General features: G+C 40.1%; 1 protein-coding gene across 4 annotated transcripts; it reads left to right on the forward strand.

The window, feature by feature from the left end:
* The first annotated feature begins 581 nt into the window (after positions 1-581).
* Atp6v1h (ATPase H+ transporting V1 subunit H) lies at positions 582-66,818 on the forward strand. 4 transcript variants are annotated; one of them, XM_075967075.1, is made up of 14 exons: positions 612-1,097; positions 1,941-2,084; positions 5,314-5,416; positions 6,243-6,332; positions 9,108-9,221; positions 11,443-11,547; positions 14,851-14,904; positions 23,946-24,043; positions 26,498-26,690; positions 31,965-32,143; positions 34,727-34,852; positions 42,881-42,982; positions 46,186-46,299; positions 66,474-66,818. In XM_075967075.1, the coding sequence occupies exons 2-14, from the start codon at positions 1,972-1,974 to the stop codon at positions 66,532-66,534; spliced, it is 1,452 nt and encodes a 483-aa protein (XP_075823190.1). In that variant the 5' UTR covers positions 612-1,097; positions 1,941-1,971; the 3' UTR covers positions 66,535-66,818. The 4 variants fall into 4 exon arrangements, with proteins under 4 accessions (XP_075823191.1, XP_075823190.1, XP_075823189.1 ...); XM_075967074.1 differs by having other exon boundaries at positions 627-813; XM_075967076.1 differs by lacking the exon at positions 14,851-14,904 and having other exon boundaries at positions 582-813.
* The last annotated feature ends 40,821 nt before the right edge of the window (positions 66,819-107,639 follow it).

The following is a 107,639-nucleotide window of genomic DNA, read 5'->3' on the forward strand; positions in this document are numbered from 1 at the left end:
TTCTATACAATGTATCTTTATAGCAATGTATGAATTTGGGTTTTGAAAACTTTTTAAAAAACTTGACCTGATTTTTTTTTTCTTAGTAGAAATATACTGGTTATTTCTATACATTCTCTTATATGCTTTTACGCCCCTCCAAACGCTATTATATAGACTTCAGTAAAAGGCATTCTTAGGAGAAAATCTGGACTTAGGACAGGTTGTGAGATGAAACAACACAAGCCGAGAGAAACTGAAGTTAGATGAAAAATGAATAATGTTTTTCTGAAACATACATTATCGGTTAAGTCTGGAACCCTGGGTCTATGAATCATTTCTCAGCCTCAGTTTTTCACCTAAATTCTGAGAATGAGTGCCGGGTTCACTGAGATGGTCAACTCAACAAACCCACAACGCTCAAAGCTCGTATAGCAAACCTCTCCGAAGACTGCTCTTAGGAGTTTTGGTTTCTTTGGCACTGATGGCTTGTGGGGTTGTGAGCTCCGGACAACTGGAGTACCCAGGGAGGTGGTTTGTGCAAGGCAGCCTCAGGCGCGCGCTCCCAACAGTTTTGGGCAGTCTCGGCTTCCGCCGTCCGCAGCGGTCACGTGCCCGCTGCTCACGTGCCAGACGCCGCTGTCACTGTGCAGTTGTTCCGGCTTCCTGGGTCTGAGCTCCTAACGTCTGCCTCCGAGTCTCCTCCGCTCCGCTCCGCTCCGCTCCGCTCCGCTCCGCTCCGCTCCGCTCCGGCTCTGCAGTGGCCGCCGAGCCTCGGAGCTCGACCGCAGCACGCCCGCCCGCCCACTCCTTCGCGTCCCCGAGGCTGTCCAGGTGAGGCTGCCCGGGCCGTTGCTTCCCCCGGGGCCCCGGAGGTTTGCGGGACCGCAAAGCCTTCCCCGCAGGACGGACTGGAGAGCTCGCGGGGGGCGGGCAGGCGGGGGCGTCGGGAAGGCTGCTCTGTGCACCCGGGTTCCAGCCACGCCCGGAGCGAGCCGGTTCTGCCTGGGTCCGGCCGTCCGTCTGCGCCGACCTCGCTTGTTTAGGAGCCAGTTCCCACCTAGAGAAGTGCAGTTCCGCACTGACTAAGCACAGTGCGAACGCGGAATAGAATCGGGGTATGCTTTTTTTGCTTCCTTCTGATCGTGGGCAAGAACATACGTTTTGGGAAATGGGAAGCCAGTTTTTTTTTTTGTGTGTGTGTGTTGTGGTAAAATGAGGTGTAAGCTTTTATCTGTAAGTCGACGACGGAGGATTGTTTTAGAAGCTCATTATTGTATATTTTTCTTGTTAGACTAAACTCCCGTTGTTGGTTGTACCCAATTTGATCGAGAAATTATTCTCAGTATTGATTTTGAAAATATTGTCAATTTTTTTTGTTTTTCGATATTGTCAATTTTTATTGGAAAGGAAGGCACTGGTTTCTGAAAATCTACCATGCCGCTTGGTATATTTTGAACCAGTAATTTTAAAGAAAGGAATTAACATGGCTTCTTCAAAATGAAGCATAATATATGCCAATAAAATACATAATTGGCCTTTTCCTGTATTTAATAGTATTTTCTGTACAAGACATTGGAACGTGATTTAGTAGATTTAAAGTAGTGGATATTTGGATTGTTATTAGCATTTCAAAGTACTGGGTATGATTGCACCAGAGGTGGTCCTATTTAATATTCTATTTAATTCCAGTTTTGCTATCAGTCTCTTAAATGGTCACTTAAAAGTCTCACTGTATAGTAAGGCTAATAGTTAAAAGCTCTTTCCTGAAAAAGAAGCCTAGAAAGTTCTTTTATAAGGGGCTGTAAGGGGCCATGGACAAGATTTGAAATATGTCAATGCTGTTTATTCTTAGGATGTTTAATATTTAAGTTAAATGAAATTAATTTGGCTACATTATGCTAGTAGTTTAGAAAATGTAATGCCTGCTATTCTGTTTTTGTCTTGACCCTACATTGAAGATCTGTGTAGAAGCATACACTATCATATTAGATGACCAAAATGGACATCCGAGGTGCTGTGGATGCAGCAGTCCCAACTAACATCATCGCAGCTAAGGCTGCCGAGGTCCGCGCCAACAAAGTGAACTGGCAGTCTTATCTTCAGTAAGTCCGCTTTGCTGTGAATCATGGCTGTCATGTGCTTTCGCATCAGGCTTTTTCATGGTCATGCTTCTGTGAGAGAAATCCTGGAAAACTACTAAGAGCTGTGGAAGAAACCTCTGGCTGTCTTAGGGAGCCTCCTCTGTGGTAGGAACAGCTTGGGGAAGTAGAGCCGTACGTGGTAGCTATTTTATTTTATTTTGTGTGCGTGACTGTTTGCCTGCATGTACGTGTGTGTACCCCATACATGCGGGTGCCTTCAGATCTCAGAAGAAGGTCTCAGATACCCTGGAACAGATGGTTGTAAAACACCATGTGTGTGCTGACCTTTGCCGGTCACAGGAGAGATGTGGGAGAGCTGGTCCTCGCCTGCCCTTTCGTGCTAGGGATCGAACTCAGGTTGCCAGACTTGAGTGGCAGGTGCCCTCTCACTGGCCCCCATGCTTTCTTGATTATTCTTCATCATTGCCTTTTATTTTGTGTAGGTTTATTTTGACATATTTATAACTGAATTTCTGAGGACCAGATTTGGATATGCACATTGAAAAACCAATTGAGTAATCTTGCCAATTTTTTTTCCTTGCCTACACAAAGGTTATATAGTGTAGTGTCTCAAGAAGGAACTCATAGTATCAGAACAGACCTTTACTTCATTGTTTGCTGTGATAATAGGAAGCTAACTAACTGTTCGGGGGCTTGTCAATTATACAGAAAAGGGTAGCTAATTCTACCATCAGAAGTCTGCTGAAGCAATGACCCTTCAGTTTAGTCTTCCAGGATGAATGCAGGCAGAAAAGAGGACCTGTCCAGATATAACCAGCGATAGTGCTGGACGTCATTTATTGTTTGAAGGCAAGCAGAGGTGAGAGCTGAAGGTCACGGCAAAGCCCTGTTGCTTACGTGCCCTTAGGAGGAGTTGGGCCTGTCCCTGCCGCTTGGTGCTCTTCAAGATGATTCTTAAGTCATAAAACCCACAATATATTTGAAGTCTAAGAAGGTCAATATGTACAACTCATGAAAGTGATAGTTGATTGTAGCTGGCAGTTGTGTCCCAGAGTTGCCTTTTTCACAGTCACTATCGTGGGGATACAAGGAACACAGAGTTTACCATTTACTCTTGGAGCTGGAGGAGCTCAGCTGTTGAGGGCTTGTACATTGAGTGTGAATGTGGGCTGCACTGTTCCGTGACAAGAACCCATGTGCCCCTTCTCCTGAAAGTCACTGCTGAGGCTGCTGAGGTACTTGGTGGGGAAGTAGCTTAGACATGTAGTGGTAGTGGGAAGGTTGTTGTTAGAGTGCGGAATCGCACAGTTAGTGCTCGGTTTAATGTGCATGGGCAAAAGTTGTCTAAGATGACTTCTAGATTCCTATTTTAAGGGCCTGGGTTATCGTGGAGCCAGTTGCCCAAGGATCCGTGGAGGAAAGACTTGATCAATTGTAATTGTTTAAATCCTCTGAGCTCCTGACTTCTTCAGTTCAGAAAGCCTTCAGATTAGAGGACAAGGAGTTGCATGTTTGCAGAGCCTGACTCTGTTTAATGCAAACAGAAGACTGTTGATCAGAAAGCACTAGCAGAGCAGCAGAATTTTCTCTGACTTGGTTTTGCAGGTTTTTAGTTACATGGAGGTTTTTCAGTTGTGTCCTTTTCCAGTCCTGAGGCCTTAGCGCTACATACATCTTATTTTCCTTTTTCCTAGTTTGGATCTTTATTTTGTTGTCGGTGTTATAGATTCCTTTTTTAAGTCCCCTCTGCTCTCCATGTTTATGTGCAAATGTTCATCTTACATAACCAAATGTCTGTTATTGAGCCTTCTGATGTGGAACTCTAGTGGGAATAAAATGTCTTCCCTGAAAGCATAGTTACAGGCTGTACATGACATACATAATCAGTGGATCTGACCAATGGGTGAGACTTGTAGTGATGACATAGAAACCTATGGGAGCATTTCCTTGTACCAAAAGTTCAATCAATATGTATTTGTCCTCATGCATTAAATGCTCGCTCCCTCCCTCCTCCCTCCTTCCCTCCTTCCCTCCTCCCTCCTTCCCTCCTTCCCTCCTCCCTCCTTCCTTCCCTCCCTCCCTCTTTTCCTTTTTTTTTTTTTTGTCTTTTGGTTATTTTTCAAGGTAGGGTCTCACTGTGGAGTTCTGGCTGCTCTGGAACTGATTATATTGACTGCGCTACCTCTGCCTCCCAGTGCTGGGGTTAAAGGCATATGCCACTATGCCTGGCTCCTTAGCTTTTTTTGCTCTCCATCCCCGCCTTAGGACAGTAGCCCACAATGAGGACTGACCTTTCTGACCTCCGTTTCTGCTTTCCTTGCCTTTCTATTAAACTAGCCTCCTCTGGTCAGCCTAACAGAGGTTGCTTTCTAAAGAGAGGGAGGATGACGGTATTCTTAATTGAAAGACAAAAAGTGTCAGGAAATGACTGTAGAATGTCACTGTACAGTGGCTTTGGGTATAATGGATTTGAAGGCCAAGTAAATATGTTGGGCTTGTGGTACGGAGGAATTAAGGAGACTTTGAATAAAAGTAAGAGGTGACACTTTATTGAATCCTTACACTGGGTAAGGTGCTGTATTAACTGTCTTAGATTATATAGTTTGTCCTCTCTACAAGCTCTTTGAAAGTCATGTGGTTCTTGTTCCTATTTTGCTCTGGTAAGATAGTGGTAGAGCTAAACTTTTGAATGATGACAAGGCCTTTAGCACTACTGTTTATAATTATCAAAAGATAATTTTCAACAAATTAAAAGATGTTAATTAGTTCCCTTTTTGTTTCTACAGTCAGGCAATACTATCCCACAAAATGGAGAGTTTTCTGTTAGGCTGACCAGAGGAGGCTAGTTTAATAGAAAGGCAAGGAAAGCAGAAACGGAGGTTAGAAAGGTCAGTCCTCATTGTGGGCTACTGTCCTAAGGCGGGGATGGAGAGCAAAATAGCTATGGTTAGGCTGGTCAGGTGTGACTTTTGGTTAGGATTTCAGCATAGGATGCTCCTTATTATGCCCATTGAAACTATGCTGTTGGGGAAATTAGTCTGCTGTCCTTTCTGGTTATGTTAGACTCCGTAGTTAGTTCTTCAGGGCCCACGTACAGGAACCTAATACAAAACAGTGGCCTGTAATTTTCTTGAACTTACTAAGGAAAAAGGAAAAGCATTAAGAATTTGTGTCACTCACAGTGCTGCTCAGTACTTGCTGAACAGAATAACTTATGCTTGCTTTCTAGGGGGCAGATGATTTCTGCTGAAGACTGTGAATTTATTCAAAGGTTTGAGATGAAAAGAAGTTCTGAGGAGAAGCAAGAGATGCTTCAGACTGAAGGCAGCCAGGTGATCCTTCCATTCATTTTATAATGAGCACTTATTCCCTATCATTACAAGTCTGGGATGGACTGGGTGTAGCTCATTGGGAGAGTACCTAGTTAGCGTGCGTGCGTAAGGAAGACCATGGATTCGACCTCTAGCCTCAAATTACAACATAAAAATTAAAATGCTAGAAAACCTTTAATGACTATGTCGTATACTGTACATATGTTATTCACATTAATATTAGTAATAACAATGCTTTTTGCCATGGTAGGGGTAAGGCCCATGGGTTTTTTGCTTGCTAGGCAAGTGCTCCACCAGTGAGCTCTATCCAAGTTAGTCTAATCAATAATGAATAAAATAATATTTAAAAGTCATTTTTAGTTTTTAGTTGTTTACAAGGTGTTACACTGTCTTTAGTAATCAAGAGTAACAATTGCTAGGTATGTGTATTTTTAAAAACAGTAACTATTTAAAATTTATCACTAGATATAGTCGAAATGTGGTAGAAGTCATGGTAAAGTTCTTAGGTCTCATGATATGATGTTTGTGAAAGTATACCTTTTCTATACTGTGTTATCTACTAGCATTTGTATCTTGTTCTATGAGAGAGAAATAATATCTTATAGAAGTTCCATTAAAATTATGTACAAATGAAAATAATGTGCTGGTGTGGTGGTGTATGCCTCTAATCCCAGTACTTGGGAGGCAGAGGCAGGGGATTCTCCATGAGCTCGTGGCAGTCTGTCCTGCACAGTGAGTACCAGGACAGCGAGGGCTACATGGTGAAACCCTGTTTTAAAATTTAAAAAAAAGAAGAGAGCAATAACATTAATTTTGTGTTTTGCAGTGTGCTAAGACATTTATAAATCTGATGACACACATCTCCAAAGAACAGACAGTGCAGTACATACTAACCATGGTTGACGATATGCTGCAGGTAGGTAGAGTCCTCGTACCTTGGGGGACTTTGCTGTTTTATACTTTACAGTAAGAGCAGTTCTGGAAGGTTTCACTTAGTGATTCTCTTCTAGAGCTTGATACATTTTCTTACTTTACTAGAAGTACTAACAGTACTTACATGAAGCTGATTTCCATTTTCACAATACCAAGTAATTATGCTTGATTTTCCTGAAATTGGCTCAAAGTTGTTTTCTCTTTTTGCTTGGACTGGGGATTGAACCTAGGGCCTCATGCTTGCGAGGCAAGTCCTTAGTCCTCCCCTTATTTACATATAGCCCAGGCCTTCCTCCTAATTTAATATCAACGCAGTCTACGAAACCCCTAGGCTCCTTCTGTTTCATAACCGGCTTTTGATGCTGTTTGTTCTAGGCCAGGAACAGGTAAAGTACTTTAGCTCTTTTGATTCAGTTTGACATATAATCTGAACTTTCAGTTGCCTAAAATTCTGCTTTTTTAATTGCCTGTGAATTCAGAGACACTTGCTAATAATTTTGTATTTTAAACTACAGTATAATCTTGGCTTAATTTGTAGAGCAGGATTTATGAGATGGGTCCTTCAGCTGTTTAAACTTCAGCCTGTCTGTTTCTCAAGAGACATGAAGAGGCTGGAGGATTCAGCCCACTTGTAAAGTCTTCTTTAGCCTGTGAAAGGATCTAGGTTCAGCTCTCTGCTCCCAGTACTGGGGGAGAAGAGACACTGAGAGAAAAGTGCTAGTTTGGGTCCTTAAAGAGTACTCTTGTGTAAGTTTATAAGGAAAAAACCCTACATATTCATGGCCTAGTTTCTGACATGTTTAGTGGCCATTATTAGGGATATATAAATAAGGAAGAATGACTCAGTTGCTGGGGGCCCTCAGGTTTTGAGGGAGATAATTATTTATAGTAACAATCCTGGGTTGATGCAGGCTTGTCTGATAATGGTCTCATCTTTCCGCACACTTAGTCTTTAAAAACAGGAAGATTAAGGAGAGCAGGAATGCTGTGATCTCCCTCGGGAGTTTGAGTTTCTAAGATACAGATGTTCTATATGCTAATTTTATGTGTTCTGTTCCTTCAACATGTGCTAGAATGACATTTAAAATCTCCTTTCATGAATGTTTTTCTGACTTTTCTGTTGTTGCTTCTTCTGACATAGATTATAAATGTGAATGCAACATTATTTGACTTACATATTCATTTCTGTTACATTTTTACTGTTTTGGGGCATTATTAATAGTAGAATGTTCTTGGCATAAAATGAATTAAAGCCAAACGCATTAATATTGGGATATCAAATTGTGGTAATGGTGTGGAGCCACGGCCCCTTCTCCTTTTTTCTATCTCTTCTCTTTTGTGCACACTCCCTTTTCTTTCTCCCTCTTTCAACTCAAGATTTGCCTCTGTAGTCAGGCTGACCTCAAACTGAAAATCTTCTTGCCTGAGGCTCCCTGGTGCAGGGATAATATCATTGTGTCACCATTCCCAAACCTGTGGTTTCTTTATGTGTGTGTGAGTTTTGTTTTTCTTTTTTCCTGCTTGTACCACTTTCTGTGTACCACTTTTCATGCCTATTGCCCACAGAGCTTGGGAGCTGGGGGAACATTGTATATCCTAGAACTGGAGATATGGTTGTGAGTTACCATGTGGGTCCTCTGTGAACTGTCTCTAGTCACCCCTTTCTGCCCTGCACTGCTGTGGTTTATTGTTTGTTTCTACTTACCTGTCACTGTTTCAGGCGAATGATTTTATTTTAGGTTCATCTCTTATGTCCATTATGGACTTGGGTCTTGCTTTGTAAATTGAACATGTTTTTCTTTTTCCTTCTTCAGGTCTCATACATGTTAAGTAACTACTCTACCCCTGAACTATTGAGCTATGTATACTCAGTTTATATCTATTTCTTTTAGTAGGTGTATTAAGCATTCTTCATTTATAACTGTTACTAAGTTTCATCTGGACTCCGATAAACACCCTATAACTTGTTTTTATTTTTTATGTGGCTGGAGATTGAACCCAGCACTTCATGCATGCTAAGCAAGGTCTCTACAGTGGATCTGTGCTCTCAGGCCTTTTTTTCCTTTTCTTTACCTTCCCTTTCTCCCTTTTTCTTTTCCTTCCTCATTTTCTTTTTTCTTTCCTCCTCTCCCTCCCTACCTCTCTTTTTTTCTTCTTTCTTTCTTCCCTTCCATTGGGACCTTGCTATTGGAGGCCAAACTGGCCTCAAACCCAATCTCCCCAGGGGGATTATAGGTATCTACCATCAGGTGTAGCTTCTGTTTTTAGATAGCATCTTGGACTGTTGCCCAAGCTGGTCTTGAATTTCTGAGTCTATACTTAAATTTGGATGTTTTATTCTCTTTCCAGTTTCTGTTTGTTTTAACAGCCGTACTGTTCATACTTTGATGGAGGTAGAAATGTCAATACAGTGTTGAGAGCTGAGAAAAAAAAATTATAGTCTTTGTGATCCTGTTAATCCTATTGAATGAGAATAAGACCATTGCCCAAATTCTTTGATCAAATTATGCAAGCTTTATTTTCTGTTAGATAGTGCTATCTCCCAAAAGTGGGGTTTGAGAAGATAGCATGAGACATAAAAGACTGTGGTGTTTATATAGCCTCCCCCAAATAATTGCAAGACTGGTTTTCAAAGGTGGGGGGATTTCCAGAGGAATTTTGGTTATGTAGGAATTTGGGTGACCATGCATCCTAATGGGATATGCAATAAGCAGGTGAGAAGCAGTATATGATTATTTTGCTCTTGTTTTTCCTTTAGGAAAATCACCAGCGTGTCAGCATTTTCTTTGACTATGCAAAACGAAGCAAGAGCACTGCCTGGCCATACTTTCTGCCAATGTTGAATCGTCAGGATCCCTTTACTGTTCATATGGTAAGTTTTGAGTTAATCATATTGCTTTAAGTATATTTTATTCTTTTCTTGTTACTGTGATACAACTGACAAGAAGCAGTGTCAACTCGGAGTTCTGAGGAATTGTAATCCATCAGAGTGGTCAAGGCATGTGACTCTTTCCTTGAAAGTAGGAAGAGGAAGCAGGGTAAGGTTATAAAACTTGAAGCCCACCGTCAGTGACTTACTCCCCCTCCCAGTGGGATGCCTAAAGGATTTAGAATTTCCCCGAATGCTACAACCAGCTGGGACTAGGTGCTCAACACATGAGCCTGTCAGGCGCATTTCATATTCAACCCACAATACACATGCACCATCTAAGAAGGGAGTTTATATTTTACACTGGCGTACAGAGGGAGCAAACCTGGGTTGGTTGTGACATGTTAACTTGCCTAATGGTGCTGAATATAGAAGGCTGTTGGAGTGAAGAAGCTATGTTGACCTGATGTAGTTATAAATTTATAGATGAATGTGTTCATTAGCTTCAGTGTACATGGTGAGTGTACATGTGCAACAGCTCAAGATTGCCTATAGCAGGAAAATCACGTTGTACTATGTAGAAATTAAATTTGGTTTTGAAATAACTGTTTTATTTTAATTGTTTATTTTTAATATCTTGAAACTCTTGCTTGAAACTTCTCCCTAAGAGCTATATAGTTGGAACCCCAACACTGAAGAACCTTCCATGGTGTCAGTGAAAAGATGAGAAAGAGACTGAGAGGATGAGATTTTGCACGAGTAATCCCCTTGTTTCCAGCGAGTGGGCTGCTGGAGCCTTATTAATGTCTTCCATTCTAAAGTCAAAGACCACTGTCAGTCAAATGTTTCTGTGCAAGTGTGCTCTTTCCCCACCTGCCTCTTCCACATGCAGCTAGATTTGAGTGTTTCTCTACTCATACTTTATAAGTCATAGACATCTGTAAAATTCCAAAAAGTAGAGTCACAAGAAAGCTATAATTTTTAGGAATAATGTTTAAATTACTAATTTAATATAGTTTCCTCTTTCCAGTTGTAGAGGCTTGTTTCCTTTGCCTTGTTACCGAGTTTAAATATCCTCATAGTGTTGTAAGTTGATGTAGATCTAGTTAGAACATCATTATTAGTAATAAAGACACAACCTGATCAACATTTTTGATGTTGGATTTCTGGGGCCTGGCACATCTTAGGCAAGTGTTTACAGCTGAGTTATGTTCCCAGATTCCAGACCCCAGATAATAATGGTTTTTGTTTTTTGTCTTTTTTAAAGACTTGCATCTCCTGTAGCCCAGGCTGGTCTCTAAGTATCTAAATAGCTGCAAATGATCTTGAACAGCAAATCCTCTTGCCCCCATCTCCCAGAGTAGGATTCTTCTCCCACACCCAATTCATGGTGCGAGACACAGGGCTTCCTGAATGCTCAGCAAGTTCTCAACTGAACTGAACTGTATTCCTGGAGTCCCTAAATTATGTTCTTAATTTAAATGGCTTTTGATTAAGTTTTCAAACAGAGGGTCAGACTGTTGTTTGATTATTCACTGTTTGTGATTACCCCAGCTTATGCTGGGGTTTAAATGTCAGGTGTCATTCCTGGTCATTTCTTTTTTGCCCACACTTGTGCTGCTAATATATTTTCAGCCCCTGGGTTCCAAATAGGAATACTCTATAAGTCAGTTGACTTTGATTTTATTTATTTATTGTATGACTCATATGCCACAGTACAAAGGAAAGTCTGAGGATAACTTCTGGCAGTTGGTTCTCTTTTGGCACATGAATTCTAGGTATTGCATTCAGATTGTAAGGATTGTTAGTAAGCACCATTACAGTCTAAGGTATCTTGCCAGCCTTCAGCTGTGTTTTATGAAAGTTGTGCTGGTATCTAAATGAACCCCCAATCTTATTATTTTTTCTTTTAAATGAAAGGTTCTTAACTATGTAACCCATGCTGGTCTCAGACTTTGCAGTACTAAAGTGCTGGATTATAGTATAGATGCATGTTACCTCCTTGGCTCCAACTCTTATTTTGAAATGCAAAATAATTTAGGGAATGCTATGTAGCATCTTAAAGCACAGTTTGAATGTTTTTGTTTTAAAATAAGTTTTAAGAAATGAATCTTCCCCATCCCCCGGAATTGAATGTTAGGAAAACAACTCAGCAAAGTGATGGGGGTGGGGAGGTTCTTAAGGTAAAGGATGCAAATGTCATTCAGATATATTTCTTTTTCAGGCAGCAAGAATTATTGCCAAGTTAGCAGCTTGGGGGAAAGAATTGATGGAAGGCAGTGACTTAAATTACTATTTCAATTGGATAAAAACTCAACTGAGTTCACAGGTAACACATTTCTTTTAGTATCCAAAAGAAGTGTAATATTAGTATCCATGTTCTCCTATGTTATTTATGGTAAATGTTTTGTGATAGGAACTCCGCTTTGTACTTGTTAAGTAAGCCTAACTGCTGCTGGTGTGATGGCATGCTTCTCTGTCTGTTCTTTAACTGGCTGTCCTCTCTGCCACTTGTGGTTCCCTGCCCTTGCTTCTGCCCGGTCAGGGACTTTCCTTCCTTCCAGGCAGCTACCAGGATTACACAGTTCGGAGAACTGGAAGACCTGCAGGAAGCAGTTCAGTGAGCGATGACAGAAAGCTTCCATATAGAAAACAAATACTACACTGGAGACACCATCTGAACAGGCTCTGGGGACAGAGACTTGCAGGCGTAGCTTCTGCCTTGGCCTGTGTATTTGAATCACCAACATTTGTATGAGAAATACTGGTTTGGGGGAGAGATCTCTGGAGATTTTCTAGTAAGGTTTCTTATGCCTTACATAAGGTTACATAACTAGGCTAGCTTGTTTAACTGGTTATTTAATAAACAAATGGTCTTGGGTGCTACCCGGGAAATTTCAAATTACAAGCAATGTATTGTAGACCATTAGTCAATCTGATTGTCCTTATCTCAGTCAAGAGTTTGAACCAAGCTTCCAGTTGTCCTTGGACAAGTCGGGGGCTGCCCAGTCCAACTGTCTTACAGTCTTGTCTTATACAGTGGCTCATTCCCACATCATATGAAACCATGGGATTAAGCATTTGGGTTTAAATTGAGACATCCTGCTTACTGGTCATCTGAATTACTTTCAGGTTTCTTTAGCTCTGTGTCTCCATGGAGAAGAGAGCTTGCTGATGCAATATCTTGGAAAATGACCATTATTTTCATGCATCTTTAGTTGAGGGCAAAATTAGAATATTTAGGATGGCTCTTTGAAATGTTTCCTTCAGACTTCCAGTGACTGTTAGATGGTCAGTTGGAAGTTTGGTATGACTGATGCTCAAAAGAAAGAAAGAGAGGTTGGCTGGGGAAGAGTGCTCTGAAGAAGAAAAGGCAGAGTTTAGTTTAAGTTGGGCGACACAGAGGGACTAAACCAGGCAAATAATATTGACAGTCACTGTATTGTCAACTCTCAGTTACAAATAAATGTTAATTTAACAGATTTTAGCTTAAGGTATGAGAGATGCCTGAAATTTTGCTTAGATTTACGTTTTGTCTTACTTTGCCTGCCTTTGGGGACTGATTGCCCTTTCTAGTTCTACAGAGAATGTTTTAAATGAAATTATTCTTTATGTCAGCATTATCTGTATGGTTTGCTGAGTTTGTAAGATACTTAAAAAGTATTTAAAACATGAGAATGGGTGTATGGGATGAAATTTTAGGGTCCTAAATGTAGATCTTCTGAAATCAGAACATTTCATTTTTTAGATAGGAAACACTTCCTCTCCCATTTTTTTAACACTTTAAAACCATGCATCCTTTTAAATGAACCTCATTCTGCTTTAATTCCACCTTCCCCCCTACTTACTCTTCTCTTATATATTATTATTACATTCTGTCCGCAGTTCCCCCTGCTTCCACTCCCTTCAGTCCCTCTCCTCTACCTCCTCGTCCCTCCCCCTTCTCTCCTCCAGATCCACTCCTCCTGTTTTTCTTCAGAAGAGAACAGGCCTTTCATAAATATCAACCAAACATGACATAACGAGTTACACTAAGACTAGGTACATCCCCTCATATCAAGGCTGGAAGAGGCAACCCAGTAGGTAGAAAAGGGCTCCAAAAGCAGGCAGAGTTAAGAGAAAGTCCCTCCTTCTACTGTTAGGAGCCCCACAAGAACACCAAGCTACACAACCATAATGTATATGTAGAGAACTTAGGTCAGGCCCATACAGGCTCCCTGATCGTCGGTTCAGTCTCTGTGAGCCCCTATGAGCTCTGGTTACATGGTTCTGTGGGCTGTGTTCTTGTGGTGTCCTTGGCCCCTCTGGATCCTACAGTCCTTTCTCCTCCTCTTCCACAGGATTCCCAAGATCCATCTGATGTTTTGCTGTGGGTTTCTTTCTTGTAAAGCCCAGCTTTCTTCTTAGGTGTAGTTGTAGCTGAAAAAGTAGAAGCTGATATGAGAGAACTGCACACTGCTGTAGTTTGTTAACCCTTGGGCAGTTCACCCCTGACGTTTGTTCACAGCAGTGCCGTCTATGTTGCGCCTCAGGGATGAATTGCTGCTCCTGAAATGAGTAACATCCACTTAATGCTAACATGGTTGTAACCATGTCCTACAGCCGGGGGAAGATAGTCTGAAGTACTTCAGAGACTAGAACAGTTTTCATTGGAGTTGTACTGTTGAGTGGATGTTCTTCAAGATCTTTCTGTCTCTTTCCAGTGTGCTGTCGCTGCCATGATCTTTGGCTTTCTGATGTGGCTTGATACCTCTCCTCTGCTAGTCCTTCTTCTATAGGGCACCCACTGGAGGTCGCAAGCACAGCCTGGCTTTGCTTCTGAGTCTGGACATTGCCTCTGCCTGGTTCTCATCACTCTTGGCTTTCTTGCTACAGGCAGAAAATTCTTCCATAGCCTTTTATCAGAATTAAATTGTAAATTTCTTGTTTAAAGAAAGGTAGGATTATTTTTATTTGATATTTTATTTGCTATCTTGCTCATATGTCTTTAATAGTACTATATGTGCAAAGTCTTTTCCCTACTGAAAGTATTTTCTCCTTCATAAAAGATTCGTAGTTTCATGCTTCTAGTGAAAATAAACTTTCAAGTGCCCAAGTCAGTTGCTAGGTTGCATATTTGTTTTTTTTTACTTTACAATGGCAATTTTTGCCTCATACTTAATAGGTATGAATAAAAAATTAGACGCTCATCTCGAAATTTGTTACCAGTTTTCTCTTGACTTGTTACATTATATTTTCTTCATTTCCATGTAACATTTGTGATATTGAATATTGAGATCATTTGATGGCATTGCTATCTTCCTATTATTAGGAAGTGTTGCCAAAAATATTGGGAGTGCAGGTTGTCATCTGATTGGAAACACAATTCTGTTAGTAAATACTGAAGTAGAAACTTTTGCTAGCCTTACCAGTGAAGCTTATCTTGTCCTTACAGGACTTCTCTTCAGCTCTTGTTGGTAGTCAGTCTGTCTAGCTGGAGGAGAATAATAACTTCTCTATCGTCTTCATGTTCTTTGTAAGGCAGGATTAGGGAAAATGGTGATAAAATTCATCCAATTCCTTTTGTGAGATGATTAAATTAGGATGAAATTAGAAAACAAAACTAAGTAATAAGTCATTTATTTTGTGATAGAAACTTCGTGGTAGCGGTGTTGCTGTTGAAACAGGAACAATCTCTTCAAGTGATGTAAGTATGTTCCTTCTTAATTGATTGGCTTCTTAACACCCTGAAAATCAATTGTTTTGACTCATAGGCATTTAAAAATGTGAAGGCGTTTACTAGTTCCCCAAATGTAAAAATCCTTGGATCTGATGTGGCACCACCCAAAGTGAGGCTAATTCTATTGCCTTTTTTATGGGAGACACAAATTGTGCCCTTTGTTGCTGTCTTGCAGGACATGCTTCTTGAGATCTCCAAATCCATGTAAGAGTTGGCATCACAGTGCACAGCACAAGAGACTAAACATGTTTGTGTCCAAGTTCAGTCGTTTGTGAGCTGTTTGATATCTGTCTAAACTAGGTGTAACAATGTATCAGTTGACTCATGGCACAAAAATACTGTTGCACTGCTCAAGCCTCCGTGGACTGTGTGGTGGCTCAGCATGGACCTCCTCACCACTTCTTCAACCAGTCTTTTCCCACTTATAAGTGGTTAAAAGTCAGTACTAATTATGGGCTTTAGTTCTTAGGTAACATCATCTTCCCCTTTTGGGAATGGTTTAACTTTGCTGGATTTGAGTAGCGCAAGGACTGGCCGTACATTTGGGGAAGAAAGGATGGATGTGGTTGGAGCCATGGAACAGAAACATCAGGACAAAGGAGAGAAGTGGGAGGTGTATGCAACCTAATGTGATGGAAATGCCTATGGGATGCTAGAAGGCTGATAAAGCTTTGTCTAAACCATGTAACAGCTGTAGTGATCATTGTAATGTCCATAATTTGAATGGAACGTACCCATATGCTTGTCTAAGAATGGTCCCAGCCTCAGAATCTACTTGAAAGTTAGCAGGCAAGCTTCCCTTTGGGGCATGGATTGAAAAAATGTGATGGATATTGTGTGAAGCCACAAAAGGAACTCAGAAGTTAGATGAGCACTCTTTGGGACAGAGTGAAGAGAGAAAGCAATGGACAGGTAGAAGGTTTAGTTGTTAAGTTAAAACAAATACATAAATTGGCATCTTTATTTTTCCTTAAAATTGAATTTTATTTCATTATGTGTATGGCGGTTTGCCAGCATTTGTGACTCTGTACCCTGTCTGTGCAGGTGAGGCCAGAAGAGGGCATCAAATTCTAGGATTGGGGTTACAAACTCTTGTTAGCCACTGTGTGGATACTGGGAATTGAACCCCAGTATCTGGAAGAGTAGCCAGTGCTCTTAACTACCGAGCCATTTACCACCAGCACCCTCAAATGACACCTTTCTTTCTTGTGGGGTTTCTACAGTATGAAGTCTGGAAGAGTTCATTGTGTTATAGTTTACATATTTTTAGAATAATTTGTTTTCTAAACTTATTTTTAGCGATTGTAATTCTTTAAACCCTGTATAAGGAGAGGTAAGTTGAGCTGTGTGAGATTCAAGTTTCCTCTTTTTTGTCCATTGTTAGAAAGACAGAATTGGTTGAGCTGGTATTGGTTAGTGTAATTGTTTATCTGGTACATCTATACACACATACCCTAAATAGTAATTGTAAGATTTCACACCATGTTTTTAGTGTTCCCCAGCCCTGGGCATACTCTCATGACTTTTCTTGAGGACTTTTCTTTTCTGATAGATACTGATTTGAAAGCAGACCTCAAATGGAGAATATTGCCATCCTTTGATTCTATTTTTAATGGGCAAATCTCAGCTAGTATTTATTGAACACTTACTGTGTAACTACCACTGTTACTAGTTTTACGTTACATTGCCATGTTGTGTGTGTGTGTATATATATTTGATGTAAGTTATAAATTAGTCACTTCTTATGCAAAAGTAATGAGGCTGAACAGGAAAGCACACAATCTTGCTAAGGTCATATAGCTGATGAGTGTCAGAAACACTAATGCAATAAATTGTTTATTGAGGAATTTTTTCTAGGGCACTTTTTCCTGAGCTGGAATTGAATATTTATATTTTGCTTCAACCTATTCTATACAGTGACTTTTGTTATGTCTGTATTATGCCTTTGAATAAATAGCTTTTAAATTAGTGGGAAAAAGCAGTTTGGTAAGCTGCAGTATGTAATGTTGCCACTTGAGGGCAGTGTAAAGCAGCAGCTGAGCTCCAGGAAGCTAGTCTTTTAGAGGCTTCACAGAACCATCACCACACATGAGGAGTTTATTGTTATGTATATTTTAACTTTGCAACGCATAAGAGAAGTTCACTTAAAATGTGTGGCATTGTTTTCACACAGTCATGGAAATAACTCGAAGCATCTGATTGTAAATTCTTTGCTGGTTTTAATATAACAATAGATCCTCTTTCCTGAGGATCAGCATTGCTTTGGAAATGGACTTCTGGGCTGAAGTCTTGACCAAGGAGTGTTGTGATCTTTCCAAGCTTTGAAGACTCTTTTTCCTTGCCCTTTCACTGATACACTGAGAAGACGATTCCTTACCTCTGTGTTGTTTTTGGACCCAATCTACCATTAGTTCCAAGATGGGTGTTGTTTCTTGGGTAGAGTTGCTAGATTTTCTTTCCTGCTTGTTCTGAGGTGATTCTCCATGTTCTGGAGCAGTTCTGTCTAACAGGACTTCTTGAAATGTGAGCCTTTTGTGTATCTGCCTGCCCATGGAGGTGACCACTAACCACGCGACTAGTGGGACTAAGGAAACCTTCCCGAGATATACTCCTTGTACTGTAAAAACCGTGCATTTGCAGTTCAGTGGTTTACATTGATGGATTGTGCAGCCATTACTACAGTCTGAGTTTCTAGCATTTCAGCACTCCGGAAACCAAGAACTAAACTGAATGTTTTCTCCTTACCTACTCTCTTCTTTGAACCTCTGGCAGCCACCAATCTACTTTCTGGTTCTGCAGTCCCCTCTTGTGGATTGTGATGGGAATAAAACTCTGACTTGTTTTTTTTTGTGTGCCAGATCCCCGTCATCTAGCATAATATGTTTGAGGTTCATTCATGTTTGAGGCTGCAGCATTTTAGAATGAGAAACAGGAAACTCATAAAGTTGTGTTTCCTTGTTACTCAGTGATTTCTATGGCAGTTCTGATATCCTTGCTCCTGGCCAATTTTGCTGCTTTGGCTTTGTTTTTGATTGAATGCTGTGGTCCCTGCAGGCTTGCAGAGAGGTGGAATGCTTTGATTGTAGTTCTTTGTCGGAAGTTGTGCTCAGGCGGCAGATGAGTGGGCTGCCTCAGTTGTTCACACAGCACAGGCTTGCTCTTAATTGTAGGCTGCCCTTGCTGGTGGCCCGCTGGAACCCAGAGAACTTACAGCCAGCAGTCATTGGAGGTGACTGGAGTCTAAACATTCTAAATGGAAAATTCAGAAAATAACCCGCAAGTCTTAAATAACTTGTGTTTATTCTGTTGTCATAATTGTTCTATTGCATTGTGTTAACTGCTTTCTATGCCTGAATTACAAATGAAATTATCATAGGTATCTATATAGGAAGAAATAAAACTGTGCTCTTAGGATCTCTCAGGGGTCTGGGAACGTGGGAGAATAGGGACCACTATACTTGCCTGACAATGTAGGCAGAAAGAACATTGTTCTTACCCAGGGCAATTACGAATGACTTTTCATTCCTTTAAGTTCTTATCACCAAGTTAACACTTTGAAGCATTGGGATTATTAAAATTGTGTGTGTTTGTGTGTTTGCGTGTATGTGTTTGGTGTGTGTGTATGTGTATTGAATACAGACTTAGTGTTTCAGTTTTATTTTTCTGATCAGGTTTTTTGAAGGGTTGCCTTTCAAAACAATGTGGCAGTATACAAGAAAATGAAATAATGTATTTGAGTAGTACAGACTTCCTCTCATATGCCTTTGAAAGTGTAGCACCAGTAATAATAGTAAGGTAACCTATTACTATATGTTAAATGTGCTTTTGGAATTGTATGTAAAACATTAATTTATAAAGCAAATCTTGCTTTCTTAGTTTCAGCACCAGTACTTTTTTCTTGTACTAGAGATCCCCAATATTTATATAAGTACATTGTATGATTAAGCAAATTATATTGTAAGCACTTTATGAAGACCTTAAATAGTGAATAATAGTGAAATTACTCTTTGGAAGTCTGTATCTCTGTTTTTTTTTTTTTCCAAGACAGGGTTTCTCTGTGTACCAGTCCGGAGCTCTGTATCTTAACTGATATTTTTTGAATATTATCTAAGAATTTCTTTTCATAACTCTTATTTCAAGAAATTGTTCGTTATTGCACAAATAATTAAAAACCAGAAACAGATATTGGGGTACAAGCTGAAGATGAAAAAAGCAAAGCAGCCAACCCCTAGAGAGACCTCTTATCTCTACCAAATCTTCAGACGGAAAGGGTGAGATCCTGTGTCCATCCTTAGACTCCACACTCCACCGAGTTCCTGTCTCTTCCCCTTATATTCCTCTCTCCGCCCAACCATATTGCTACTGTCTCCACCTCCCTAGTGCTGGGATTAGAAGTGTGTGACTCCCAAACACTGGGATTAAAGATGTGAACCACCAGGATCTGTTTCTGCATTGATCTCAAGTAGCCCAGGATAGCCTTGAACTCACAGAGATCCATCTGCCTCTGTCTCCAGAATCCTGGGATTAAGGGTGTGTACCACCACTCCTGGGCCTATATGACTGACTAGTGTGGCTGCTTTGCTTTCTGATCTTCAGGCAAGCTTCATTTATTAAAACACAAATGGGGGACTGGAGAGATGGCTCAGAGGTTCAGAGCATTGTCTGTTCTTCCAAAGGTCCTGAGTTCAATTCCCAGCAACCACATGGTGGCTCACAACCATCTGCAATGGGGTCTGGTGCCCTCTTCTGGCCTGCAGGCAGACACACAAACAGAATATTGTATACATAATAAATAAATAAATAAAATAAAAACTTTAAAAAAAACCACAAATGATATATACCACTCTACTTATCTGCACACATTCTAGTTTTTGAATATCTTGTGACAATAATAGTGTACCTGAAAATCATGTGGTACTTTACAGAAACTGGCTGCAGTTGAGAGATCTTTAATTTTTAATTTTGGTACAGCTGGCACTATTTTCCTATATTGATAATAAAGCAATTTTGAGGAAATGGATTTCCTCAAGATACTGAGATAAAGCTTGTCATTCTGTTCCAGTGTTTGTCTCCCTCCCCTCTTTGGATGTTGGGAGAGAAACCATAATCTTCTGTATGCTAAGTAGTTTGTAACTACATTGCCACCTTTCCTCCCTTGGGATGAGTTTATACATCTTGGTTTTTCCTGCTAAAACCTTTTCACCATGCTTCCTTCAAAGGTTAATGTTACCATGAGATGTTAGTGTAGGTTTGGTTTGGTCTGGTTTGATCTCGAGCTGCATGTAAAGGGATCTGAATTCATTTGTTCAGCATCTTATCATGACATTTGTTTATGTTGTATATATCAATATTCCTTAACTTTGCTGTGTAGTAATTAATCACATAAGTAATATTATAAATGATTAATATTTGGTTACTTCAGGTTTTTGATCATCGTGTATAATTTAGCTGTGAACATTCTGTACATGTCTTTTGTTCTATGTAGTATATATATTATATCCATAGTACTTACTCCAGAGTGGAATTATGAGTAATGAGGTTGTGTAAATTTAGCACTAGCAGTTGTTACCAGTCAGTTTTCTGAGCCAGTTTATGAACCTTCAACAAGGCAGAAGTTTAAGTTTCCTCCTGGGATTTTGTTTATTGCTGTTTGGCTTATTTTGTTTTGAGACAAGCCTTGCTGACCTAAAATTTGAGGACTTCTTGCTTGTCTTCTCAAATGCTGGGATTGCAGACAAGCTTCTGTGTTATATTTAAGTGAATGTCTGTCAGAAGCTAAGAAAATAAAATAAAAGCAACTACACTTTATATACACATATTCATACTAGGCTTTTGGTTCTAATAGAAAATAGTTCTTTTATGACTATAAGATGTTAAATACTTCTGGAGCTGTTAGTCAGCATTCTATTTTCTATTTCTTACAAAACACTAGTTTCTGGGGCTTACTTTTGTTAGTTTTGTTTCTGAAGTCCACCTTTGCGCTTCACTCATAACAGTGCACAGAATATTTTTATTTATTTATTTATTTATTTTCATTTTTTTTTCTGAGACAATTTTCACTGTAGTTTTAGAGCCTGTCCTGGAACTAGCTCTTATAGAGCAGGCTGGCCTCGAACTCATAGAGATCTGCTTGCCTCTGCCTTCTTAGTGCTGGATTAAAGATGTGCGCCACTACTTCCCAGTGTACAGAGCATTTTTTTTTAATTTTTTTTTTTATTATTTTTTTATTGATAAAAGAATAAAGAAAAAAACAAATTTCCACCTCCTCCCAGCCTCCCCTTTCCCTCCCCCTCCTCCCACTCTTCTCCCCCTCCTCCCACCCCTCTCCCCTTCCCCCCACTCCTCTCCCCCTCCCTCTCCAGTCCAAAGAGCAGTCAGGGTTCCCTGCTCTGTACAGAGCATTTTTATGATGAATTTGTGGAGTACAGATTTGTTTTCTGTAGAGGTTACAACTCCAAAATATAGATGAATGCCATCAGCGTTGACTCCTTTAGAAATGTAGCGTGCATATAAGTCATAGTGTTATCAAAGTGAAAATTCAACATTAGTGTTCATCCCATTAATAAATTTATCTTTATACTTGTATATTTGTTCCTTAATTTTTGAATTACTTTGATACTCTTCAGAAAGTGAAAGTATAAGGAAGAAGAGGGTAAGACTGTAGCAAAGGATTCTGAATGGTGGATCATAATGGGGCAAAAAGGTGTGTGCATGTGTGCGTGCTCGCATGCGTGTGTGTGTGTGTGTGACATCTTGCTGAAGGTGTGAGCTGTACTCCTAGGTAAAGGACAGGAAGAAGGGCTATAACTATGGATCAGCTTAGGGATTGAGGTATTTATAGTAGAACCAGTCCTTAGGCGTAGTCTTTATTTTTCTTTGATCTGTTGAGAGGAAGAGGAGGACAGGAGGAGAGCTCCTGTGGAGAACGGCAGAGAGAAGAGACTTGATTGCTTATGGTTTTCATGGTTGTGTGATTTTCTCTAGTAGTATTTGTTGAATTGCTTTTCTGTAGGATTAAAGGTAAAAGTGAATGAGTTGATTTAGCTAAGGCTAATTATTTTCTTTTAAGCAATCATTACATTATTTATACCAGACACTACTAATCAGCAGTTAAGGGAAAGTAAACAAACAGATGCTCTCCATCTCAGTTGAAGGCAGTGTGTAAATGGATGTAGTAGTGTACACCCAGCATTTAGGAAGCAGAGGCGGGTGGATTGCGACCAGACTAGTCTACATAGCTAGCCCTAGTCATTTGCTATACTGTCTGCCATCACTGGCATGGGCTGGACCCTGTGTATAGCAATCTGTAGGAAAGAGTCCTGTGAGCTGTAGGACCAGTTGTAACGGACAGCGTGGAGCCCATTCTTGTTTTGTGCTGTGTGTGCTAACTATTTGGCATCTCATGATTTAGCAAAGGTGCCTTTGTTGCTCTTTTACTATTTGTATCTAGAAATCTCTCCCAGGTTTTCTGTAAACAAGAAAGGTGGGGTTTATATTCTCTGGTAGAAACTTCTAAGTTCTGAAATAATTGAAAAAAAAAACAAACGTATTTTTTTCCATTGCAGAAAAGTTTGAGATGAAATGATTTTGTCATTGTAAGTTCTGCTAATATAATTTTGCTTGTGTTTGGCTTTTGTGATAAGGACTCATTCTGTAACCCAGGTTGACCTGGAATGAAATATCTAGTTCAGACTAGTTTAGACTTGTAGAAATCCTCTTGCTTCAGCCTTCCAAGTGCTGGGCTTTTGGGCTTGAGCCCTCACGTTCAGCTTCTGCTAAGGTGGGATGTTAAACTTTATCTGTGCATATTATATGTCACCACTATCTAGGTAGAGATAAAGTCCCTTTTCTTTATAATATTTGACTGTTTATCAAACTACTCACTTCATTGTATCTTTGTATTTGAATGCTGTAAATTTCTTTGTAGTGTTCCAGCTCATGTATTATTGAAATTAAAACACTAAGCTTAATAATATCAAATTTTAGGTTTTATGGATTTTTATATCATCTATTGACATCTATGATTCTTTTTACCTTTTTAAATTTGTTCATTATGAAGGCTAGAGCTTAAATTTTCGTTCCTCAACTTTTTAAAGACATATCTCTCATGGAAATATTTAGACAAGAGCTTAGAGCAGAGGTTTTTACTAGCTGTGGAAAAATGGAGGGTTTATGTTTTCTAAGAGTTGATTTTCATTTATTTCAAGTTACAGATTTAAACACAGTTTCTATGACATGCAGCTATTGAACTAAGTTTTAAAAATCTGTGTTACCTTTAACAAATGTTGACTAGGTTTTTTTTCAAGACAGGATTTTTCTGTGTAGCCCTGGCTGTCCTGCATCTTGCTCTGTAGACAAGGCTAGCTTCTACATTCTGAGTGCTGGGATTAAAGACAGGCACCACCTTGCCCAGTTCTCACTAGATATTTTATAAAACATCCAAAGACTGAGTTCCTGCATGGTTATTGTTGTGTGCTGAGTGGATCACTCCTTCCACCATGGCAGTGCACTTGCCGGTGTTCTCTTGGTGGTGGTGTTCTCACCAGGAGTGAGGAAACCAAGTATTAAAGTAAAGGTTTACATTGTGCTGAAATTGCTCCAGTATAAGCCTATCTTCCTTTGTTTTTTATTTTTTCATATTGTATAATTATGTAGAGCTTCATTTTCTGTTTGTAGAGCCTCTGTCCAAGATACAGAAATGGAAGGTGAACTATTTATTTATCAAACTGTATCAAAGGTACAGCTACTTTGTCAATTAATTTCTCTAAATGTGTTATGTCATCCTGAATTGTGTAGATTTAATTTGGTATACAACAATCACCTTAATTTCTAAAAGGCAAAGTTAACAACAGACACGAGGATAGGCTTTTGAAAGGATGTCAGGAGACTGGGTGCTCTAAAGCTAACAAACTGTAGTAAAAAAGTAGACTTTTCCTATAGGAATGCATGTGCTTGGTCTCATGACTGAGAATGCCTTTCAGTCTAACACTGTGCACTTTTCCTGTTAGAGTTCTCAGTATGTGCAGTGTGTTGCTGGCTGTCTGCAGCTGATGCTCCGGGTCAATGAGTACCGTTTTGCTTGGGTGGAAGCAGATGGGGTGAACTGGTGAGTGAGTGTCCTTTACTTTTATTGTAGAATGACATTTAAAAACATTTCTCCTTGACATTTTAAAATAAATTAATATTTATTAAATATTAAACTAAATTTATATGACTGCAGCTTTTTGTATAATGGCAAATTAATTATAATGAACAAAATATTAATATAATTAGTGAAATAATATTTAATAAGGTGAAATAGCACAGGATACTCTAATCCCATAGTATGTTATAGGTGTATAACAGGTGTAGTTAACCCATTTGGTTATTGAAAGATACAAAAATTTTGTTTTACTAAGCCAAAAGCAGATACCTTTTACCCCCAATCAGGGAACCTATAAGTGTGAATTAATGTTACAAAATAGCAATCTGTCTACAGATGATATATATGTATATGTATTTAATTCCAAAAAATAAAATACTCATTGTTTTAGATCCTCTTGGCATATATAGGTAGATCAAATTTGATATTGTCATTACTACTATTAAACAACTTTGAAGGACAATTGACAGTGTTAAGTATCTCAGAAAGGAAATAAACTTTTTAATTTTTCTATTGCAATCAAAATTTCTCTTTCTTTTTGTTGCTTTTCAAATCATAACTAGGAAGGATGTGAGGAGAAAGAATTTCAAGTGTTCCCTATTTGAAGAACTGGTCACTGATTGCTAAAAACTCTACATTTTAATTAGCTTATTGAGCTGTTTGGTTAAAAACCCATTATATATATGATACAGTATTTTCTAAATATTTATATGGGAGAACTATCTTTTTCATTGTGTTGTATATTTATTGACTATACTCGCTGTCTACTAACTTTAAGCTCTTGCCAGTTTCTCTGAAGGAGCCATCATTGTTGATGCCTGCCTCTTTGGAGACTTTTGTACTTTGGTTTCAGCAGCTGTGTTCTTTCCCTATGCTCCCCACATCTCCTGTGGTGTCAGAAAATTTTTAGAGGCTAATTGGTTAAAGAATTAACTAGATACATATTTGCTAACTTCCCCCCCCCCCCGAAACTAAAGCAAAGGATGATACCGTCTCTAGATCTGGGGTTAGGATCATAGAAATTCACATGCTTGGAGGACTGAGTAAAGCTGAAATTTAGACCTCTGAGGAGGAGGTTGTCCTGATGTTGGTGTCTGGTTTCTGAGAAAGAACTTTATGTCAGGCCTCTTGGGTGGGGGCACACACTGATGGCTGGTGATGGTGTCTCTGAGGCGTTTTCTTTTAGACCCGAACAACTGTGATTGAGTTGGCTGTTGCCATGGGGAAGATGTATTACCCTGTGAGGAAGGGTTTGACTGGGTGATGCTCACAGCAAGTACTTTTTGTCTGCCCTTGTAGTCAGCCTCTAGCTTCCCATACTGGGACCTAATCTAATGCACTGTCTAGGGCATCAGCAAAGCAAAGTATAGAAAGCTTGCTTTAGTTACTGGGAGAGAGCAAAGGAATCAAGCATTAGGATGTTGATACTATAAAAACACCTAATTTCGTAGCAGTTGGGGTACTGAAAGCATTGAATAAAAGCAGTTTTTTTTCTAACAGCCTAATCTGAAAAGAAACATGCACAGAACATTAGGCATAGTCCAGTGAACACAAAGAATGTGGAGCTGAGACAAGTGTATACCTGAACAACTTTTAGATTCACAGAAAGTTACAGTACCGATGTCTTCCTCTTCTTACCATTTTTCCATATTAATATTTTGGGTTAGTATGATATACTTTTTCAAATTGATGAACAGTGTTGATGTTTGCTAAAAGCTGTAGCTTATACTCTAGGACAGTTTCGTGGACATTCTGTGGATTTTGTGCTTCTTTAGTTCCGCTGTCTTTCTTAGTTGTCTTATTTGTAGCTTGTGACCGTTGTTGGATGTAGATATTCCTCAGGGATATATACTTAGATTCTTTTTTTCTCTTACACATTCTCTCCTTCAGTACAATGAGAATACTGCTTTCACTTCAAGGGAATATTCTCAGTTTCCCAGTTTTCTAGAAGCTTCTGACATTTTTATGATTCCCAAATTCTGTGATGTATTTATTTCACAGGCTGTATTTCTTTCCCCAAAGTCACCACGTCATTTTTCTGGGGTTCTTACCTATTTAAAAAGTCTTCCCTTGGTTGTATAAACTGAAAGTCTTCCTATAAAATTGACCTGAAAGGTAGAGACGTTCACTTTGTCAGCACACCCTGTTGATTTTGCCTGCAGCCCTCTCTCTTCAGACCCTGGCTCCCTTTCTCACTGCTTCCTTGCAGAGGTGCTCCTGCTTCCCAAGGTCCCATGCCTTCCAGAGAGGATGATGGTCCTAGTGAGTTGTGGTCTGGCTGTGAGTTAGCTGAGTGCTGTGGCTGCTAGAGAGGAAGCTGAAGACAGTTCAGAGACTTGCTCCTTCAGTGTAAGCATATTTCATTTTTTTGATGTGCTGGAATGAAATATTTTTCCCTCCCCCTCTGTTCTTTTTCAGCATAATGGGCGTTTTGAGTAACAAGTGTGGCTTTCAACTCCAATATCAAATGATTTTTTCAATATGGCTCCTGGCATTCAGTCCTCAGATGTGTGAACACCTTCGCCGGTACAATATCATTCCTGTTCTATCAGACATCCTTCAAGAATCTGTCAAAGAGAAAGTAACAAGAATCATTCTTGCAGCATTCCGTGTAAGTCCTCAGAGGGAGATTGTTATTGTTGTTGGCATGTGTATGTGTGCAGCATTTTTTACTGTGATCGTCTTTGAAAGGTGATAAGTAAGGCATGTAACTGAACAGAATGTATTACTTGGAGAAGAAGTGTACTTTGGTTATATTCAGATGGAGGAAGTCCCTTTCTGTTGCAGTGCCTGCTGCAGGACTATGAAAGGAGTTTTTTCTCAGGTCCTGTATTTTAGTCTGGAGGTATGTTTCAGATCCTGGGTCTCCTGATTAGGAGCATACTTCTGAGTCAACTGTAAAGACTTCCAATATATAAACATTACAGTTATGTTGTCAGGATATTATAATTTTGTCAGCTATAAAAATGAGCTTAAAGATGAGGAAGCTTGAGGAAAGAGAGTCACTTTGTTATATAACAAAGTAATGTTAAGTGTTTCCTCAAAGCCATTGTCAACATTCTGTGAATCCATTTTCTGGTCATTTTGTTGGTTGCCTTAGGATTCAGATGAGTTTCTGGGAGATGCCTACCCAAGTGATAGTACTGAACATGTTTCATGTGCTGCTTATTACTCTGTGACAGGTATCCTTCTCGGGGATTCCATTTGTTAACTGGTGGTCTCCAGAGCCCTATTATAAGTGGCTATTGTTACTGGTAATATATGAGGATCTTGCTATTTGAATTGGTCTTCACTTTGCAAATGAAATGTTGAAGACAGACATTCCCAGGAAGCATCTGATTTGCAAATCCAGTTTGCTTCAGAATCTGCTTTGAACCATTTGCTTTTGTGTTTACTTAAAATAAACAGCAAGAAGTCATAAACAAAACGAAGTATACAGTTGTGTTTTGAAATTTTAAGTAGTGTTATTAGATTTGTCAAAGAATAGTCACTAATATCTTTTAGACATTTCTAGACATGTAGATATAATATGTAAATAGGTATATGATTTTGGTTTAAACTTACAGATATAGATGACATATTATAGGGTTCTGCAACTTTATTCTTTTAAAAATAAAAAGATTAAGTATAATTATGCACATATGTGAGAAGGGTTGAACGTGTCTGGGTGCTCTGAGAGGCCAGAAGTGGGCATTGGGTTCCCTGGGGCTAGAGTTACAGGCTGTCAGCTGTCTAGTGTTATTTATCGGAACTGAACTTCGGACTTCTAGAAGAGCAGCAAGTGTTCTTAACCTCTGAGCCGTCTCTGCAGCTCCTACAACTTTAATCCTAACAGTATGGATTATGTGTGCTTTAATTTCTTTCTATGTAGATCTTCAGTATTCCTTTAGTCATGTTACGGTACAGTGGGTTACTATGAGTATTAATTCATAGTGGGGGCATGAGGTATTTGAAGTTTATTTTATATGTCCTTGAATATTAATTGCTGAACAAAAGGCATACCCTTTCTTTTAAAAACATTCTTATAGTTAATGCCAAATAATCTTTCAAAAATGTGCCAGCTGACATTTTCATCTGCTGTGTACTGAGTCTGTTATTCTTTTGTCTTCTCACACTTACCATCTCCAGTCTTTCTCACACTTACCATCTCCACTCTTTCTCACACTTACCATCTCCAGTCTTTCTCACACTTACCATCTCCAGTCTTTCTCACACTTAACCATCTCCACTCTCACACTTACCATCTCCAGTCTTTCTCACACTTACCATCTCCACTCTCACACTTACCATCTCCAGTCTTTCTCACACTTACCATCTCCACTCTTTCTCACACTTACCATCTCCAGTCTTTCTCACACTTACCATCTCCACTCTTTCTCACACTTACCATCTCCACTCTTTCTCACACTTACCATCTCCACTCTTTCTCACACTTACCATCTCCAGTCTTTCTCACACTTACCATCTCCAGTCTTTCTCACACTTACCATCTCCACTCTTTCTCACACTTACCATCTCCACTCTTTCTCACACTTACCATCTCCACTCTTTCTCACACTTACCATCTCCACTCTTTCTCACACTTACCATCTCCACTCTTTCTCACACTTACCATCTCCACTCTTTCTCACACTTACCATCTCCACTCTTTCTCACACTTACCATCTCCACTCTTTCTCACACTTACCATCTCCACTCTTTCTCACACTTACCATCTCCAGTCTTTCTCACACTTACCATCTCCACTCTTTCTCACACTTACCATCTCCACTCTTTCTCACACTTACCATCTCCACTCTTTCTCACACTTACCATCTCCACTCTTTCTCACACTTACCATCTCCACTCTTTCTCACACTTACCATCTCCACTCTTTCTCACACTTACCATCTCCAGTCTTTCTCACACTTACCATCTCTACTCTTTCTCACACTTACCATCTCCACTCTTGTTTTCTTTGGAGTCTGCTGTGAAGAGTAGTCCATTGCTTTAATAATAAAGTGAGGCATCTTTTTTGTTTATTTTCTTTTGTTCTTTGAGAATTACGTACAAGTGTTTTGATCATATTTACCTCCTTCAACTCTTCCCTTCCCAATAATTTTGTGTCCTTTTTGGGGGTTTCTTTCTAATTTGTGTTAACCAAATGTTATGGCTTTCCACTGGAGCACGGTCACCTTATCAGGAGCTACACTGTTGAGGAAACTGGTCCCTTCTCTCCCCAGCCTTGTACTAACATTAGTAAGAATAGAGTGGTGTTGTGATTTTTAAGAAGTGGCACAACTATTTTACTAATAACTTATAAAATGTAAGCATGCTATTTAAGCCGGGTGATTTTGGCTTACATGTATAATCACAGAATGTCAGAAGCAGAGGCAGGAGCAGCAGAAGTTTAAGGTCAATTTGACTCTAGTGAATTTGTGGCTAGCCTAGTGTGATAGCTATTCCTAGTTGTCAATTTGACTATATCTGGAATTAATTAAAATCCTTGGCTCGGTATGCCTGCGGAAATTTTATGATTAAATCCTTTTAAGTAGGAAGATCCACCTTTAATAATCTGGGCTACACCTTCTTGTGCAGCCTATCTATAGGACAAGAAAGAAGAGCTGAGACTTCCAGACCCATGGACTGAACAAGTACTGGACTCTTGGCCTCCCTGTTGGTAGACAGCTACTGGTCTCCTTTGTATATTCATTCTGTTCCTCTAGTGAGCTCTGATTAATATGCCATGTCTGTGATCCCAGCACTTAGTAGGCAGAGATAGGAGAATTCTGAGATACATTCCAAGTCCCTGTTTCAAACAAAACAAAATTGCTATATTTATTTTTTTTACTATATTTACTTTTACCCTTAATGAATGTAATTTATTATAATTTTGGGTGTTTATTTTTGCATATCAGATTATTTAAAATAAACCTATACCATTGAAATAAATACTATTTTTTGGCTTTCTCTGCTAAATATGGGTTAATGCAATAATTTCTGTGAATAAACTGAGGGCCAAACCTCAAAGCAATGTTTTTAGACATCCATATTCTCAGGTCTGATTCTGGTGGATCCATACATGAGGATATGGTAAAGCCATCTGATTTATATCATCAAATAGTTGGAAAATGTAAACTCATCCTCAAATTACCTTCAGAACTTTTACCCAAAGAGGTAGTCTGATCATGATATAGTCATGTTTACTCCCATGTCTTTAAACTCAGAAGGAATCGTTTGTGCTGATTGCCCAGGGAAGCTTGTCAAACGTAATGGACTAAACAAGGGTACCCATTGCCAGTCGTTTCTTTTTTCTGTTTAATTGAATGAATTTTAGTTTTGAAAATGGCAATACCAGTTATTTATAGCAGATGCTGAGCTTATAATTGCATTTTTTTTTTTTTTGATTTTCGAGACAGGGTTTCCCCGTAGGTTCCTGTCCTGGAACTAGCTCTTGTAGACCAGGCTGGCCTCGAACCCACAGAGATCAGCCTGCCTCTGCCTCCCAAGTGCTGGGATTAAAGGCATGCGCCACCACCGCCCGGCTTTATAATTGCATTTTTAATTTTCAGTTCCTAAAGTTAATTAGCATGTTTGAAGACAGTGACTAAAGCATATGCTGTCAGCTTTGCTGTCTAGAGTTTTTCTGTCTCTTGTTTTATCCCACCTTGGATTTACTTAGACAAGAGCCTGCATTTTATCTTAGATTATAAAGCAAATTATATTTTTTTATGATTTTCATCAGGAAAGCATAACAAAAATTACCAAATTTTTACATAAAAATTCTCAGGTCTATCCCCCCCCCCCCCCCCCCGAAACTCTCCCAGTGTCTCTCTCATGAAAGTTTTGGCTTGCTTATTAGGGCACCGGTGTGAAAGAGGTCAAGGAAAGACTTAAGGCATTTTCATTTTGGGATGAGTCCTTTGATTAGTGCTTCTGAAAGTGGTCTGCCTCCGCGCCAGCAGTGGATGTTTATAGAAAGCAAAATGAGCGTGGAGAGATCAGGAACTTGACAGATATTCTGTCTATTGAATTTTATAATACATATTGTTGATAGTTTTAGAGTTGACTGTGCATGTGGACCTCTTTCGTTAGTTCTGAGTCTCTTATGTACAAAGCAGATTGGGACAGAAGAGAGATTCTGGTGGATCGTGTCTGGAGGTTAGAAATGAATTGGGTGGGATGAAGTTAGGTGACATGAGGGTACGGGGCTGGTATAGGCATGTGCTTCCTGTTCCAAGCTTGGAATGTGGAGAGGTAGATCTTGTGGAATACACATATTGGCTATGGTATGGTATCCCGTGGCTTGCCGGATAGGCAGGGAGGATCCTGGCTGAAGCCTAGAGCTCCTTTGCTATGCAGGCAAGGGAGGAGGAATGAGGAATCTGACTACTGAGTGTGATGGTTGGAGGCAATGCAGAAGGGATCTGTGGTGGGTACAAGTAGGGTGCAGCCTGGTGGAAGCCTATTGGTTGCTGTGGTACAGGCTGGGGACATGAGACTAGCCTGGTACACAGGTTGTTAGACTCGGGTAGATCTAGCTGGTTGAAGGAGGTCAAGGGGGACTGACTAGAGTCGACCTGGAGGAGTACATGGGAACTCAGGGGTAGTGGATACAGTGACTAATCTGACTTCTTGCATTTCTTAAAAGTTCTACTATGTCACGAAAACACTGTAGGCTAGCAGCTAAACTTTTATAATACTGACCTTTGGAAGACGTTTCAAATTTAAACTAGAGGTATTTCATACTCAGAAATTGGCTTCTGATAAGAATTCAGGAAAGAAGGATTCTAGATAGAGTGACCTCTAAAAAGTATTGGTTAAATGAGAAACAGAAGGAAGATGTAAAGAGGTGTGGATGTCTGCAAACATCATATACTTTATCAATGTCTCTGTCCCAACCCAGAATTTCTTAGAAAAATCAACTGAAAGAGAAACTCGCCAAGAATATGCTTTGGCTATGATTCAGTGCAAAGTCCTGAAACAGTTGGAGAATTTGGAACAGCAGAAGTATGATGATGAAGATATCAGTGAAGACATCAAATTTCTTTTGGAAAAACTTGGTGAGAGTGTCCAGGACCTTAGGTGTGTTATCATCATAATTATCATCATTATTTGAGATAGGGTCTCATGTATCCCTGGCTGTCCTGGAACTCACTGTGTATTTCAGACTGGCCTCAAACTCACAGATCTTCCCAACTCTGCTGAGATTAAAGGTGTGTACCATCATGCCTGTCCTCACTATTCTTTTAAAAATTGCTACATATTGAATCTTTGAGATTCGTTTGACCTTGGAAAGAAGGGATCCTGCCTTAGTCTTCTGAGTAGCTAGATCTAGAGATGTGCACAGTGGGTTATATAACTTTTAAAGTAAATTTAAATTGATTGTAAAGTATTAAAATCATATTTTTCTACAATATGCTGTGTTTTCTACTGAAAGATTCTACATCGTTAACCATAGGTTCGAACATTTGGTTGTCCTTATTTGGAGAGATTGCCACCATTTTCTTTACATAACACTAGCTGGGTGGTGAATATAGCTGGCTTATATCCATTTTTATTATTATGTTTAGGATGAATATGAAAAATGCTACTTTACTTATACTCACTTGTCTATATTAAGTAAGTAAGTATATAACAGGCGTTCTGGTCAACTTACCTGCTATATAGTCTGATAATGTCAACATTAATGGTTGTATCTGTTAAAGCTGTATTTGAAAGTAAGTTCAAGCATGTATTGATACTGTCTGTTTAGTTGTTCTGTTAGTTATTTTTCACATTCTGTTAATCACTGAATTAAAGTGTTAATCCGACCAAATGAGATTAAAGACCAAATTCTTTGGTCAAATGAAGCAAGCTTTGTTTTCTGTCAGACACAGTTATTTCCCTAAAGCAGGATTTGAAAAAATAGCTCTGGACATAGGAAAAAGTGCGGCTTATATAACACAGCAACAAACAGAACAAACAAACAAACCAACCAACCAAGAAGGCTAGGGGGTTTTCAAGAGCTGGGGGATTTTGGTTACATAGGAACTTGTCTGGACATTTCAGAATTATTTGGCAGAAAATCTTATCAAGGTGCGTTCAAGGTGTGACTCAAACTCCATAGGGTGGGGAACATGTCAACTTCTAGAAAGAGTAAAGTATGGTCAGCCTGAATCTTGGAGCAAACAGAAAGGAACTTCTTCTGACCTTTCTGTTAAGATGTAGTCAGGCTGGTCCATCAGCGCCTGTGATAAAGTGATAAAGTTCCCTGAGGGGAGAAAGGTTTATGTTTGTTTTCCAGAGTGTATGCGTTCTATTCTGGGGTGGGAGGGCATGGTGGCAGGAGTTGTGACAGCTGTCATATTGCACCTGCAGTCAGGAAATAGGGAAGATGAGTGCTTGTGCTCAGGTTCTTTCTTACACAATCCAGGATCCCAGCCGAGAGATTAGAGACGTTGAAAACGGGCAAGTCCTTGTGCCTTGTCGTCATTGCTTCTTGTTACTGTGATAAATAATAAAATACCCTGACTGTACCAACTTAAGGGAGAAAGTATTTATGTTAGCGTCCAGCTCTCAAGGAATGTAGTCTATAATGAGAAATAATGGTAACAGATAGAGGAGGTGTGGTGGCAGCAGCAGGAATCTGGCTGCTTACATTGCATCTGCCCTCAGAAAGCAGAGAGGGAACAAGAAACTGAATGTGAAAAGCCGCAGGACCCACTTCCAACAAGACACACCACCTCCTAAACATTCCACAGTCATCTCAAACAGCACCATCATCTAGGAACCAAGTTTTAAAAGATGAGCCTCCCTGGGCCCTTTCACGTTCAAACCACAAACTTCAATTAACCCAATCAAGATAAGCCCCACAGTTGTGCCCAGAGGTATGTCTCAGTTTATTCTCTATCTCAAGTTGACAGATCAATTCACAGTAACTAAAACCACATTTAAAACAACCAGGTTACTGTATATATCCTATTGATTTTTGAATTCTAATATATTGAGTTTGTTACTGTATACAGATTTTTTTGCTCTTAATTTTGAAAGATTATTTCAACAGATCATGTCTATATTATTAGTAGTCATACTTAAAATTTATATGGATACACATGATTTTTGTTTTTGTGATATAGTAGGTTATATTATTTTATTTTAATAGTCTCTACTTTTTACTTATGTTCACAATAATATATCTACTGACCTGGCAAATTACACTCCTTTGATTATCATAGTAGAGATTATAATTTTTTCCCATGAATACATAGTCATATATTTATTTGGAGTAAAGATTTTGGGAACAAATAATGGTTTTAATATTTCATACTTCAATTTTGGCATGGTAGGATTTTAGTTCTTATGATTTGTTAGAGATTAAACTGTTTAAACTTACAGTAGTGGTTAATCATAGAGGGCAGTCACTCTTTATAGTTGTTATTTTAGTCCTTTTTTTTTTTTTTGAGACAGTCTCACTATTGTAGTTTTTGTTGTCCTAGAACTGGATATGTAGATCAGGTTGGCCTTGAACTAAAAGAAATCTGTCTCCTGCTTTCCAAGTATTGGGATTAGAGGTGTGTGTCATCAAGACTGGCTTCAGTCTTTGAAATTAAGTCATATTTTAATTTGCTTAATTTTGGGATACCTCTCAGATTCTTAAAACTGGAATTTATCCCTGTGATTTTATAGCTCATTTGATGAATACAGTTCAGAGCTTAAATCTGGAAGGTTGGAATGGAGTCCTGTACACAAGTCTGAGAAGTTCTGGAGAGAGAATGCTGTGAGGTTGAATGAGAAGAACTATGAACTCTTGAAGTAAGTTGGGATCACATGCTGTGCTCTTTAATTATTCAGATCCTCATCAACATTTGACTTTGTTATTCCCTAAGAATTAGGACTTCTGTGGTTTTAGTTTATGTTTTCTTGCTGAATTATATGTTGAATGCCTTTAGGCTTTTGATCAGCTAGGTATCATCTTCTCTTGGAGAAATACATGCCCAATTTGATGAGTTTTTTTTTTAAATTTTAGAGGAATTTGATATTTTGAACATGATTGTTTGCCATGTATACATTTAGAATATTCTCATTTTGTTTCATTCCATTTTACTCTTTATCTGTGTCCTTGGTAAACACAAGCTTTTAACTTTAAGAGACTCTATCTACTAATATTTCTATATATGGCTAGTGCTTGTCTATGTGTTGGTTAAGATTTTGCCTATCAAGGGCACAGAATATCCTTGTATTTTTTATTTTGACCTTTTTCTGTGGTACTGAGATTGAACCTAGGCCTAGACTTACCGGGCAAGTGCCGTACTCACTGTATTCCATCTTTTCCATTAAGATTTTCTCTTTCTTTTCTTCATTTTTCTTTCATCTCCTTCTCTTCCTGCTTTTCTTTTTGATGTGGAGACTCACTTTGTAGCCCAGGCTTGACCTGGAACTCCTGGCACTCCTCCAGACTCAGCCCGCCCCCAACATGCTGGTATTACAGGTGTGTATTATTGATCTTTGCCTGCCTGTCCTTCCTTTCTGTTTTGGAAGAGCCTTACTAAATAGTGTTTCCAAGTCAGTTGTGGCAATTAATAAATCTCAAGTATGTAACAGTTTCAACATTGAAATAATCTGTTAAATGCTATCTACACAATGAAGCTATCTTTTTATTTTGTTTGTAGAGGCTTTGTTGTTTAACCTTATATTTAGATCTCTAGTCTTATCAGGAGTTGAATTGTGGTTGTGAAGCTGGAGTCAAAATTCACTCTTTCCTTCTTTATATGACATCTAATTGAAAATAGTACTTCCTAGGTTGGAGATGTGGCTCAGTAGATAAGAGTGATGCTTGCTGCACAATCATCAGGATCCCTAGCTGTTGTAGGAGGTTGCTTTTTTTCGTTCCTGGCTGCTCAGCCCCTAAATAATCACTCAGAAACTATATTGTTTAAATCACTGTTTGACCAATAATTTAAGCATATTGCTAGCTAGCTCTTACATCTAGAATTAACCCATTTTCATTATTTTATATTTTACCACAAGACTTATGGCCTACCTACAAGCTTCTGGCTGGTGCTCGCGTCTTTTTCCTTTGGTGACTTCATGGTGTCTCTTTGACTTGGCCTTCTTTGTCCCAGTATTCAGTTTAGTTTTCCCTGCTAGCTCTTCCCTGCCCTATCACAGGCCAAGGTAGATTCTTTATTCATTAACCAATAAAAGCAACGCATATACAAAAGGACCTCCCATACCACCTAGCACTTACGTAAAAAGCTGGGTGTGGTCTCATGGACATGTAACTTCAGTGTGGTATGATTAGGGTGGGAAGGTGGACAGAGACAGGAGGCTCCCCAGGACTTCCCCCAGCTAACCTAACCAGAGAAACTGGCAACTTTCTCCTTCACTGAGAGACTGAGTGATAAAGACACCCATGTTCTTCTCTAGCCTCTGTGCATGTATGCACACAAAATTAAAAAAACAAAAATAGTATTTGCCTTTGGGTTCTGCAGCTCTGTCCTTGTCATGATAAGATGACTAAATGTGTACACCTTGCTTTTATAGTGAGATATTTATGTACCACATACTTAATCTATTTTAAACATATACTTCAGTGATTTTTGGTGTATTTACAGTTGTGTACAACTGTACAGTACTGTTAATTTTGGAACATTTCATCACTTCAAAAATGAAATTCTGCCAGGCAGTGGTGCACTTACCTTTAATCCCAGCACTTGGGAGGCAGAGGCAGGCAGATCTCTGTGAGACAGGCTCCAAAGCTACAGAGAAACCTTGCCTTGAAAAACCCAAAAGTAAATAAATAAATAAATAAATAAATCCCAATGCTCCTTAGCTGTTACCTCTTTATACAACTCATTTGTTTGACCTTCAGCAACCTTTATGTTTCTATGAATTTGCCCATTATAAAATTTTATAAATAAATGTAATTATCTATTTGTCTTAAAAATGTTTTATTAGTAGGGTGGCAGTGACGCACACCTTTAATCCCAGCACTTGGGAGTTAGAGGCAGGTGAGTTCGAGACCAGCCTAGTCTGTGAAAGAAGTTCCAGGACACCTAGGGCTACACAGAGAACCCTCTATTGAAAACAAAGCAATTTTTTAAATTAATTTATAACAAACTTTGTACGTATATAGTGCATTGTGATTGTTGTCACCCTCGCCCTTTCTTTTCTTCCTCCACCTCCTTTGTACATTCTCTGTCCCTCATTCACGTTCTTTTGTCCTTTGACACTGGGATCTCTCCCTTACCAGGTATCCAGAGCTCATCCATATTGCAGTGTTTACGAGTATTTTATTCATTTCTCCATATGGATCAACAGTACTCCAGTGTACACATAAACCCATGTGTTGTTATAACTCACTAGTTCATGGACAGTTGAATTCTTTCTCCCTTTGACTATGAGCAGTGATCCCACCAGTAATGCTCTCTGTACAAGTGGATGTTCCAGCCTGTTCTCTTCCTGCCTGTCCTTCCTTTTGCCTGAGGCAGCTAGCTAGTCATACTGCCGGGGCAGTCAGGGAGTGGGGGAAGGGGAGGGACTGGGAGCTTGGAGATGGCTCAGTGGTTAAGAGCATGTGCTGCTCTTCCCGAGGACCCAGATTTGATTCCCAGCACCTATATAGCAGCATCATCGGTAACTCCAGGAGGATTATTTGCCCTCTTCTGGCTTTTGCAGGCACCTGGAGTGCGTATAGACAAAACAGGCAAAGAAGCAGAGAGGCACGAGTTCTGGGTTCACGCCACTTTCTCCTTTTTATGCAATCTGTATTCCAGCCTAGTATTAGGATGCTGAGTAATATGGTAAATAGGCTTAACTCTTTGTGGGAACTGCCAGACTGCTTTTCAAAGTGGCTGTGCAGATTGTATAATTCTCATTTCTGTGCCTTTTAACCAAGATTGAGGATTGAACCAGGGCTTTATCCATACTAGGCAAGCTCTGTACTACTCTACACTAGCCTAAGACTTATAATTGTTTGGATTTCTGCCTTTTGACTTTGTCTTAAGGTAATGAATGATATTCCACTGACACCCCCCCCCCCAACCGCACTGGGTTTTGTTGTTGTTGTATTACCTGATGGTTAATTATCTCAAGTAGCTTTCTTCTCCCCTCCCTCCCTCCCTCCCTCCCTCCCTCCCTCCCTCCCTCCCTCCCTCCCTCCCTCCCCCCTTTCTCCCTCCCTCCCTTTGATTTCTTCTACTTTTGGTATCTTAACAAAACAATTTATGAAGATTATGAAGATGTACCCAAGAATTTCCCTTTCATTCCACTTCTCCCTTCCTCTTCTCTCTTCTCTCTCTGTAGGATACACACACACACACACACACACACACACACATACACACACACGCACGCACGCGCCCGCGTTCTATGTGTATAGTTCTGAGTACCTTGAACTTGAGAGCCTCTTTTAGCCTCACAAATGCTAGGATACAGGTATATGCCACTTTATTCAGCTTATTTCCTATTTTACATTAATGTGGTATGTTCATTATGGTCAGTGAACCTTTGTCTCAGGGAAGGGTGAGTAGTTACAATGCTTATTTCCTCTGCTTTCACAGTACACATATGACTCCTCCCAACCTCACCTTTAGTTTTTATTACACTCTGTGTTGAGTGCAGAGTTGTTGTGCTGACTTTTCCTGGTGAGACACAAACAAACATCTATTCACCTCAAATAGGGCTCCAGTTACAGGGCACAGTACAGTCTACCGAAGTCTAGCTTAGTGAACTGATGAGTTTTTTCAGGTGACTTACAGGACATGGGTTAGAGGTGGCTTCCAGGAGTGTGGGTGACTCTGAAACAGCTACATTACTGCGAATTCCCACCCCATCGTTGATGAGGACTTCATGGAAACAGTATCATGGAGTCTTCCTTTTAGTTAGCAGCTAGCAACTGTCTAGTTCCAGGGGTTCTGAGGTCCTCTTTTAGCCTCCACAGGCACTGTATGAACAAGGTGCTGAATATATGGAGGCAAAACACATAAAATGAAAATAAAATAATTTAAAAAAGAACATGGACAATTTGGAGTATTTAAAATATAAATATTTGGAAAACTGAGTGTATATTTTGTCATTTTCTAGATTTTCATGTGTTTACATTGAAGGAGTTTTTGTCAAGGTCTGTTTTATGTAATATATGGAGGCAGACAGCAGATAATAATTTGTAATTTTAAACATGTGTTATGAAGCAATTACTTCTGAGTCTCATTTAATCATAAATGGGTTGTGAAGAATGTATTTATATCAGTAAGAAAATGAGCATTTGTAATAGATCCTCATTCTTTTTTTTTCTTGGTGATTTTGGAATCTCAATTTCAGTTAATCCAGAAGATAGAAGGTGTGAATTACTACTTAATGATCCTCTGGTTGACAGTGTCCTCATTTTTGCTTCCTGTCATTTAGAGATTTCAGGGAGTTGACAGGTTGAGATGGTAGCAGAAGAAGAGCTGTGGGGAGACTTGCAGTTTCAATATTAGGAAATGTCAGACAAATGCCATCTAGAAATGAAACAGTGTTTATAGGTTTGGACATGTTTGGGCTATTTGTTTTTAAAAAGGCTGGCGTACAGTTCTTGGATTCCTAATCTTGGCTTCTCCGTCCAAGTGCTAGGATTATAGGGTTGGCACCACACCTAGTGTAGAGTCATACAAAATTTTAGCAAACTTAAGAGTTTTATTACAAGTAAGCATTTATTTTAGTGTATATAACATAAACAAAGATAGCGTAATAACAATTTCCTAGTAAACATTTTTAGAAGGCTTATATTTTATGAACAAGTGGTTTATATGTGATCAAAAAACTAAATGGTTTTGTTTACTATTAAATATTTTATTTTTTAAAATATTTATTCATTGATGGGGATTGCATTGAATCTATAAATTGCTTTGGGTAGAATTGCCATTTTTACTATGTTGATCCTCCCAATCCAAGAGCAAGGGAGGTCCTTCCATTTTCTGGTATCCTCCTCAATTTCTTTCTTCAATGCCTTAAAGTTCTTGTCAAATAGATCTTTCACTTCCTTGGTTAGAGTTACCCCAAGATATTTTATGCTGTTTGTGGCTATCGTGAAAGGTGAAGTTTCTCTGATTTCCCTCTCTGCTTCCATATCCTTTGTGTATAGGAGGGCGACTGATTTTTTGCATTTGATCTTGTATCCTGCCACATTACTAAAGGTGTTTATCAGCTATAGGAGTTCTTTGGTGGAGTTTTTGGGGTCGCTTATGTACACCATCATATCATCTGCAAATAATGAAAGTTTAACCTCTTCCTTTCCAATTCGAATCCCCTTGATCCCCTTATGTTGTCTTATTGCTATTGCTAAAACTTCAAGCACTATATTGAAGAGGTATGGAGAGAGTGGACAGCCTTGTCGTGTTCCTGATTTTAGTGGGATGGCTTTGAGTTTCTCTCCGTTTAGTTTGATGTTAGCTGTTGGTTTGCTGTAAATAGCTTTTATTATATTTAGGTATGACCCTTGTATCCCTAATCTCTCCAAGACTTTTATCATAAAGGGATGTTGAATTTTGTCAAAAGCTTTTTCAGCATCTAATGAAATGATCATATGGTTTTTTTCTTTCAGTTTATTTATATGATGGATTACATTGATAGATTTTCGTATGATGAACTAGCCCTACATCTCTGGGATGAAGCCTACTTGATCATAATGGATAATTTTTCTAATGTGTTCTTGGATACGGTTTGCCAGTTTTTGTTGAGGATTTTTGTGTCGATGTTCATGAGTGAGATTGGCCTGTCTTTGTGTGGTTTTGGTATCAGAGTGACTGTAGCTTCATAAAAGGAATTTGGCAATGACTCTTCTGTTTCTATATTGTGAAATACATTAAGGAGTATAGGTATTATGTCTTCTTGGAAGTTTTGGTAAAATTCCGCATTGAAACCATCTAGTCCTGGGCTTTTTTTGGTAGGGAGGTTTTTGATAACAGCTTCTAATTCTTCGTGACTAACAGGTCTATTTAGATTGTTCACCTGTTCCTGGTGAGGAGCAGAAGGAGGGAGAACATGAGCAAAGAAGTCAGGACCACAAGGGGTGCACCCACCCATGGAGACAGTGGGGCTGATCTATTGGGAGCTCACCAAGGCCAGCTGGACTGTGACTGAAAAAGCATGGGATAAAACCGGACTCTCTGAACATGACGGATAATGAGGGCTGCTGAGAAGCCAAGGACAATGGCACTGGGTTTTGATCCTACTTCATGTTCTGGCTTTGTGGGAGCCTAGCCAATTTGGATGTTCACCTTCCTAGACCAGGATGGAGTGGGGAGGACTTTGGACTTTCCACAGGGCAGGGAACCCTGACTGCTCTTCAGACTGGAGAGGGAGGGGGAGAGGAGTGGGGGGAGGGGGAGGAGGGGGAGGGAAATGGGAGGCTGGGAGGAGGCAGAATTTCTTTTTTCAATAAAAAACAAAACAAAACAAAAAAAATATTTATTCATTTTATTTGTATGTTTATGTGCCTGATTGTATGCTTGTGTAACCATGTGCATGCAGGAACCTGTGGAGGTTAGGTGTCAGATGAAACTAGAGTTATTTGTGAGCCATTGTGTGGGTGGGTGCTGGGAACCAAACCCCAGCCCTCTGCAAAAACAGTAAATCCTCTTAACCACTGATTCGTCTCTTTTTAAAAAAAAGTTATTTTATTTTTTGGGATTGTGATATGAGTACATATCTCTACTCCCTCCTCCAAATCCTCCCATATACTCCTTCAAATTCATGGCCTCCTTTAAACTAATTGTTATGCATGCATATAAGTATATAGATATATATTCCCAAGTATAACCTGTTCAGTCTTTATCATGTTACTTGCATGTTTGTTTTTAGAGCTGACTGTTTGGCATTGAACAACCAATTGGTGTGCTCTTCCCTGGGGAGGGAGGATCATCTGTCCCTTCTAGTCATTTCTTGAGCCCTCCTTTAAATGACACCTGAGCATCTTTAAAAAAATGAGAAGACTTTAAAAATTTCTCTGTCTGTCTCTCTCTCTCTCTCTCTCTCTCTCTCTCTCTCTCTCTCTCTCTCTCTCTCTGTGTGTGTGTGTGTGTGTGTGTGTGTCTTAGGTTCTATTACTGTGATAAAGATCTTGACCTAGAACATGTTGGGGGGAAAAACTGATTTTCCCTTTGCCAGGAGGTAACAGTTACAGATAGCTTCTTGGCTAGGGGTGGAACTCCTTGTCTGCACTCACCTCTCATTGCTGGTACCTTATCTGGCTCGTACCTGTGCAGGTCTTAAGTTACTGTAGTCTTTCAGTCCTGCTGTGTCTGGAGGACACAGTTTTCCTTGTAGTTATATGACCTGTTTCTTCCCATCTTTCCGTCTCTTCTTCCTCATAGATTCCTGAGTCTTGAGGGGAGGGGTTTGTTAAAGAGATCCCACTTAGGACTGAATTCTCCAAAATCTCTCAATCTCTGCACACTGTCCAGTTGTGGGTCTCTGTATTAATTTCTGTCTACCGCTACAAGAAACTTCTCTGATGTGAGTTGAGCAAGGCATTGATTTATGAGTATAGCAGCATGTTATTAGGAATGATTTTATTGCCATGCTCCCTTAGCAGAGTTAAAACTAGTAGTAGGTTTTCTTCCCCTAGGCCTGTGACCTGTCTAGTCTCATGTTATGTTTGGTGACTTGTGTGTAAATGGTTTTGCTTATAAGCTGTGGGTAGCCTGCGTATACATACAAAGGTTTGAAAAGCGCTGATACAGACATTATGGTGAAATCCTAGAATCTGCCTTGAGTGAGATATCAGTATTATACCTGTGTTATATTGTACTCTGTAGAAAAATACACAGCCTGATATTTCTGGATTACATTTTATTTCAGAATCTTGACAAAACTTTTGGAGGTATCAGATGATCCACAAGTCTTAGCTGTTGCTGCTCATGATGTTGGAGAATATGTTCGGCATTATCCTCGGGGCAAACGGTAAAAAAGAAAGACAAACCTATGTTTTCTTTTGATTTGTTGAAGCAATTCAAAGTTCTTTTCTAAGTTAGAGTAGATTGGTAGAGAAACTAATGAAGTAAACAAACTCAGTTAAAACTGAGCTCTATAAAAATATAAATACACTTGCAGTAATACTTCTATGTGATTGTCAGTAGAGAGTATTAGAAATTTCTCATTAAAAGTTTCCTTTGTTTGCAAATGTTAATTCTATAGCCATTTTATGAACATTGTTTTTCCCTACTACTCATAATCATAGAAATGAATTAGAGGTTGTTACTGACTAGTTATAAAACTTAAAAGTAAAATACAGGGTCTGTAAGGAAAAGTTATAGATGTATAATAATATAATTTGAATTTCAAAATGTTGAGATGTGGTTATACAATTAAATGTACTTAGACACATTGACAACAATGGATATGTTTATTTGACAGAGTAGTCTGAAAGCTTTCAGTACCTTGTTAGGCACACAGTAGACTAGTATGTTTCCAGAACAGAAGCAGAAGCATGGAATGCCCCCGGTATAGAATGTCAGCAGAAAGTTCTCTAGCTTTCTATTTGCATTCAGCAACACAGAGCAATCAGTTCCTTATGTCAGATGGAGCTTCTGTATCTTTTCTCTCTTGTCTTCATTGTTTTCCTAGCAAATAATCTTTTAAAATGTTGAATAATGTTTCATATTCTATCCATTTCACTGCAATCTTAGAAAATTGCTTTGCTATCTCACATTTGATTATGACATTTGGATGATAGCCTTAATTTATTAAGGTAATCACAACTGCTAAGATAAGGCATCTCATAAAATGACAGGAGTCGTTACCAAAGATAATGCTTTCTCATGGATTTGATACTCATAAAAGACAAGCAGTGGGCATTTTCTGCTGGCTCAGTGAAAAGAATCCCAGAAAAGACATTGAAATTTTGAGAGTCCCAATTCAGAAATAAAAGGAAGGAGAGAGGGAGGGAATCAGTCTAATGTCCCAACCCTTCAAACAGCCTTCACTGTTTCAGGCACCAACATGGAGTGTGCTATTTACTCTTGTTTTATAGTTGATATTTTCCTTAAGCTTTTTCCATTTTATTGAAAATTGATTATTTTTTCACAAAATATACCTGATAACAGTTTCCTGTGCCTGCATTTCTTCCAGTTCTTCCTCACTTTTTCTCCCATCTGGATCCACTCCTTTTCTCTCATTAGGAATCTTTCTAAAGGATAATAATAAAATAAAATAAGATAAAGCAGAAACTAACGTGTTGGAATTGGACAGCACAAGCAAACAGAAGGAAGAAAGCCCAAGAGAAGGCACAGGAACAAGACTCACTCATTGACACATTAAGAAATCTCATAAAAATACTAAACAGAAGCCATCATATGTACACAAATGACCTCGTGCAGACGCATGCAGGCCCTGTGCATGCTTCCTTGGTCTTGTGAGTTCATATAAGCTTTGATCATGTTGATTTAGAGGTCCCTTTTTCTTGGCATCCTCGATATGTTGTATGTTTGTTATTTTCAGAGCTGCTTTTGTGGTTAAAGATACACTTTTAAATCAGTAGCCTGTTATGTGAATTTATATAGAAAGCATAGCAGGCAGTTGTTGCTCCTAAATCGCTAATTTAATGATCATCATTGGGCTGTGGGGTTTAGTGGCAGAGCATGTACCCCTAGCAGAGCCCAGGTTTCTGTCTCTAGCTCAAAGCCTACAAAATTACATCAAGAAATTAAAATAGTAGATTGGTTATATTTACGCTTCAGTACTAGGAGCCCTTCATTCACACAGCAGTGACTGCTGCATGCAACTAGTCCTCCACTCAGTGACCCAGGAGTATTGTCGTCCGTTCAGTAGTTGGAGCATCCTTTCAGGCTCCTTTCAAGAGTAGTGTAAGCCAGGCAGAGGTGGCACATACCTTTAATTCCAGCACTTGGAACACAGAGGTAGGCAGAGCTCTGTGAGTTCGAGGCCAGCCTGGTCTATAAAGTGAGTTCCAGGACAGCCTGAAACCCTATCTCAGGAAACAAACAAACACAACAAAAATAAGTGGTTAGTGTAACTTCAAAACCTAAATGCCAGCAAGGGGCTTTTAATTTTATTTTTCTTAAAGCAATCCATTATCAAAAATCACCTTAAAGTTGAAGCATATGTTTTGTCTCCACACTGTAGTTGTTCAAAATGGCAGCAACTCCCTTTCCAGAATTTTTTTCTAACATAATATTTTTATTGATTGAGAATTTCAAACACAATGCACCTCAAACACACTCTCTTCCCCTTCCTATGAGGTTCACACTTTCACTCTTGTACGCCCCCCCCCCAACAAAAAAGAAAATTAAGAAAAAAATACCAAGTACAATTTGTTTTTTTTCATATACTCATCGGAGCATGGCCAGACTCCCCGTGGCAAGCTCCTTATAAATAACTGAGTCTTTTCTCGTCCCTTGCCAGGAGCCATCAGCTGTGCAGAGCTTCACTTCAGCTTCCGTATCACAAATTGTCAGGGCTGTCTTCTAGACTGTTTTGGGGATAGAGGAGGATGTTGTTGCAGAAGCCTTCAGTACCACTGCAGCAGACGCTTTCTTGTCCATGACAGCAGGTGGCAGCACAGACCATAGTACCATGGCCTCCAGTGTGCACATGGACCATGTCTGTCTCCATGGCCACACCATGGAAGATGGACCCCAGCATAGGTTCCTGGTGGCATCACGGACAACAGACCTCATTAAGGCCTCCAGTTGCAGCATAGACAGCTTGTCTGTTGTGATAAAACACCATGACCTTATACAGGAAAGCATTTAATTGGACTCACTGTTTCAGAAAATCAGAGGCCATGATGGTATAGGGAAGGCATGACCGCAGGAACAGGGGAGACCTCACATCCCCAAACCACAAATTGGATGCAGGGAGAGCACGCTGGGAATGGCACAAATCTTTTGAAACTTCAGTATTGCCCCTAGTGACATACTTCTTAATCTTTCCCAAATAGTTTTATCAGCTGTACAGACTGTCCTCATTCAACCAGCACAGTCTGTAACTCATTGAGAGTGATGTGAGATCTAATGCTAGCTTACTGCAGTTAGCTATTACTTTGGTTTTGGATATCCTTTGAGCCTTTGATATTTGGACTTTCCACTTGTGACCAGCATAAGTTTGAAAGAAATGATATCGTCACGGTCTTTTCTGTTTTGCAGGGTTATTGAGCAGCTTGGTGGAAAGCAGCTGGTGATGAACCACATGCACCACGAAGACCAGCAGGTCCGCTACAATGCCCTGCTGGCTGTGCAGAAGCTCATGGTGCACAACTGGTATGTCTTGGCATCTGTCTCATGTGGGCATTGCTCTGCTAGCTCTCACATTTATCCTATGAGCTCTTATGCAATTATGCCAGTGAATTATTGGTGATTTTAGATAAAACTTTTTGCACATGTTGCTAATATAGAGCAAAGACTCAATAATTTTAAAGAGATGAACTGCATTAAGGAAGATTCAAACTACTGATGCCAAAAATTGATTCAGGTGTAACTGAAATGGTCTTTGTGACAAAAACAAGTGTAGGATCCATGGTGTTGAGTGGACACAACTAGACTGCAGATTCCTGTTCAGCTCTGCAAGGTATCCACCGTGTAAGGTTAGCTAGACTTCCTTGTACCAGTTCACAGGAAGACACTGGAAGCTTATTGACTGACTCAAGTTCCATAGTCACAGTTCATTCATTACAGTGTTTTGTTTTTGAAGTAGCCAGAGTCATATTTTTTTCCTGTCTTTTTATTTTTAAAACTGAGATTATTGATCTATTTGTAGTTCCTCTAAAGACTGAACATAATGGTGAGCCCATGGTGTACTAGCTAGAACAAGTGATGGTTCCCTTTTGGAACAGCTAGTTTAGCTGTTTGTTGGCTGTTTGACCTTTGTAATAGATCATGTAGTTATATCATACTGAAGAGTATTCTAGGTCGAGACTATTTTTGTTAAAAGAATAGGTAATAAATATAAATCTCATATAACTGACAGAAATGTGATCAGTATTTCCAACAGAAAGAATGGTACATTAGGACAGGTCAGTCACATACTGTACAATAGAATATCTAGTTGTGCTGCTATGACCTCGTATATTAAATTTGACAGTCCTGCCAGTAAGCAACTTTCCCATAAACACTGACATCTGTGCATGTCTACAGCAGTGTTTGAGTGTTTGTGTTGTCCCTGTTAAGTGCTGGGCTGAAGATAGACTAGAATTGGGTGCAGTTTTACATAGAGCAGTTGGGTACGCTTCTTTGAATAGGCCAGATTCATAGCTCAGATAGTTATGCTGAGTTAATAGTGGGTAAGGAGCCAGGTATGCAACCTGATTATTGCAGTTAATTAGTGTTTCAGGTATAAGGAACGAGACAGGAAGTACAGGAAGCAGTACTGGGCATTGCTTGTTTAAAGTAATGCATGGGGAAAGGTTTCAGGACCTGGATGGTACTGAGGTATTGCAGGGAGAGACTTGGTGTTGGAAGAACTCTTTAGGGCACAGGCAGCTCCCACAATAGAAAAGAGGTGGTTAGAAGTTTTTACTAAGGCTAAAGATTTAACTTGAAAGTACAGAGTGAGCACCAGTGAGAGGACACCTTTGGGTACAGTTGCCGGGCATCTTGTATTGTATGCTCATGTTTGAGGCATACAAGAATGAAAACCATGGAAAAGATTTTTCTTTAAAGATTTATTCATTTTTATTTAACGTATATGAGTTTTTCCTGCATATATGTGCGTGCAATGCCCACAGAGGGTGTCAGATCCCTTGACCTGGAGCTACCATGGGTTGTGAGCTGCCATGTGGGTCCTACGAACCCATCTTTGGTCATCTGGAAGAGGAGCCAGTACTCTTCCCCTGGGGAGCCTTCTCTCCAGCCTGTTTGGTTTTTGCAGCAGGTCTCGTTAAGTATCCCTGGCTGACCTGATACTCATTTTGTAAATCAGGCTGGCTTTGACTTTAGAGAGATCTCCCTGCCTCTGCTGCACAAGTGCTTGGGTTAATGGCATGTTTTACCACACCTGGCCTCATTTAAAGTTTTTTTGTGTTTTGTTTTAATTGTGGAATGGCAAGGTTGGGTTTGTATTTCAAAAAAGAAAAAAATCTTATAGGCTCCTTTTTGCACAATGGATCTCATTGTTGGAGTAAGTCTGAAAACAAGAAGGTTGTTTGGGTTAGTTTAGTTATTAGACTGCTGATAGCAGTATGTGGTGGACTGAAGTGTTTCTCTTTTTCCTTTCTGTTGTGCAAGAACGTGAGCAAAGTATAGAGCTTTCCGGATCAACTCAGTGGGTAGAGTGTCTGTGACTGCGTTTCACGGGTTCCTATCTTTGTGTTACTGTTTTGTGAGTTAGGTTTTTCAATATAAATCAGTAATTTGGGAATTTAATATTTTGTGGCTAGTTTATATGTCAGTTATTTTGATGAATGTTCACATTTAATATAGTTGGAGGCTATTGTAACTTATATTTATTTCATAGATGTTTTTCTAAAGTTTATGTAAAAATAAGTTTTAATTTCTCCCCTTAAAAAAAACCAAAAAAGCAAAAACAAAACCAAACTATAGATGCCATAGTATAATTCTTGTTTTAGTAATTAAAAAATTACTTTAATTGTCCTCCTATTAAATGTCCTCAGGCATAATGTTTTTCTTTTCTTGTTCTTTGAGGGAGGGGGGCTGTTTGTTTAAATGTTTATTCTTGACATGAGAAAAAAGTATATACAACAGAAAGCTGACTTTATCCTTTGCCAGTAGAGAAAAATTTTTCATGAGGAGTCAGTTAAATCACCATACATTGAAAATTCCCTCCCCCCAATATAGGATGTCCTTTTGTATATGTGTTGCTTTTAATAGTTAATGAATAAAGCTGTTTGGGCCAGTGACTTAGCAGAGTAAAGCCAAGTGGGAAATACAAATATACATATACATTCATACACACACACACACTCGCGTGCGCACACGCGCGCGAGAGAGAGATAGAGAGAGAAGGTAGAGTCAACGAGACACCATGTATCTGCTGTAGGAGAAAGAGGCCAGAACATTACTGGTAAGCCATAGCCTCATGGCATTACATAGTTTAATAGAAATGGGTTAATTTGAGATGTAGGAGCTAGCTAGGAAGATGCATGAGCTATCAGCCAAACAGTGTTGCAATTAATATAGTTTCTGTGTGATTATTTGGGTCTGGGAGATGAACGAGCAGTCTCCGTTTTCATTCCTCCTTGCGCATGGTATGTTGTTCATGCCTGATTTATGTTTGTGACTCTATGTATAGACAGACACTGGTTTGTGTCTTATTCACTAACTGGTTAGAATATCCTGTGTATTTTCATACTGGTGACTTGTACTTTCAGTACTTTCTTTATAAAAAGATTTTTTTTTATAGGAAGATTAGAATTCAATTGTGACCTTTACATTTTTATGCAGCTTTTGTTTCCGAGACAGGGTTTTTCTGTGTAACAGTCCTGACTGTCCTGGTACTCACTCTGTAGACCAGGCTGGCCTTGAACTCGCAGAGATCCACCTGCCTCTGCCTCCCAAGTGCAGAAATCAAAGGCGTGCGCCACCACTGCTCAGCTGAGCTTTTACATTTTCATGGATGTCTGTACTGAAGAATAAAAATTACTTTAAGTAATGGCAGTTTATTTCTTTGTCAAATTAATGTAGACTAGAAGGGCCTATGTAAAGTAAGCGTCTGCAAAGACTTTCTCCAGTGGAAGAGCAGTCTGGATGCATGTCTTGGTTTAGTGTCCATAGGCAGCGTGGTTATAATTACTGGTACAGACTGCCTTTCTATGTACCTAAGATGGGGGTGCGGTTGGGGGAGGTTTCTTTGTTTTGCTTTTGGAGACAGGATTTCACTCTGTTACCTCAGACAGGGTCCTGACTGGCCATGAACTTAGTGCTATCTGGTTCCACTCCCAAGTGCTGGGGTTGTAGGTTTGAGCTGTCTTGCCTGGTAGGTTCTTTCTTTTCTTTTCTTTTCTTTTCTTTTCTTTTCTTTTCTTTTCTTTTCTTTTCTTTTCTTTTCTTTTCTTTTCTTTTCTTTCTTTCTTTCATTCATTCATTCATTCATTTATTTATTTTTGTGGGAGTGTTTTGTTTGTGTCTGCCTGCCTGTCTTTCTTCCTTTTTTGTTTTCTTTTTTAAACTAAAATAGGCTCTGGTGTTTTACATATGTTTATTAATGGCATATTGTGAAGTTCTCTGGAAATTTGTTTCCATTTACACCAAGTAAAAAATTTGCTTCTGTAATAAATTAAAATTTTTAAAGTATCATTTCAAACGTGCTTTTAAAGTGTAAATTAGATATTTATAAAATCATGGGATAAAACAGCTATGAATCTTGATTTAGAGTCCATTTTAAGAAGTTAAATATTTTAAGTTTCTTATTAATGTAGTTTCAGATTTGATTGTATATAACATGGAATATAGAATTAAGCATCATGTGAAAAACTCATTTTTTTTAATGTTTTGATTGATTTTGAAATGACCTCTTTGAAAGTCTTAGAAAAGTTAATTTTTCCCTTCCATTTGGCATCTCTGTGGGATGGAATGATCAAGTGTACATGGGGAGTAGGGAGGAAAATGCCCTTGGCTAAGGGAAGAAGATACACATGGGAGCCCCTCAGCACAGGAGGTTTGGTGCAGGCGGTCCTTTCCTGACACCAGCCCCTCAGAACCTTCTCCACAGTCACATTCTTGATGCACACTTGGTTTTTGTCAGTAGTGGTGAGTCTCGTAGATCAGAAAAATAGGTAAAGAATCTACATTGATTCTAGAGAACGTTAGTATGTACTGTTGTTCATACTTCCAGTTTAACATCATAAAATGTCATCATTTTTCTCCTACAGAACGATTTTAAATGTAATCCTCTAATTCAGAAGCAACAGTGTGTGCATATGGACAGCTCAGGACTTCAGAAAAGAAACACTGAATTTTGTAGGTAGAGGATTTCCTGTAGAATTTTGTTTGTATTTCTAGATTATCTTCTAGCATTTTCTCAAGCAGAATAAATTCTGAGTGTTTCCCTCTGTAGATCTCTTATATATATTTATGAAAATTAATACAGCAAATTTACCAAGCCAAGTGCTTTGTTCTCCTATGGTTATGTTGGCCTAGCATATTTTAGTTATTATGTGAGTGGATAGCTATAAAGATGATGGTTAAAATGCATATGAACTGAAAGGGGAAAAGCCCTTGGATGTATAAACATTAATAATCACATTGCCAAAGGATTCCATAGCATATTTTTAGAAATAAATTTTTATTCTTTGACAATTTGATATATGTATATAATATATTTTGATCATATTCATCTTTGCATTCTCCCTTCTTACCTCCTTCCCACTTCTGGAAACTTCTTTTTTCCAACACATCCATATGGTTTACTGAAACACTTATATTTTGGAATTAATTTAAAAACTATGGTCTCAGCCAGGCGGTAATGGTACTTGCCTTTAATCCCAGCACTCGTAAGGCAGAGGCAGGCGAATTTCTAAGTTCGAGGCCAGCCTGGTCTACAAGGGCTAGTTCCTGGACAGGCTCCAAAACTACAGAGAATCCCTGTCTTGAAAAACCAAAAAATAAAAAAAAAAAACAAAAACAAACAAACAAAAAACCCTATTATGGTCTCTTTTGGGGTCCCTAGAATTTTTTATGTGATCTTTATGAGATTTTCAGTGGTGGAACCTTTGAAATGTCTTGAGTATCATGTATTTTGTGGTTTTAAAAATGCATAACTAGCCAGGCAGTGGCAGTACAGACCTTTACTCCCAGCACTCAGGAGGCAGAGGCAGGTGGATCTCTGTGAGTTCAAGGCTAGCCTGGTCTGCAAGAGCTAGTTCCAGGACAGGCTCCAAAGCTACAGAGAAACCTGATCTTGAAAAACAAAAAACAAAATAAACAAAATGCATGCCTATATTTAAAGTAAATATAGGACTAGAGAGGTGGTTTAATTGGTAGTGCTTGTCACATACACATAAGGACCTAAGTTTATAATTAAACACAAATTTGAATATGCATTTTACTTATTGGTCCTTGCAACTAAGGAATGTAAGGTCTGGCTCATGTTTTGATTAAGATCAACTTCTTAGTAGATTTTGGATCTGTGTTTGGAAGAAGCAGTAAAATTTAGGCAAAAGAAAAGGCTCATCTAGTATGAAGACGGCGAGAGAAACAACTTGTTTTGCTTTTCAGTACTGTTTGTTCCTTTATGGGTATAGTAGTATATCTGTGTGATCACTTGGCATAGTTCATTCATGAATGTTGTATGTGTATATGCATGCAATGTCCAGTTGAAGAATATGCTAAAATTAGCTAAATAGCAAACCTACATTTAGAATTGTTTTCTTATTATATGTTACACAGATATTATTACATCTTGAGGGGTTAAAAGATAACATAAAACAACAGAATTTTTTTTGCAACCATTTAAATCTGGGTTGGCCAAAATATAGATACAAATGAGCCATCATAAGGAAGGTACTTTTTGTTATAAATATTTAATATAATTTTTTTTAAATTATATTTTAAAGAAATTATGCAGTGATATGGTATCTGTTTTCATATCTAAAAATCTCCACATTTACTTATTTGAAATAGTTTAATATCTGCCCTTAATATTTGAAAAGACGAATTTAGTAAAATGATGCAAGTGCTACCATGAGGGCCAGAGATTTTCATGAAAGAAGATCCAGCTTACCCAGATTGTACAGACTGTACCAGAGCTTGGGATGTGGTCAGGAGCAGAGCACTTGTGGAGCATAAGCGGAGTCCTGGGTTCCATACTTGGGCGGGAATGATAGCTGCCGGCATTTCCTGCTTGGGCCATTGGAAATCCCATGTGTCTTACTCACTTTCTGTATAGGCGTAAACAAAGAGAAGACACATGTCATAAATGCCAGCTATTCAATGACAGCCCTCCCTTTGCTAAATATCCTGTAAATGTCTTATGAAACAACATTTTAGTGTTTAGTTTGCATACCATTCTATCCATTTGTATTCAGTTTTCCTTTCTCAGTTAAAGAACTGAGGGAGAATTTACTTTGACCTCTGATTGGTTCTTTATTTTAGATATGGGCAGAGATGTTTGTTAGGTGATGCAGCAAATGCAGAGAAATATGCAGTAGAACATAAAAGAAACACAAGGCAGTGCCATGATGCTGTGACAGATGTCCAGGTATCATAGCAGCATTAGAATCAAGCTGAAGGAGGCAGTGCTTGGGTCAAGTCCTGTGGGTTAGGGCATGAATGGGAGGGGTGAGGCAGAGTATAAGTAAACTGTCAGGCGGAGGCCCTCTCTGAGTCTGTGGTACGTAAGTCACAGGAGTGTCACCACAGCAAAACTCGGAGAATGGGAGCAGCTGACTCCCAACTAAGGGCCACATATGACATCAGAAAGATTAAATGTAATTATAGTCATCTGAATGTCACTGTATTTTTAATAAGTGAGGGATTTCCCTTTTCCATGTGATGAGCTTGGGGTGTCAGATCTTGAGCTCCTGCAGTTGGTTCAGTGAGCTCTTGGAAGACCCAGGGTCGGTCCTGCGGCATGCCTGCTCTCAGCAGCATGGGGGAGCTCCATGCTCTTAATTACAATGGCAAGGAAAGTATAACGGAGAAAAGCTTCTTAACTGGAAATAATTTCAGTGGGAATAGTCCTTTCATCTGGAGCCCCCAGCAGTAGCTATTTGAATATATTTGTGTCCTTTTTCTTCCAGAAGCATTTGAGAGTAGCACACCTCAAATGTGATCACACCTCAGGATGATCTGCCAGCCCTAAACACTTAAGGTTGGAATACTCAGTCTCTTTCATGCTGTGACGTGGTGATGTAACATGTAGATTACATTAAAATTCCCTGGTATGCTATGTGCTGGAAAGTATTTTTTTTATGTAGTCCAGAATCATACATTGCATTTTGTTGGCATGTTTTTTACTTGGTTTCCTTTGCTCTTTTTTCCTTGTGTTTTAAGACAGATTCTTATGTATTCCAGGCTGGCCTTGAGCTTAGTATATAGCAAGGATGGCTTTGAACTCCTGATCCTCCTGTCTCCAACAGCAGATGTTGGGATTACCGGTGTGCACCTTTAGCCTAAATCATAGAGCCCTGGGTATTGAAACCAGGACTTCGTGTGTGCCACCTAAACTGTTCCCATAGCCTAAGGTCTTAGGTGTGCTCTACATCGAAGCAAGACTAGAGAGCAGCCGCTGTGTTGAAGGCTCCCAATGTGAATTCTTTGCTATTTCCTCTACTAGAGTCTGGTTATGACATTTGACATGAACCCCATTGGAGGGGTTTGCAGGGAGAAGTCCTGCCTCACTTTGCCTGCTTGCTGGAGATGTTTACTTTAGTCATGTGCTGATGGTGGTATCTGTTAGATTTGTCCCCTTGCAACGAGGAAGTGACCTTTTAGAAGCTGCTTTAAGATTGACAGCAATAGGTGCTTCCTCATTTGTTTTGGCATACATTGATTTTTTTTTTTTACCTGAGGGAATTTTTTCTTTAAAGGTTGGAAATACACATTGGGATTTTAGCTTTTATTAATCTTTTGAGTCAGCAGTTTGTATTCAGTATACAGGAAACTGAATTCTAGCAGAGACTGATGGCTCAGTAAGAATCTCGTCTGGGCAGGCAGCAGGAATGGCTAGGCAGTTGACATTCATAGCCAGGAGAATTTTATCTTACTTCCCTTTCTACTGCCTAGTAAATGGAGTATCCATGGTAGAAGGAAGGGGGGAATAAAAATAAGGTAATTTTTTTGTTCATTTCCCATACTTATATTGAGAAAAATGTCATTTAATATCCTCTTCCTACCACAGTTATGATTTCTCTGAAAATTCTGTTGATCTTTACAGGCTGATCATGTGTTAGGCATTATAAAGGTATTAGAAAAGTTTTCTTTATTAACCTTTTCAACAGAAGTTAGAGATTATTTTCCCCATGAGAATACAGTTTAATGAAAGCAAACTGTAAGATATTTAGATTACTGTGTCCTTTTTTGTGTGTTCTCTTCATTGGAGTGAATGGCTTAGTTTTAGTTTGGTTTGGTAGTTTTGAAGTCGAAATCCAGTGCTTTAGGTATCTAGGCGAGTGCTCTGTCATTCAGTTCTACCCACACACAGGTCTTTGCTTTCTTTAATTTTTAGACACAAAGAAACAATAAATTGTTTAGAAAGGTTCATGTTCATGACCAATAGTAATGTTAGGAAAGCATTTAGCAAGATAGCTTAAATGTAACAATAAGGGTATTAGGTAACTTACAGAATCTCTTAGGTGTTAGGTGAAGTCATTGCACTCAATTGGGTACCAGGAAGCAAAACGACAACTTCCTCTTCCTCTTCCCTCTGGACCTTTAGCTTTCTTCCATTCTGTAGATGCAGACTGGCATTTCTACTGCAGACCTACTTAGTTCTACAGGGCAGCAAGCTAACAGGCCCCAGTCAGAGTCTTCATTATTTTCTAGCTCAACTGCCCACATTGAGTTGGCTCCATTTGCACGTGCCTCTCAAAATTCCTGGAGAAGTGCCTTTGCTTCCAGCCCGGGCTGGTCATTGGTCAGTGTCAGAGGGAAGCTATATCCTGGCTCCTTCAGCTGTGGGACAGATAAGACACATGCTCTTGAGACTTCCCAGGCAGCCTTCCTGAGCCTTGGAGATGTTTGTTGCAAATTCTAGTCTTCTGCTGTTTCTTCTTGTCTGTGAGTAATAAACCTGCTTCACGTAGTTCTGGAAATGTGCAAGTTCCCATTACCCTCCGCTAAGTTGGTGCCTGGTGCTCAGTGGACTGGTCATAAGTTGCTGCTTCGGTTTCCTGAAACATCCATGTGCCTCTCTTCTTGTAATCATGTTAAAGATACAAACTATAAACTTAAATTGTCTGTGCCTGCTGTGTGTGGGGAGAGGTTTGAAGAAGGCACATCCTCTGTCCAAAAGGTTTTCAGCCCCTACTCTCAGAGTTCTAATTGTTCACAATGAGAGTAGAACCATGACCACTACCAAAGAATTGTGAATTGTTAACGGTGCATCGAACACTTGTTATGTCAGCTTACTTCCATAGACCACAGCTTCTTAAACTGCCCACTGATGACACTGTTTTGCTCAAGCAACTTATGAAGTAGTTTTACAATCAAATATTTACTGATAATAAACTATAAAGAAGTTTATTTTAAAACAATTCTTTGGTGTTGGTGGAGACTGCTTATACATTTCCCAGCTTCCCAGACTTGAAATAACCACACAGAAACTGCAATACTGTTTGGCTAATAGCCTAAGTGTATTTCTGGCTAACTCCTATATCTTAAATTAACCTATGTGCATTATTTTATATTTTACCACGAAGCTCGTGGTTTACCAGCAAGGTTCTGGTTGTCTGTCTCTCGTGGTAGCTGCTGACTCCGCCTACCTCCTCCTCTATCTGCTTGGAATTCCCGCCTTGCCCTGCTCTGCACTGCAAAAGGCCCAAAGCAGCTTCTTTATTAACCATGGTATTCACAGCATACAGAGGGGAATCCCATATCACTTTGGTATGCATACAATCTTACCATTTGTTAAGATGAAGCATTTACATACTGAGGGGATGGAGATGCTTTTAAATTTTTACATAAAAAGGATTAAATCCTGGCTGAATATTTGGTACTGTGGGACATGGATATTGTTCAACATTTTTTATAATTGATAAGTATTTTGATTTTATAAGCATCAATGCTGAGATCACCACATCTCATAAATATATACACAAAATGGTAGAGGAATATGTTTAGGATGACTTCAGGAACTGTTGGAAGTTCTGTTTTAATTATAAGCCACAATTCATTTTAATTATTTACTTGAGTATGAAACTCAAGTCAGCAACCCAAATAGCAGCTCCAGCTTTCCTGACTTCGGAGACATGTTGGCCTGGTTCTTTTGTATCAAGCCTTGCTCTAGATCAGGGCTTCGTAAACACTTCTGTTTATTAGTGTCTTTTCCCCTAGAGTATATTCAAAGATTCACTAATTTGATAATTGCATATTGAAGAATGATGATAAGAGAATAGTAAAAGCCTTTTTGCTCCATAATTAAGCTATTATATTTCTATAAGAACAGAACACTTTCTGTGCACAGTGAAACCCCACAGTTCAGAATGTACAGCCATCTGAAATTTGAGCTGCGGCGTTCCTTGTTTTCATTGGTGACAGCCTGATGCAGTGCAGTGTGATGCTCTGTATGCAGACCAGGCTGCAGGAAAGTGCCCGTTGCAGCACTGCCAGAAACACTGGCACATCATGCCTTTGATTTTGATTTCTGATATTTGGACATTCAGAATCCTCTTACTGTTACCAAATTTTTCATGACTTCCACATTGCATAACATGACCTGTACCCACCTTCTGCAATATGATCCTATCCACAGTTTAAGACGCTGTATTTTCTAGACTGTTGCTACACATTTCTGCCCAGAGAGGCCTTAGAGACTTGGGGGCGAATTGGCAGGCATACAAATTATACTGCAGTGTTAGGGGATAAAACAGCACTGCACTTTACAGGACAAAATTCCCGAGGAGGTATGTCTATGCAAAATCTTAAGCAGCAGCTAACATATGAAGAGTGGAGAAACCACAAGGAATGGCTGCTTGATTTAGGTCTGCATGCTTTCCTGCCTTCTTCTAGCTCATGGTCCTTATTTGGTGCAGTGTAGATATAAGAGGAGCAGAGCATGAAAAAATGAAGTTGTCCTGTCATGAAGGGAAATTAAAGAAGGAACTCAGGGCAGGAAATGAAGCAGAGCTATGGAGGAACACTACTTGCTCGCTCTGTATGGTGTGCTTAACCTTACATAATCCGGGACCTTCTGCCTGTGGACGCATCACCCACAGTGAGCTGGGCCCCATACACCAGTCATTAGTCAAGAAAATGTCCTATGGGTTTCCCTATGGACCAAAATGAAAGAGGCATTTTTGCAATTAAGGTTCCTTTCTCTATATACTATAGCTTGGAGTTGACAGCTCATCTTAACAATTGACCACTTATTAACTCAACACACTAACACATCGCTATTCAACTTAAACCTTTCCTTCTTGTTTATCCACAAGAGTACATTTCAGCATTAATATCACAATACAAAACATAAATAACTCTAAAAGTCTTCTAAAACGCTGCAACACTTAAAATTTGGTCTTCTTAAAATATCCAAAGTTTCTTAACTGGGTGCCTGTAAAATTAGGAATAGTTACATACTTTCTTACTCCAATTAGGAAGAACCAGGATATAGTCACATGACTGAAATCAAGTCCAAAAGTGTAAAAACTCAGTGTCAGACTCTGGACTCACAGTCTTCTTGGTTGACAAAGGACGTGAGCAGCTGCTGCTCTCTGGCTCTGCCATACAAAGCACACATAGTGTATCTGATAGGCTCAGGCCAGCTCCACTCCACGGTGTTGGTATCTCCAAAGTCCTGGGGTCTTCATTGCAACTGGGCTGCACTTTAGCCAGTAGTCTCTTCCTGGACTCTCTCTGCCATATGGTACCAAGCCTCATCCTCTCTCCATGACCTCTTTAGTTCTCGGCTTCTCCTTCAATGGAGTCTGTACCTTCATAATGACCTGTCCTGGCTTTCCCATAGTGTCAGAGCTTCAGCTGCTCTCCAAGACCCCTTCAGGCCTTTGAAACCAGTCCCACCTGGGAGACTTACACAGCCAAGTTTGGCTAATACAAAGTGTTGGCCCCTTCTCAATCAAAGTTTCTGTGTGTCGACCATGGGGAAACACTTCTCAGAAGATTTTTGCCTCATAGGTGCTGGTGGTTTCTTCTCCTTTTCCTCCCCCCCCCCTTTATTTTTACAGAGTCTCTCTGTGTAACTGGTTCTAGACTAGGCTGGCCTTGAACTCACAGAGATCCGCCTGCCTTTGCCTCCCAAGTGCTGGGATTAAAGGCATGTGACACCATTGCCTGGTGCTGGCCTCTTAATTACAGCTGATCTTTAGCTCTAACTCACCATATTGTTTGTCCCAGCAAAACAAGTTTATTGGTTGTGGTCTCCTGTTAATCTCAGGCAAATCTTCAGCTCCAGCCGACCAGAATCACAGGTTCTTCTTATTCCAAACTATTGAACAGCTCCAAGACTCTCAAACTTCACATCCTAGGCTTCCATCATCTTTACTGTGCTCAGCGTTACATCCCAAGTTCCCACAACAGTCCATTGAGCTCTGATCACTCAGTGCCTGGCTCAGAGTTTTAGTGTTCTCCCACAACCCTCCCCCAAACAACACGGTCAGGTTTGTCACAGTGGTACCCCACTCCGATACCAGTTTCTGTTTTAGTTAGGTTTTTTATTGTTGTGGTAAAACAACATGACTCAAAGCAACTTTGGGAGGAAAGGGTTTATTTTATAACTCTCAGGTCATTCATACTGAGAAGTCAGGGCAGGAATCTTAAGGCAGGTACTAAACCAGAGGCCATGGGAGAATGCTGCTTAGTGACTTATTCTCTGTGACTTGTTGCTTTCTTCCACAGTTCAGGACCACCTGCCTAGGGGAGGCACCACCCACAGTTGACTGGGTCCTCCCATATCAGTCCGTTAATAAGAAAATTCCCCTACCAGCTTGTGTATAGTCAGTCTGATGGAGGCACTGCTCAATTGATGTTCCTCTTCCCAGATAAATCTAGCTTGTGCCAAGTTGTCAAACCCATTAGGACAGTATTACATTGGAAGAGTGGTAGACTCTAAAGAGAAGTGACAGGAAATTTGGAGAAAAGCCATTAATGTGATATTAGGGAAGCAAAAGAAAAGTCTATTTGAAGAAGTACTTTTAAGTGCAGAGTATTAAACAAAGCTGAGGAGACATGGAAGTGGGGCGGGGGTCTTAGGAATGTACACAGGCCATGGGAGCATGAGTGCTGCTGGTGACTTAGTGCAGGGTCTTTGGTAATCATGATTGCAGTGTGTTGGGGTTAGTGTCAAATTCAGGAAAGTCATGGTGGGATCTCTTTGTAAGAGCTAAATGGAGGTAGGGGTGGGAGGGCTCTTCTGGTAGATAGTGGACACTTGTGTTATCTTCTGTCTTAAGATAGAAGTTTAAGTGTTGGGGTTGGGAGGGCTCTTCTGGTCCATACTTGACACTTGTGTTATTGTTTCTCTTAAGATCGAAGTTTAAGTGCTGCAGAAGTGATTTTAGAATGAGAGAAATGGATGAGTTCGAGGGTAGGTAATTCATAGAAGAAAGTCTAAGTGGGATTCTTAGATAGGATGGGCAACCAACAGGAGATTCTCTACCAGTAAATGAGCAGTTTCTTTCCCAGCAATTGCAACATATGAAACATCTGCTGTCTGGAGCAAGTTTTAGAAAATACATATGCATTAGAAGGTATCCGTAACTTGGGGATGGTTAGATGGACTGTCCAATTCACGCTGAATATCGTTTTCTTCATAACTGAATAGTGTAACTTTCTGTGTTCAAACTTGCAATTTGGGGATTGGCAATAATGGGTAGTAAGCCACAACTCTTTATGGATACACAGAGCATTCACCAGTCCTTGTCGCTGTGAGGATGGAGTGGCAGTCCTATTCCAGGCATTGGAAGGGCAAGACACACCTGCCTGGGACATCCTTTATCCTCACACTTCCTTCTCACAATCACTGACAGGAAGCCTGGGCATAAGGACAGTTGGACAGTTACCTGCATCCTCTGACTTATGTGTGGTAGGTTTGAACCTAGATCTGTGCGCCCCAAATTTGGATGTGCTGACACTTCTATAGTAGGGCATTCCTGGAATAGCATGTGAATGGTTGCTTGTATCCACCCTAGCCCGAGTTTTCCCCATGAGGTGCTTTATGTGCAGGAGGTGTGGCTGTGGAGCTGGCCTTTTTTACATCTCTCACGTTGTCATCAGCTGTGACTGCTTACCTCCTGAATCTCCGTTCCCTTGTTCAAATTCTTGCTTTTTAAAAAATTTCTGTTGCATCTACTATGACTGCATTTTCTGAGTGATTTTTGTCATCCTCTTTATTATTATTGTGTTGTTATTTTGTCCCCTCCCTCTATTTGTTCTTCCCACGCCCTGGCATTTGTGCAGAAGGTTGGCTGTGTGCAGGTCTTGCTCAGTAATCAGAGCTGCTTTCTCAAGGCTGGGGACTAATGGGTGAGCCCCAGTGGGTTGATTGCCTGGCCTTCTCTTCCTTGTGCCTCCTTTTAATCACTGCCTGCTGCACCTGGCTCTTTGTTGATGGAAAGAGATGCCTTTCCATCCCCATTTCCTGGAATGACTTTAGCTTTAGGGTAATAATTCTGTCATCTCCAAAATGGAAAGTAACTTAGCCTTTTCTGATAAACAAACGACTTCTTGGGAAATCTGAACTCTGTAGGACTCCCTTCAGCTAAGTACTTTCCCAGATCCTTTTAGAAGTAAAGCAGGATATGAATTGTGAGTACATTAATCAGGTAAAATAGCTGTTAGCCTAGTCCTCAAACTTTGAAGATTAAATTAATGATGTTTATTTTGGGGCGTCTTGGCTTTTCAAACATCAGAGTGATTTCTGGCTCATTAACTCACTTTACTTGTTATGTCACTTAACTATAGAGTCCATAAAAACTAATTATACAGCTTTACTTAACATAGATAAAGTATCTTTTCAAAATACCAAACCTATCTTAGCACTCCATTCCATAAAATCTTACAAATAGTGAATTTTATGTAAATTAATTTATTTGCAGCCCTAGGAATGGATTTTCAAGCCTCCAGCATGCCAGGCGAGCACCTGGTAACTCAGCCTCATCATCATTCCTATAAGGAGTGATTTTAACTTTTAATTCTTCCAAGTACCTGAAATTATTTGCATTATTTATTGTAATGCATTTTAGAGAAACATCTTTTTGTCACTGACAGTATCTTTGAGGTAGTGTTTTTGTGCTTCTCGTACAGTTTGCCCCGCATGCAGAAGTGATTTGCTCATGGTAGAATATTTTACTTGTTTGTGACTCTGGTTCATTGATAATACAATAAGGTCAAAAACCAACAACTTTTTCCTGGATTATTTTAACCAACAGTGAAACCAAGTTTGAATTCTGTGGTTCCTTCCCTGTGTCTTGTATGTTTGTAGTCTGTTGTCTGTGTCTGATCTGTCTGTCCCTGCACCTGTGAGTAGTGCTTATGTCTTTGTACCTGATTCTGATGTGTGTACGTGTGTGTGTGTCTGAAATTTGTTATGCCTGTCCCTAACAAAGGGCTTTTGAACATCACAAAAACGAACAAACAAAACAAAACAAAACAAAAAAGCACTATGGGAAAGGGATGAGAGATTCTTTACAGAAATTTAATCAAGAGTTTTACCAGGGAAGAAGTTATTTGACTGTCCCACCTGACCCAGAATACAATTTAAAAGTGTAAATAGGTGTTGTCAACATATATCCGCATGTTGCTTCCAGCGTTTTTGGGATACTTCACCTTATACCATGCTCTGTTGATATCCATGGAAGGCCTGCCCCATTCTGAACAGAAAAAGAGGTTGAGTGGATTGGGGGGACAGGTGGGAGGTGAAGGAAGGAAATATGAGGGAGGGAAACTGCAGTCAGGATGTAAAATAAGTTAAATATATAAAACAAATATAGGCCTGTCTACTCACAGAGCACTGTGGTTCAGTGTTGTAACATAATATTAAGAAAATAAACATTAAGCATTTCAAATCAAAATTCACTGCTTTTTTCTTTTTCCCTTCACCAAACCACTTATTTATGTATTTCTTGTTCTTTTTTTTTTATTTTTTTTTAAGTTTTTCGAGACAAGGTTTCTCTGTAGCTTTCTTTGGAGCCTGTCCTGGCACTAGCTCTTGTAGACCAGGGTGGTCTAGAACTCACAGAGATCCACCTGCCTCTGCCTCCCGAGTGCTGGGATTAAAGGCGTGCGCCACCACCGCTGTATTTCTTTATTCATCTGTCTGTCTGTCTGTCTGTCTGTCTGTCTGTCTGTCTATCTATCTATTTAGGGATTGGGTCTTACTCTTTAGCTTGGTCTGTCCTGGAGTTCATTATCTAATACAGACCACTGTATGGCCTTAAATTCCTAGCCTGCTCATACTGCAGGCTCCTTAATGTTGGGATCATAGGCTCAATCGCCAGTACTCTGCAGAGCCATTTGTTCATATGTTATGCTTTTATAAATTTTAAATATTCTGTTTGAAACCTAAACTTTACATAACTATATTACATTCCCATTAGGAGTCTTTATTATATATAACTATAAAATCATAATTTATTTTAACCATCATAATTTATTTTAACCCTTTTGACCATTTTCTGGGGAACACAAGATTTTTTCATATTACTGTGAGTGAATGTTATTTTGGTGGTCTGACCTGGCAGATCCGTGCTTACCAGTGTGGGTAAAAATTAGAATACTCACTGATATTTACCAGGAGAGACTGAAGTCTAATCTGTTGCATGTTAAAGTAGGTGTCCAAGTGGAGATTCAGATTTTAACTATCCGAAAAACATCAGAAATCTCTTACTGTCTGTCTGGTTTGTGTGCTTGCAGGCAGACTGTTAGCTCAGTCTATTTTATTCCCAGGCTCACTGACATATGTACACTTTCCAGTGTGTATCTAACATAAATACTTACAGTATAGTTCAGAGAAGATATTAAATGATAGGCTCAGTGATGCTGTGAATACCATTGGTTAATGAAGTTATTAACTAATAATAGGCCTGTGATAGGGTAGAGCAGAGCTGGGGGCGGGGGAAGTAAGCTGAATGCTGGGAGAAAAAAGGGAAATCAAGAGAAGCCATGGAGCAGCTGCAACTAGAGACAGATACATTGAAACCTTGCCTGTAGGCCACGAGCCTTTTAGTAAAATATAAATAATGATTCTAGATGTAAGAGTTAGCTAGCAATACGCTTAAGTAATTGTCCAAGCAGTTATTTAATTAATACCGTTTCTGTGGTTATTTCTGGAGTCTGGCAGCCAGAAAACGAACAAGCGGCCTCCTTACAATAGCTCAGCTGTTGATATAGTAGACACCCAGAAGAACTATTATTTATTATTTCTTACTTACTTATTTTGAGGCAGGGTCTTGCTGTAGCCTTTGTGGCCTTGAATTGACTGTGTAGGTGAAGCTATCCTCATATAAATCTGCCTGCCTTCTGCCATCTGGATGCTGAGACCAACATGTGCACAACCATACCTGGCCATAACTGTAACTTAAGCAAGTTGGATCCTAACATCTTTTTCACACTCCTTCTTAGACAAAAATGTGTGGGACTGGGCAGCCCTGAATTAGAGAATTAGAAGTACTCAGGGGCCCAGTATTCTGGCAGCTAAACTTCATACTGTCCCTAGTTAGGTTTGGAGAGGGAAGCTTGGTTGTGCATCCTGTGGTGGACAAGGAAACATGCGCCTGCTTTGAGGAGAGCAGAGGGTGTATGAGTGTGTGTGTGTGCATGTGTGTGTATGCACACGCGTTTGCTCCTATCCACGGAGCCATTTTTCAGCGCTATTTGTACTCTTTTTAGAACCTTTATGATGATAGATAGTACTAATTTAATAGAATGAGCTCAGTAGTATTCTTTTCTCTTCCTGCTTTGTGGGTATTGCTGTTAGATTTTTCTTAGATGTTTAGATACTGCGAGTCTATCTAGTCCTGTACTTTTAATTACTGCTTCAGTATCATTTCTCATTGTGGATCTATGTTGTTTTTATCTTTTTAAGTTTAGTATGTCATATACATTTCTTCTGTATATTCCATTCCATTGCGTTATTTTATTTTTCTTTGTATCTTTAAAGTTCTCCCTAATACTTCTTTCCACCTCATTGAAATCTGTAGTAATGTCCTCCTTTATCTCTCATTTAACTTGCATTTTCTCTTTCCTTTGTTCAGTTTGGCCAGGGATTTGTCAATCTTGGTTTTTTTTTTCCCTCTCCAAAGAACCACCTCTTTGATCTGTATATTATTCTTTTCTCCATTTTATTAATTCCTGCCCTGATCTTTATTAGTTCTTCCTATGTACTACTTTTAGGTTTTGGTTTTTGTTTTTCTAGGTGTGGCATTAGATTATTTATTTGCGGACTTTCTGAGTTTGTAGTATAGATTGTATAGCTGTTAATTCTCCTCTTAGAACTGCCTTAGTTATATTCTAAGGGTTAATTTTGTTTCTGAATGACCTGCCATCTTTGTATCTATGGACTACATAAATGTGTTAAGGTCATATTTGTATTAGATTATGATAAAGTCACAATATTTAGTTTATTACTTTAAACATGATTTTTTTTTCTTTTTTCTTTTCCTGGTGTAAACATTTTGAAATTCTGTCCCTTGGCTTTTGAGGTTCACAATTTTGTCTGTTAGGATTTCTAGCGACTATAGTTGGTATAATTAGGCTCATTTCAGAATTGCTGACTTTTTAGTTTCTGACTTAACGTTTTAGGAATTCTGCTAATTGTAGTAGTATGAGCGGCGGCAGGACTGCATCCCCAAAACCCCAGCCGCCTGCTCCGGCTAGCTTATGCCCCGAAATAATTACACACAAACTGTATTCATTTAAACACTGCTCTGGCCCTTAGCTCTAGCCCTTACTGGCTAATTCTCACATATTAATTTAGCCCATTTCTAATCATCTGTGTAGCGCCCCTAGGTGCGCTTACCGGGAAGATTCTAGCCTAAGTCCATCCTGGGTCTGAGCTTCATAGCGTGCGTCTTCCCTGGAGCAGGTAGCATGGCGTCTCTCCTGCGTCTGCTCCGGAGAGGAGAGCTGTCGAGTCTGACCTCACTTCCTCTTCCTCCCGGCATTCTGTTCTGTTTACTCCACCCACCTAAGGGTGGGCCTATCCAATGGGCCTAGCAGTTTCTTTATTGCTTAGCCAATGAAATCAACAGATTGATATATGACACTCCCACATCAGCTAATCCTTTAATCTTTGAAGTTAGAGCTGACAAAAAGAAGTGATTGAGTGACCAATTGATGCGGTAGGAGGTGGGAAGGATGTCTCTGACACAGACCCTGGGCTCCCTTGCTGGGCCATGAGCCTCACGTAGGTCTGCCTTAGTCCTCGCAGAAGTATGTGCCCTCTGGTCTCACAGTAATTGTGGTAGTGGGAAATCGAGTGCAAACCCATCTCCTGATTCCAAACTCAAGCTGGTTTTTTTTGTTGTTGTTGTTTGTTTGTTTGTTTTTTAAATAAAAATTTAGGGGTCATTTAAAATAGTTTATTTTCCTTGTTGATTATTAAAAAAAAGTTGGGCAGTTTGTGTGTGTGTGTATGTGTGTGTGGGAAGTAAAGAACAGACCCACACTCTGCCTCACTGGTTTCTATGTGATGTGTGATTTATGCAAAAGATACATATTGCAGGTACATGTTGAATTTCTTTCTCACATATAACCTAAAAATGACTTACGTAGCTCAAGCTGGTTTTGAACTCACAATCTTTTTGCCTCAGCCTACTGATTCTCTGTATTGAAGTCCTAATTTCTCATACTACCATGTTCTTGTTTTCTAGGGAATATCTTGGCAAACAACTCCAGTCGGAGCAGCCTCAGACTGCTGCTGCCCGGAGCTGAGCTGACCTCTTAAACTTTTCTGCACCTCTGATAGACCACTGGAGTGAGAACCTCAGTCCTTAGGTTCAAAAATGAATAGTTTTTAACTTAATGGTGATTTCTTTTTTGTTGTAATGCTTTTCCCAGGAGTAATTCCTGGGAGAATAAAGGTGTTTGCTTGTTAAGTTGTATAAAAGTAGATGCTGTCTATTTCTAGGGAAATATTACTGTTACTTACATTGCTTATAATTTCTGTATTTATTGTTCTATGGAAATAAATATAATTAAAGCATTCTCACTCCAAACATGTTCTTTTGTTTTAATTATTCCTTATATGGACTTTGAATAAAAGTCTTATTACACTATTTCAAATCAAAATTGGGAAAATTATTTCCAAGTAATAATGGAAGTAAATGTTTTGAAATGATCACTGGCCTCTCTTTTGTTGGACTAGGGCTGCTAGTTAGTTCCCGGCCGCTTAGCCCTGAAATAATCACACAGAAACTATATTATTTAAAACACTGCTTGACCCATTAGCTCTAGCTTCTTATTGGCTAACTCTTACATCTTAATTTAACCCATCTCCATTAATCTGTGTATTGCCACAAGGCTGTGGCTTACCGGCTAAAATTCCAGCGTCCATCTCAGGTGGGGTTATATGCCTTCTCTCTGACTCCTTTTTTCTTACAGCATTCAGTTCAGTTTTCCCCACCTGCCTTATCCACAGGCCAAGGCAGTTTCCTTATTCAATTAACCAATAAAAGCAACACATAGACAGAAGGACCTCCCACATCACTCTTTCTCCTATAAATCACACACACACACTTTCCCTCTACATATATGGCATTACATCACCTAATAAAATGTATGTCCTTTTTATTTTTATATAAATATATATATATATATTTATATATATAATATATATAAATGTATATATTTTACATTTATATAAATAAAGATATAAATGAGAAGTATATCTTTAGGCAATTTAGTCATTATGCAACCATCACAGAGTACATGTACATAAACTTGCAGGGTCAAAATCAGTCTTTTGATTTGGCTTCTTGCTGCAATGAAGACAGTAAAAGGTGATGCTAAGTAGAAGGAGTACACACTTAATATGGTGACAATGATAGTAAATAGAGAGCATGGTTGGCTGTGCCACTGTCAGTGTTATGTATGTACATAATTGTGTTGCAGTCTTACACTACTGTGAGTCAGTACTTCACTCTTGTTATCAAGGGCATCACAGGTGAGCAAGGCCATTATAACATCACTCTGTGTAGGACATTTTACCTCCAGTTGATTTTATGGGATTTTGTACATACAATCTTTGATACACAATGAATGACTATAATTAGAAAAATTTTAAAACCCTGAATGAATTTTTGTTACATTTTATATATTTTATTTCTTTTAGACTATAAGAAAGATTTTTTTTAAAAAAAAAAACAAGCTAAAATGTAATAAGATAAAACCCATCAGATAGAAAAGGGCTAAGAAGAAAGCACAAGACTCCGAGACCCACTCCTTCGCATACAGGAGTCCCATTAAATCTCCAAACTGAAAGCTTTGAGGACCTGCTGCAGACCCAGGCCCTGTGTCTGATCCTCCAGTCTCATGGGTTCATATGATCTGTGCTTAGTGGACTCACAGGGCCTGTTCTTTTGGTGTCCTCCGTCCCCTCTGGCTCTTACACTCTTTCTGCCTCCTCTTCCTCGGGGTTCTTTGCGCTCCAGGGAAGAGATTTGATGGAGATACCCCATTTAGTACTGACTGTTCCAAGATGTCTGTCTCTGTGTGTGCGTTCACATGCGTGCATGTGTGTGTGTGTGTGTGTGTGTGTGTAATGTCCAGCTGTGGGTCTCTGGGTTTGTTTCCATCTGCAGGAGGAAGCTTCCATGATGATGACTGAATAAGGCATTGATCTTACTATAGCAGAGTAGTATATTATTAGGAATACTTTATTATTACTTTATGATTTACTTTTTTGAGACTAGTAGTGTTTGGTTTTATCCTAGGTCCCTGGGCTATCTAGTCACTGGTTCTTGGTCACCCCAGCAGTGTCAGTTATAGATTCCATCTCATGGACTGTGTGTCAAGTCAGGTGTTGACTGGTCACCCACAAGCTTCCCACCACCGTTACCCTGGCTTATTTTGCAGGCAGGATAGCATTGCAGATCAAAGGGTTTGTGGCTGGGTTGTTTCTTTCGGGAGCTTACTAAGTATCTTCTCATACCAAAGATGTTAGAACATAGGGGTGAAGGTTCTGTGTAAGCGTCAGCTTGACATCCCCATGTTCAATGACTTGTTCTGTTCAGCAGTGGGGCCTTGTCAGTTTCTGGAGAGAAGCCTATTTTATTTGGGGATTTCCATGGCACCCCTTTGGCCAACAACTCAATTGAATAACCCAGTACTAGTACTGGAAGCTTTCTTTGGAAACAAGAGATAGCCAGTTGGGACTCTCTCTCCCCCATTATTTAAAGACTTCATTAGGAACTTTCTGAACATGGCGGACAATGAAGGCTGATGAGAAGCCAAGGACAATGGCACTAGGTTTCGATCCTAATACATGAACTGACTTTGTGGGAGCCTAGCCTGTTTGGATGCTCACCCTCCTGGACCTGGATAGAAGTGGGAGGACCTTGGACTTCCCGCAGGGCAGGGAATCTGGACTGCTCTTCATTCTCGAGAGGGAGGGGGAATGGAGTGGGGGGGGGCAATGTGTGGGAGGAGGGGGAGGGAAATGGGAAATGGGGAGGAGGCGGAAATTTTTTTTCAACAGCTAAAAAAAAAATACAGGAAAAAAAAGGATTGCCTTCATATATTTTAGGAAGTTTTCACTTCACTAGGTTTCCATATCAACCCTCAAATTCTCAATTACAACTGTTTCTCTCTGCATTTCCTTCCCCTTTTCACAGGATCCTCCCATTTTTCCAGTTTCCCTTACCCCAACCCACTCTGAAACTCTTCTTCCCCTTCCCAGGGAAGTCTCTAATCTCTGCCCCCCAGTCCCTTCCTCTGTACCTAACCTCCCTGGGTCTACAGGTTATAGCTTGGTTATCATTTGCTTAGTGAGTAATATCCACATACAAGTGAGTATATACCATACCTCTAGGTGTGGATTACTTCACTCAGGATTTTTTTTCTAGTTCCACCTTTTTGCCTGCAAATTTTATGATGCTTTTTTTTTGGGGGGTGACAACTGAATAATACTTTATTGTATAAATAAATGTACCACGTTTTCTTTTTTTCCCTCAACTTGGTATTTTTACTGATTATTTGTGAGTTTTACATAAGATACCCCAATTACATTCCTTTCCCAGTCTTTTTAGGTTTATCCGTCCACCCTTGCAACCCCCCCCCCTCAAAAAAAAATACCAAGTCCAATTTGGTCAGACTCCCAGGTACCACATTTTCTTTATCCATCCTTCTGTTGTGGGACACGTAGGTTGTTTTCAATTTCTGGCTATTACGAGTAAAAGAGCAGTGAACATAATTGGGCAAGTGTCCTTGTTGGAAGGGGAAGCATCCTTTGGGTATATGCCCAAGACTGGTATAGCTGATCTTGAGGTAGATTGATTACCATCTTTCTGAGGAATCACCACACTGATTCCCATAGTGGCTATATAAGTTTGCACTCCCACCAGCAATGGATGAGTGTTCCCCTTATTCTGCATTCTCACCACCATGAGCTGTCTCTTGTGTTATTAATTTTAGCTATTTTGACAGGTGTACGACGAAACCTCAAAAGTAGTTTGATTTGCATTTCCCTAATGGCTAAGAATGTTGAACATTTCTTTGTTTCTCAGCCATTTGAGTTCCTTCTGTAGAGAATTCTCTATTTAGACCTGAACCTCATTTTTTAATTTGATTATTTTGTTTTTTGAATTCTTTATATATTTATATTTTGGATCTTAGTCCTCCATCTGATGTGGAGTGGGGAAAAAAAAAACATTTCCTATTTTGTAGGCTGCTGCTTTGTCCAAATAATAGTGTCTTTTGCCTTACAGAAGCTTTTCAGTTTCATGAGGTCTCATTTCTGTTCTAAAAGTCTTGTGTCTGTGTGTATGTGTGCGTGTATTTAGGGATGTCCAATGAGTTCAAGGCTATTTACTTTTCTACCAAGTTCAGTGTATCTGGTTTTTAGTTGAGGTTTTTGATCCATTTGGAATTGAGTTTTGTTCAGGGTGATAGATATGGATCTATTTACTTTCTTGTATGTACCATCATTCAGTTAGACCAGCACCATTTGTTGAAGATATTGTCTTTTTTTTTTTTTTTGGTTTTTTTCGAGACAGGGTTTTTCTGTGGTTTTGAAGCCTGTCCTGGAACTAGCTCTTGTAGACCAGGCTGGTCTCGAACTCACAGAGATCCGCCTGCCTCTGCCTCCCAAGTGCTGGGATTAAAGGCATGCGCCACCACCGCCCGGCTATTTTTGGATTCTTTATCAAAAATCAGGTGTTCACAGATTTAAGTCTGGGTATTCCATTCAATTCTCTTGATCAACATGTCTTGTTTTTATGACAATACCATAGAGGTTTTTTTTTATTATTAATATAGCTCCGTAGTACAGCTTGAAATCAGGGCTGGTGATACCTCTGATTTTTTTTTTTAAATTGTAGAGGATTGTTTTAACCAATCTGTTTTTGTTGTTTTTTCATATGTTCTTCCAAGGTATGTAAAGAATTGTGTTGGAAATTTGATGGGGATTGCATTGGATCTGTGTATTTCTTTTGGTAAGATGGACATTTGTTAATTCTACTGATTTATGAGCATGGGAGATTTTTTTCATCTTCTGATATCTTCAGTTTCTTTCTTCAGGGACTTAAAAGATTTTATCACACAGGTCTTTCACTTGCTTGGTTAGAATTACTCTTATTATATTGTCTATTATTTAGGGATACTGCGAAATGTGTTATTTCCCTGATTTCTTCCTCAATCTATTTGTCATATGTAGGGGGACTACTGATTTTTTGCGAGTTAATTTTGTATGCAGCCACTTTGCTGAAGGTGTTTGTTAGCTGTAGGAGTTCTATTGGGGACCAGAATTTTTAGAATAATTTTGTATCCTATATTTCATCTGCAAATAAAGATACTTTGACTTTTTTTAAATAAGTATCCCCTTGGTTTTCCTCACTTATTGTTGTAGCTAAGACTTCAAGTATTATGTTTAATAGACACAAAAAAGTAGACAACCTTGTCTTGTTCCTGATTTTAGAACTGCTTTGTGTTTATTTCCACTTAAGTTGATGTTGGCAATGGGGTTGCTATAAACTGCCTTTATTATATTTAGGTATGTCCTTGACTTTTATCATGAAGGGTTGTTGAACTTATCAGCAGCCTTTTCTGCATGTAATGAGATGATCTATTCTAATGATCATGGGGGTTTTGTCTTTCAGTTTGTTTATATGGTAGGTTACATTTATTGATTTTCATATATTGAACCATTCCGGCATCTCTTGGATGAGGCTACTTGATCTTGGTGAATGATCTTTTTGATGTTCTTGGATTCTGTTTGCAAGTATTTATTGAGTATCTCTGCATCTCTATCATATGGGAAATTGGTATGTAATTTTTTTTCAGGCCTTTATTGATTTAGGTATCAAGATAACTGGGAACTCATAAATCAAATTGGGCAATGTTCTCTCTCTCTCTCTCTCTCTCTCTCTCTCTCTCTCTCTCTCTGTGTGTGTGTGTGTGTGTGTGTGCATATATGTATGTGTAATGAAATATTTTGAGAAGTATTAGCATTAAATAACTCTTTGAAAATATGGTAGAAATTTTGTGCTAAAACCATCTGTACCTGGACTTTTTTTGATTGGGAGATTTTTTTTCTTTTCTTTTTTTTTTTTTTTTTTTTTGGATTTTCGAGACAGGGTTTCTCCGTAGCTTTTTGGTTCCTGTCCTGGAACTAGCTCTTGTAGACCAGGCTGGCCCCGAACTCACAGAGATCTGCCTGCCTCTGCCTCCCGAGTGCTGGGATTAAAGGCATGCGCCACCACCGCCCGGCTGGTTGGGAGACTTAATGATGACTGCTTTCTGTGCAGGGGAGCTTGAGTCTGTATCTTTTGAGCTAAGCGCAATGCCTGGCCTGTAATGGCCACAGTTTGGGGAGGAAGAAGGGGAAGAGATGGTTCTGAGCTTGCTGGACAGCCAGTCTAGCTGAACAGTTGAACCTCAAGTTCAGTAAGAGAGATCTTGCTAAACAGAAGCTGGAGACCATTGCAGTAAAATGGTAGAAAAAATAGGATGGATTGTGATAGAGGTCTAAGATACTTAATGTCAGCTCCTGGCCTTGGCACACCTACACCATATACATACAAGAATTTAGGCATTTTATTGTTTCTTGTTGAAGGCATAATAGGTTCTCTAAAGTCTGGCAGGAAGCCCAAGTCAAGCCAGTTTCTAAAATGTCATTCATCATTTATAATGAAATTTTCCTGAGCAGGGATCATTTTCCAGGAAGAAAACTTCAGAATTTAAAAGTTTGAGAGACATTCACATAGAAGGGAAAGTGAAATCATGTCTTGCTTCCTTGGCCCTGCTGGAGCTTCTTCTTCTTCTTTTTTTTTTTTTTGGAAATTGTTTTTTTTTAAATTTATTTATTTATTAAGGATTTCTGCCTCCTCCCCGCAACCGCCTCCCATTTCCCTCCCCCTCCCTCGATCAAGTCACCCTCCCTCATCTGTTCGAAGAGCAATCAGGGTTCCCTGACCTGTGGGAAGCCCAAGGACCGCCCACTTCTATCCAGGTCTCCTAAGGTGAGCATCCAAACTGCCTAGGCTCCCACAAAGCCAGTACGTGCAGTAGGATCAAAAACCCACTGCGATTGTTCTTGAGTTCTCAGTATTCCTCATAGTCCTCTATGTTCAGCTAGTCCGGATTTATCCCATGCTTTTTCAGACCCAGGCCAGCTGGCCTTGGTGAGTTCCCGATAGAACATCCCCATTGTCTCAGTGTGTGGGTGCACCCCTCGCGGTCCTGAGTTCCTTGCTCGTGCTCCGTCTCCTTCTGCTCCTGATTTGGACCTTGAGATTTCTGTCCCGTGCTCCTCTGTCTCTGTCTCCTTTCATCGCCTGATGAAGGTTAATATTCATGAGGATGCCTATGTGTTTGTCTTTGGGTTCACCTTCTTATTTAGCTTCTCTAGGAACATGCATTATAAGCTCAATGTCCTTTATTTATGGCTAGAAACCAAATATGAGTGAGTATATCCCATGTTCCTCTTTTTGGGTCTGGCTTACCTCACTCAGGATAGTGTTTTCTATTTCCATCCATTTGTATGCAAAATTCAAGAAGTCCTTGTTTTTTACTGCTGAGTAATACTCTAATATGTATATATTCCATACTTTCTTCATCCATTCTTCCGTTGAAGGGCATCTAGGTTGTTTCCAGGTTCTGGCTATTACAAACAATGCTGCAATGAACATAGTTGAGCATATACTTTTGTTGTATGATAGGGCCTCTCTTGGGTATATTCCCAAGAGTGGTATTGCTGGATCCAGGGGTAGGTTGATTCAGAATTTCCTGAGAAACCGAAACACTGCTTTCCAGAGTGGTTGCACAAGTTTGCATTCCCACCAGCAATGGGTGAGTGTACCCCTTTCTCCACAACCTCTCCAGCAAAGGCTATCATTGGTGTTTTTGATTTTAGCCATTCTGACAGGTGTAAGATGGTATCTTAAAGTTGTCTTGATTTGCATTTCCCTGATCGCTAGGGAAGTTGAGCATGACCTTAAGTGTCTTTTGGCCATTTGAAGTTCTTCTATTGAGAATTCTCTGTTCAGCTCAGTGTCCCATTTTATAATTGGATTGATTAGCCTTTTACGGTCTAGTTTCTTGATTTCTTTATATATTTTGGAGATCAGACCTCTGTCAGTTGCGGGGTTGGTGAAAATCTTCTCCCAGTAAGTGGGTTGCCTTTTTGTCTTAGTGACAGTGTCCTTTGCTTTACAGAAGCTTCTCAGCCTCAGGAGGTCCCATTTATTCAATGATGCCCTTAGTGTCTGTGCTGCTGGGGTTATACGTAGGAAGTGGTCTCCTGTGCCCATGTGCTGTAGAGTACTTCCCACTTCCTCTTCTATCAGGTTCAGTGTGTTCGGACTGATATTGAGGTCTTTAATCCATTTGGATTTGAGTTTTGTGCATGGTGATAGATATGGATCTATTTTCATTCTTTTACAGAGTGACATCCAGTTTTGCCAGCACAATTTGTTGAAAATGCTGTCTTTTTTCCATTGTATACTTTTAGCTCCTTTATCGAAAATCAGGTGTTCATAGGTTTGTGGGTTAAAGTCAGGGTCTTCTATTCGATTCCATTGGTCGACTTCTCTGTTTTTATGCCAATACCAGGCTGTTTTCAATACTGTAGCTCTATAATAGAGTTTGAAGTCAGGGATGGTAATGCCTCCAGACAATCCTTTATTGTATAAGATTGTTCTGGCTATCCTGGGTTTTTTGTTCTTCCATATAAAGTTGATTATTGTCCTCTCCAGATCTGTGAAGAATTTTGATGGGATTTTGATGGGGATTGCATTGAATCTATAGATTGCTTTTGGTAGAATTGCCATTTTTACTATGTTGATCCTCCCAATCCAAGAGCAAGGGAGGTCCTTCCATTTTCTGGTGTCTTCTTCAATTTCTTTCTTCAAAGACTTATAGTTCTTGTCGAATAGGTCTTTCACTTCCTTGGTCAGAGTTACCCCAAGATATTTTATGCTATTTGTGGCTATCGTGAAAGGTGATGCTTCTCTGATTTCCCTCTCTGCTTCCTTATCCTTAGTGTAAAGGAAGGCAACTGATTTTTTGGAGTTGATCTTGTATCCTGCCACATTACTAAAGGTGTTTATCAGCTGTAGGAGTTCTTTGGTAGAATTTTTGGGGTCACTTATGTATACTATCATATCATCTGCAAATAACGAAAGCTTAACTTCTTCCTTTCCAATACAAATCCCCTTGATCTCCTTATGTTGTCTTATTGCTATTGCTAGAACTTCAAGCACTATATTGAAGAGGTATGGAGAGAGTGGACATCCTTGTCGTGTTCCTGATTTTAGTGGGATGGCTTTGAGTTTTTCTCCGTTCAATTTAATGTTAGCTGTTGGCTTGCTGTAAATAGCTTTTATTATATTTAGGTAGGATTCTTGTATCCCTATTCTCTCCAAGACCTTTATCATAAAGGGGTGTTGAATTTTGTCGAATGCTTTTTCAGCATCTAATGAAATGATCATATGATTTTTTCTTTCAGTTTATTTATATGGTGGATTACATTGATAGATTTGCGTATGTTGAACCAGCCCTGCATCTCTGGGATGAAGCCTACTTAACCATAATGGATAATTTTTCTAATGTGTTCTTTGATTCGGTTTGCCAGTATTTTGTTGAGGATTTTTGTGTCGATGTTCATGAGTGAGATTGGCCTGTAATTCTTTTTCCTGCTTGAGTCTTTGTGTGGTTTTGGTATCAGAGTAACTGTAGCTTCAAAAAAGGAGTTTGGTAATGACCCTTCTGTTTCTATATTGTGGAATACATTAAGGAGTATAGGTATTAGCTCTTCTTGGAAGTTCTGGTAGAATTCCGCATTGAAACCATCTGGTCCTGGGCTTTTTTTGGTAGGGAGGTTTTTGATAACCTCTTCTAATTCTTCGCGACTAACAGGTCTGTTTAGATGTTCACCTGGTCCTGGTTATCTTTGGTATATGGTATTTATCTAAAAAAGTGTCCATTTCTTTTATATTTTCCAATTTTGTGTTATACAGGCTTTTGTAGTAAGATCTAATGATTCTCTGAATTTCCTCTGTGTCTGTGGCTATGTCCCCCTTTTCATTTCTGATCTTATTAATTTGTGTGTTCTCTCTCTGTCGTTTAATTAGTTTGGATAGGGGTTTGTCGATCTTGTTGATTTTCTCCAAGAACCAGCTTTTTGTTTCATTGATTCTTTGGACTGTTTTCTGTGTTTCTATTTTGTTGATTTCGGCCCTCAGTTTTATTATTTCCAGTCTTCTACTTCTCCTGGGCGCGTCTGCTTCTTTTTTTTCTAGAGCTTTCAGGTGTGTTGTTAAGTCCCCAATATATGCATATTCCGTTTTCTTTAAAGTGGGCACTTAGTGCTATGAACTTTCCTCTTAGCACTGCTTTCATTGTGTCCCATAGGTTTGAGTATGTTGTCTCTTTATTTTCATTAAATTCAAGGAAGACTTTAATTTCTTTCTTAATTTCTTCCTTGACCCAGGTGTGGTTCAGTAGTTGACTGTTCAGTTTCCATGAGTTTGTCGGCTTTCTGTGGGTAGCATTGTTGTTGCCTTCCAACTTTAATCCGTGGTGATCAGATAGGACACAGGTGGACACTGATATTTTTTTGTATCTGTGGAGGTTTCCTTTGTTTCCAAGTATGTGGTCAATTTTTGAGAAGGTCCTGCTGGAGCTTCTTAACCTTCCTATTGTAAAAGATGCACGAAGTGGCCTTTCCACCCCACATTGTACCTGGTTAGTTGTGAATGTCAGATCTCAGAAGGTCTCCACTTAAAACTGTCTCCTCTCCTTCCTATTTATCTATTACTGAGTTACTGGTGTGAACTGTCATATAATTAAAATCTCAATAATTTTGTAACCTCCAGCTGTCAAATCTTGGAAAGCACAGTTCCAATTATTAATGCATTTGATCTGTGTGAAAATTACTTAAAATGCTTTCTGTTCTCACCATTTGCCTTTGGTAATAGAGAATATTTGAATCTAAAATTTAAAATCACTGTTAATAGGTGGCAAAGTTGCTTGAACTTTTTAGTTTGAAATTTCACTCAGCTTACTGCATAAGGTGTTCTGATCTGATTAAGAGGTCCTTAGCTTCCCAAGTCAGCTGCCAGTGGCAACGTTAGTTGGCAAGATGAAAGACCTCTGAGGACTTTAGTGTTCTTAAGCCTTCTATGAAAACATCAAGACCTCTGAAGACTTTAGTGTTCTGCAGCCTTCTATGAAAACATCAAGAAACCCCGGTCACAAAGAGACCAATCTCTCAAGGGAGTCGACCCCAAGTTCCTGAGGCACACGTGCTTTGCCAAGAAACACAACAAGAAAGGCTTGAAGAAGATGCAGGCAAATAATGCAAAGGCCATGAGCGCACGTGCCGAGGCCATCAAGGCCCTGGTCAAGCCCCAGGTGCCAAAGGGCCCCAACCGCAAACTCACCGGTCTCGCTTTCATAGCTCACCCCAAGCTTGGGAAGCGGATTAAAAGCTACAGGGCCAGGGGTCGTAGGCTCCAAAAAACAAAGGCCAAGGTTCAAACCAAGGCAGAGGCCTCAGCTCCAGCTCAGGCTCCCAAAGGTGCCCAGGCCACTGTGAAGGCCCCATAAAAAAGGTCTCTGTCTGCCAATGTGAAGACAGATGGACTGGTGTGAACACCTACACAGTATATGCAGATGTTCAGGACCTTATGCTGTTTTTACAAATAAACTTGAGGCAAGTTCTGTTAAGAAAAAGTTTACTCTTTGATGGTGTATCTGTGTCTGGGTGTACACATGTGTGTATTCACCCACCCCTGCTCCTGCAAGTGTAAGATGGCAGCCGCGGAGCAGGCAGTCTGAGCAGATCACCCCAGAGCAAACGCATCCCAGACTGAGAACCCTCCTGCTCCTTGAAACTAATGTGGGCTCGTATCTTCAGTAATCTCTGTGTAAACAACTGTTTGGATGAAATATGAATCGACCCTTGAGAAGGATTTTGGAGGATTTGAACAGTAAAATTATGAAAAAAAAAGAAGTGCAGAAAATAGTTCTATTTAAATAGATTTTAAAAAGGAAAACCCGACTTTGTCTTTGATATAGTCAGGGCAAGGTGCTTTAGTTGCTTAGTAACATTGCCATGGATCTGTTTTTGGAGGTATTTTTACAGACACTGGTGGTGGTTCCGTTCAGTCAGTCTCTGTATAATGCAGAAAATGTTTCAAGAGTGTGAGTGTGCTTAGTGTGAAAGGCTTAACTGAGACAAAGGCTGCTTTAGTTAAGAGGTAATTAATGTTTTTCCTTAATTCCTGTTTTGAAATGACTTCAAGTTTATAAAAACTTGAAAAAATAAAAATAGTAGGAAAATGTACATATAAATTTGTTTTAATTTTTTTTTGAGATTTCATCTTATTGTGTAGCACAGAGTCCACACAAGCTTGGAACTTGCTCTAAAGCCCAGACTGGCCTTGAACTGATGATCTTTCTATCTCGACTTTGCAAGTGTTGGGATAATAGGCATGAGCCATGTGGTCATTTGAAAGGTATGGCCCCCTCAGATTCTTGTGCTTGAATGCTTGCCCTATAGGGAGTGGTACTATTAGGAGGTATGGTCTTTGTTGGAGTAAGTGTAGCCTTGTTAGAGGAAGTGTGTCACTATGACGGCAGGCTCTTATATGCTTAAGATATGTGTGGGACATAGCTTACTTCCTGTTGCCTGTGGATTCTTCAGCACCATGTCTGCCTGCATGCAATCATGTTCCCTGCCACAATGATAATGGACTAACCTTCTGGAACTGTAAGTTAGTCTCAATTAAATGTTTTTTTTATAGGTTGCTGTAGTTATGGTGTCTCTTCATAGCAATAGAAACCCTAACTAAAACAAGTGAACACACCCTACTTCCTCCCACCCTACATTTCTCCTGAGACATATGATGGTGAATTATATATATCATGATTTTTAGATTTATTTTTACTTTTGAGATTGTAAGATAATTATAATACTTCCCCTTCCCTTTCTTCCCTCCAAACCTTCCCATATATCCCTCTTCACTCATCTTCAAACTTATAATCTCTTTTTGCCCTATTATTTTATGCATATACATATACATATTTAGGAATAAAAGTTTTTCAGCCTGGATAATGTTATTTGTATGTATATTTTCAGGGCTGACCAGTTGGCACGGGACAGCCAATTAGTGTGCTCTTTCCAAAGGAAGACAGCTTCTCCCAGCTTTACGCAGTTGCCTGTAATTCTTTGTGTAGGGTTGATGTCTTGTTAGCTTTTCCCTGTCCAGTTTGGCATGGCTGTTGGTGTCAGGCTAAACTGAAGAGTTCTGAATTAATTCCACTGGCATAGGAAAATCTCAAAACAGCCTAGTATTGACACTCTCATATGGTTATTAGTGGTTACCCTTATACAGATCTGTTGGGGAATACCATGTTAAGATGTGTTGCATTTGTTAACTCTGTGAAGCTGTGATACTTTGCCTGTCTATAACACCTGATCTGAAGATCTGAATGGCCAATAGTGAGGCAGGAGAAAGGATAGGTGGGGCTGGCATGTGGAGAGAATAAATAAGAGGAGAAATCTGGGAGGAGAAGTAGTTAGAGAAGGAGGAGGACATCAGGGGCCAGTCATCCAGCTATACAGCAATTCGTGGAGTAAGAGTCAGATTTACCGAAGTAAGAGAATGGGCAAAGCCCAGAGGCCAAAGGTAAACAGAATAATATGAGTTAAGGAAAGATGATGAGAAACAAGCTAAGCCAAGGCCAGACCTTTCTAATTAAGAATAAGACTCCATGTGATTAATTTGGGAGCTGGGTGGCGGTCTCCCCAAAAGAGGCAAAAAGAGTAAGAAACATCATACTACTATTACACAGATCTATAATAAAAAGTAGCAAACTGAGCAAGGAAAAATGCAAAATGTACAACTTGAAGTGGAATGGAACTAAGTCCTGTGTTCAAGGAGATAAACAGATTAAGAAACGGAATAAAGGGAAGGCTGACCTTATTATGGTAAGACCCCACTCAACTAAGCTTTCGAGCTATAAAACAGAATTAAAGAAAAGTTTAGAGCTGGGTATGGTGGTACACGCCTCTAACTCCATCACTCAGAAGGCAGAGGGTGATAGATCTCTGAGTTAGAGGTCAGCTTAGTCTATAGACCCAGTTTCAGGACAGCCAAGCTTAAGTCAGTGAAGGAAACAATTGAAAACAGAAAACTGATGAAGATTGTGATTAAACAAGGGGACCAAGTCCCAGCCCCAGGGAGCAGCAGAACTTGGCAGTTTTGATCACATGATTCTGACTTTGAAGTCAAGGGTTGAAGAAAGGGGTTATGAGATCTTCCTCTGCAACTAAGGAAAGCTACTGTGTGTCAGTGGTGTGACTGAATGGAAGTCCAGAGACGCCATTGTGGGAAACTGTGAGGTGATGCTTGGATTGCCCTGGAGACCCCAAGATGTTAGAGATACCAGCACCATAAGATTCCTGCTGAGATGAACTGTTAACAGGGAGTAGAACCAGCTCAATAGAAAGAAGTGTGTCGCAGTCAACAAAGCTGAAAGGAGTTGAAGATCTATAGAGTGCTTTGACAAAAGGCGCAGAGATGCAGAGTTTGGAGTTTGCCCAACTGGTTTTGGTTTTGCTTTGGTCCAATATTTCCTCGTTACCTTCCCTTTCCTCCATTTTGGAACAATAATGCATATCCATGTTGGAAGCATGTGGTCTGTTTTTTAAAATTTTGATTTATAGGGGATTATAGTTAAGGGATTTCATGAATCTCAGGAGAGACTGAATTTTAGACTTTTAAACTTTGTTGACACTGTTACAGACTATGGGGACATTTGAAGTTGGACTAAATGCATTTTTCATTGTGCTATGGCTACAAGCCCATAGGGGCCAGGGAGTGGAGTGTGGTAGTTTGAATATGTATGCCCCCACAGACCCATGTGTTTGAATACTTCGCCTACAGAGTGTAGCACTATTAGGAGGTATGACCTTGTTGGAGAAAATGTGTCACCGAAGGGAAGAGCTTTGAGGTTTTATATGCTGGAGCTATGCCCAGTGTGATACATAGTTAACTTCCTGTTGCCTGAAGATCAATATGTATAATACTCAGCTCCTTCAGCACCATGTCTGTCTGCATGCCACCTGCCATGATGATAATGGGCTAAACCTCTGGAAGTGCAAGCCTCAACTAAATGTTTCCTTTGCAGGAGTTGCTGTGGTCAATGTATCTCTTCACAACAATAGAAACCTTAACTAAGACAATATGTGATGGAAAAACAGCAAGATTGAGTCTTTATGGTTTGGTGAATATCATGGTTATTTCTAAATGATTTTTTTTGTGGGACAATGGTCTTTTATCCTGTCACTTGTATTATTTTTAATAAAACGCTGATTGGCCAGTAGTCAGGCAGGAGTAGAGGTGGGGCGATGAGATCAGGAGAATTCTGGGAAGAGGAAAGCTCAGTCTGCAGTCATCACCCAGATGCAGAGGAAGCAAGATGAAAATGTCTCACTGATGAAGGTACCAAACCACGTGGCTAACAGACAAGAAAAATGGGCTAAATTAAAATGTAAGAATTAATTAATAAGAAGCCTGAGCTACTAGGCCAACCAGTTTATATTTAATGTGGACCTTTGTGTGTTTTTTGGGTACTGAATGTTTGCGGAACTAGGCAGGACAGAAATCTCAGTCAACAATTTCTGTACTTTTTAAACTAGCATTGTGGGCACCATTCTCTGAAAATTGGGCTTAGTAAACCTAGTGGTGAGGTCCAGTGGTGTTCATCTGCCAGCAGGAACTGAGGGTCCCTTGTACTCAAGTGTGCTTTGTTCCTTCTCAGCGCCTTAGTTCATCCCAGAGCATTTGCTGCTAAATCAACTACTAACTTTCCCTCCAGAGTTTTAGAAAGTGGTAAGTAAACAGGAGAAAAGGACCCCTCCCAAGTCCTGGACTCTGGAAGGCAAGGCAGTCTAAAAGTCTGCTCGTCTGTAGGGCTTTAGACAGTCTTGGCCCGAAGTCCTTTTATTAGTGATTTCTTCTTGCCCTTTAGCAGTGTTAAAAAAAAAAAAAAACTCATGGATTCCAAGACTCAGCGTGGAACTGGTTATTCTGTTGTTCTTCCCAATGAACCAACTTAGGTTTTGTGCATCTGTATCACTTTTGGATACTCTGATTTGACTTATTGCTCTGATCTATTGGCTCTACATCTAGTTTTCCTCCTATTCCACCTCTGCCTAGTCCTCTAAGGTGAAGAGTTACTTTGCTAATCTAGTGAGTTAGGCTCTTCAATGTATGTCTTCATAGTTGTAAATTTCTCTGTGAACATTGTGCTTGTGACAGGCCTCCCCTAAAGTCACTCAAGTATTTGTACATTTATTTTCAGTCTTCTTTAAATACTTTCCATTTGTTTGTTTGTTTATTTATTGTTTATTTGAGTCCCCACCTCTCCCTGTCCCTCCGTGTTTGTGTGTGTGCGCGCGCGCATGCACGCGTGCATGTGTGCTCATTATGGAGGTCAGAGGACAATTTGAGAGACGTTCTTTCTACTCTGTGGATTCTGAGAGTTGAACCTATGTGATAAGCTTAGCAGCAAGCACCCTTACCTCCTAAATCACCTCACCAGCCTCTAGATCCCCATGGGATTTAGACTCTTTATTTATGAGTGTGTTGTTTGATTTCCACACATCTGTGAAATTTTCAGTTTTCTTCTGTTAATTTTTGCTTGCATGATTTTGGTCTTTTGAAATGGTTTCTCCTTGGACACACTCCCTGTGTGCTTTAGAGGAATGTTTATTCTGTTTGTGGGAGGTGGAATGCTGCACAGAGACCTGATAAGCCTGGCTGGCTTGCACCATTGTCTTCTATTTCCTAAGTGGCTCTCTGTGTAGGTGCTCTGTCTAGTTATTGAAAGTGAAGCACTTAAGTTGGAAATTATTATGTTAGAATGGTTTATTCTTATGATGGTTTGAATAACAATGGCCCTCACAGGCTCATAGGGAGTGGCAATATTAAAAGGTATGTCCTTGTTTGTGTTGGTTTAGGCCTTGTGTGTTACTACGAGTGGGTTTTGAGGTCTCAAATGCAACATTTGAAACCTTGAGCATTTGAAACCAGTGTCAGAGGATCCAGATGCAGAACTCTTGGTTCTTCTCCAGCATCATGTTTGCCTATGTGCCACCATGCCCCTCACCATGATGAGAATGGACTAGACTTCTGAAGTATAAACCAGTCCCACTTAAATGCTTCCTTTTATAACAACTGCCATGGTCATGGTGTCTTCACAGCAAGGAAAACTTTAACTAAGACAGTTTCCTTTGGTTCTGTTAATGTTTACTCCAAGTACTTGGAACTCTGGTGTCTGATGTGTGTGCAAGTATCCATGCATTTTGTCTGTCTTTGTATCTGGCAACCACTTGTGACTGTTAGTCTCTTTTCTGACATCAGCATGGCCATCCAGACTCTATCCTTTTTATACTGTTTGCTTGGGGAAATGTTCTATCCTTTGTCTTTTCAACTTATGGAGAGAATGTCATCTCATAGAATTGGAGTTTTTAAAACCTATATCTATTTAAACGGAATACCTATTCATTTAAACGGAAGAGCTCAAATAGACATTAAGAATTACTGGGAAGGCCCTTCCGCTGTTTATTCTTGGTCGTCTACCTTGCATCCTTTTTGTTCCTCAGTTTCTCCCTATGACTTCTATTTGCACTTGATTTCTTTCTAGTATGCTATTTTCATTTCTTCCTCATTATCTTTTATGTATATTTCAGAGGTTCTTTTTTTGAGTACTTATCCTAGGAATAGCAGGTAATAACCGAAATTTGTAGCCCTCTAGTTTGAATGAAAATGAACTCTTTTTCAATAATATAATGTTTTTGCTCCTTTATAGCCCTATAAATCCCTTCTTTATGTTTTTGTTGTCACAATTATACCATTTATGTTGTATGTTGATGCTATGTATACATTACATGCATATGTGTTTTCAGTTCTAGGAATAGAACATAAGGCCTTGTGCATTATAGGCAAGCACTGAATGAGCTAAATATATATTTACAGGTATTGTTCATATATCTGTGTTTTAAATAATATAAGAAATACAAGGAGAAGTTCAAATCAAAAATATGTTACAAAACTGTCCCTTCTTTGTTTAGCTTCCTTCTCTTCCTCCTTCTCTTCCTCCTCTTCCTCTTCCTCTTCCTCCTCCTTCTTCTTTTTGACAGAGTGTTACTATATATACCTGAGTGGCCTGGAACTTCCTATGTCGATTAGGCTAGTCTTTCACTCACAATGCTTGACTTGCCTCTGCCCCCCTCATCCTGGGATTAATACTGCCATGTCTGGCCAGTGTTGGTTTTGTCTTTGCCTATGTAGAAATGCCTTTACTGCTGTTCTTCATTTTTTATACAGATTTAGATAACTGTATATTGTTATGTCATTTCATTTTGAAGGGGCTATCTTAGTTTCTTTTTTGGTGCTATGATAAACCATCAAGAACAAAAGTGACTTATTGAATAAAGGGTTTATTTTGTCCTATGCTTCCAGAAGGGGGTCTGTCACGGTGAGGGAGGCATGGCAGTGAACAGCTGAAGCAGAAAGCTGAGAGATCAGCTGCGAACATGAAGCAGAAAGGAGAGTGGGAGTAGGTAAAGATCGCAGATGCTCAAGGTTTGCCCTGATGATGCACTTCCTCTTAAAGTTCCCATAACCTCCCCAGACAGCACCAGCCTGGGACCAGGTGTTCAAATGCATGAACCTGTCAGGGGCATTTTCATTCCAACCATGACAGGAACACTTTGGTGCTGTTTGTAGGCTAATGAACTCCCTCAAATTTTGTTTGTTGGAAGTTTAAATTCATCGTTCATTCTTTTGCCTAACATATTATATGGGAGTCTTTGTTCTTCGCCTGCTTGCCCTCTCCTTGTGAGCACACTCATTCCTTCGCTGCTAAAGGAACCTACCTCATCAGGATTCCAGCATATACAGAAGGCCAGCTGAGACATCCAACTGCTAGATTCTTGGACTTTACATTCATAGCTAGCTATTATTGGATTAGCTGGACTGCAACATGCAAGTCATCCCAATATATCCCTGTGTGTGTGTGTGTGAGAAAGAGAGAGAGAGAGAGAGAGAGAGAGAGAGAGAGAGAGAGAGAGAGAGAGAGAGAGAGAGAGACATTCCATAAGTTCTGTGACTCTAGAGAACCCTGACTAATACAGGGCCTTTTGCCTGCCAGGTTACCTCCCTAGGGCAGTGGATTCCTAAGCAGTAGAAGTTCAACCCACTACCTTAAAACCAATCCTCACACTGTACACAGCTAACATAAGGAATACAGTGATGTTCAATAGGGCAAAACCCAGACAACAACAGTGTTTGTCTCTGATGGGAAGAATCATAATGAATTCAGATTTCCCACTTAGGCATATGCAATGCTCACATCTTCTAGAGTGAGGATGAATTCATTCTGCAGACAGAGAAACACCTTTAGAAAGTGTTTCATATGAGGAAAAGACGGTACGCTCAGGAGGACACCTTGCAGCAGGTAGGAAAGGCGTGCATTGACGTGGATACTTGAAGGAATGTGAACCCCAGTCTCTGAGAGATGGCCTTTACTGCCAAGGCACTTCGGAATTTGGAATGGCCTGAGCTCTTGAAGAATGAACAATGTTCAGCGATGGCAAGATGGAAGAAGGAGTTAAGTCTGCTTCTTTTCTGAAAAAAAAAAAAAAAACCAACAGAGGAAGGTATGGGAGGCTACACAATGGGGTTTGGCTGGAATGTCTTTTTAATGGTAGCACTTGGCAGTGGAGCTGGGGTTTATAGCACATAATACTCTTCAGAGGCCCAGTTCTTCCAGGAATAATAATGCCTATTTGGTGGTGTTGTTATGAAGATGAAATGAGATAATGGGCTTTAGTCTGGGGCTGATAGGTGCTGATTCAGCTTTGGTCCTTGGTCATTCAATGACCAGGAGCAAGCATGGGATTACCTCCTTATCAAAGAGAGGCTTTCCGACTTCTTATGGCACTGCATAAATATCCTGGATCTGGGCTAGAATCATATTTGGGCGCCACAGTCGCAAAGTACTTCCTGGTCTGTAGCTGTCCTTAATTTCTCATGACCTAAATTTCTAAACAGAGTGGTTATTTTCCTAGTCACCTGCCAATATCTGCTTCGCGAATGCCACTTGGTAATTGTCATTGCTGAGTTAATTTAGGTGAACGAAACAAAGCTCCCTTTAAAAATTGTCGCGGATGTTGATGAGTTTCTGGAGAGAAGTAGCATGGCCTTGCCTTAGCCACTAGTCTGTGGGTGGATGTCGTGAAATACCAGGCACAATGGCGGGCTTGTTTTCTCTTGTAGTACCTTGACCCACAAATGGAGACTTTCCTCCCTTCTGTTAAGGTGACAGTGGCCTTGGGGACTCGTGCCCTCTTTCTCTGCACATCTGCACAAACTGAAAAGCCAAGCGGAGAGCCACACTGCTCAGCTTCTGAAGGTGCACTGAGGAGAAACATCCTCTGAAGTGTTGGGAGTCTTCACTGCGGAGGAAGGAAAAATGCGAGCCCCAAACTGGGGCAAGCAGACGAGGAAGTCTGTGCGGCTGAGTCATGTTCTTGCTCCCTTCAGATTCTCATGTGAAAGTGGATGGGGTGGGGGTGGAGAAGACATGAGGTTCTCCAGGGAATTGCTCATTCTGACTTGAAATTCTTCCCTAACACTCTTATAACTCCTGGGACATCAGTTTCACAAGCAAGAAAACTAGCCAGGAAGGCAATGCTTAAGCTCACATTATACTTTGTTAAAATATTTATAATGCCAAAATAAAACTGAGCCTATCACTTCTATCTGTGGAACTGTGTTGGATATCTGTGTAGAATCTCTGGTTTGGCCCTCTTCTCTTATTTGTTTCTTAGTGGGTCTCAGAAGCTCCAGTCACCCAAGGAAGAACCAGAGGCAAGGTCGGACAAAGTGTGTTCCATCCAGTTTTCCCCACTGAAATAAATGGATTAGGTAAAGGTGTATGGATATGAGGAGGGGGATTTGGGAGCAGGAAGAAGCTTGCATGAGATCACAGAAACTAAGAAATAGAGCCCAAATGGACCTTTATAATGGAAGGTCAGGGCTATGTATGGAAATTTTAAAAGCATACAGGATACATGAGACAGGGCACGGGCTGTGATGGCTACCATGGGCTCCAGACTGGGAAGTGGATGAATGGGTGGCTGTGCTCAAAAGTCTAGGATGGGGCAGAGGCACTTCCCAGTTTATAGAAGATGCAAGCAAGGATGAAAACAGTTCAGTGAGGTTGGGCTCAATGTGCTTATCCTGTGTTCTGCTTTGTAACCACTTAAATGCATTCTCATTGAGCTGTGGGATCAAGGGCGTTTCCACAGTGTCTTACTGCCCGGTGACTCCTGGACTCACAGGTGTCAGCATCTGCTTTTGTATGGGTGCATCCTCCATGAAAGCTGCACAGGAAAACCATGCTTCTGCCTGCCATCAACTACGCATCTTTTGCTGGAGTTATGCCTTGAGAGGCTGGGCATAAACCCTAACTCTGTCACTTACTCTGTGTCCATGGCAGATAACTTCTCTGTGCCATGGTTTGGTCTTCTATACAATGGTAGTATCAAGAGCATTTAAGTCATTAGGCTATTGTTCAGAATATATGACATAATATATGCCCTTAGAACAATGATAATAACCTACAGAGGTGTTAAATAAATGCCACACATTAGTGCCTGCTGGCCCTGCCAGTGTTAGAATTGCTCTGAGTAGACTCACACCCTCATTAGCAATCACAGCTACCTGTTCCAGCATAGAGGAATTCTTAGCAGCCAGGACTGTTTTGGTTTTTATGCATCCCCAGAACCCAGGACTGCTTTTCATTCCTTATTTTCATGTCCCGATTTTCAATCCCATCTGCCTGTAGCCATTTCAGATCAGTAATTTGTCTGGTTGGTCTTGAGGGAGTGATCTTTGCTTCCTCCCATGATAATTTATTCTAATTGCATTGGCTTGTTTTGAATCATGCTGCTAAGCAACACTGACTTCTGTTTTCCTTTTTTGTTCTTTTTCCTTTGCTCTTCATAGCTCAAAAGAAGCTCCCTTTGAGCCAGGGAAAGCAGCTAACAAAGGCAAATGACAAAGGAGTTGAAGGCAAACAGAAGGCTCTCAGTCTGGGGAGTCCCTAGGGTTCTGGCGGCCAGCAGTTCCTGATGAGGACCAAGAGGCAGTTCAGTTTCTCGGACCCCAGAAGACTGAGATGTGATTTGGAGACCAACCGTGACGGCAGCCTATCATTCTGTCTTTTCTGTGCTTGTCCTTGTCTTTTCCATGCCTTGGTGTACGTGGAGAGATGGGTCTAGATGACTTTAGTTCCCCTGGGTCTTGAGGTCCAAGAATTTTCTTGGTAAAATGTGAAGTTAAAATCTTAGATGAGTTTCTGGAAAGGATTTTTGATCCAGGAAGCATTTGGCTTAAACTCGTAAAAATCACACCAAGCAATCACCTTTTAAAAATAATTTTTGACAATTTCAGATGTGTACATAATATATTATGTTTATACCCATTCCTCAATTTCCCTTTCTTTTTTCCCTCTCACTCCTGTTTCTTCCTGATTAGTCTACTGCCATTTTTATGTCTTTTGCATATGTGCATTCGAACCTGCATTTATACATGCTTGTATATGTGCCTGTGTGTGTTGTAGGAGACTGCTTGTTTGTTTCCCGGGTCACCCAGACTCCCGAAATAACCACACAGAAACTGTATTAATTAAACCACTGCTCGGCCTATTAGCTCTAGCTTCTTATCGGCTAGCTCTTACATGTTAATTTAACCCATTTCTATTAGTCTGTGTATCGCCACGAGGCTGTGCCTTACTACGTAAAGTTCCAGTGCCTGGTGGGGCTACATGGCTTTTCTCTGACTCCATCTCCTTTATCCTAGCATTCAGTTTAGTTTTCCCTGCCTACCTCTGTTCACGTCTTGCTATAGGTCCAAAGAGTTTATTTATTCATTAATGGTATCACAACATACAGAGGGGAATCCCACATCACCTTCCCTCTTCTGTCTAAATGAAAAGGAAGATTTTAGTTTTAACATAGTAAAATTACATATAATTAAAAAATGCGACTAAACTTTTTTTTGTGTGTGTGTGTGCCTAGAATTCCTTTCCAAGCCAAGCCCTCTCAGGTTTTACGTGGATTTTGTTAGTCTCACCTTGGTATGCCATGTGTGTATACATACATAAACTCACACATGTATGTATGCAGGTAGTTTAAACTATCATGTGGGTATATTTGCAATAGCTATGTCATGTCTAGATGACAGTGTTTCATAGCATTTCTCACCATTCTTTGATGCATAAATTCTTCCCATCTCTTCTGTGATGTCCCTCTAGCCCCTTAGGGGGTGATATAAACATCTTGTTTAGTATCCTCTTCAATTTCTTTCTTCAATGCCTTAAAGTTCTTGTCAAATAGATCTTTCACTTCCTTGGTTAGATTTACCCCAAGATATTTTATGCTGTTTGTGGCTATCGTGAATGGTGAAGCTTCTCTGATTTTCCTCTTTGCTTCCATATCCTTTGTGTATAAGAGGGCGACTGATTTTTTGGAGTTGATCTTGTATCCTGCCACATTACTAAAGCTGTTTCTCAGCTGTAAAAGTTCTTTGGTGGAGTTTTGGGGGTCGCTTAAGTACACTATCATATCATCTGCGAATAACGAAAGGGGAACCCAAGGAAAAACATATAGTTATCCTCTTGGCTAAGGGAAGTAGACAAAATTGCCGGGGAGAAAATTAGGATCTTGGGGGTGGGGTGGGATGGGGGTAAGGGGAGATGGGGAGAGAAAAGTTAGAAGGGAAGGAGGTTGGGCCTTGGGGAAACAGGAGGATTGGGATAAAGGAAGGTTGGACAGGGGAGCACGGAACCACAATTCTTAGTTAAGGGAGCCACCTTAGGGTTGGCAAGAGACCTGACCCTAGAGGGGCTCCCAGGTGCCCAAGCCGAGGTCCCCAGTTAGTTCCTTGGGCAGCTGAGGATAGGGAACCTGAAATGACCCTATCCTAGAGCAATACTGACGAATATCTTGCATATCATCATAGAACCTTCATCTGGTGATGGATGGAGATAGAGACAGAGACCCACACTGGAGCACTGGACTGAGCTCCCAAGGTCCCAATGAGGAGCAGAAGGAGGGAGAACATGAGCAAAGAAGTCGGGACCACAAGGGGTGCACCCACCCACTGAGACAGTGGAGCTGATCTATTGGGAGCTCACCAAGGCCAGCTGGACTGTGACTGAAAAAGCATCGGATAAAACTGGACTCTCTGAACATGGCGAACAATGAGGGCTGATGAGACGCAAAGGACAATGGCACGGGGTTTTGATCCTACATAATGTGCTGGCTTTGTGGGAGCCTAGCCAGTTTGGATGTTCACCTTCCTAGATATGGACGGAGGAGGGAGGACCTAGGACTTACCACAGGGCAGAAAACCCTGACTGCTCTTTGGACTGGAGAGGGAGGGGGAAAGGAGTGGGGGGAGGGGGAGAAGGGTGGGAGAAGGGGGAGAAGGGTGGGAGGAGGTGGAAACTTGTTTTTCTTTTTTTCTCCTTTTCTCAATAAAAAAAAAACATCTTGTTTAGGGCTAAACATTCAAAAGTCTGTTTGCAATTGGATGTTTCTCTCCTGCCTGCCTGTTCAAAAATATGTGGTGGCCACTTCCCAAATAATTGACTTGGAGGCTTAATATTATCTATAAATGCTTGGCTAATAGCTTAGGCTACTTACTAGCTAACTCTTACATTTAAATTAACCCATATTTTTATTTATGCTCTGCCACATGGCTCATTTTCTAAATGTCCAGTTTGTTTGGTTGCTGGCTGGTGTATCTCCTGACTCCTCCCTCCTTCCCAGCATCTTCTGTTTCTGGATGTCCCAATTATCTGTATCCTGTTCAACAATTGGCTAGTCAGCTTGTTTATTAAACCAATCACCGTGGCATATATTCACACAGTGTAAAGATATATTCCACAGCATTTATCCTTTTTTTCTATATATAGGAAGGCTTTAACTTTAATATATAGTAAAATTATATACAACAAAATAGTTATCAAGTAAGAATTACAATTACAACATCTAGTCCATTTGTATTTTGCAAAATTAGTTGTTATTGTAGCATGCATTGTTTATAGCTGGGTATGACTGTTGACACATTCTCTCCTCTAACATCTTGCATAGCTACTTCTGGCACTGAGGGCACTAAGCAATGCTTTTATTGAGCACAGACTTTGTCCCAACTGAGCCAGATACTTCTGACTGTAGTGGACTCAGTACAACCCCACATAGTGCCAGGCCTGTAGGGCAGCCCTCAGGCTGCCTCTTGAGGCACCCACAGAGCTCTCCTGGTTTTTTATTCATTTTATTGAGCTCTACATTTTTCTCTGCTCCCCGCCCTGTCTATCCTCTCCCTTTCCATCCTCTCCCATGGTCCCCATGCTCCCAATTTACTCAGGAGATCTTGTCTTTTTCTACTTCCTATGTAGATTAGATCTACGTATGTCTCTCTTAGGGTCCTCATTGTTGTCTAGGTTCTGTGGGATTGTGATTTGTGGGCTGGCTTTCTTTGCTTTATGTTTAAAAACCACTTATGGGTGAGTACATGTGATAACTGTCTTCCTGGGTCTGGGTTACCTCACTCAATATGATGTGTTCTAGCTCCATCCATTTGCCTGCAAATTTCAAAATGTGTAGTACTCCATTGTGTAAATGTACCACATTTTCCTTATCCATTCTTTGGTCGAGTGGCATTTAGGTTGTTTCCAGGTTCACAGCAGCATTGTTTGTCATAGTTCTCCTCTGATGAACTGGGTTAACAGGGGTTCATGATTGCTTGAACTGCTTTCTTGAAAGCATGAGTGGGCTGGCATCCCAAGTGTGCAGCAGTTGTGCTTCCTAGTTTGAACTTACAGATAGGGCTTAAGATCACCCATCTTTTTTGTACTGTAAAACAAGAAGCCCGAAGGTTCAGGCAGAAAGACTGTAAGTGCCAGAGAAAGTAGATCTCTGTAGTAAATGAGTATTTGCTAGACATGACAGAGCAATTGTGCTCATGAACTCACAGAATCCACATTTACATGCATGAGATTTGCAGAAGATCAAACCAGCTAAAAACCAGCATGGATGAAAAAGGAACTCATGGATTCACACCCTTATCTAAGGAGTAAGAATTACATTTATAATATCCAGTCCATTTGCATTGGAAAATTCAGTGAAAATACTCCAAATACTTCATTATCTCCTCTATCATGGTGTGTTCAAAGTTGGGCACATAATTTACTTTCTATCATAACTTATATTATCAGCCAAAAATTATCTTTTTAGACCTCAAAACATTTTCTTAAATAAATAATTTAAATTTTTATGTTTCTCAACCTTATAAACTTTACATCCCTTATATAAATTTCTTTTCTGAATTTTGCAACAAAGAAAACTATAACTATTTTCACCTTCAATTCCATCAGAGACCTGAGAAGGATATAATATTACCTGAGTAAACAGGAAGTACAGAGCAAGTAACTTCCAAAACTATAGAAATGACAGAAGCAGCTGACTGCCTGGATAGTCACCCAAAATTTCTCCGCAATGTTGGGACATCTCTCTTTTTTCTCCAGGCCTAGAACACGTGACAGACATTTCTGTGAAGCAGGAATTTTTAAGGATTGTTACACCTTGTCTTGGCGAAGTTCAGCAGTATTTTTTTTTCTTTGTGTCCTGCTTATCCAGTTAGTTGAGGCAAGGGCAGCTTCTTGTCTAAATGGCTGACTTTGCCACAATAAAAAATGAACTCCCATGGATGTTCTTTGATGCTCATCATCTTTTGATGAAGTAGATTTGTGCTGCCAGGAGCAGATGTGTCTCACTGCCATGAAAAAAACTTAGGTTATTAAACATCTTAATTGCCATATTCTAGAGTTCTCTAGAGCATTTGAAAATCACCTAACTAAAAAAATATATATGTTTAACCTTGAAAATATACCTAACATGACTAAAAGTTTGATTATTATTGATGACTAACTAGTAACCTGTATTTCTTAGTTATACATTACATTTTTTAAAATGAGCTGCATAGATACAATATCTTAAACAAGAATAAAAACATATATATTATATATGTAGTCTAACAAAAAGAACCTTAAATTTGTATCAGTATACAAAAGTCCATACCAATGTAAAATATTTGAGATGAATACTTGTCTTTTTATCCCATATTCCTGCATTCCCAGTAAACGATGGAAAACATTCATAGACCACTGTATAACCAAAATCCACCCATCCCACCTCTTGCAAATGTGGATGTTCCATTCTCTAGACTGCTTCCTGTTTTCTAGGGGTGATGGCATCCCCAGGGGATCCTGAGAAAATTGAGATAATGGTCAAGTCCTAAGAAAACTAGCTGTAACATTTGTTGTTTAGTTTATTTGTAACGGGAAAGCACAAGGCTTATCTGAAGTTTTCTCAGTTGTTTTTCAAAATAGATGTGCCAATTTATACTTTAATTTGTCACAAATGGATTCTCTCTCTCTCTCTCTCTCTCTCTCTCTTTCTAATGTACATGCTAGTTTTGTACATGTTCATTGCTCTTAACCTTTAATTTCTGAAGTAGCTTACTGAAGCTGAATCTCAGTTTTTGCTTAGGGTGGCCTGGCCAATGAGCGTCAGTGATACCTCTGTGTCTAAGATTCCCAGAAGCTGGGTTACAGGTATACCTTGCCAACTTCTGTGATCTGAATTCAGGTCCTCATTCTTACACAGTGGGTCATCTCCTCGGCACTGAACATTGGCTTCTATAAACCCACCTTAAACTTGGCACAGGTACATGTATTTTTTAAATCTGTGACATTCATATGAGTATGCTGCATAATAGTCACTATTATATTGATAAAAATTAAAAACTTTATTGAAATACATGTCAAAAACCTTAAGAAATGGAGAAATGGTATTAATTGCCTAATTTTACAGTTAGATAGGAATAAGCTCACAAAACACCAGAATTTCATATGTAGAATTTTATGTTTAATCTTTGTAACAATTCCATGAGGCAGTTAATCCCTGAAGGTTAGTGAGTCACATGGTCAGTAATGACAGTAAACCAGCATTCTATACTACCCCATGAGCTATACTTAAGTGAGCTGCCCTGTGGAGCTTTAGGAAGAAGAGACGGGCGGATCAGAAGACACATTTGTTTTCCATAACAGACTCGTTACCAGTTTTTTAAAGGACTATGGGCTGGTATTTTTGCATGTGGGCTTCTAAATTATTATCATACTCCTGACTTATTTAAAGCCAACAGTTTTTTCCCACCAGCTAAGCTTTATGACGACGATTTTTTTTTTCATCTAGTAGGTGGCAATTTCAAATTGCTTCCAACTGTGTTCTTAGTAACATAGTAGTATAACTTGGTAGCAGACTTTCTCTGTTTTGTGTTGGCTGTTGTGTACTGGTAGCATATGGTGATCACTCAGGTACCCTAACTGGCAGGCTAGCCTAGAAAAGCACAGGCCCATTTAAAACAACCTAGGCATGTGGCTTATTTAATCAATTGAAATCACAATTAGAATCAACAGAGAAGGGCAAACCAACACAGGTGGGGTGAATGGAATGGAAGAGCCATTTATAAATTCGCAGGTGCTCAATGTTTACATCATCTGGGACCACATAGGTGTCATCAGTGAATGACTAAATAGGGTCCGCATGAATGTTAAGTATTTGCTTATGCTTTGTAACTCTTGTGTCTTTGGTATTTCTTGTGTATTCATTTAAAAAGATTTATTTATTATATTTTTGTTGTATGATTATTTTGACTGCAGATATGTAAGTGCACCGTGTACATGCCTGATACCTACAGAGACCAGTAAAGGGTGTCATATTTTCTGTAATTGGAGTTATAGATAGCTGTGAGCTGCCATGTGGGTGCTAGAACTGAACCCTGGTCCTTTGCAAGATCAGCAGGTGCTCCTAACCACAGAGCCATCTTCCCATCTCCTCTCTTGTATATTTATATTCTGGATGTTATAACACAAATGTCCCAAGAATACTACATATATTTTAAAGGTCATTCTTTAAATGTTATGAATTCTACTTATTTTCAATAAGTTTTTTTTACTATTGCCTTATCTATTTAAAATCCCTCAAAATATTGTCAGTGTTTGATAAACTAAAAACTATTTTCCTGATTGAATTGACTACTCTCTAAGCAAAGGTATTTTATAGTTTGGAAAATGGCAATTTTAGGAAACATTATTTCTGTCTATTTCATAGAAAAGCAGTTTATCATTGTCATCCAGATACTTATTAGGTCTACTAAGTGTTGAATACGTATAGAATCTACATAATCACACTGAATGTATTTTTCATTTGTGTTTTGAGACAGGGTTTCTCTGCGTAGCTGTGACTGTCCTGGAACTCACTCTGTAGACCAGGCTGGTCTTGAACTCTCAGAGATCTGCCTGCCTCTGCCTCCTGAGTGCTGGGATTTTAAAGGTGTGTTCAAAATGAGCTGCATTTTATTTAATTTCAGCAGTTTAGTCTGAGAAAACACAGCAAAAAGTCTAACTCATAATTTTTATGTTGACAACTGTTAAAATAGTGTTTTGATTTTCCATGATTAAAGGTCACCAAATTTATTTGTCTCATTTTTCTTAAAAAAATGTAGCTAATGGGGAATTTAGGCTAACATATGTAATTCGTATTTGATTTCTATTGGAAAGTGCACATTAAAAAGTACTACCATTTAATTTCTTCTTTGGTCTTGACATTCCCATTAAATTGATAAAAATCTTTCTGGTTTGCAGTTTAAGTCAGCATTCTCTCACTGAAACATTTAAATTAAGTTTCTTGGCTCAAAGATATCATTCTTGAGTAAGAAATCAGTTGCTTATTTTAAGTTTCTGAGATCATGTATTAGTTACTTTTCTGCTGCTGTGATTAAACACTGTGACCCAGGCAGCACATAGGAGAAAGAATGTATTTGATCTTATGCCAGAGGATTAGTAGTTCGTCATGGTGAAGGGGTATGACAGCAGACAAGCATGGTGACCAGAGACGGAAGACCAGAGGTCACATCTTGAAATGTAAACACAAAACAGAAAGAGTGAACTGGAAGGGAGACAAGACTTTCAATGTTTAAAGCATGCCTGTAGTGATGAACTTTCTCCATCAAAGCCGCACCTCTCCACATCCTCTTGAACAAGCTCCAGCTGGGGACGAAGTATTCAAGTGCCTGAGCCTCTGGGTGACATTTCTCACTCTTCAGACAGTGAAACCTCTATGTAAGATGGAAATCTCTATGCTCTAGAATATTCAAAATTCACCCATTTTTTTTGTGGTCATTCTTCTTCTCTTTAATTTTGCCAAAGCGGACTTATTCTATATAGGTAATATGTAAATACTTCCTTTAATGGTGGTTAATTATGAATATGACTGAACTGCCCCCCTTCCACTTAGATTATCTTCCACAATGAAAATGAAAAAAGAAAAAGTCGTGGCTTGAATACGAACTGTTGCATGCAGGCCCATGTATTAAAAAAACAGTTGGTCACCAATTGGTCGAGATGTTTTGGGAAGTTGTGAAACCTTTTTGTTGTTGAGGTTTGCCCAGCAGACATGGAGTTGGAGGGATGGGACTAGCAGGCTATAGCTATCCAACTCTGGCTGGAATTCTCTGCTCCCTGAGGAGCATGCCATCCTGCGAGCTCTCACCCTAAAATGAGCGTCTCCTATTTCATCATGGCTCCTTCACCCGAACCATGATGAAAACAAATTTCTTCTCTTTTAAGCTTCTTCTTGTCAGGTTCTTAATACCAGTGAGAAGAAACACAAACTATATTTTATATTTGGACACCAGGCTTTCTGCTATTGTTTTGTGGCTCTAGGGATGAAATTCAGGGTCTTGTACACACCAGGCAAAGGTTACTGTTGGTCTTTATTCCTAGCCTAATCCAGGCTTCTTTTCTGTTGTTTGCAGTTGCCTTTTGTTCTTCGTGAGCATTATCTTGAGAAGGACAAACAGAGAAATAAAATCTCCCGAGGGATGAGTACATTTGGAAATTTGTAACTAAAGCAAGAGGGTGTTTGCAAGGTGTCTGTTAACATAACTTGGTATGGGGCTTTGTTTTTCTTGGATATCCATAATGAACATTGCCTGCAAAATGTATAAGCCTGTTTCAAACTTGATGAATAATTCAGTATGAATGAGATCAGTGTTTTAAATATACTTTTACACACACTTCTTTATATAAGATTAACTAAAATTGTGACAGGAATATCCAATTCTTAAAATGATGACTTTTAACAATTTTTTTAAAAAAACTAATTGTAAAGGACTAAAATTTTGTTTTATCAAAATAATTACAAGTGTTTTCTGTCAGTTTGGTAGAACTTTTAACAGGGCTGGAATTCATTTTCATATCGTTTTCAGCTGGAATCTTACCCGAGTACTCCGTATCTCTGGTTAAATGGGGCTGTTAGGTAAGTGAGGTGCACTTGGGCGTCCTGCAGCAGGCCTGTTTCCCTTCACTGCTGCTGTCTTCTAACCTTGTAAGAGACACAAGACTTTAAAGATCCCAACGTCACTTCAAAAGTAAAGTCTGAGCTAGTGTTAAGCCCAACTGTGATGTTAGTGACTGCTGGCTTCTCTTTATAATTATAATCCCCCAGGTCACAAGTGGTTTTTAAAATAAAGCTTACAAAAGGATTGATTATGGGTGTTGTAGAGATGATGCTGCACTTAAGAGCACATACCGCTCTTGAGGATCTGAGTTCTGTTCCCCACATCCACATTGGGTGGCTCAGGACCACTTGAAACGTCAGCTCGGGGGGATCTGATGCCTTCCTCTGGACCTGACTCATGTGCAGATTTCACACAGACATGGTTGAAGATAAACATAAATCTTAATCAAATGGGCGTTGTCTAAATGAAATTGTTTGCAATGGGTGATCTTTTATGTATGCTCCTAATTATTTTATGATCCTAATTTTTGAGTACCAACAATTAGATGGTCTCAAACATTTTGCATTCTTAGAAGTACTATTGTAATAGTTAAAAGGTTTTAAAATGGTCACATAGTCCTATTTATAAATTGTTAATTAAAAATTAAAAATAATGGTCACAATGATTTTATAAATTATTAAGCATTTGTTTTGTTTTATAATTTCCTTCAAAAACTTTCTGTTGTCTACGGATATTGCATAGGAGCATAGCTTGAGCAATATTCTAAGAAATTAAAAATGAATGCCAGGGAAATAAATCCTAAATGCCCCTCTTAAAACTCTCTATTGTGACTTTGTTGACTCCTCATTGAAGGCCTTACCTTTTCTGAGGAGTGGATTGGGAGTTGGATGAGGGAAAGGTGGGGGAAGGTTAGGGGAAGAGAGGGAGAGGGGAACTGTTTTTGGTATGTAAAATAAAAAACCCTTTTAAACGACAACAACAAAAAAATAGAAGAAGAAAGAAAAGAAAAGAAAAAACTCCCTGTTGCTTAAATTTGGCCACAGAAGTGGGTTTGAGGGTGGGGAAGAGGAATGTTGACTTTCTGATTTTTAGATTGGGCAAACCAAGAAAAACAATACCATCCTAACATATCAAGACAAGTAAAACCAACCACAGGGTAGTTAGTCAGTAATGGCTTCCAAACAGAGACAAAGCAGGAGGCTGTCAGAACCATGGTCAGTTGTGCTGAGGTCTTGGGGGCCTTGCTCTGGGACTACATAGAAAGAACAAGAAGAAAACAGATCCACTTATACTAATACTTTGGTGAGTAATTAAAGCCCAGAAGATAGGAAGAAAAATTATTTCTTATCCCCATTTACCTGACACCAGCAACATAAAACTACAAACCTCTCAAGACAGAGGATGGACAAGAAGGGAGATGGCAACTGTATTAGTTAATATTTCTGTTGCTATGATGAAAGAACATGACAAAGGGGACATGTGTAAGGGAGAGTTCATTTGGCATTATGGCTCCAGAGGGAGCAGAGTCCATCATGGTGAAGAGGCATGGCGGCAGACGGTAGGAATAGTGGCTTGAACAGGAAGCTCACACCCTCAGCCTCCAGCATGACTCATAGAGTGAACTAGATATAACACGAGGATTTTGATCTCAAATTCCTCTTCTGGTGACATACTTCCTCCAGCAAGGCCGCGCCTTCTAAACTGCTCCTCAATGTACCAGCAAACCTCTAATAGAAAACCCAGTGTTCAAATATCCAAGCCTATGGAGAGACATTTCTCATTCGAACCACCACAAACAGTATTAATAAGAGTTGTAAAGGAATTGTCTCAAGAGAATTAAAATTTCTCCAGGACATCCCCTGATAGAAACCATAACTTAGGGCCATGGGGTAGGAGAGGACTTCTCTCTAAGAAAGAGACTCAGAGCTCTGATAAATTATGACATAGCCAGCCAAACAGATGTATATTTTCCTGAGTTTGTCTTCCTTCCTTCCTTCCTTCCTTCCTTCCTTCCTTCCTTCCTTCCTTCCTTCCCTCCCCTCCCTCCCCTCTCCTCCTTCCCTCCCTTCCTCCTTCCCTCCCTCCCTCCCTTCCTTCCTTTTTGTTCTGTAAAGTTGAAACTTTGATGTAGGAAAGGAAAGAACTTTTCTTCCCCAGTTCTGATCCAAACTGTAAATAAACCTACATTCCTTCACAATCCCTTTCCTGGGTTTTCTTTTTGTGGCAGCTTATGTACAGAAGTCAGATTCTGGTCTCTGATCACATTCTAAGGGTTGGTGGAATGCAGGGAGTTGAGACACAGAAGGGGTAGACCAGTTCACTAGATGGTTCCAGTCTGCCTTTTGATTTTCAGTACTACATGATTCAACAACATACAGCAGTTCCCAATCAGTGGAGGTGAGAGGAAGTATATTCATCTTCATTAAACAAATCATAGGTTTAAACATTTTCAAACACATGCTCAAGGAAGGCCTGGTGAGAAATGCCAGGCTCTATGGTTTCTGGCTTGTGTAAGAGTTAAAGGAATCATGTCAAAACTATGTTGACCCTACTATGGGGCAGTTTGTGTGTAGCAACCATGACTGGTGACTTATAAAAACCACCAGACACTCTGAAGAGCCATTTTATCTGGTGTCACCTCTTGCTCCTGTCCCTACTCCTAACTGCCGTCCTGGGGAAGTGGGGTATTAGCAAAGACAATCTGGTGACTTTAGATATTTGAATTAGAGACATTTTTGACCCAGAACTTGGACATAGGACATAAGACCATGGTTACTTAAAAAAAAAACAAACAGGAGTCCAAGTGGCGGAGAGATGAAGGCTTCAGCAGGGAACGAATACAGAAAACTGTAGCCTTTTCTAATTAGTACCCTTGTATGTCTTCATTTGAAAGACCTGCCTTACAAGCAAAGATCACCCCATTTCAAGAAGCCACATAAACTTTCCAGATAACTGACTGATGTGGGAGTGTCATATATCAATCTGTTGATTTCATTGGCTAAGCAGTAAAGGAACTGCCTCGGCCCATTTCATTGGTTAGAAGATAGGTGGGAGGAGTAGACAGAACAGAATGCCAGGAGGAAGAGGAAGTGAGGTCAGACTCCGCAGCTCTCCTCTCCGGAGCAGACGCAGGAGAGACGCCATGCTACCCGCTCCAGGCAGACGCACACTATGAAGCTCCAACCCAGGATGGACTTAGGCTAGAATCTTCCCGGTAAGCGCACCTAGGGGCGCTACACAGATGATTAGAAATGGGCTAAATTAATATGTGAGAATTAGCCTAGAAGAAGCTACATAGAAATGGGCCAGAGCAGTGTTTAAAAGAATACAGTTTCCGTGTAATTATTTCGGGGCATAGGCTAGCCGAGCCAGGCGGCTGGGGTTTTGGGGACATAGCCCCACCGCCGCTCATATTACTACAACTGACCATACAGCAACAGCGCGGTGGACTTCGTCTATCTACGCTAGTGTCTGCGTTGCCTCTGAAAATGCATTTTCTCCTGTTTACCTTTCCCTTCCTGCTTTAGAAACTGCTGTGTTTCTTGTTTTCGAAGGACACTGGGTGAAGTGCCCATTATTTAAATCTTCCTCCTCAAGCCAAAGGCCCTGTGTCTTGAGTGGTTCTGAGTTAAGATAAAATGTCAGTAATTTCCTTATTTGCATACGATGTCTTGGCATAGTAACAAGACAATGGAGAGTGACATAATTCTTTCAAGTTATGAAGTATATATTTCACAGCTTTTGTCATTAATACTAAATTAAAATGAGGGCCAAATAGGGGTTTTAGCTATAATCCCATTGTGGAGGTCCTTAAGCATCTCTATTGTATTTTAATGAAGCCATAACTTAGGGGAATTCTGTTAGGGCAGTGATTGGGGCATGGTATTATTGCTTTAGAGAAATTTAGTTCTGGAAGTCTCATTCCTCTCTCATCTATCTAGAAGTCGATTTAGCACTTCACCTTCAAGAGTTAGTTATTAACTTTTAATTATTGCCATCATTGGCTCCTTTTCTAGAACTTTATCCTTCATATGTTCCCGAGAGTCTATTCTTGAATTTTAACACCCCTATGGATCACCATTCCTTCGATTTCTAAAATACCATGAGCATTTTCACTATTTGACGGTGGCAAGCTGGTTTCCAATTCAAACATGCTCTGATGATACTAGTTGGTATTCTTCCTGGTTGTTGCTTCTATGTACAGGGAGAAGTGAGGAGAGGAGGGGGAGGAGGGAGTGGGGTGGAACTGTTAGACATCATTGGGAGTTAACGTGTGTGGATATGAAGCTATAGGTAGCAAATTCAAGTGAGAGGGGAGTTTGCAGCTCTGAGTGTGAAGGGAGGGGGTGAGGCAGATTTTCTGCATCGCGCTGCGTAGGTAAAATGCCTACTCGTTCTGGGAATCTTTTGTTTATACAGTGTGTTTATTCAGTTGACTGGAGGGGGCCCAACCACATGATGGAGGGGAACCTGTTTCCTGACTTCATGTTAATCACATCCGAGGGCCTCAGGGCCATAGGAACTTAATCATGTTGCTGTAGAACACCAACAGTAGCAGCTGCCTGAGTCTCCTCTGTCAGAAGCACCCAGAGCGGCCTTGGCAGGGCTGTCCCAAAGAAGAGACTGCAGGGACTTGGACCTCTTCTTTGGAGTGAGCGCAGCAGTAGGAACAGTGTTCTCATAGGTGCAGTGTTCTAGTCATGGATGCTGAGCCCAGGGGTGGGGACAGCACCTGAAAGTTAGTGACTCTTGGGAGGTCTGCATAGGGCAGCTTGTGGAGCCTGGTGACCTAAGTTCAACTCCAGGTACTTTGGGAAGGTTTGAGGAGGAACCTGCCTCTAGAAGGTTGTCCTCTGACTGTCACGTGCGTGCTTTGGTGCTGCCCCTACTCATCCTTTTGCTGAGTACTTTAATGCTATGTGTCCCTAGAACGCCCATCAGTTCATATGCTTAAACTCAATCTTCAAGTTTACATGGGACTTAAAGGTGGGATTTTGGGGAGATAATTAGGATTGGATGAGATCCTGAGGTTCAGATCCCCATGATGGCACCGGTGGCTTCATATAAGGAGGAAAAGTATGCAGATCAAAACTGGCTGTGCACTCTGGCTGAACAGTGCCCTCCACCACATTATGATGCAGCAGGAAAACCCTCACTAGATGTGGAACAGATGCTAAATTTATATGCTTGAGCTTCCTAGCTTACAGGACTATGCTTTATAAGTTGCCTATTCTCAGGTATCTTGGCATAGCAATCAAAAATAGATTAATATACAGAATAAAAGCAGTATCTGTACCAGAATAGACACAGCATATGTAGCTCTTGTTTGATCAAAGAACTTTTGATCACAGTCTCCCTGGGAAGATGATGGGACCATTGAGAGCAGGTGTCTTTCAAACCTGGGGATGCCAGCACATGCCATAATACTGGAGCATGAAGAATCTCTGCCTATGTTCTCATTAGGAGAGTTAAATAATTAAATGTGTATAATGTTACAGGTACTCAATAACTATCCCCAGATGCTGTTGGACCTGTTGAGGAGTGCTGTCAAGAAGGTATCTCTGGACGAAAGAGGCAGAGGCAGATTTTATCGGTTCACTGTTCTGACTTCTTACTCATGCCTGAAAAAGAAGTTAGCTATTGGAAAAATGCCCCCAAGTGCTCAGGGGAATTAAAACTGACACTAATTAACAAATAACTAATTCTAGCATTCCAGTAATAAACTGAACTGGCAGCAGAGTGCTCAGGCTCAGCGCCTAAGCCAGACGTGTGATGCTGCATGTCCAGCTGGAAGTGGAATCAGAGCTGATGAGTTTGTCCAGGGACTGTAGAATCTGAGGAGGCAGCCATAGAAAAGCGCACGATCTGATTTAGTCAAGAGAAGATTACTGAAACCATTCTCTCTGTCTGTGAAGTGGAAGCAATAATACTTATTCCAAAGGGAGCTTGTGAAGACTTGAAGTGTTGTTCACATGAGTTCAGTGCATCATTTTTTCTTCTCTAGGCTACATATTTCAGTGGAATAATGGTTGAAATTGTTTCAGCATGTATATTGCCTTCAGCTGACACCTGGTACAGGTGAAAACCAAGATTGGATTTCAGTTGTAGTTGGAATAACTATTTTGTTGGATTGACATGTCTTTAAAGACTTTATGAGGAAAAGGCTGGAAAGAGTATACATTGCACCGATGTAAACCTCACATCTTTAGTTGGATAAGAGCCAAATCTGTGAGAATCCTTCTGTGCTCGGGATTCTGAGGCAGGTCTGGAGATGCTGACCCAAAGGATCCATGGGCAGAAAGATGCTCTGCTTTGGGATTTTTTTTTTCTGCTTATGCCACAAGAGTCACTTTCTGGAGCTATGGAAGGATACAGCACTCTACCACTGAAAAAAGGGTCCCCTGGAAACCATTAATGGCCAATAGCTCCCCTGAAAGGGGTGGGTCTTCTGGGTCTCTCCCTTAACCATGATAGAATTTCGCTGGGTCTAGACCTGTGCAGGCCTTGTACAGGTATGCATAGATGTTATGGGTTCCTGACTGCATTATACAGATGGCAGTGCTTCACAACATTCTTCTCCATCCTCTAAGTGTTACAATCTTCCCACTCTTTCTGCTGCAGTGTTCCCTGGGCTTGGAATACATGATTCTTATATTACACACATTCTTCCGCTGCAGGTGCAGACCGTTGGGTGGTTCAGCCTGTGAGTTTATGTGGATTGCATGAGGAAGTCCCTGTGGGCTTTAGAGCAAGAACATGAATGCGTACAGCTCTACACCCCTATCAGTGGTCTGCTCCACTTTAGAGATGGGGGCTGAGAAGAACACATTCATCCCAAAGAGTTGGGCGTAGTGATAGTTCATCTGCATTTTAATAAATAAAGCTTGTCTGAGAATCAGAGAGTAAAACAGCCCCAATGGTCAGCCTTACAGGTCAAGTAGTTAACACACACCTTTAATCCCAGTAGCCACACTAGCTTGCCCTAGAAACCAAGCAGTAATGGTTCACACCTTTAACCCCAGCTCTAGAAAGGAATATAAAATGAGAGGGGCCCGCCATTAGATATCGTCTCATTCTGCGATTCCTGGAGGCAGGATCGCCATTTCAGACTGAGGTAGAGGTAAGAGCCAGTGGTTGACTGTTTTGCTTTTCTGACCTTCAGGTTGAACTCAAGTATCTGTCTCTGGGTTTTTATTAATCATGCTGCAGTTGGGTACCAGCTGCCAGAGGCTATGCTATTTCCTGTAGTAAACTGTGAAGTTTTCACAATTTTCAATTCTACCTAGAATTGTATTAGCCTTCCCTAGAGATAGCTGTAGCTTATGATGACTTTGACACCCATACAGTATGTAAGCCCACCTAACTACTGGGGAATAGATGCCGTTTCTTGGCCTTTATCAATCAGGACTCCATCTATGCTGACACTAGTTAACAGATCCTCACACGAGTTTTGCATTACGGAGGCCCAGAGAGTCTCAAGTGTCAACTCCTGTCACGATTTCAATCTGAAATGTCTCCTGAATCTATGTTAAGGGGTTTTGCGTTGCCTGTTGATGGCCTTTTGGGAAGTGATTGGGTCCTGAGAGCTTTGACATGATCAATAGATCAATCCCTTGGTATATTCCTAACATCAATTGGAGGTGATGGTAACGAGGAAACGAGGCTTTGTATGAAGATGGGGTTCACGGAGGGCATGTCCCGGACAGACAGACTTTGTCCCCACTCTCTTCCCCTCTCTCTTTGTTTCCTTGCCACAGTGATGTGAACAGTCTCTTCAATCACATGCCCTTCCTGCCATGGTGATGATTTGTACCCTCTTCCCATGACAGGCCCATTGAGGGGTCTGCTGGATGGAAACTTCTAAAACTGTGAGTCAGGGTTAATCTTTCCTCCTTTGTTTTCACAGAACTTGTCAAGGGGCAAAACCAAAAATGAAATATAAAGCAGCTTCCTTGGTTGGCTCCTCTCTCACAGCCTCCCTGGTCAGCCCTCCCTTTACAGCATCCCTGGTCAGCCCTCCCTTCCAGCCTCCCTGGTCAGCCCTCCCTTTCAGCCTCCCTGGTCAGCCCTCCCTTCATATGGGACTTATAGGTGAAGGAGGCTGTGTCTTCTGGGCCCTCTGAGGATCAGAACAGGAAGCAGGTTCTCCAGATTTTGATTCCTTCCACAATGCTCTATCAAAGCCGGCCTGGATTCTTCATGATAATCACCCTAGGTCATGGTGACTCAGGCATAGAGGAGCCATCCTGTCAGCCACCTGGGAGCAACCCCAATCATCCCTGCTATAATATTAATTTCTAAACCCACAGGGACTGGTACCCATGTATTCTGTCTGATCTCTTCCCCGCCACACCCATACCTGGTCTTGCAGGTGTACCTAATGAGGCCAGGCACATCATGGGGAAGGTTCTATTTTCTGTGCTGAGACTTGCTACTCATTATTTAGGAGGCAATTAGGGAATCAGAAACTTTTTACAGCTGCTTTCTGGGATCTAAGACAGACTGTGTCTGGGCTCTCCAGCCAGGGGAACAGCAGCCTCAACTTCTCTGGAGGCCTCTGGGGCTTCGACTTCACAGTCCCTAGAAACATCTCAGTCCGCTGAGGTTTGAATGCCTCCAGCAGAACTCATGTTGAAATTTAAGCCTCCTCCCTTGTGAGGTATTAAGATTAGGACCAGATGAGGCCTTTGAAAGGCAAGATTAAGGGCTGTTCTTGTGGATGGGTGAATCTGCTCGTAGACTTATGGGTTAATGAGGTAAAAGGCTCTCTCAAGGGTGAGCTGTTTAGAGCACTAATTTGGCTCTGTCTTAGATGTGCTCTTCTTACCACAAAAGATGCCTTGTACCACTTGGGCCCTAAAGAGTCTCTACTAGCAAGAAGTGTTTCTCCCAGATGTAGTAGTTTAACTTCTCAGGCTCTGGAACTGGAATCTGAATAAATGGTTTTCCTAAGAAAAATTCAGACTGTAGAATTCACTGAATAGCAGCATAATGCGGACTCAGTCACCATATTAGGACTGAAAACTTCACATTAGAAAAGTGAGGGTCCAACTTTAAGCTTGGAGGCCTGTAGACAGTGTTGCTTCCTCTGACAGTTCCTCAAGCCCCCGGACCAAATTCTATAGCAGATTTTAAGTGTGAGCCACCATGGAGCCTGGTGCACATCCTTGAGACCGGGGTGGGCAGGACTTAACCAAGGGCCACCTATGATTCAGCTATGAGCTCACCAGGTGTCAGGGGACCATTATGGTGAATGAGTATAGGGTAGGAAAACAGAAGGGAGGGGCAGAACGGTCCATGGCTGGAGAGAGAGAGGTGGATCTGAAGAGGTAAGGGTGTTTAGGAGCAGGAGGACATGAATGACCTGCTTGCCACCTGGGTCCAGGGTGATGTCCCAGCCTGGGCTATTAGCAGGGACAAGTCTTGGTCCTGGTCCCTGAAGCAGTGGAGGGGACTTTGTTGATGTCTGTGGCTCATGTCACCAGTGACAGCAATGCAGAGGTTGTGGTCTGGGTTGCCACATGGACCCATGATAGTATCCAAGGATCACGCGGTCACAGGGTCCATGTCAGTCAGGGTGACCTGTGCTGCCACCAGGGACCATGGTGATGTCTGGGCCTGGGCTGCTGCTGAGGACCAAAGTTTTACCACAGTGGAGTCTGTGTGTGTTGATGTCTGCTGGCCCATATCGCCACCAGCGGCCATGAGGATGCCCTGAGTCTAGGCCACAGCCTGTGGCCGTGTTGGTGTCCAAGGATTGTACCACTGCTGGGGCAATGTGGGTTTGGGTTGCAGGCTCTGTCACCTGAGGCCATAGTGTGGTCCGTGCCAGGGCTGCTGCTCAGGGCCATGTCTATGTTCATGCCCCTGTAG

Source organism: Microtus pennsylvanicus, chromosome 3, assembly GCF_037038515.1.
Source record: "Microtus pennsylvanicus isolate mMicPen1 chromosome 3, mMicPen1.hap1, whole genome shotgun sequence".
NCBI classification, from domain to species: Eukaryota; Metazoa; Chordata; class Mammalia; order Rodentia; family Cricetidae; genus Microtus; species Microtus pennsylvanicus.

What these genes read in the sequence shown, in the direction of transcription:
- Atp6v1h (XM_075967075.1), top strand. Translation starts at nt 1,972, where the DNA reads ATGACCAAAATGGACATCCGAGGTGCTGTGGATGCAGCAGTCCCAACT. An exon ending in TGGTTGACGATATGCTGCAG is followed by an intron (nt 6,333 to 9,107) that starts GTAGGTAGAGTC and finishes TTTTTCCTTTAG; the next exon opens with GAAAATCACCAGCGTGTCAG. An exon ending in GAAGCAGATGGGGTGAACTG is followed by an intron (nt 24,044 to 26,497) that starts GTGAGTGAGTGT and finishes GTTCTTTTTCAG; the next exon opens with CATAATGGGCGTTTTGAGTA.